Here is a 135,587-nt window from a genome sequence, read left to right as displayed (position 1 = left end):
CTCCTATAGTAAACGCAACAGGGTTAAGCTGCCTCTCAGTTACTGAGATAAAAGCACACAAACACCGGCATATATATTACATTGTCTCTCATGACTGACTTGGTCACATTCAAAAACTTGTCGGCTAGGAAAAAAAAAGCTTTACCCTCACACAGTAGAGGAAGAAAGCAAGCAGATGCTATGAGGTGAATATTTATTAAGTGAGCTAGAAAAGGTGTTTTAGTTCTGTGGAATATGGAGATATATAGTGTGCAGAAATGAAACGGTTTCTACAGCATCCAACTTCATAACAGAAGTACAATTTTTAAAGAGTAAAATTAGCTATGGCTACAACGAGAGCCATAAACTAATCATATAAGAACAGTAAAGGTAGTATATAAGCACTTAAGAACATAAGCCAGCTTTCATGCTGCCTCGTGTTAAAAATCAAGGAAAAAAAAAAATACAGTGAAGCAAGCAATCTATCTTAGCCTGATTTTGTAAGGAATTCAGACTTATACAGTAACACTTTACCTACATAGTAGGTACCTTACACCTTTGGAGTCCAAACCTGTTCCAATAGTGGGGCAGGAATCTCAAGGATATCAATTCCCTACAAATTTTCACTAAAATAAATCAGTCCAAGGATACATAGTTCCCCATTCTTGCACCAAAGCAAAATGACACAGCGTGAACTCAAAAGAAGAAAGATGCAATATAATTATTCCAATCACAGTTAAAGATTAAATTGGAGATTACACTATATTAGGCATAAGCAAGTTAAACCACAATGACAAGAACTGAAAATTTTCTAGCATTGCTATTCAGAGACATACTTGTCTATAAAAAAATAGATGATACAAAGAGCCAGGTAAACATGAAGAGTGAGCATTCACAGGTAATTTTCAGACTGTAGAATGCATAATCAGAATATAAAGTAAGACTACAAAAATTTATTTCATAGCAAGAAGAATGAGCCAGACAAAATGGTCTTACTCCCAAAATGTTACTTTTAAACAATCAAATGGTTGGTCTCACACAACCAACCTCTTATAAATCACAGTAAGCAAGGCTGACAAAACCTCAAGTGATCTAGTCAAATACACCTACTTAACCTTTAACCAAAATAATGTGCAGCACTGCTCATCATGGGTTTTTTATTTAAAATCAAATAAAAATAGTGTCTGTGAACAAGCCAGCAAACAGTAATACCTAAATCTGAACTTCCACAGAAGAATTTTTCATAGCTTAAAGTAATTGTTGGCATAAATGACAGGAACTTACAAGTGTGGCAAGCATAGAATAAAATTCAGTATTGTTACAAGACATTAGTGGATACCTAAAAGAAGGTAACTCCACAGAAACAAGCATAAAGGAGAGGATTTTATATGGACATATACACAAATGAACACTGGACAAAGAGTTACCCTTTTCAAAGAATATGAAAGCAGCAGCAGTAACACAAAATCATGAACAACAGAAAAAAGAGAAGCAAAGAGCAGTAACAAAAAAAAATATTTAAGCAGGTAACAGAAGGTCTGTTAATAACTGGAGCCCAACAATAACACATCAGATGTGAGTTCAGTTTTCAAAAAATTCAGATCTTCAACATATTGTAATAATACATAAGAAAAGGTGTTCACAGGGAAAGTAGAAAAGGGAGAGAAAGATTAAATCAATCCAAATCAAAAGCCAATGACACATAGATAAATTAAGGTAACATTTGGAAAACAAAACAAAAAATAGGACTCTGGGTTAAATTTGGAACATTAGAAATTAAGTTTAACTGGTGAATAAAATAACAGAAATATTCTTCCTGTCACAGTACTATGGGATCTTTTAAAATAAAAAGATATTGGAGGGGAATGAATGGATAAAAGTTTCTTAGAAAAAAGCTGTTAAAAACGTTTGATTCCAGCCTTCTTTGCACACCTCAAGGAATCTTAACATCTGAAAGCCAGCAGGGAGGGATCTTGCCTATCAACAGCACGCCAGTAAGGGCATGAGCCACAGAGCAGTAATACTCTCCTCCTTAGTTCTTCCTCTGTCATGTGCCCCCTTCTATTCTGAAGCACTTTCTTCCCTCCTTAATTTATCCCGATAGTGATAAATAGTGAGATTAATTGCACTGGACAGGATACACTGAGAGGGTCCACCTAGTTCTGCTGTGCTAGGAAAGACTGGCAAAACAGCAGAACCAATCAAGCTCTGCCAGCTGATGCCCCAGAGCAAAGAAAAGAGACACAATCTAGAGCAGCATCTCTCACAACCAGGATAGTAACTCAGGACTGACTACCAGTTCTGGACTCAGACAGCATCAGACAGAAACTGTATTCCCCTCTATTTTTCCCCTTATTGCTTGCTTTTCCATAGTTGCTGTCATTCAACAATTCTATCCTGAACAGCTGAACTAAACCCTTCTACCACTAGAATGACTGTTTGACAGAGTAAGGAACATAAACCAGAAATGCTCTTTCTGTAAACAGTATTTGATGTGTTTATTTCCAGCAAAAGTACTTGGGTTTATTTTTCAAAATATTTTAAGTCTTGTTCTGATTGTATGTAGCTTAGTCAGTATACTTCTAAACTTTGCCCTAAATTTCTCACTTTCTTGTGATTAAACCAGTTAATTCAGAACCCCAAGCTATTTTAACCTATTGTACAGAGACCAAGCAACCTTAAACACATAGTACCACAAGCCAAGTATCTCTATCAGCATAATGGGCTTCATAAAACAACAGCACCCAACTCATTCAAAGTTAACAGACTTTTAAATAAAAATATATTAAGGGGAAAAAAACCCCCTCAGATACATGTGTTCTACTGAATTTAGATGGTGAAATAGCAAGTGGTGATAAAAAAAACAGGAAGAAATAGCCAGCATCCATTTTTTGTTCTGGTTTTGAAAAAAATCAAGAGGATGTATCCAAACCACAGCACAGTGTTACTGGAATAGAAATTTCACCATCCCCAACAACGAAGCGATACAATGCACTATTTGTAATATACTTCAGATCAAACATTTTAAATTAAAGATCCAGGGACTTATAAGAGCCTAAGACTCTTCACAAAATTAGTGGTTTGGTTTTCTGGACCATTCTTGCAAGTATTTGGAAATACCTGGAAAACAAGAAGATTCTAGAGGATTGTAAATATTGTATAAATAACTGAGAAGGATAAAGGAAAGAGTCAAAGAGCTGCTGATTATTTACCTCCACATCAATTGGGAGTAAAGTAATGTAATAATTAGCTTCGTTTCTACCATGGAATTAAAAGCAAAAACACAGTAAATGCCTTGATTTCAAGGATTATTAGTACTGCCAAGCAAAATATGGCTTCGTGAAATGATTACAGATTAGTTAACGGAACTAACTACAGCAATTACCCTACTTAGGTTTTTCCAACATATTTGGCTAAATATCACATGACTTTTTAATTATTTGCTTTAAAGTCTCAATTAACTAACAGGAAACTCAGTTCATGAATTAAAATAAAATATTTTGAGATCCATACTCCTATTTAGCAGAAAACATCAATGAACATGATTCCTAGTGCAACCCCCTACAGACTGGCAATGATCGGGTAGGCACAATGAGATATACAAGTTACAACTCAAGCAAATGACCTGAATCATGGTTAAAAACAGTCACAGTCTAAAACCAGTCCCAGTCCAATAAAATGTATTTAAATACAGTTAAATATTTTAAATACATAAAATAATTTATTGTGATTCTTTCCCCATTTAATATTAATTATTATTGTGTTTAATAATTGTTTTTTTAAGAGATGAGCTGCATTTATGGTGCTAAAACTGACAGGACTGCTTTTTGAACTTTTATCCTCTCTGCAACCAGGAGGGCACCACCCATAATTGGAAGTTATATTTTATGTAAGTCTAAATATTGTGGTTTACTATGTTTATTCAATAATGTTTTCGCATTGAATGCATTTTGCCATAAAGACAATCATTTAGGAAATTGGAAAGAAGTTGCAGCTGCAAGATTGGACAGTCTTAGCAAGAGACAATTCAGAATTATTAAATCACAATGTATAATTATCTAACATAAGTGCAACACAAAGTTAAAGAGGGATAATGCAATCCTTGTGTGTATAAAAATTCAGTGTATGCAGAAGCCATCTTGCTTCTGTACACAACCTACAGATACACTGTTCAGTGCAGAATATCAGAAAGACTGCAGACAGCAAGCATGGGATGGCTGAAGCATCAGTACCTTTATTGCTGTTACAGATGTATCAGGTATCTCTACAATGTGCGGACTTGAAATTTCTTAAACTGAAGACTTTTAAAATCTTCCCGGCAAGCAAAAAAAGTGATTTTATGTCTAATTTAGAACACAAGACCACGCAGACTTACCTCATCTGTACAGCTACAGACATGATTTGGTATTTGTTTATTTTCTGAAAAGAATGGTTACTAGCTGTACTCCTTCCAAGGTTCAATTTAAAAAAAACAACCAACCAAACACACAAAAAAAAACAAACAGAAAAAAGAAAAAACAAACTTGCATAAAATATAGCTTCTAATTATGGATAGTGCCTTCCCAGTTACAGGGAGGATAAAACCTTGAAAAGCAGTGCTGTCAGTTCTAGCACCATAAATGCAGCTCATCTCTCGAAGTACTTGAGAAATAGACTTCAGAATCAACTGAAGGATCCAACATGACCAGTGACAAAAGTAAAACTTCATCCTACTCAGATTAAATCTTTAGTTCCTGCTGTTCTGTAAACTGTAATTTGACATATTCATATAACATTTATCAGCTTGATGAACAATGATCTTGACTTGAAAAAGTTAAAATGTGCTGGAAGGTTTGAGAATGCAAGAGCACAGTTTTTAAAGATTGTTCTCATAAAAATGCAAAGTAGCAGATAATTTAGTTCAAGATGAGTTTATAGCAAAATTATGCTTTTGAGATAAATATCTTAACACTTACAGCAATATTCACAAAGAGTAACTGTAGTCTAGGAAAGCTAATCTCCCTACACTTCCTTTACAGTTGATAGGGAGAGATAAGCATATTTAGAGAGTTTCAAGGCACTTAAACGCAAGTTTCCTGCTTTGAATGAACCTCTTCTTTCCAAATGGTATCAAGAGCCTCTATTGGGTAACCCTTCATAAGCCCACTCCACTTCAAGTACACAAAAAAAGATAAGACTGTAATTGGCCTCAAACAGAAAAGCATCTACTTTCCTCAACAAGATCTCTTTCTTCACCTAATTCAAGTTTTACAGAACTTCTCCATTTTCTGTATCTGTTATTGCCTGAGCAGCAGCCAAAGCACTCCGACAGCTCATTTCTCGACCTAAGTGAAGAATGACTTTGCTGATACATCAAGCAAATCTGCCTTGATAGTCATGATGCTTTCTTAAGACCTGTTCATGATTCCAAGGGAAAAAAAAAAAAAACTATTATGAAACAAACATACTCATTTTAAATTGAGGAAGGGCCACAACAGCTGAAATTTGCTGACAGATGCCACAGTGACACCTTGCAAAATATTTTAGTGTTGCCAATTCTGCAACAGAACATACTGACTAGAAATCGACAGCTCATACTCCTCTACTCTTATCCGAGACCAGATTTTCCTCACAAAAGTATGTTAAAAAGTAATAGACACAGTTCACTGGGCTACAAATAACTGCATCACTGCCTCCAAATCACTCTGGCATCTTGGAAATTTATCACCACCACCATGGTGGAAAGTCTCAGAGCATCACAACACTAAGAAGAAAAAATTCCTTACCATTAACTACGCTATATGCTACACAAACTGATTAATGCTATTCACATCATAAAAATGTTTAAGGCTTATTCAGTATATTAAGATAATACTATAGTGCCCACAAATAAACAGAGTAAAACACTTCTGTGATGTTTGTAACTTTTTCCTAACTTACTATCTTATGTGAACTGAGTAGCCCTACAAAAGGCTTCTCAAAGAAAACAGATGTATGAAACTTTAATCCATACAATCCCACGAAACATACACTACAAGCGAGTGTCATAACCAGACTTAAGTGTTCTGTTTCTCCTTCCAAAAATCTCAGTGGTGCTCTTGGCTCAGCACCTGCTGCTGTCATTTGGAGGCCTTCTGCTGAAGCTGTCATGAGTGGCATCAATGTTAGTTTTACTCCAAACTTATGACTAGCAAGTCAAAATATTTGTGAAGAAGAGCTAAAGGTGTTACAATTAAAACCATTCCCCGCTACAAATGTAACTGCATGTCCCCTTATCCAAAATCCTACAGGAGGAAAACTTTTTTTTTTTTGTATCACAGACAGTTCACAGCATATACCTTAAAAGAATACAGTATATCTCTCTTCTTTGTGACAGAATTCAAGATCACCAGTTAAGCCAAAGAACTAATTGTACACAGTAAGCAAACCTAATCTCAGCAGCACTACTGGTATTGGCGATTCCTGCAATCTTCACAACTCTAACAATGGAAGACCGTGCTACAACCGGTGACAAATGAATTTTAAGAGTAACCATTCACTAGAAAAGTAAACCTATCACAAACCACTTATAATCTATGAACATTATTCTTTAAGCAAAAATAAAGTACATGAGGAAAAAAGCAGGCTTCCAGCAGAAACTGAGTATTGCAAACAAGTGGAGCATTTCAATTAATGTATGAAAGCAATTACACACAAATCATCAGTCAGATTTTGCTTTCGAGAACATACAGAAGAAAGCACATCCTTAAACTCTAATAACTAGTTCTAACCTTTTCAGTTCATCTTCCAGTTCTGTGACCGTGATGGGTTGAAAGACAACTATTTTGGGAAGGAAGCCAGAGAAATAAACCCACTCCTCATTTCTACAGCTAGTTTTAATATCTATCTTCAGGTGCTAAAACCAAGAAACTTTGTTTTTCTTCAACATAACCATCACATTTGACAGCATCTTCTATTCAGAGCAAAACTCACTGATTTCCCAGTTGCAGCAGTTGTGAGTTTTAATCATGGCTGCAAATCACACTACCATAATTTCAAATCAAGTACCAAAAAACCTGAACACAACAATACATATGAACGTTTCTGATTAACATGATCTGCCTGGCATCTTGCTGTGACACCAGCAAGGACAGAATCTAATTCTCTAGGGACATTTTTGTGTCTTCACTGTGAAGACATCTCAGTCTCATTTGCTATACATCCTCCAAATTTTGTAACAAATCAAGGAGGAATCCTCCTCAGTGAACAGCCTTCGTTACATACTGCCTTACTCATTCCTCAAAGCACAGTTCTTCCTGCACACTACATACGGCAGAGATACAATGAGGAAATCCAGAGTATGGTAATATAACTACGATTTTTCTCATCATCTTCTGCTACCTTGCCGTCAAGTTTTCCCACCCCATTAACACACCATCACCTGGAGCTTCTGCCTAAAATGCCTTTCCTCGCTCACACCCCAGTCTTCCTAGTTCAATACCCCATGTGCTCTCTCTTCATCGTAACTCAAATTAACTCTGCACATTCAGTCAAACATTTCTTCCATTATTCTATCCTCAATAATAAGAATATAAAATGCAAAAGAATCCCATAATACGCTAACATGGAATATTTAAGTAGGATAAGACATTCATGAGCCATACAGATTTCCAACAGAGCATAGAAAAAACACTCCTGAATCAATCTCCAATTCAAGATTAAAACATTGAACAACGACAACAACAAAAAGCAATAAACTTAACCAGGGAGCCACAAGGATGGGTAGGCTCAGACCTCTCACATTTGGAACTGTACAGAGAGCTCAATAATACCACTGAGGAGATGGACAAGTGTGTACTTAATACATTAATGGAAACTGAGAAAACCTTGTGTGCATGCATAGGTAACACATACTATGCAAAATCCAAAGATTTTTTTACCCCATGCATAATATGATTGTGCATCATTTTTGTAGCCAGCAGGTCTCACTGAGCAGGTCTAAATAGACAAACTTGTACATTTTTATCCATATTCAGTAGGCACTGTTTTTAAACTGGATGACCCACATAGGCCAACACATTAAGATATTGCTAAGCTATCAAGTACACAAACTCTTTTTCTCTTTGTGCTTTGGTAACAATCTTTAGCTTCCTGCAAGCCAGGAAAAAAAAAACATAATTCAACTAAATTCCTCATAATAACATTTAAACCAAAATGTAACAATAAAAAACTAGCTTTGTCAAAACACTCAAGAATCAAATGCGAAGACACAAAGACAATGTATCCTCATAAGGTTTCCTTCTTGCATCTCCCATAGCACACCCCTTAGCGGTGCATACCAAATCATTACAATGACACCTATGATGCTACAAAATTATACTTCTCCCTTAAGTGATAAAAATGTAAGAACCCCATAAATACAGCTAATAAGGTAAACCAACCACAGACTCAAAAGTTCCAGAGGAAGGATTACTATGTACATGTCCGCATCTAAGGTTGCATTTCTGTCAAGGGAGTAGTTCTGCTTGTCTACAGTAACTGCTGCTTTCCAGCTGAACCTCAATGACAAGCAGGAGATCCAGAGCAAACAGATGATCCAGCTGAAGAGATTTATGTTTTCATTAACCATCAGCCTATCTAACTGATCTCACACTTCTACAGCATCAATACCAACACAAAGAAAAGAGCAAGAACTCATGCTGGAACAACCTCTCTTGGCCACTGCACAGATTTGGATCTTTTTTTAAAAAGATCTTTTAAAAGATGGTAAATGTAATGCAGGGATTCCAGGGAACTACAAACAGTCCAGTGTGACCTATAACAAATAAACTAGAAATAATGGACATATGGATAATTATGATAGCGCAGAGAAGAGTAGATATGGCTGTTCCAAAAAGAGATCCTCACTTTCAAATCTCTTGGTGCACTCTGAACATGCGTATAAAGAGCTGAACTCAGTCACTATCATGGTCTACTTGGATTTTCAGTGCTGGAAAAGTCTCGCCAAAGGCTTTCTTGCAGTCACAGCATAAGAAAGAAGAAAGACCCTTGCATGAATAAATTGGTTAAAATACAGAAAACATAGGACAGACATAGTTGGTGTTGTCACAGGGAAGGAGGATACCAGTGGGGCTCCACAAGACTCTGTGTTGTTCAACATATTCTGAATTATCCAAGAAACAGGAGCAAGGTGAAAAGTTTTCCAACACTACTGTGCCTAACAATATTATGTTATTCAGGAGGGCAAGGAAAGGGCCAACTACAGTAGAGGTGGTGGTCTTTATCAGACTAGGGGACTGAGCAATAAAGCAGATGACAGCCAGCACAGATGAATGAAAGCGATGCAAGTTGGGGGGCAGAGGGAGAGAAGCAGTTCTAACTCTGCACATAACAAACCAATGGGCTTTGCACTGAATATTGCCAGCACTCAGAAATTAAAGCCAACGTTAGGAATTATCATGAAAAAAATCAGTCCAAACCAGATCACTCTCTGCCCATCTTGAATATCACTAGCAGTCCTGGGGCCTTCAAGTCCAGAAGAGGATGTAGCAGAATACAGTAGTTTCAGAGAAGAGCAAAAGGTATGATCGAAGGCACAGAATGGGTTCTACAGGGGAAAACAAATAGCTAAGTTAGAACTCTTTGGTTTCAGAACTATTTGGGTGGAGGGAAAAAGCGATAAAGGGCTACAAAATCATATGAGGAACAGAGAGATGGATTGTTATATTGGACAGAGATGGATTTTTCACTCTCTTCGAAAAGAAACATGGCACCAAATGAAACCAGTACAAGCTAAGTTAAAAAATAAAAAAAAGAAAAGAAAAAAAAAAAGAGGTACATTTTAACATAAGAAATAGCATACCTGTAGAATTTCTTACCAAAGGACATTTGGATGCCAGACATTGAGCTGCATGCAAAAAAAGGACTGGCCAAGTTTGAGGATAAAAATCCAAAGGCTACTAGCTACACAAAAACCACATCAGATTTGGAACAAACCTTTACTGAAAGTAGTTAGGGATTGAAAGAATATTCAAGCCAAGTATTGTATATGCTTGCCCTGTTCTCTCTTCTGTAAGCATTCATTCATGCACATCACTGGAGGAAGAATACCAGATTATCTTTTGTCTGATTTCATCATGGATTAAGATTTTACCTAAAACTTGTCAGCCACTTCACCAATAACATTTAAATTTTCATTTGAAAGTCTCATTTGGTATTCATGATAGTGCCAATATCACAGTCACAGAGCCTTAATAGATATTCTCTAAAGGAACTTGCTGCAGCAGCAGCTTAAAAAGTCATTCATTACACTATCCACCTCATCCCTGCCTGAAGTTACTGCACTTACTGGTACCAGTAGCACAAGAAACGCGTTTCTAACTACTACTTTATAGCCATTCAGTTATCATCAAGCCATATGGAAGAAACAAAACAGTGCTTGAAGGTTTGGGGGTTTGCCATTCCAAATGATTTTTCTTTAAAAAAAAAAAAGTCTCATGCTAGAGTTACAATAATTGTGGCACTGCTAAAAATACACAGTCAGTGTGACAAAACAACAATTAAATACAGGTTGAGCTTTACCAATCAGTTTTCAGCAGCTAGATTCAAAAAAATATTTAAGGCAACAATTCTCGTGTTGTTCAATAGAATGTCTTATTTTCTTCAGAAGTTTAATTACTGCTTGTGTCAGTATTTTAGTTCTCTTTTTCTTTTTTAAATTCAAAGAGCTTGATCCAGATGTTTTCCAGTTTTCAAATCTTTGTTCAAAGGTGAGACTATAGTTCCCATTGTTATAATTTTGGTAACATGGCATTCAAACTGTTGGCATTTACAGAACTCTCTTGTCTAAATTATTTTAAAATAATTTTGAGGATAGGTAAGAGGTAATCAACACTGACTACTTGAATACTTCTTCCTGCAAGAAACTAAAGGCCTTCTTTAATAATCATTATTGGTGTCTGTTTTGTTTTTTGTGAAGGCAGCACTACTAAAAGAAAAGCACAATTCTTCCCATCTGTGATCTAGCCTCAAAAATTATGAATAAAATCATTTACATAAGTCAGATAAAATGGAGTAAAGCCAGGGAACATGTTGAACACATCTGTTTCATAGCTGGCTCTGCAATTCTTGCAATAAAGCACGCCTAGAGGATAAAAATTTCTTCTACTATGTCATTGGACTGTATGACATCTCAAAATGGCAAAAGGCTTGTTCAGGTACAGTTACACTGACAGAATTTATCTTAGCAATACGACTTACTTCAAAGATAGCACATGTATAAAATAGACTGGTAAGGACACATTTTTGCCAATAGAAGCTTCATCCAACCCTAGGAGAACTTGTTCTCAATCAAGTTTCCTGTTGTAGAGCAGGCTTATGTTCAAAAGCCACAGGGATTGTATGTGCTGGGAAATAGATGTGGAAGAGCAGAAACTGCATAATTTCCTGTAAAATAACTTATTGAACAGTGATCCTGTTGAGTCTAGAAATGCTTAATATAAGAAAACTAACCTGAAATAAAGATTGAATTCAATACAGTATAAGGTTCTATTCTTTGGAGAGACAACTCAAATTCATATATATGAAGAGATACCTGATTTAACAAACACTAACACAAGCTCCTGTGTTAACAAATGCAGGAGCCAAGAACCCGATGTTGTTGGGAAAAAAAAACCAAACAAAAACCAAAACAAAAACCAACCATACCTGCACACACACACCCTAGAATGACATTTTAATAAGGCTGTCATGTCTGCTGCAACTTACTCTATAAGTTAATTACTCTGTTGCTGTAAGACTTTATCTGAGGAACTCTGAAAAAGATACAGACAAATCACACAGAGTCCAGTGAGAGTTAACAACAACAAAAATCCTGAGAAAACATGACCTGTGAAGAAAAGGCCTGTTTGCACAGTTTAGTAAAGGGATGTCTGAAATAAAAGGAGACAGAGGAACAGTCTTCACATATGCAAACAGTTGATGCAAGGAGTACAGAAATCATTATCCTACATGAGTAATAGCTGGACAAGAACTGGCTTAACTAGCACCAAGACACAGACTAAGTTAAATATTAAGAAAAGCCTCCTACCTACAATGATAGTTAGGTACCAGCTATAAATAGACCAGTGAAGAGGTGTGGTATTCCCCTCTTTTGAGTTTTTTAAGAAAAGATCAGACAAATGTCTGTCAGACGTGATTTCAGTGTATTTGCTTCTGCCTCAGAGCAGGGACTGACCTCATGAAATCCCTTCCCTTCTTACACATCTATCATTTCTTCATTTATCCAAATGAGAACTGTTTATCAGTGTTATCATACCTGATGAGCTTCAAAAGTACAGTCTTTGCAACATAAACATCTGAAACATTTGAATTTTATTACGTTGCTGTTGTCAGACTGTTAGTGTACTTAGCACAAAACATCTCAGGAACACAAAAGCAGCACCTTTTACTACTGCAGATAATCCACAGAAGTGGACAAATGATTGAATGGAAATACAGAAAGAGAAGCAAGTGAGGAAAAAATAGTGAAGGACTCAAAGAAAAAAATGGCTGAAAACAAAGCTACAGCAAAGAAAAAACCTTTAGCCTAAAGAAAATTATTTTCCTCTCATGTGAAAAACTAAGTTACAGTTTGCTGGTATAATTTCAAAAATATGCAATAATTTGAGACATAGAAGTAAATATAAGTAAATGACTTCACAAATGGACTGGAAAAAGTCACATCTCTACAGGCCTCCCTACGTTACCAATTCCTGACTCTCATTTTTTAAAGCACACTGTAGATACCCCTGCTTTGGCCTTGCTCAAGTAAGTACAACTTCAAATGACCTCATTAAGCTGGGCTCTAAACTATGCCATATGTGTATTTGTGGGTCAAGTGTCTCTAGAGCAGTGGTTCCTACAGATAGAAATCAGTGCAGTATCTATCCTAACACAGAACTCCATCTTTCCTCCACTTATTATCACCAAGCCTTCTGCAGCTCTCAAAAAATACACTTAAGGTGAACATATTAAAAACATCTCAGAAAAACCTGCAAACAAGCATGCTGAGTCTAAGAAATTAGGTTAACACAGAGCCATAAGCTGCATTTGTCGTTATTACTGTATTACTAAATCAAGATCTCATGCTAAGATCCAGAAGTGAGAATCACAACTAACGTACTGCATTCTGAACATGTTCCCACTTCCCAGTTGTATGTTTACAATGCTATTTTGCAAGATATGTGCAATTATAGCATGCATGATCTATTTTGACCTATTCCTTAGCACTACAAAATACCAGAACATTAAAATAGCAAATGCAGTATTTAGTCTTTTAAAAAAAGATTTTTCTTCTCTCCCACAGAAAAGTTAGTGTGCCTAATAGGATTCATTGATTTTTTTTTTATTTAATACTGTGTCAATTCTACTTCAGAATTTTAAAAGCTTAGATTTAGAAATTAAACTTTCAGGACAGCAAACTTAATTGTTTGCTAATTAGATAAACCTACGTAGAGTCACTAGTCAATATACATATTTACATTAGTTTGTCACACGTGAAAATAAGCTCTGCAAAAGTAACAAGATGTACTTAATTACATTGATCAGTCACTTTTTCATCACTCATTTATTTTTCTCCAAATAGTACTCTAAACAGGGGATAATGTTAACAGCAAAGATCTAAAAAGAAATTATTAGAAAACACGTTCATTACTCCAAACCAAATGGGTGCCTCTCGACAGATCAGAACACCTTTGGCTGTGTGTTTGGTGGGAGAGGGTGAATCAATGAAGGAAATCACTCTGTTATCATTCTCAGGTTGCATTTTATAGGAAAACATTATTTTCAGTTCAGAGAATGCTCAGTTAGAGACCCACTGAACAATCTGTCACAAAAATAAATTACATGTTATTCATTACTTTTGATTTAGTTTGCCAGTGTAAAGTCAACCTGCAGTAAAGATAATATAGATGAAATACAAAAAAATGAAACTTAAGCTTGCTAATAGGCAAAGCTTTTTTCAAGAAGTTCTCCGTAAATACTAATTAATAATGACAAGGTTTTGAAAAACAATAACTCTGATTTGTACCTAAATATTAACACTGTATTTTAGGAAATTGTAAGAAAAAAAAAGTAAAGTAAAAACTATAAATATTAATTAAATTTACAGCATGACCAACTTTCTTGCTTTCTCCAGAAGAAAGCTTGGTCTTTATAATAAAACAATAACTCTTCTGCATTTAGGCTTTAAATTCCACAAGTCTGTGCATTGACTAGCTTTCCTAAGAACCACAGCAAAGAACCACTGATGGGTCTATGACCAAATTTGAAAGGTTATTTATTTTTACCATAAATTATCTAGAGTTTTATCAACATAAAGAAGAAGGGGGGGGGGGGGGGGGGGGGAAGAGCTTCCCTATCATGATATTAAACAAGATAATGCTCTTGTTACACTACATTAATAAATTCTACCTGTCACAGATATCTGCCTACTCACATATACTATAAAAGCTCTCAAGATTACCAAACACCACAGCTATCTTAGAAAAAGTTTCCTCTGACAGTTTAGAAATCTCAGCAAGCCAAGACAAGCAATTCAGAAACATCTGTTTTCTTCACTGTAGTCTTCCATTAGTGGCAGGTAAACCACTGACACAGAGTTCATCAAGACAAACTGTACACAGATTTTTCTCCAGCAATGAGTCAATTTGACAAACATTACCTTGCTATTCTGCTTTATCAAAATACAATAAAACCTTGAAAAAAATATCAAATTAATTACATGCAGCCTTATTATCTGAATCAATATTCAGGTTCAATACATTTCAGTGGCAATCATGACAGAACACAAAATGTAAAGAAAACAGGAATTACCCCAAGTTGTCATTTTTTAATATATTTCTGAGGAAAACAGTTATTTAAAAGCCACTGTAAGCAAAGGCATACATGAAAGTAAAATTTCCTCATACAGTATTTCTGTTATTTTCAAATGACAGTGAAGGGTTTAGCCACAGGGTAGGAAAAAAAAAACCAACACACAACCAAGAAAATTCTGCTAAGGTTTTTCAGTGTAGCGTAAGTACTAACTTATTGCTGTCCGTTCCCTTAAAACTATCCATAAGGGAATTCCATAGGAAAGAACACTTTCTAGGGTATGCTGCTAATAAGTGCTATGCCACGAGAGAATCCAAGATGTTGTGCAAGACAAGCATGTAGACATTCATTCTGCAAATACTACGTCTTTGCCATATACATAGCAACACATTTCTGAAGGCCTCTTACACTCTGCAACGTGCTGCATTGTTTAAAGAAAAGAAATGTTATAGCTGCGAAACATTTTCTGCATGGACTAGAAACTCCCCTTATTTCCAGGCAGGCTTCTATTATCTTTTACCACCCTCTTAGAGGACACTTCATGATACAATACAGCTTAGAAATGCTCATCTTATTTAATGCTTTGATCTTCAGTAATTCCACAGCCAAAAACTAAAACCAGATTTATGAAGCAAGATAGGAAGCCAGAAAAAAAAACCGACCTCGTGGGTGCTGCAATGCACCTCAAAAGCAATAAGGGAAAAAATAATCTAACATTCACTTTTTCCCCCGACAAAAATATCTCGCAGAATCTGACCTACATACCCAATTCACAGCACTGCTATCACTGCAAAGCAATTTAAAGACAAGAGACTACAGCATCAGTACGCAATCACAGGAAGGTTTACGGTGACATGTAAGTATTCGTAGAGCTCGTAAAATCCCTAAGGTTGTGCAGTTGTAACGTAAATAACACGTCGCGTCCCCCCAGCACCTCAAATAACTACACCGCCGCATACCTCCATCTGCACAGGGACGGTGCCCCCGGCGGCTCCCAGCAGTGTGGTTCGTGCTCCCCCCCACCCCAGCCCGGGCACCTCCTGGATGCCGAAGCTGCCCCAAGCGTCCCCCACACCGGCGGCCCCCCTCCAACCCGCACTGACAAACCCGCCCCCCGAAACACACACGCATCCGGGCAGCCGAGGGCCGCCCCCCGCCCGCCGCTCGGCCTTTCCCAGAGCCACCCCCGCCCGCCCCGCCGGCACCGACCTGTGTCACAGCGGAGGCCGGGCGGCCGCGAGGGACCCCCCGCGCTGCCCGGCGGCGGCGGGCGCAGGCCCGGCTGGGCAGGCGGCGCGGAGGGAGCGGCCAGGTTTCCGGAGAGGAGCCCACCCCCCCGGAGGAGGGGGGGAAGGGGCCCGGGGCCTGCCCGCGCCGGGGCACGGCGGGGAGGGTGACAGGAGGCACTGAGGCCGGCGCGGAGGGAGCCGCGCGCCGAGGCGGGCACGTGAGGAGGGGAGCGGGGAAGGTGCCCTCGGAGCGCTGGCACCGCGGCGGGGCCGGGCCGGGCCAGGCCGGGAGTGGGGGGGGGGGGGGGGGGGCCGTCAGGCGTGAGGCGCCGGCAGCCGCCGCCGCTTCTGCTGCCAACCGAAAGCTCCGCCTCCCGCTCCGCCGAAACTCGTGACGTCGGCCGCGCCGCCGGCGGGAGGCAGGAGGGCGAGACGTCACCGCGGCCCAGCGTCACGGCGCACGAACAACGGCCCGCCTCTGCGCACGCGCAAAAAGAGGAGGAGGGAAGAGGGAAGCCGCACCAAAGGGCTGCGGAGGCGCATGCGCAGGGGGGGCGCGCGCAGGGGGGGCCCTCTCGCGGCCCCCCCCCCCCCCCCCCCCCCCCCCCCCCCCCCCCCCCCCTTCGGGGTACGGGGCGGCGGCGGCGGCGGCAGGGAACCGGCGGTGCGTGAGACCAAGCGTCACGTAACGCGCCTTTCCATAAGGCGGCCCGACTGACGCAGGGAGGCCTGGGACGGGGCCAGGCCCCGCCTTCCCTGGTGCAGCTGCGGGAAAGCGCTGCCGCCCGGTCCGCTGGTGCGGTCGTACCGGGGTACGCAGCCGGTGCCTCGGCGGCCGCCCGCCCTGGGAGTCCCCGCGGCACCCTGACAGGCAAACGGCGCAGGGGCTGTGTGCCTCCTGCTGCTGCTCGAGGGGGAGCGGCCGCTATTTTTTCTTTTCTGTCAGGCGATGTTAAGTGAGGCCCAGCCTATTGCTTTGCTGCGGTTTTGTGATCTCTGTTGTTCAAGGACAGGATGTGAACGTTCCCCTCGGTACAATCACGTCTCCTCCATCGCTTACTTCAAAAAACCCCTTGCCCCCGACAAGCCCAGAGCGGCAGTCCTGTGGTAGGACAAGCTGCCGTGAGTCCATGGTGAGCGGGCTGCGTGCGCTTCCTCGGACAATTCGGAATGGTGCTCTGCCGCCTTCAGGTTGCCCATTTCTCCCAGCACAGGCTGACAGTTCTCTGCAGGAGCCACCTTTTTCCCTCAGGAAGTCGATACATGCTAGGAAGAAGGATGCTACCCTAAATTCATCGGCGAGAAAACACTCCCCAATACGTAGCAGGACAGCTATTACTGCTACCCTCAAAGTCTAAGTAGCAGATGACTGTAAACATGACTATGACACTGTAATTAGTTTTGTACAGATTTAAAAATAAGCTTCCAGGCATGAACCATTGTGTACAAGATGCACGAATGACCTATGTGCGTTTAGCAAACCCCCATCGGTGACATACCGACAGGCAATGTGTGTTCAGAGAGAGTTGTACCGAGGCAGCGGTGATCTGTGCTGCTGCACCTGACTCTGCAGCACAGTAATCCCAGCTGAGCTGCCACTCACGTGCTGTTTTCTGGCCACGGGGACAGAGGTATTTAACCTTTAAGACAATTAGAGGTTTGTAAAGCCTGGACAAGCCCTCAAAATCTACCCAAAACAAGGGTTGGGGGCTTTTTTGGGCCACCTTAAACAAGCCTGGGAAAACCTACTTGAACGGAAGTTTAAGACTTACATTGTTATTATAGGCATATATAATTATGCAGGGAAGCTCTTTCAAATAGACACGTCTTCAGTGGGACAGGACCCTGAGCTGCATACCCAGGCAAGTGAACTTTCAGTGGGAACCAGATATGAAACTAAAAAATTGCATATCAAGGCCCACAACCTGAGTATTTTGAGATCTTCCACTGAAACAGGCTGCAGAAAATGACAAAAACGAATATCGTCATCTTTTAAAAAAAAAAATGGAACGAAGAGGACTGTGCTAAAGAAAGACCAACTGATGAAGCATATCCAAGAAAGGCACAAGGCTCTGAATCACACTGATTAATAAGAACTCCAGAGCCAACATGAAGGAGACGTAGTCGTCCCTGAAAGCTAAGACACTTTGTTCCACAGTTGGCCAAATTATCAGCCATGTTCATGAGACACTTGTCATGACCAAGAGTCTTTAACTAGAAAGTTAAAAGGTGACCTTTTCTGCTAAATGATAGGGAAAGAGCCAAGAAAAACGCTGATGTTGTGTGATGCTCCTGCACCATCAAGCAAGATCAATGAGCCACAGCTGCTTACACAGCTTTGAAAACACATCCAGTGTTTCCCTGGCCTTAATGTTCCAGTTCATGGTCATTTGTCAGTTTTAGCATCTTGCAAATGGATTTCACTGATGGAGGAAGGGTTAGCGAACAGTAGGTTTTGAAGTCCCTCACTACCAAAGAAGCTAGCAAGGGTTGTGGAAAATCATCCCACATTCCTCTGGGCATGTGGTCCTTTGTATTTCTGCACAAAGCCCGCATAGCACAGAGCACTCTCACTGCACTATGAGCACCATCCCAAGAGTGCTTTGCAGAGGTGATGTACAACCTGACAGGCATCAGCGCTACTGTGCCATAATCCCTAAAACAGAGCATCTTCAGTATCAGGAGCAGGATAAACAGCTAAATATTGACTTTGAGATAAAAAATATCTATCAACACCAGGGACCAGCACTTATGACGCTGGCTCACACTGAGCTCAGTCCAAACCCAGGGGCATGGTTCTGAGATCATGTGTCATGCTACTGGAGCAAAATAAAGCTTACAGGAACAGTGTAATTGCTGATATGGAAAAGTAGAGCATAAAAATAGATGACAGAAGTTGCAATAAAGCGTATTAGTTATTTATGCATTCAGTACAGGCGATGGAAGTTGGGAGGAGTCGGGGTGGAAATTATAGGGTAAGCACATCTTAGGATAGTCTACTCAAGCAATTGACTGAAATCTGGCAGTATGGCTCTCCCTGGATTCCAGAATCAATACCTCATTGCAATAAGAGGTTCTCACCTTCTAGACGTATTGCTTGAGGCTAACAAGTGCCTGTATTAGTTAACACTAAAGCCATAGCTTCTAAACACTTTAAATGGGAACAAACCAGCCCCTTTTCATGGCCATGCCATCATCCTCCTTTTCCTCCCCGAGTTTCTTTGCCTCCCCACCACTCCTTCCTATAGCTGGCACCATATTACCATGTTACCATGTTTTGAACTACATCCAGAAAAGGATCAAGTTAAATAAGTGATTAATTTCATATATTTTTAATCAAAAGAGGGGTTAACTGGCAAAGGAACAAGCTGCTGGAGACAGAGCAAATAAGGGAAGTCAAAACGGCTTCTTTTGGGAACAGCAGTAGCATAAAGTTTGTGATGCCAGGATGTTATAACATGATCACGAGTCCTTCCTCACCAGCAGGAGGGCCAACATTCTGTTTATGAATTTAAATCCAGCTCACATGCATTGAGCAAACAACAGTATTATTTCAAGCCTTTGCTAGTCCTACCTGTCTGCTATGCTCCTCTTCCTTTCCATGACAGAAGGAAACACGTGCCTGCATCTCAGTAGTTCTAGTTCCTCCCAATACAAATGCACCATCACTGTGAGGCTGACGCCAAAAGAGAGGAAGAGCAAATAGCTTGGGGAGGACAGTACTAAACCACTGCTGGAAGATTCATAAGAGGCTTCATCTTCCCTGCTAGCAACTGTATTTCTTACCCAGGCTGGAATCTCCCATCATACTTAGTATTTTGCATTTCAGGACGCATTCTCACTGCCCATGACATTTAAGTTTAGCTCCAGAACAACAGAAATAAAGAACAGCCAGCTACTGACTTGTCTATAATACTTGAAACAGACCAAAGTATGGGAAAAATACAGTAGTCATTCAGGTATGGAGTTGCTTCTCTAGAAGCAGCACACTATAAATGAGACTGGGCAGCAGTACTGATAGGTTTGTCTGCTCAACCCCATCATTGAAGCTTATGAAGCAACTCATTTACCTTTAGGACTCAGCCATATTCAGTAATCCAGAACACAGGCACTGTTGACTTTACTAATAAGATTATTCCCCTAATGTCTAAATTACTCAGTCATTTAACACAAGTCTGCTATTCGAGATGGCAAGAGTAAACTAGGAGATGCTGATTAGAAGTACATGAAATTACACTACCTGGAAAATAGCATGCTTTCTTAAAGATTATACAGGATATTCTATACAACTATTCAGAAGACTAAACATAGCCATAAAAGCTTGTAACAGGCAACTGTTGTCTCATATTTGTTCATTTACATCTTAAGGCAGACAATGGACCTTACTACAGAATGACACTGCACAGACTATATTCCCTTTAGCAAACATGATGACTGTTAATCTTTAAAGAATGAAGATTTTTACAACACAAACTTCATTTTACACTAAGTAAAACCCTGAATAATCAAACTTCTTTTTACGCTAAATAAATACCGTGAATAATCAATATTCTGCTTAACACAAAGAGTATCTGTAAAACATAAGGCAAGTACAGTTGATAAAAATTCATGGAACTGCACTGCTTTCATAAAGTTCTATGACACATATTCAGATGTAACACCAGACAGTGGAGCAGAGTAGCAGTTGACAAGCACCTATTTATCAGTCAAATGAATGTCTGATGAGGGGTAGGCAGAATAGGTGCAGGTTTAGCCAGAGGTAAATATTAAAGCCACTGAAGAGTTTCTAACAGAATGGTAAATGTAACTGTCATTCTAACATTCTTCTCTTTGCTTATTACAACTGTATAGTGCAGCAAACATTTAAGTTTCAGTGTTTGGTCAATAAATCTCCTTGATTTCTCCTAAGGTTCCTTAGCCCTTTTCCCACAGTTGCATTCACCTCCCTTGTAAAATAAATAAATAAAATAAAATCAAGCCTTGTTCTCTGAATTTCAGATACCCAAATCTTATACAGGTCAAGGATGTTTTTATTACCACACCCTTTTTTTTTTTTTTTAACCTCTCAATGCCCTTTGATCAAGGGCTGTTGTTACGAGGAAGAGCTTTGCTACAGCTGATACTATCTGCAGCACTAACAGCAGAAACCTGAAACATTCATGCTGCCAGCTGAAACAACACTGGGTTTCTGCGAGGCACTGCAAAACTTGTAAAATAATTTCAATCTGCATAAAAAATGGACCGAAGAGGCAAAGATCAAAACAAAACCTCTGTTCTGAGAATTAAACATTTCATGTTCTCCCTGGTGCAAGAAGAAAAAAATGCAAAAAAAAAAAAAAAAAAAAAGAGAGAGGCTGTGATCATTGCAAAACCATTACAGCAAAGGAGTTACTATCCTAATATCTAATATAATGTGATAAGCATTTTAATATTGTGCACAGCAAGCCTCAACACATGGGGGATATTAGTATTATTACTGAAAAAAAAGAAAAAGCAAAAATCCCAGAGAACACTGATGTTTCCCCTTCTCTGTTCGAGGATGTATTTTCTGTATTCTTACACCTTACTTACCCCTAGAGTATTTTGAGTATATTCTCCTATTGCACTAAGCTACAGCGCATTATGGCTCCACAAATGCTGGCTGTTTCAACTTCTTGCCAGGGAAAAAACCACACACAGGAACAAGCCTCTTCTAAAGAACTAGCTTAGATCTTCTCAATACATCCATTGATTTGCTGGAAGTTGAAGAAGGCAAAGTCAAATAAAAGTTCCTTGCATTCAGTGCAAGCGGAAAGGTTTGTTATAGTTCTTATTTGTGGAGGAGTTTATTAATTGCAGACTGAACATGTCTCCCACACAGGAGAACACTCACCTTTCTAATGTTCCATTTCACTGAGTGACACATTTCACCATCATTATGTATAAACTTCCCCTCTTTATGAATATTCAGGCTCCAGCAAAGTTAAGAGGAAATTTGCAACAGTACAAAATAATTATTTCCAAGCTTATGCTCAAATCCTGTAGAGAACAGATCTGGGATATAATAAAAGTAATTTAGTTTTATCAAATCACTTCCATTTCACATCAAATCTACAGTCCACCCGTATCACAGAAGCTCACAGTCAAACATGAAGAGAAAGCAAATTCCACAAGTCTCAAGCCTGTTCATGTTTAACCTTCTTTTACAGAAAGATGTTAAGAATGTAGAAATAATCTCTTAACAAACGAAATAATTTCACTTAAATGCAATGGGCTAGGCTTCTAGAGTTAGTTTTCTAACAGGTGCATTTTCTTCCAGGAATTCTCTTGCTGTGTACCCTGAACTAATATTTGCAATAATCAAAATATACTTTGCACAAGAGGTTTGAAAAAAGCTGATTTTATCTCTGTACAAGTTTCTCACACCCACATAAATGACCACTCACTTACTAAGGAAAGAGGATATATCAGAAGGAGAAAGCATTTTGGCTCAAACCCCTCCTCCCCCACAAAACTGGCATTCAGATTTTCATGAAGAAGCAATCTACATGTACCTATGTAAGTTCCCATATTTTAATGAAAGACACAAAATTCAAACATCTTTGCACAGAATAAACAACTGGCAGAGACTCTTACATTCAATCCAAAATGAAGTAGTAAAGAGGTCGCTTCTATAGCAGCAACTTGATTCCACAAATTTCAGTTGTTACAGCAAACACAGTCAACACTTATTTTTTATATTTTGATAAGTTATCAGACTTGGGAACATTTGCCTTAAAGTGAATAAAAGAGTAATGACAAATATAGCCTTTTCGAGCGATATATTGCAAGATTTCTGTTTTTTAAATGGAATCTCTGCATTGATCACACAAATCACACCTATTTTAGAGACACTGATGAACAGAATTGTGTTAACATTGTAGACAACACAGTATGGATAGAAAGCGTTTTAACTGGTAAATGAAGGATTCCAAGTTTCTCTTTTAACAGTACAGCATACTGCAGAAAGCACTGCAATATACACCACAGCTTCTGCTTCAAGATTTTGCATGTTAAACTGTTGAATCTATACTGTTTTCTATCACTGTGTGCTAAAGCTTATTATCTGATCATTCTATTATCAAATTTAAGTTGCAGCCAGCTTAACTCCATTATGTCATTATATCTGCAAACAATTCAAAACATTCCCAATATGATATGCCATATTAGTTTGAAACATTAATAACAGTATTCTGCCTTATTTTTTTATTATTTTCAGAGAAATACCTACTCTATTCAGTCTTTAAAATCATTGTTGAACGAACGCTCAGTGTGTGGCTGAACAGAAACAGTGTAGAGCTAACAGCTACCTCAAGGGCTACTGATGCAACTAATAATAACAGAGATTTAAATTACCTTCTCCCCAAATTCATCCAGAATAGAAGGATTCCAAAACATTCCCTCTCTGCCCCCTTCACTTCAAAATAAGTATCTTTTTATTCACTTCTGACTGAGATTCTTCATTACTTAATGCCTGTGCAAATGGAGAATTCGTCTTTTATACCTTCCCTTCCCCAGAGACTGAATGTTTTCAGGGCAGCGAGTGTCTTCAGAGAAGAAATTTACTATGTACAGCCTTTCAAGTTTTAAATATAAACCAACGAAAATCAAGGCACTCAATGTAGTTACATATGAGCAAAAAATTATATTACTGAGAGTAATAAGCCCAAATCACGAAGTGAGATTATAAGCAAGTGTGCAACTGGGAATAAGGTGAAATCTCATTCTTTTACAGCTTTGGCTTGAACTTGCCAGAAAGAAGCTTTTTAAGCATTTCAGAATTTTTTCCTTCTGGTGGCGAGGGCCATCTGTCATGATCTGAGGAAAACAAATAAAACAACATACTTAGTTGATTGAGAAACTAGGCATTTTACTTTTGTGTCCTCCCATTGCCCAACTTCAATCACTTGAAGGGCATTATTTTGTAGCCCATTTCTTACCAGGTATTTCTAGGGTACTGCTATATAAACTTTGGCCACCATCCACGACCATAGTTATCCCAGTTATGTAAGAAGCAGCTGGAGATAGTAGGAAACACACTGCCGGAGAGATCTAACAAAAGAATGACAATTTTAATCTTTCTTAAATTGCTGGGAATTATTGTTCATGTCAAAGATGCTTGTAAAATCTTTTACAGGCAAGACATAGCACCGTTTTCTACTCAGTAATGAAAATCGTGAAAACAGTAAGCTCTCAAAGATCAGCATCAGATGCCAAAAATCAAACAAAAAAGTTGACCAGTTTATCAAAGACGCACATTCTTGGTGGAAGAGAGCTAAGTGCTTTTAAGATACACTTTTTTCACATTAATATTCATTCTTTCAGTCCTCCCTGCTGGAAGTCAACCTTTTCAGGAACTAATGTCTACTATGAAATACTTCAGCTGTAAGAGGAATCTAAATTAAATTTTCAGTGTAACAGTGACTACTGGTTAAGTCTCCCACTTGGCACTACTACACATTACTACAAGGTTTTTTCTTTTTTAATATTCCATCACAGTGCAAAATTAAGTCTTTTTTGTTCTCCATATAATAAAGTGGCTTCAAAATAGAGACACAGATGTAGAAATATCACAAATGTTCTGAAATATATTACCTCCTCAGGAACCGCTGACCTCTTGGCAGGAACCTTTGGTATGGTCTTTAACCACATCATTGTACCTTGTTCTCCATAGTTTGCAACAGCAGTTTCTGAAAATACTACTCCCTATTTTAAAACAGCATAGTGAAAATTAATTTCTCTTGCATATGTTTAAACTGAGATCATTGTAAAATTGTGAAGTTGTCATTACTGGGATTTTCTGTGGGATTAAACTATCTAAACAGCACTTGAATGCAAGTTTTTAAATTTAATGGAATAGTATAATTTCTACAAGAAGGTAATTTGGCTACTAGCCACATCTCTATTCAAGTGCAATAATTCAGATTATTCCAATTCTCCACTGTCACTTCAATAACTATAAAGTGGAGAGTACAAAGAAGAAACTCAAGAACTGTTTTGAAATTACAAGCATTTCGTATTAACTTACAGCAGAAAACTACAAAGCCCCAAGAACAAGTTCTCAACAGTTTCTTGTAATCTGTAAGAACATCAGGTTGATTTTATTGTGAATTATGGAAGCAGACAGATTTCACAGTCAGAATTCAGACTCTCCCTACTTAGCTGCTATAGAAATAGAAAAAGGCAACTGTCTTTGCTCTGATGATTAGACATGATGATTAGACAGTCCAGTTTAGACTTGATAGGGAAGATGAAGTCTACAGCAATGGGAACACAGGGTTACAAAGTTGAATTATGACAGAACCTTGGGGACTCAAGTTTAAGTAAGAGAACAAAATTTGAATTCATCCATGGAGTACATGCTAAGATTTCTCTTCTAAGATACCTGTGAAATGTGACTGACTATATTTTCGGAGCTAGGGAAGTACCTCATATGTGAAACTATTTTTTTTAGAATGCATGTTTCCCTCTCTATGTACCCATTCCCTACATGTTACTCTGCTCCTATAAAGCAGTAACAGTTTTGTATGGTTACCACAGACCTAGTGTGTCCATAAAGGTGACAGAAGGATATAAAGTATTACTGTAACTACAACATGGATTTTTGTTACCAGCATAGTAACAAAGCTAGCAAATACTTCTGAAAGAGCCAAACCACTGAAGTGTTTGGTTGTCAAAAACTTCTTTTGACATGTGCTATAAAGTATAATTAGTATGATTCATTAGGTAACTAGCATGCCTGAAAAATATATTCACATAATAATGCTGTCTTAATTACTTACTTCCCGAAGACTTGATAAATCAGAAAAAACAAATAAACAGGAAAACCAAACCCGTAGATCTTAATATTTAACAAGTCTCCAGATGAGTTGGGCCTCACAGAGGCTATGTAAGAGCCGCTACCTGAATGATCATCACACACCTGCCATTAAGCATTCTGTGCTATGCCAAAGAAAGCGAGCCAGATGTTTTAGGACAAGAGGCACAACAAGATATACAGACATCCTACAAAGACAGTAGAAAGATCTTCCTAGGGACCAGTTAAACAAACCTGACACTTAACTATACTGTGAGATAAGATAAATTCTGAATGTAGAAGTAGCTGGACAAAGTTTACCTTTCCTCTTTTGTTTTCAAGGGAGTAAATGTGCAAAATAAACTGTGGTTAAGAGTGAAGATTACACAAATCACAACAGATCACACAATCTCAAATGTCAAAGCTAGGGCTTCTGTATAACCTCTATATCTGCAGCACCATGCACTAGAAAATATAGCTGCTCTTTCCATACAGTTATTTAAAACTACTGCTACACGCTACCTACTTCCTCAGAAATGTGGCAGGCATATTTTAGCTGACCTGTATAGTGGTTTCCTGTCTGCATATATTTGATAAGAAAAAAAAATCAGAACACACATTTTTATGTATAATTTCTTTGAGAGAAGGTCCACTACAAATACAGTCTTTTTATGCCTAAAACTAATCTAATTTAACATGTAGAAGACAAAGTAAAAGACAGTATGTGACACATTCAGAGATTTTCAAAATAACTTTGTAAACACAGGTGGAAACCATCAGCATACCTGAACCTCAAATAGAAAAAGTTTCATGAACTCAGAAATAACGTAATCATTACTGAAACACAAAGCATTTGGTAATTTTATGTCAAACATTTGTAAGACAGGTCACCAGATCCTCCTAGGTATCATTTCATTAAGCTAGAAAAAACCCAAGAGTGCCAAGTCAAAGCAGAAAGCAGAAGCAATTTTATCCCACATCTCTGCCTCGTCATCCAAACAGTACAAAACACTCTCAAATGACCTGAAGAACGTAGATGAGGGAATTATAAATAAATACATACATAAATAATCCACAAACAGTTACAGGCTATAGATTTTAAAATCCCTTTTGGTCTGAGAGTTTTAACCATGAACACGTATGATGGCTAAGTTTAATCAGATCGTTTGCCATTACTTACAGGAGCAACGCTGTTGATTCTTACTCCGCTGTGGGCCCATTCTAAAGCTAAAGTCTTGGTTAGGTTATTCACTGCAGCTCTTGCAGCTCCTGTATGCCTATTGAGAAAAGAAAGCAAAAGAAGCATCTGTTCCCTTAGCTAAAAGTGCCCAATGTTAATTCTACCGCAGCCTCACTAGGATAGTCAGAGTAGCTTTCTATGGCTGGACCAACCATCTGAGAGAGAGAGATATTTTCTAGTTTGTAAGTTTGACTGTAGCTTCACAGTTTAAACAAGCTATGCTATGATTTCCTGTCATTTCTGGAAATGCTTATCGTCTCTTCCTCAACGTGACATGAGGTCAGCTACATTCTACTGCAGAAGCAGGCTTATAAGGCAAAGTTCAAACTGCGTAAAACTATGAAAGGTAGGCTGCGCAGGTAAAGCAACACTTGGAAGGACAGTAGTCTGAAAAATAGTTTAGATCTTCTGACAAACTTGATTAAAATAAACCAGTATTCAAAAATTACTATTGGTAGACGGAGATAGAGATGACCATAGGCAGAGTGATCTCATACACCTTGCTGCTATAGGAAACTAGTCTGAAATGATTACAAGCTTGAACAAATGCAGACAAAATTACTGCAGTGATGAATAGCAGACAGTGGGATTCAGAGAAAACTAATAGAGTTTAGTTCCTTTAGCCCAGCAAAACAGACTTAGAGGAGATAGATAAAATAGCTTCTCAAATACCATGAAAAGAATAAGAAAAACAGAAGAAAACCTAACTTGTTCACATGTTTAGGCCAGAAATAAATAACCTCCAAGCACACTATGAGCAAATAAACTTGACTAGTTTTATGTTCAAAATTAATACTTATGAAAAACTGTATCAGGTGATTTTTGGCATCAGTGGTGGCTGGACTTGTAAAGGCAAGTCTTTTTCAATAGTACATTTCTAAAACAAGTATCAATTCAACAGGAATTTAATTTGAAAGTAGTTTTGTCTATCCATCTACATCCACACACAACAGTTATTTGGGAAACTTTTTTCCACTGTTATTCAGAATCAGGTTTTTTTATCTCTTGGTTCAGCCTATTTGCCGTGACAATTCAACCAGACTTAACCAGAGTGGAGAAACTCAAATAATTGTAGCTTCAGCACCACCCTGTGGATCTCTAAATTTATTTTGTACTGCCAAGAACAAGTTAGTGAGAAAATATTCTGCTGTTCCTTTAAAAATTTTAAATTTTGAAAACTTTCAACCCTGAATCAGGACAAGGAGAGGTAATGTAACATTTGTTCAAATTATATTTTTCTATTTTCTTCAATAGAAATTCAGTTTCAAAGTTAAAAAAAGAAAAAGTCATTTCAAAGAAGAAATTCAGATTTTTTTTCAATTAAGAAACTGTCAAAATGCAGCATTTTGACAACTTCAAAATTTCCTTTGAGAAGAAAATAACTGAAACAATTCATTTTCTGAGCATTATTTCTGTTTCAACAAATTGGAAGTTTTTTGGTGGAAAAGTTTCAAATTGGAAGACTCCTGCTCACCTCCATTTTGAGGGTAAAGAAATTTGAACAAATATAGTACACATACGGATATGGAGAGGATGCTGCATTTTCATGCAGACACCTGTGATTATTTGTGCCAGTATAAAAGAACTACAAACGTGGTAATATCATAGAATCAAAGAATCACAGAATGGTTTAGGTTGGAAGGGACCTTAAAGATCACCTAGTTCCAACTCCCCTGTCATAGGCAGGGACACCTTGCACTAGACCAGGTTGCTCAAAGCCCCATCCAACCTGGCCTTGAACACTTCCAGGGATGGGGCATCCACACACTCTTGGGGCAACCCGTTCCAGTGCCTCACCACCCTCACAGTAAAGAACTTCTGCCTTACATCTAATCTAAACCTACCCTCTTTCAGTTTAAAGCCATTACCCCTTGTCCTGTCACTACATGCCCTTGTAAAATGTCCCCCTCCGGCTTATTCTTCATGTTTGTACTCACGAGCCTTCTCCCAGTCAAGAAAGGAGCAGAGCAAATAGAACCGATTCTCTGCATCAGAGACCTTCTCCAAGAAAGATGGCTACAAAGTAAGAGTAAAAAGGAAAATGGGAAAGGCAGGCATTATGTGACCTGAAGGACAAAGCCAAAACCTGGTAACACACTAGAAATGTTCCTCCTACTCCCCTACTCCCAGTCCAACTCCCATAACTCATTACACCATCAAGACCTGTAAACTGACAGTAGAAGAGGAAAACAACAGGTGCCAAGTTCTTGCAAACCCTCCAGAAACGTGGAGAGAGAACAAGTGAAGGTTACATTTCAGTCCAACTAGTCCCACTAGCATACCATTTCCAGTGAAAGCTTCACTGGCAAGTCTTGCTTCATAGTTTCTTACAAACAAGTTGACAGATACCAGAGATGCTGTTTACTCCTGTAGTCTCTACTGAATTAATAAGAGATCCACACATACAGCCAAGTGATACTATTGCGCTCTCTTGACCTAACTACTGTATTTCTATACTCTGCTGCTACCCAGTACACACCTTTCTAAAATGAAGTATTTAGGAGCAATTAGTACTTCTAGGGGAAAAATATAGGAAAATGTAAAAATAAAGTATGTATTACGACATTCCAGGAATCCCATTTCTCACAGCAGCAGTAATGTTGACAATGACTCCTCCATGTTCCTGCATCCAGGCATTGTACACTGTATGAAGGAGGAAGATAACCTATAAATATCCGAAGAAATGCATACAAATGAACTTGCCAACTGGAAGCCAAATTTGGAGTCTTAACTCCAATTACACTACACATTTCCTGTGCAGATTTAGATAAACAATCTGCTCTTTGTACCATAGCCTCACCACTGGATTAGTGAGATAATAGGTGTGGTCCAGGTAAGGCTCAATGTTTGTTAAGAAGCCTTTTGGTGGAAATCAGGGTTTCATGCTTCCATGTAAGTTACTTTCATTTCCATATTCCCAATGCTATCTGAGAATCAGGTATCATACTTAAATTTAACTTTAAATTTACATCCCTGATGGGAGAGAAATCTTCTCCTGTGTTACATACAGTGAATACAGGCCACAGAAGTTAAGTGGTTTTCCTATAGTCTTTTAAGTGAGTATCCAAGCCAACTGACTCCCCAAACCTGGCCTTAACGAGAAGATCATACTTGCCTAAATGTATGTTTGTATATATGAACAAATGTAATGTACAGTTTAACGTAAAGCTTTGGATAAGATTCATGAGAACAAATATCCACTGTCAGATAAGTGTGTAAAAAAAGAAGGTAGGGAAACTTTACCTTTCTTGTCTTCTGATATTGCTGTAAAAACCAAAACAAATAAACAAAAAAAGCTTAATGTTCAGTCCTTACCTGCTTTGCAGCAGTAGAAGGTCCCTGTCAGATTCGTGTCTATCACAGCATTCCAGCCTTTTGCACGGATGGCTTCAGAAGGACTGGCAAATTGGCCCCCTCCATTATTCACCAGGAAGTCAATCTTCCCATGCAGACTCAGTGTAGACTTCACCAAAGCTTCTACCTGAAACAATATTTGTTAGTGTGGTATGCTGATTAAGCTATATACCCAATTTCATTCTCATACCCTTTTCACACATAAAGAGGAGGTACCAGCCTTCAGAGAGGCTGGAAGATCGGTATGACAGGTTTAGTCAGCCAAGAAGCAATGGGCTGAGTCCATGTTTACTTAGGAAATCTTCCTGGTGTAATGCAGGTGCTACATAAAATACCAGCACTGAAAGAAGAACGGGATTTAAGCCACTGAAGGTTTGTAAAAACAAACACACACAAAAGCCTGCTACTTAAGACCTACTAAGAATCTCCTGACATTTTTCACAAGGGTGGAGGTGTTCACATCAGATGGTGGAAGAGTTCCATGTAAGATAGCCACTGTTTTTTTCATCTGACCCATATACCTGAGCATTTTAAATACAAAACATAAGTCATCTTGTGAAGTTTTAACATTCTTATCTAGAAGTTTTGTACATTCCCTAAAGCTCTGACATACGAGTTGGCAACAGCCAATCTTCTTACACAGATCAAGAAGGTTACTTTGTTACCCTACAAAACATGAACTCTAAAAAGTGCTGGAAAGACTAGAAGTTGTCTTCTTTAGCAAAAGAAAGGTGAATACTTGACTAAGCAGATACCTTCTGTCTATAAGCAGGATGAATACTTACAATTAAGAGCACTGTCTGGCACTATTTACCTTTGGGTACTCTGAGAAGGTATTAACAGCAAATAGCAACAGAAATTTTATTCACTCACTCAAAGAGCTGTCAGTGCAGAAAAGGAGTGGCTTAAGTTCATATGGAAGGGAAGATATTTTGAGAATCTAAACCTAGCTCTAACACTGACCTAATCTGAGCTACAGGCTGTAAGCTAAGCCTTTTGCATTGTCTTCTGTTTTGGAAGTACAGCAGTTTCGCCACACACTCACACTAAACACAAGAGAACTTCTGGAGGGGAATGTATTTCAAAGCATTCAAAGATTTTACAGATACCAAAGCTGATGTATTTTTCCTATTACAAGATAGTAATAAGAACTCTATAGCAACTACTTAATAATTTAACCTTTAGCTCAAGAAACAGGGGAAATGGGACAACATGACTGTTTCCTGCTTATACTACCTGTCATAACTAGATACCACGCATCAGTTATTCCTACTCAAGCATATGTAAAAAGTTAATCTAGCATCTGTGGTCAAAGAAAACACAGATCAAAAAAACCCCCCAAAACAGCAGGAGTGATGCTGCTGCTGAAACAGATTTGACATGGGGAAGGATATCAATCAGCCTTCCTCTGTATTGAGTTAGCAGTAGAAAACATCAGAAATAAAAGAACAAGCAATGAATAATCTGTATCTCACCAAGAGCGTCACCAACTCAGTCTCACAAATAGCTGCCTTACAGCTTTTGCTGCTAACAGTTCAGGATGGTTTAACAGAATAGTATGGATCCCGTAAGGATGCACATCTCTGAAGAAGAAAACCTAAACAAACATATAGTGACTGAAGCCTGATTGAAAAACTAATGCCTGCTGAGAACAAATGCCTTAAGAAAATAATTTTGATACCTAAATCACCATCTTTAAGTTCTGAATGTCATCTTATTCCTCACATCAGTTACTGCAGCTTGTGAGATCTGAGGAAAAAAAAAACCACCAAAAAAACAAAACAACTGTGAAAGCAGTCCCAAACCCATGACTTGTGAGAACCACCATGCCACAAAGACTTCCAGGTTTGCTCACAACCAGAGAAGTCAGTTATGTCTCGCTAGGCAGCAAGAGTTATGCTTTGCTCAGCAGTACCAAACTCTTCTCCCTGTCACCCTGAGAATCTTGCTTTGAATATTGTTCTCCATAAGTCACTGAAGTATGGGCTCATTTATGGAAGAGAAATGGTTTCAGTACAAGGAATATTTGAATAGACTAAGGCTATTCAGGCTGCGCGGGGCGGGGGGAAGAAAAAGAGAGAAAAGGGAAAACGCTAAGAATCGTAAAAAAACCCAACAAACGACAAATTAACAGAAGAAAACTCCACTGAGAAGAGACATTACAAGCAAGTTTTCAACAGGTGGACAAAACCTGCTGTGACATATCAATTCAAAATGGTTCACATGTTGTATCTTAAGAAACTCTGTTGTTGTTCCTACTTGTCACACCATATTCTCAGGGCAATAAAAAAAAAACCCAAACACATATCAGTTCTGCTTTCCGAAAGCCAGCAAAGGCTAGCAGGCTCTCCAGTGACAGCTCAGATGGCTCCAACTGTAGCAATCGTCACAATGTCTTCTGTGTTGTAGAGAAAGCATCACTGCAGTGCTTCTCCCAGTTACAGTAAACATGGTGACAGCAGCCACCAGCACAGTGAGAAAGAGGGTCTGTAGAACACATTTAAATCACAGTAAGAACTAAAGAAGATGCCTTTCTATTCCTAAATATTCAAAATCCACACGGAAAGAACTTCTTTAAAAATCTACCTAAGACTCCCTCTGGAAGCAAAGCAAAACTGCACAATGTAGAGCTAACAGTTTAGGATGTTCTTCTGAAAAAGACTGAAAAGAACAAAATCAGGCACTTCAGACATAACCAAAAGACTGGAGCTCTTCAATAAGGAGCTTTTTTGTGTGACTGCAACTCAGAAGTATTATGCAGTAGCACACTTTCACAGATAACTGAGATGACAGTACTCACTGACACAGAGAAAAGGGACAAATGTCCACATGCATTCACAGGTCACCCTGAACTTCAGTAAAACTCAACAGGCAAACTACCCACTACAGAAAGTTAGAGATTTGCTATTTGGGGACTAGAATTAGTAGCCATTCTTGCACAGTGACAACAGGTATTTTTACTTTGTGTTATTGCTGTGTTATTTTAAAGTACAACAACAGGAATCTCTTATCCACAGCTCCTGTGCTGGTTTTGGCTGGGATAGAGCTAATTTTCTTCATAGTAGCTGGTATGGGGCTATGTTTTGGATTTGTGCTGAAAACAGTGTTGATAATACAGGGATGTTTTCGTTATTGCTGAGCAGTGCTGACACAGAGTCAAGGCCTTTTCTGCTCCTCACCCCACCCCACCAGCGAGTAGGCTGGGGGTGCACAAGAAGTTGGGAGGGGACACAGCTGGGACAGCTGACCCCAACTGACCAAAGGGATATTCCATACCATATGATGTCATGCTCAGCATATAAAGCTGGGGGAAGAAGAAGGAGGTGGGGGGATGTTCGGAGTGATGGCGTTTGTCTTCCCAAGTAACCGTTACGCATGATGGAGCCCTGCTTTCCTGGAGATGGCTGAACACCTGCCTGCCAATGGGAAGTGGTGAATGAATTCCTTGTTTTGCTTTGCTTGCATGCGTGGCTTTTACCTTACCTATTCAACTGTCTTTATCTCAACCCACGAGTTTTCTCACTTTCACTCTTCCGATTCTCTCCCCCATCCCACTGGGGGAGAGTGAGTGAGCGGCTGTGTGGTGCTTAGTTGCTGGCTGGGGTTAAACCACGACAGCTCCCCACCAAGCCACAGTCTTCCACTACAGGCTTCACACAGACAAGCATTAAGTATTTATAAATCAATTGAGACTATGCTAAGCTGTAAAGTTTATTGGAAAAGAAAAGCTACTAGTGAACTCAGACACCAGGTAAGTGCTAAATAGTACTGTATTGAGTCCATCTCAAGGAGTCTTGTTTGTCGGATGTCCAAGTGATAGGTTTTACCCTCAGGGTCTGGTCCAGCAGCAGTTGTTGCTGGAGCTCGAGTACCCAAAGAGGACACTGTGCACAGAATTCTGAATTGCTGATTTCAAGAAAAGCAGTGGCCTACTAGAAGTACAAGGTTTTATCTTCCACTTACCTAGATATGTCTTCTACTTATCTAGATGCCAGTTAAAAAAATGTTTGTCCAGAGCATACCGCACAAACGCTTCAGAAGGGTAAAAAATTCCTCATGTCTTTCTTTGCCCCGTCAATAGATTTGCTGTAGCTCAACATTTAAGACACACAAACACATGCTTCCTCTGCCCAACACCTACAAAGATAAATAGAAAGCTCTTTTCATAATGGAAAAAGGATGGGGTCTGTCTCCTCCACTCTGGCCACCATTACATTGAGGCACTGGATTTAATTAATTAGATCCTTGGATTTTGGAAAAAGAGCTTGGTTTGAAAAGACACACACACACAGCTGTCTGGCCTGCATCTCAGCAAGAGCAAACTGACCTGCTCTTGTTATATTCAACACATTATGTGGGCAGTGCTAGAAAATATCCAAATAATTAAAATCACTTCAGCTTCATAATCACTACGAAGCAATATTGATCACCACATACACTCCAGACCACAGGATAAGAGACAGGTGCACAATCACTGCTTCAGGATAAGGCCCCATGAAGACAGAACATAGAAACCTCGGGTGCTCTTACCGGCATCCCAGGACCCTCTACTCTTCCATCTTTAAAAACTAAACAGGTCTGTTATCTTTTACAAAACACTCAATGGAAAACTAGCCAAAAGCAGCAGCAGCAAACTCGTGACAGAAATAAGCCTGACAAGTTATGCAGTGGTTGAATATCCTCCATCAAGCAAGATTATTTCTTGCACATTAAATGAAAAGTAAGCTTTGCTAGAAAGCAAGAGGGCCTCTGAGGATGAAGATTAAGAGACTTAAAAATGTGAATTCATTAAGCTATTCCCATGGTATCTGCCATCAAGCTTCTGCAGCAATTAATTCACTGCACCTTCTTTGACTCTTCCTAGGCCAGAAAGAGCTCTAACAGACATATTGCACTATATGATGAGGGATGAATCTTCTAATGCTTGAATTTCACAGATCCAAACTGGGGCACACAAGAGGAATGAGCTGTGTCATCTTCAAAGCAGGTCAGTTACTTTAAGATTTACAATAGGAGGCAAAAAAAAAAAAAAAAAATCATCTGGCAATTTTGAAAGCACTTTCATCTTTCTTAGATCTCCTCTATTCAAAGTCCCTCCCTCCAGTTTGCCTGATTATAAAATTAAAACCAGGACAAAATTCATAGGGGCCTCTAGAAAAATGCAGAACAACTGATGGAGGTGGAGGGATGAAAAAAAAAAAAAGGCATGCTACAGTAAGAAGAGATGGCTTGTTCCTACAGGTGATCACGGTGGCTTCCTTTAAGAGAAAGATTTACTCCTAGAAAGGTTTCAGTGAGATGTCAAAGAGAAGAATATATTAAACAAATTATGTAGTTCTTCAGGAAGCTTCCTGGGCTTTGTAGCTTGTGATGGATCAGTTCTGACATCTAAGGAGGCTTGAACTCCTAAGTTTTTTTCCCTTGGTGAAACATTTATAAAGTCTTTCTCCTTCACACATTCTTTGGTACCTGGTATAAGAGCTGAGAAAGAGGATGTAATGACTCACAGGGAATACTTGTAGAGGCTGTCCTCTCTACTCAACAACATGCTTCCGTGAATTTCTGAGGTAAATACTCTTCACTCATACTAAGCTGAAATCAATGATTTGTAAAGCTATTAATGAATAGCATAGAGAGCCAACACAGTTGTATGAGTCTTGTTTCTTTTGGGAGGGAAGCCAAAAGTTTAAATGCCCTCTCACCCCATCTTCCACTGCAAACAGGAAGCTACTCCTGTACTTGTGAAAATGCTGAAGTGAGTTATATTGCTGTGTTGCCTCTACTCAAGATTTACCTCCTAGGCTAGCAAAATCCTTCACTACATCTTTTACTGATCCCTGTTCCTAAGACTCCAAGTCCCAGGCACTAAATTGTAGGTTAAGAATGGAATAGGTTTTGAAAGTGGATGTACGATGCTCTTTGAATAGAAATAAAAGCCCAAAGGTACTTTTCCTCTAGTCACTGCAAGGCAATCAAATGCAAATTAGAAAAAAGTATTCATCATTGCTGCTCTTAGCAAATATAATAAATAAGCAACAGTGAGCAGTGAGTTGTGGAAAATCTGCCACATCCCTCAGTTCTAAGTTCTGACAGTTTTTAGCAGTGTAAGTTACCAATTGTTAATTTGAGTTTATCTAGCTTCAGCTTACAAACACTAAGCACCTAAGTGTAAGGACGTGCTATCCTCATTACAAATTTAAAAGCTGAAAATGCGATCCACACATTTCTGGTCCAATAGTAATTTTAGAAATTAAGTAATAAGTGGCCAGGATTTAGCAATCTTTGAGAATCTCAGCATTAAAGAACTAATAGAGGAGGACAGAGCCAGAAAAACAAGAGCTAAAGAACAAAAATCACAAGATGTCTCTAACCAGAAAAATACCTGGTCTTGCAGATGGGCATCTGGAATGGATAAATATTTGTTTAGCGGGTACACTTAAGTTCTTATGTTAACATGCAACAGAAATTGCATTCCTTATCCAAAACTTCCACAAAAGGCTTACGAAATTTTCATAGTGATTTTTTTTCTAAATAGGACTTCAACAGAAAGAAGTAAGAGCAGTTGGAGAACTGAAGTGAGTCAAACTATAAGACTGAGTCAATGACTGAAAAATTCAAGACTGGAGTTTAATCTACCTTATTCCTTTGAACCCTCTCTTCAATAGATACAGATATGAAATGACAATGGCTTATGAGAACTTCCACTGGCAGGAGACACCTGATAAAGGCTTCTCCAATATCGTATGAAAAGTTCTAAGAAAGTTCTGGTGTGTCTGTACATGAGTAGAGCTTAAAACTAAACTGGAAACAAGATAATTCTATGATGAAACTGCAGGGTAATAGCAAAGACAAGTTTCTCCAAGTATCAGCATGGCTACCAGTAACACAGAACAATGCCTAAACACCTTACACAACACTATAAAAAAGGCTTTATAAGCACCTTCAAAAAATTTTCCAAAGCCATCTAAGACTGTTTTGTCAAATATGTATTTAGCCACACTTAATAAACAGGAAACAAAGAAGGAATGGTAGTTTGTTTAGTGGAGATTACCTCATTTCACCATCCACACCCTCTACCATCTCACAGAACACTGCAGTTCCCACTAAATCATTTTTAAACTGATGCAGAAATAAGATTCACCTGCAGAAGGTTATTAAGCATGCCTGAGTACTTTCTGCAAGAACAGTGACGTGAAAGAAGGCTTAAGCCTTTTCTCTCTCTTCACCTCTTTTCTTTCCTGTAGCTTTAATCACGTAAGTTACCCTCGGACATCTGTCATAACCTATTATATTGCACTGCTGATGCTAGTAAATACAAACCTAAAATTCACTGGTAGGTGAAGTGACATACTGCACAGCTCCAGGGTTCACCTCCTTCAGGAGAGAAAGTCTAAGTATATCACTATAAATATTTTATGGCATGAGCTGTTCCATGAGGGAAAAATTTTATTTTTTATTTGCTTTATGGTTGTATATTAGGATATTTCCAGAATCTACATAGCTACTGAAGGTCATTAATATTTCTTTAAGTTATGCTAGAATTTAACAGAGACTTTGAAAGGTTAAGAAAAATGTAGCAATCAGTGGTTCCTGGAATATTTTCTAGCTGTATTCAATAAGTTAAAAGTCCAACCTGATGCTGGACTTTTAAATGTTTAACTACACAGATTAAAAAATTAGGAGGTGAATGCAGACTTCTGAAGAACCTGGATTATATACTTTTGCTCTTGATCTTCCATTTTTCGTGATATGAAGAAAAAATAAAAAACTCAACTGGGATAGTAATAGAGTTTGTAATGAGGCACAGCTCAAATTGTAACCAGAATTTGAAACATGCCTAAAAATTACATCTGTGGGATTTTTTTGCTTTAATACAAGCAAAACTGACAATGCAGGGCACTTGTGTCAAGTCACAAGTGTTGAGATTCCATGCTATGACTTCCTGTTTGAAGGAACTATTCTGAGGTCTCCATCTTCACAAGTTAACGCCCCCTCACTGCTGTCACAGAAATGTGACACAGAACCATGCTAAGTGGGCTCTGGTTCGGCTGTAGAACATGCCAGTTCCAAGGCCTGCTTCTCCCAGAAATATCTGAAATACGTATGCATGGTCAGAAAAACATTTGCAATTACAAATGCTTTCTTGCTTAGGTGGCTAAGAAATCATCTTCCCTTGGAAAGCACGTCTTTATCTAGATCAATTTAACAGTGCTTTACTGCACCTTTCCCCAGATCTAACTCACTTTTGAGAGGGCCAGAGAAGACCTTCGGAGATCTGAGAATTTAAATATGCAATATGCTTTTGACATGTTAAGCCCCAGAACAAGATCACTAGTCTTTACCTCATCTTCTTTGCGGATATTGCACTGTATGGGAGTCACTTTGGCAGGACTCATGGAAGAAAATGTATTATTCAGTTCTTCTGCAGCAGCTTTTAATCGGTCAAATTTACGAGAGGCAATAACAACACTGCAACCTGTAAAGACAAAATGAAACATCCTTCAGCTAACATAGTTAAAATTACAGTTATGCTAGTTTTTTAATAACATCGCGGAGATATCTTGTAGGATGTGCATTTATTAGTCACTGACTAGAAGATAACAGTGTTGAAGTTCTTGCAAGAGAGAGAAATGATTGATGTTGGGTGCTTCTTAGCAACAAGATCCCACTGTGCCAAGAAAAGAGCAATCAAAAAAATGTCCACAAGGTTCCCTCTCCTTCCTGCAGAAGGGAAGATAGCCTGTGAGTTGCAGAGTCAGCAAAGTAGCTTTCAGACATCACTTTTGCTGCCTCTGCTCACAGCTGCCTCATTTATCAATTATGCGATTTAAAGATGTTTCAGCAGGTCTTGATTACAAAACAAATGCTTGCTCCTAAAACCAAAAAAATAATCTTACTGTATGTCTAGCTGTAATTTTGACTGGCTGTGAGCAAATGTAATGCTCTGCTTTTTAACCCTACAGAGTCTGAAGGAAAGGATGATAGCCTCATGAGATTAATTCCTATCTGCAGACTACAGACAGCAGGAACAGAGGCTTCCCCGTGGCACGACCACACGCTGTAGAATCCTAGCTCAGAAAGGAGAGGAAAAAACTAGGCAGGAGCTCAAGCCTTCTGTTTTTTTCAGCATTTGGAGGTAGAAGGACTCATTCTACAGAGAAAAACAATGCAGGTGCCAAATTAATGGCAAGCGCTCACACTACAACCAGTCTAGTTTCTTCTGTCACACCAGCAGACTCAGGACAGCTTTAAGGCTTCAGCAATTGCTACTACATAGACTAAAACAGACCACACCAAATTAATTCCTAGTGCAAATCCAGTAGGCATGCAATTTTGTATTATGGATAAGCAAATTACTAGCTTCTACTGCCAAGCAGGCAAGGAGGTCTTGCTCCCGGTTCCCTCCTTCCATAATCTCAGCATCCCAGCAGAAGCCATCCCTTCCTCATACCAGCTCTGCTGCTCATTTGCTTTAACATAAATCAATTCAACACCCTCAACCAGCCAAAAAAAAAATGTTAACATCTTGCTAGGTGTTTTTTTTTCTTTGTTGCTATTTTACTGAGTGGAATTTGGCCTCTCATGATCAAACAAACACCAGAATCAACTCAAAATAACTAGTGGGAGTAAAGAGCAGCAAGCTGTTCATTTGGCTCAGGCTGTCTTGTGAAACTATACATAAAACTAAAAAAAAAAAAGAATGAAAAAATAGAGGAGTTGAATTCTTCCAGAAGGAAGTGCTGCAACTACATATCCCTAGGAACAGGAGCTTCACCTTCAATCAGTGGCCATCTTAAAACAACACATGTAAAGATATTAGTCTCTGAGGTCTCCTAATTTTTTAAATTAAGAACTCCAGTCACTTGCACACCTACCTGACTAACGCAGAGTAAAGTTCACAAAATGGCACGCACAATTACCAATTAACACAAAATATTAAATCACAGTAGCAGTTATATTTATCAACTTAAGTGCTTATTAATACACACACTGATACAGAATAAAGTCCAGTAAAAGACTATATTTTTGCTAAACATGCTAATTGCTGGAGGGGAAGACTCTGACAGAGGAACACTTGGTGCCTACTGTACAAGCTGACACTACTTCACTTATTTTTTTTTCACAAAGAATGACCAGACCATTTCCTGACAGGGTCGGAGGGAAAAGGGCACAAGTTTCCAGACGAAAGGTTTAAATCTGTCCAGAAGGCTTCAAAGGAGACTGGTTATAAAAACAGTGTACATCATGAGTGGCATTATCTGTCACTGCTCCTACAGGCATTCTCTGTCCAGCCAGCCCCCCTCCAAAAAAATACAGCCTAAAGTGCAAGGTATACATGGAAGTAGTTCCCGGTCATCTTGTCAGGAGTAGCCAGCAAGTCTGCAGGTAAGGAAAGTGACTCAGACAGACTTAAGCCATAACTCTTTCTTCATTTTCTCACATGTGCTTTGTAGAGATTTGCAGCCTTGTTTTCTATTTGGGATGTTATGGACACACACTTTTGTTATTTGTATTTTGCTTGAGAAAAATAATGCAAATCAAATTAAGTACAATTTTAAGGTAACTGGGTAACCATCATCAACCAGCAGTGTGATGATGCTTAAAAAGCACCCCTTAAGGCAGCGTGTAAGGACACCTTAAAAAAATTCCCCAGTAATACAAAGGTAGAACTAGCCCTCACTTCAGCTCCACAAAGCAAGTGGAAAGCTGGTGCGACAAAGGCCAGGCGAGGCAGAGATGTCTCCCAGCACACAGTCTTAACAAAGAAAAGCTCTTTACTATGCAGTGAAATGGCGTGGTGCACATTTCAACAGCACAAACCACGGGGAGTGCGGCACCGTGAGGCATAATGCTAGCGCTGGTATTTTGAAGACAGTGAATACCATCATGATAATAAACATGATCCAAAACCTGTCTGATGCCGATGATCCCTAGCACTTGTGTTGAAACCTGTAGAAAAGGTGTTGCAAGGTGGATAACTCAGAAGACTGCCTTTCACTCCAGATTTTACCACTTCTCTATAATCAGTACGGAAAGAAAAAACACAAAGCACATGCTTTAACTTCAACTTCAGGACATTTCTGTCACTAGCACTGAGAGAGAAGCACCATTTCTCTAAGTTTACTGTGCGGACAACAGTTCAAAACCGTATTACTCTATAAGACTCAGTTCAACCACCAGATAAATCCTCTAGTTAAGCAAGACGAAAACTCACTTAAGAGGGAGCATGAGAGAAAGGGTCAGGGTTTAATATAACCTCACTTTGATCCCTGTATTTAAAATAGCGCATCTTTTAAGAGCCAGCGGGTCAAAAAACATACACCGCCCCCATCAACCTCACCTCGTTCTCCTCGCTATTCACTGACTCCTGTCACAACGTCCCACCCATAAACTCCTCACACACCCACTCCCCGAGCGCAGCCCACCCCCAAAACGCAGCACAAGCCCCCGAGCACTCCCTGACCTGCCCCCTCAAACTCCATCCCCCGCCTTCACCTCACGCCCGGCCCTGCTCCCCCAACACCCACCTTGCCCCATTGCCCCACCGGGGCTCCCTGCAGAGCCCCCCCCCCCCCCCGCGCCCACCTAGCGCCAGCAAGTCGGCGGCGATGGCCTTGCCGATGCCGGTGCCGCCGCCAGTGACGATGGCCACCCGCCCGCGGAACAGCCCCGCCACCAACAGCCCGCGCGCCGCCGCCATCTTCTCCCCCCCCGCCCTCCGCACCAGCGGCTCGCACAACGGCCGCTGCCACCCCCGCCACGTGACGAGCGGCCCCGCCCGCCCGCGCCGGGGCTCAGCGCCGGGGACTGCGAGGAGGCGGCAGCGGTGCCCGGGGCCCCGGCCGGGCTGCGGCGAGCCGGGTCGCTTCCCCCGTCCTGCGGCGCGGCGCGGCACAGCGCGGTACCGGGGCCCCGCAGGCGGAGCCGGCGGGCGGCAGGTAAGGGGGGCGGTTATCCACGGGTCGGTAGCGCCCGGGTCTGTCCCCGCGGTGGAGAGACCGTTGGCGGCACGTTCAGCGCTTGGGAGGAATCGGTTCCTCAGGTAGCGTCCTGGTGCCTCGGGGTCGCCTCTGCCTGCTGGAGCCTCGCAGCAAACCCACCTAGCCCCCATCCGTGGTCTCATCTGCTTTCAAGGGAGGGGTTTTCGTATTTTTCTGTACCGTTTCGGGTCACCTTCCACAGCGACGCGGGAAGACACCCTCGGGAGCATGGGGCGTGGGGCCCCAGCCAGGAGAAGTCAGCGTAATGCTCTAAAGGTGTCATAAATAGCAGAGAAAGCTCCTGGTGTTCTCCTGCCAGGGACCCGCGGACGGAGAGTCCTCTCTCCAGGCATGGACTTTGTCGGGAAGAGGCCATGAAGGCTGAGGTGATACCATTTACCATGTCCCTAACATAGCCATTTTGTGCTAAAATGCCTTCGTGGTGGGTATTTTTCACTTAAAATCGCCCTCAATAAGCTCAGTATTAATTACTCAGTTGACACAGAGGACAGCCAACATTATTTTTCTTTCTATCCCACAGTGAAGTGACAGAGCATCTTTGTCCATTGCAGGTGATTTTAACCAGCGCTGATGTGTCCAGGAGTGTGTGTGTGTGCATGTTCAGTATCTTTCCAGGCATCTCCTCTGTCCTTTTCAATAGAAGAGATGTTTAAAAGCATATCACAATTTTGTCCTGTTATTTTTGCCTTAGAGGAGATGGCTAATGTGAGAAGAGAGTGAGAAAAAAATTTTTAAAAAGACACATGTAAGTAAAGTGGGAGAATCATTGAGTCTGTTTTGGTTTTCTCATTTGTTAAATGGATTTATATACTTTTCTGAAAACATGTTCTAAGGTTTAATACTTTAAATCAGAGACAATTGTAAGATAATACCTTTATCCTGAAGTTCAGTGTGTTTCAAAGGAAGCTGTATACCCTCCTTTTAAGTGTAGGGTAGGGGAGGCATGGAGAAGTTAACAGTGTGTCCAGACTCATTCAGCAAAGGGTGACAAGACAGGAATGGACTTCTGCATGGTGACTTAGGCCAGTGAGGCAACCGTTAGACAAAGTTGCCTTCCGAGTGGGTTAATGTTTGCAGAATACTTTAATATTTTAAAGCACAGTATTACTTTCTGGAGGCAAAACATGAAGTACTGGGGGTGACACTGCAAGAATTTTTTTTTTCCCCCTTTATCTTCCACAATCTGTAGATTCCACAGATCCCCGTTAACTGTCTCTGGCTGCCCTACATATCTTAGGCAGGCCATATCAGAGCAATCATTAATTAATCCCAGGGAGAAGCACTGTGCTAGTGAACTAGATCTTCATATTCCAACCTGCCTGTCATCCCGACTGAGCCACAGGCCACCAAGGAAAACCCAGTGGGTCTCTCTGCTCATATTACTTGTTTGATTTCAGTGTTCTTCCTGGAGAGCACTATCAAATTATTTTTCTTCTGTATCGGGGGGATTGGTTGGTTTTTGGAATTCCTCAATAGCCATAGAAATGCCATAAATATGAGGCTGAACACATGAGGTAAGGTTCTGTGGGTGATGGGTGGGAGGAGAAAGGGGAAAGGCATAAAGACTGGCGAGTAAGGAGGCAAGAAAAGGAGACCTCCATTCCTTGGCATTCAATGGAGGGTAGCCCCTTCTGGTACAAAATCTATCCACAAAGAACAGAGCTGAGATAACCAATGCTCACAGATGTTTTCAACAAGGCAATGGCTTCTATTCACTGTCGTGTGGGTTGCCTTTGAACCAAGGATTCAAAGTGTACCTTTGTGTGAATCGATTTTACTCCAGTAGTTGAAGTTCAAAATTATTTAAGCTGAAAAGAAGAAAATCTTATTAACTAAAATCAATTTTAATCTTCTACGCTTGTACTTTTTTATTCGCAAAGGAATGCTCATTTTCTTTTATTGGTAGCATTAAAACATGTTGGTCTGTCACTACATGCAGCCAGAGTGGTAAATTCAGTAAGCAGAAGGCTCTTCTTACATATTTATGTTAATCTATAAACTTAATGTTCAGATTCTTAATTTTTATGTGTTAGGAAATAGTGTCTGATTAGACAGCTGATTTTTTATTTATTTTTTCAGTATGTGTCAGCTTGCATTTGGAAGAAAATAAATCGCATTTAAAGCCTCAGAGTCTTCATTTTCATTTTTTGTAGTTAAAAACCATGAGAATTTTTTTCCCTTGGTATATCTATCACTTAAAACATTAACCATTCAAAATCAAAATGACACATTTAGGAAAAAGAATTCATCAATAGTTTTTTTCCAGTTGTCAGCTCCTTCAGAGTTGTGGGATTAGCATGTCATTCTTCAACATCTACTTTTTTATTTATAGATTGAAGAGGAAAAACTAGATTTCCTGTTTTTACAGCTCCCAGATTGTGTCTTGGCTTTGAATGAACGAGTGCAATTTGTGGAGATGAATAGGAAACTCTGCGTTTCAGAAAAGGCTACTTTTGTCAAAAGCTGATTTTGTGCTTTGCCAACCTAGGCTCAGCTATTCATCTGATGACATCTGCCAGTCCAGTATGCTGCCATGCTTTAAAAATCCTGGCAGTGATATGTACTGCTTTAATAATTCCTTATAGCCTGCTGTCCTTCAGGGGGTCTCTGCCCTCCCATAGCTCGTAATCCATGTTGGCAAGGGGGAAGGTCTCAGAGTTGTTAAATACCAACCTGATGTGAGAAAACAGATGGCTCCAAACAGGAGAGAAACCTCTGCAGAATCCAAACACTGGGAGTGGTATCCCTGGGGCCAGCAGTCTCACAAGGAGATGAGAGCAGATGAGATTTAATGAAAAGCATCTCAGTGCCAGAAATAAAACTTTAAGGTCAAAGACGATTTCTGACAGAGGGTTTCTGCTAGTTAGCCTTCAGAAAAAAGCAGGCTTGTACTCCAGCAGACTCTGCTTTCCCAGAACCCCGCTCTCATGGATGCTCCAGGTTCATATCTTTCTTCTCCTGGGATACCAAATTGCATGAAGTGTAACAACAATCATTTCTCCTCCCCCATACCTATTACAAGAAATGCCTGGACTGAGCTAAAACCAAATGAAAACCGGTGTGAGTTTATGTTTCCTTACCTCTCTAGTCCTTTTTGTGGGATTACACAAAAGGTCTCTTTCAAAATCCCTGCTACTTTCACCTCCTGTCTGCATTTTCTCCTGTGGCTGTTTTTCCTTTCATCATCTCTCACTGGCAAGTGAGAGCCTTTCTGTTTTGTGGCTTCTGGTTTCCACGTCAGGATGCCTCCTGGTCAGCCCCAGCTGATGGTCAGGCTCTCTGGTCGATTCGTCTCTTTATGGACCTCCCCTCTGGAAAGGTGCTTTACTCTCAGTGGTGTCTCAGGGGATTTCAGTCTAATTAGGAGATAATCAGGGTTTTACAACCTTTCATCATTGATTTCATTCCAGTGATTAAAAAAAATACAGGAGATACCGAAGACAGACACCCCACTCAAAGCAGAGTTCGTAGTGGCGCAATATGTAGAATATCAGCATCAAACAGTTTGAAACTGGTACGTAGACAGATTTTCTAAATAATCACACACCCCGCTAATACCATACTAATGATACTGAAGCATTCACTTGTCTGCAATTGAAAGTGCTGCATTTTTAATACCCTGGCATCATGGATCTGTATCTGCACTTGTATCCAATCGAGAGTCCCCTGAGCCAACTAATTCCTGCTGCTGGAGATACTGTCTAAATATCTTAGACTGTATTTACTGTGCAATGCATTAAGCGATCCTGAATCACTCCCAGGGGAATCTTCCAGTTCTCTGTGCAGTTTGGCTCTTCAGCAACTCCTGGGCTGCAGCCGGGTGTAACTCGGAGAAAGCTCTGATCTGAAGCCCCCAAATCTTGCCTAAATAAGAACCACAGGATGTAGTTCGGTGTCGGTATTTTTCAGATAATCCTTTCCAGACTGGATTTACAATTGACTGTGTTTTCCATTGGGCTGCATGGCTGCAACTTCTTGCTCTCTAATTGCAGGTATTTCTATGTGTGGTCTCTCCTCATTTTGTCCGAGTAAAGCATTGGGGTGCTTGATCTTGCCAGCACGGAGCAGAGCAGGAAAGGAGGGGTGACCGACACAGTCAGGGATCTTCTGAGTAGGAAGGGAAGGAAAAAGAGCCTGAGGTGCCAACACAGGGTGCTAGTTTTTAGTTATTGTAAAGGTCGGGCAAGAGTCCAGCATGCATTAAAACATCCTGGTGAGAGCACTGCATGATTTCCTAAGGAAAGGAAATGGAGGTCTTGCAATCCTTCACTGAAATAACCACCTGCCAGCCAGGTCCCTAGCTAGCTAGGACTGTGCTGTCTTGCGTTAGCACAAGTGCTTCACACCCACCACTGGTGCTTCATGGCTCTGCAGTCTTCAGACATAGCAACTCCCAGTGTTTCTTACTTGCACGTGTGTGTGTGTATACACTGTGTAGAAGGTGTTTTCTCTGTACTCTGAAAAGGGAGGTGAGGGGCTCAAAACTCTGTTTTCATGTACTACATGCTTGCTCTGTTGTTACTGTCCTCTAGGCATCTGCTTGGATGCCTAGAGGAGGCACAACACCGGTTTGATGTGTGCAGCAAGCTCCTAGTGCATCCTCCAATCCCATTTAATATCAAGCCTTCAAACTGAGGATGAATCAGGTATTATACCAATAAAAATAGATGCTACACTTGATCCCAGCCTAAGGGCACTGCTGTGGAGGCAGGATGCTGGACTTAAGTTGGTGGGACTGACTTTGTTTGGCTGTTCCTATGGTACAGTGTAATCCAGCAGTGACCTGGTGGATGGGGTAGGAATTACAATGGGCACCTGCTGTTTCAAGGTGCAGGATGGCCTGCTTTGGTAAATGCAGAAGTGAGGGGTAGAGCAGGGGAACTGAGAGAGCACGTCTCCACTGTATCATTGAGATTTTTTTCCTACAAGATTTAGGGACTTCTGTTGTGTTTATTCAAAATTCATATCTAAACCACTTGATTTGCTTTGAAGATTTCAAACCAACCTCCATTTCCAAGTCATTCTCCTTTTAAAGCCTTGGTTCTCTTTAAAGGCTAGTGTGCACATGCCATTCATTGACATTTTTAGCACAGTATAATAAACATACAGAAACAGATCTCATCCCTGTGGAGGCAGTGGGAAGCTTTGAGTCCTTTGTCTCAATTTCTCTTTCTTCTAGCAGTTTGGACAAAGAAGTGGGAAGACAAGGGAGAGACAGCACTTCAGGCTTTCACTCTAAAAAAAAGTAGACCAGTACAGTTTGGGGATTTTGAAAAAGTTGGTATGCAAGAAAATCGATTAGGCATTTCATTTAATATAAAATAAAAATGCACAGCTATTCTTGTATGCTGTTTTCCAGCCTTCAGTAACACTGATCTACACAGCAGTTATTATTCTGTGACATTTGGAAAAGTTATGGAACAGCAGAGGAAAATAAAAAGAACTGATTCATTAAACAGATACTCTGTAAAATGTCCTTGACTTTTAAAAAAATCCTTTGAAAATGTCATCCAGAAGCAATTTAGTGATACTTTGGAACGCCTCTCTCCACTACTTTTCTTTGTTGTTTTGGCTGTATCCATAGAATACTGTCAGCAAGCGTTTGGGTGTCTCATGGAAGGACGGCAGGGAGAGCAAGGGGCCTGAGCCGCCCAGCATGGCACCGGGAGCCAGTGAGCCCTTCATCCACACCCAAGCAAGTCTAGTCTTGCTGCAGCTGCAGCTTCAGTGATGGTCAACCCATGCTGGCCGATGCAGGTCCGGCTCATGGTGCCAGCAGGATTGGTCCAGAAGCTGCTCAGCAGTGTAGGGCAGTGCGGGCACTAATGCCACCTGCTGACAGGCAGGAGCTGTGTGCCAGTGATAAATCGGAAGGACTGGGCAAACTTGGGTCTGTCGGCGCTTGCCTGCAGAGATTGTGTTCCTTGCCCACTCCTCCCTTTGCTTTTAGCTTAAGCTTTTAGCAGGCTCTGCTCCTGAGGGGAAGGCATGGGGCAGGGGGGCTCCGTTAGCGAACACCCATAAAGATTTTGGTGGCATGTGTCATCTTACTGTGTTTTCCCCTCTGTTCTGGTGCTCAGTGCCATCCTTTGCTTTCGGCAGTCCAGCTTGAGGTCTGCTCCTGCTCAGATGCACACCCAGAGCACGGTCATTTTTCTTGTCTCTCTCTCCAAGAAATGAAAATGCTTTGAAGCTTGTGGATTAGGCAGGGAGGGAAAGACGGGTGTGATCTGAAAACAGCTTTGCTGTTTGCTTTCTCCTACCTTGCTGGGATGGCATAGGCAGATGTTTCTCTTTGTGCCTCTTGCTATTGTTATACAGACACTTAATGCAGCCTCACCATGGGCCACTGCCATGAAGGGTAGTTTTTCTCCCCTTCCTTAGACATTCTTTCCTCTAGGGGTAGCTGCATGGTGAACCTGATGAGGGAATCCGTCTGGCTGAAAATAACATTTTATTTTCTTTTAAAATGCAAAAGGATTATTTTCAGTGAGATAAATCCCCCTGTCAAGCTCACCGCAAGCTGCACAGATGCTAGTACTGATAGGGAGGGGCTGTTACTGCCTCGCCTTCTAACGTGTCATTCATCACAGCCTTGAGTATTTGCTAGATTCAAGTAACTGTGTAATCTAGTTTGAGCTATTTGACTATGAAATGGAGATGGATGTTGTCCTCTGTTTCAGCAGGGTATGGTGAGGATACATATGTGAAAGATCATGTGGAGTCATTTAGGTATTTAAACCAGATCCAAAGCTGTTGAGGGAGCCCTATGGTTTGGCCCTCTCCCAGCATAAGGTCTGAATTAAATGTGCTTTCTTACATAGGTCTTGCTACATGTTTTTGTAGGGTCTGGGGCTGCATGTCCTGCATTAGACCAGTGCGTTTTGTCATAACATGATTGACTGGTGACAGACAGATCTGTCCTGAACAGCTAGATGCATCTGATACCATCTATTTTTCATGTGTACAATCTGCCAGAAGTAACCCCTTTAAAAATACTAGGGATTGGAAATAATCCTTTGGGTAACATGCATCCTCAGAAATGCACACATGCACATGCACAAAATCAGAGGCAGGGTTGGGTGGAGAAGGGATTGGGGATGGGGAGGCTATGAAGTAAAAGGAGCAGGCAAAGGAGGATCCGTGGCTGGGGAGCTCTTTCTCCAGATGTGTCTCTGGGATAAATTTCCTCTTATCTCTTCCCCATCCTGGGTAACTCACAGGGCTTCTAAAGCGCAGGTTGGGGTTTGTTTCTGCATATAACCCCTGCATGATGTGAGTGAAGACACAGTGCCAGTTCTTCTTATGTGTTGTACATTTTATGTGACTATAAAAATAAAAATTGATGCTCCTCACTGCTTACCGTCTACATTTTTTCCTCTCATGTCTGCTCTGAGCAGTCATAAAAAGGTTACTTGTGCTGTTGCAGGGATTTAAGATCAAGGATTTTATTAGCTTGCGTGAAGGCTCTTCCTTCCTGTCTGCATTCAAACCGGATAATTTCTCTTCTGTTAGCAGCAGGATCAAGCCCTGAAAACCAACGGAAAAAACTTCCTTTGACCTAAATGGTGCAAGGCCAAGCTTTTAGGCTCCTGTTTTGTGTGTCAAAGACTAATACTGTCATGGGAAGCGTAAGCAGCAGTAGCTTTCCTGCATAGTAACAGAAGACTGTGCTTCTAAAAATTCCTCTACAGAGTGTTTTTGCAGAGCCGCCTCCCCAGGGTTCTCCATCTGTTTTCACACGGAGATTAATAACAAATTGTTTGGCTAATAAGCTGCTCCCTGCTATCTCTGAAATGTGGCCATTTCTTTTCCTTCCCTCCCATGGACAGTTATTAGATTCCTGTCTGCCCCTGTGCTCCCATGTGGGAGACATCACTAATATTAGATACACAGCAATTGTCATGCTTCAGCTCCACAGCAAGGCTTTTAAGGGGTGAAGATCTCAGTGTATGGCTGAAAGAGCTGGTGCTGTGGACAGCTGTGTAGTGCTGAGGGCTGGCCTTGTTCTTACAGGACATAAAGAAAAGGAAGAGAGAAGAAATAAGCTTTGTGTACACTACTGTGATTTCTGCAAGAATCCATTTTTTGTTCGCAACTATGAAGAAAATATTCCCAGGAAAAATGGGACTGGGGCGTGAACCTGTTTGATTCACCAGCATCCCTGCAGGATGTGGGGCTGATGGTGGTGTTTCAAAGTGCTGTGTTCAGAAGGTCTGGACCAGGTGGTATCCCAGCTGCTCCATTGGCAGAAACAGATGAGAAAAGAATAAACATCTACTGTGAAAACAGGCTTACGATCAGGAGGGATCTTTGTGATCTTTCAATCTGACTGCTCCCTAAGACAAGCCAGAGGACTTCCCCACATTAGCACCTCTTCTGGTCAAGTACTGGTGGCCAAACTCCTGTGAAGATACGCAGTCCAGATTTGGAAGTTTCCAGTGATGGGACAATGCTCCACAGCCTTCCGTGATGTCTATCTAAAGTGACACCTACCCACTTTGTTAAAACACCTACCTAACATCTGCCCTGTATTTGTATCTTTCAGCATTTTATCTTACTGCATCCTCCTCTGCTGGATCAGAGGGATGTCCTTCACCATGTTTTTGTTTCTGATGTAGGCAGACTGACATCAGATTTTACCTCCTTGTGCCTTAAACAGAATAATCTGGGCTCCTTCATTTCCTTATCTCAAGGGCTCTGACCCAGCCACAGCAATGGCGCTTCTTAGGGGCTTGTCCCCCATTGCCCATTCCCTCCCCTCTTCTGAGCTCAGGAGCAAGAGAAGAAGAAACTGAGCTGCCACCCCTTGATAACCCTGCTGTTGAGGTGTTTCCTTCTAGTCCTGGTGGTAATTCACAGTGGCAGTAGCTGCTATAGTGGGGGTGGGAATGTCAGACATAGCAAAATAACTCGGGGATCGTAGGTGTCTTCTGGTCATTAATCAGCATCTCGCCTGACCGGTAAGCACAAGAACTGGACACAGATTTCAAGCACCTATCTGTGACAGATTCAAAAGTGACATCACCTTGCTCCTCCTCACATAGTCAAGGTTGACATAGTCCTTTGGGCTTTGGCATCACACTAAGAACTGACGTTAGCTTATCATCTACTGTGAGTTTAACCAAGGTCACAGCTGGATAAACTTTAAGAAAAAAAAGCACAACCACAAATCTTTGCCTGTAGCTTTGTGTTATTTTTAAATGTTACTGGCAAGTCATCCCCTTTTCAAGGCAGTAGGGACTGAGCGTGGAACTACAGCCAGGAACTTTGGGAATCTAATCGCAAATCAACTTCCGTGTCTCCAAACTTGTAGTAGATCATCCCAGCAGTGATGCTTTTGGCTTCTCTGGCTCCAGGCCTGTTTTCTTTTCACCACCTCTGGGAGGGGAATCTCACTGTTGTCTCAGGGGCTCATTAGGCTCAATCAGGTGATTTAAGGATTTCATAGATGCAAAACATGAAGTTTCATCACTGATTCTGAGAGAAAAATGTTAGAGCCTATTGTATCTCCTGGATGAATTTACTACAAAGAGTGAGTTTATTCCATAGAATAAATTTATTCCATTTCCCCATAAAGGCATTTTTAAAAAACACTGAATGAAAGCTTATGTGAATTCCAATGGATGTGAAAAGATCTCCAAGTCCTGCCAATGTTAACACGTTAAGAGCCAGAGCTTGCTATCTTTGAAGTCGGTGGATGATTTGCTTTGGAGTTGAAAGGAGGAAGTGGAAAGCAAAGCATTAGATTTCACTGTGAAGTTTCTTGCATATCCCATTCCTCTTTTATATTATGATATGTGGAAAACTGCCTATCTGCACGCTGCTTCCAAACAGATGTAAAGGCCACATTCCTCAGGCAGACGAGGTGCAAGAACTGTATTGAGGAATTGCTTCTCATTAGCTCATTTATGGGTTTTTTTTGGGGGGTGGAGGTGATGAGATGCTTTTCCCAGAGACCCAAAGGTCTCTGGGAAAAATTCCCTTTGTGTTTTTGCTCCATTCTCTGTTGAGGCTGGACTTTGGAATGGGAGGAGAATGCACAGGCAGTAATCTCAAACAACCCCCACACTGAACCACACTTATTTAGTACACCAGACTAGGACATTCATCATCACTGCCCCTCTTCATTCTTGCTTCCCTTGATCAACAGTGGAATATTTAAACTGAGTTGCTTCTAATTAGTTCTAAAGTGCAACACTTCTTGACACTCAGTGAGGGGAGAGCATTTGCAGTAAATTTAGTATTTTATAGAGCTGTTTTCCAGTATGTCTGCAAATTTAGGCATACATTTTTGCATGGCAGGTGTAAACTGAGATGGCAATCTAAACAGTCTGTTCCCAGCCATGCTGCAGAGCTAGCTGAGATATTCCCTGCCCAGTGATTTAGAAGTAGTCTGACTTCGGGGGTATGCCAAATCTCGATTTTTTGAATTCCATTTTATGTGTCTTCTGATCACCAGGAAAGATTTATTTTCTATAATGCAAAAAATAATCTGAATTGTTGAGTTCTTCAAATCCACATAGAGCCAACTGGCCACAGTCTTAGGTGTTAAAGTGATACAATTAAAAGGGGTGGGGGGTGTGTGTGAGTGTGAGTGTATGAGGCATAAATAGTTGATCTAAAGCTCTGCAAAAAATTTCAAAACAAACCAGCAAAATCTTATATCTGTGGGAAGACCAGGACCATACTGCCAAATCTAAAAATGCTCAACTTTTTTCTAGGATCTGTTCAAGTAAAACAATTTCCCCAGCATTGTGTGGGCTATAAATTATGATAACTGTGTTTCTTAGTTTCCTGTTAAAGAGATGACCCAGATACGAGGTAGAAGCTTAATTATTAGTCATGTGCATTCTTTTAAATATAAATGTTCATGTAAATGTTCAACAGAGCTCCTCAGGGTTGTTAAAACGTTATTCAGTGTATTCAGATTTGTACCTAAACACTTCATGAATACTTGGCACAGTCAGTTTCTTAAATGTTAGGAAATCTGAGAACCATTAATCCTGCGTCTTCCACATTCATGGAGCAGGATTTGTCTGCCTCGATGCATGTTTAATTGTATGTTTTTACTTAGGCAGCTTTCCCATAGATAACAGTGTCACTTGATATTGCTGTTAATTTTGCTTGAATGAGGAGTAAAAAACTGAGCCCTTATATTTGTTACAAAGATTTGTGAAGATTTGGGTTGTTTTCCCTGCACCATCAGAAGACTTTGCTGTAGTTTCCAACTCCCTCCCCAGTGAAGTCATCTTAATAGTAATTTTCCTTTAAATCCACTGTATATACTGTATTTTTAAGGTTTGACAGCACTACTTAATGCTAAATTGGTAAGGTTTGAAACATCATTCATTTTGACATCATTTGATTACTTTTTGTAATGTCCTTGCAATGGGCAGTAAATCAGAAGACACCCAAAATGAGAAAGGCTGGCACCAGTACACTGGTAATGCAGGATGAGCACAGTGTTCCTGCTGGACTTGTCTCTAATCTAGGCCAGTCCCTTAAATCAGTCAACTTCTTTTTCATCTGTGGTTTCATGTCTTCATTCTCATGCATGTGGGCCAAAACTATTGTCTTCTGTTTGCTTCCAGCATTGCAGAGGAATGTTAAATTCACCCAGTAAGCTGTGCTTGTTTAATCTCTTCTTATAAATGTTAATACTCTTTCCTTTTCCAGTAACTTTGGTGTGTTACATTTAAAATTGGAACCGGAGAATCAGGATTAGGTGATATTACAAGACATGTATCCATGTAATAAAATTGATGTTCAGGACAGTAATAAGGATCTTCAGATGACATTTAAACCAGTTGGAAATAACCCTTTATAGGAAAATTCTGGCAATTTTTTCTGCTTGGTAAGAAAAAGACACTTTTTCAGCCTTCTGTCTCGTTTTAGACTGGGAATGGAGTGCATAGTTTGGATATCAGCAGTGGGACATCTTACCAAAACAAAGCATCCATGGGACCGTTGTCTAATCAATGACTTCTAAGTGCAGGAGCTGATAGATTGGAAACAAGTGTTGCAAGATGCCAAGTGAGGTGCTTGAGAGCAGCAGTGGGATGGAGGAGACCATGCAGAAAGAGAGCAAGTCTGGAAGCCAGAGCCCTTGCCGCGGCTCCATGAGAAGGGCTGTGGCAACCACTGTCACCTTTGATGGGGAAGCCACTATGGACCAGAGGAAAAAGAAGAAGAAAGAGTCCCGTCCCGAGTCAATAATAGTGTATCGGTCAGAGAATGAGAATAAGGTGGAAGAAGAACAGGCGGATGAAGAAGGAGGGGAGAGGAGCTCTGAGGAAGGCTCCAAGTTCCTGGGTCAGTCCATGGCAGATGGTATGTATTCCTGGGAACACTCACTTTCCATAAACTTTTTTTGATGCCAGCATGTGCTAAGGTCAAATGGAAGTGACTGTGGGACCAACCCCCTCCAAGACTGCAGGCAAAGAGAGCTTGAGTTCATACATGAAAACACTCTGAAATAAAAAGCATTACAGTCTGATTTGGGGTGTCTCCTGCAGTTTTTTGCAGAGGTTAGTTGTTGCCTCACTCTTAGTTTTAAATGTATGTGCTGGTTGGGGATCAACCAGAAAAATGCTGAGTGTGCTTTAAGCCAATGATGTTGTGATCAAGCCCCTGTCCATGCCTAAAACAACTGCCTATTAAGTGAAAGGATGGAAGCAGATGGATTTAGTGGCTCTACCTGTGACAGGGAGTTTTACTTATTATCTAGGATTTGCTGTTGCCTTCTGTTTGCATATTCTCAGCACAGTTTCCTCTTTAAGAGTGATTATTTGGCAAGGTCATCATGGGGCATCTTGGAGCCACTTTAATTTCTGATGTCTGTCCTGGATACCCTTTCAGGGAAGAAGTGTGGGAGGCAGGTCCTATGGCTAATCCCTTTGTGAATCAGCAGCGCAGGCTGAGAGAGGCTTAAATGTGAATGCATGCTCCTGGTCCATCAGCTGCACCAGACTCCCCCATGATCCCAGCCCCTATCCTCATGGCTTATCTGCTGCCTTCCTATTTTTGTGGGCCACTTCAAACTGCTCAGCCTCCTTTTAAGAGCCTCTGAAGACCTCCTTCCAAGGTAGTCAGAATTAAGACCAGGAGGAAGCATGTTTTAGCCCCATAGAAGAGTTTATGGCCAGTACCACTGCAGGGACCATCCTAAACTAATGTCACTTGGAAGCGAAGGCAGTCTGTTTGTGACTTTAACATACATCCCAACACTTTCCTGCTTGGTGCCTTTGTTGATCCCTTAAAATGCAAATATAATTATATGAGAGTTTGTAAGTGTTGTGGTTTAACCCCACCCAGCAGCCGCTCATCCCTCCTCCCTCCAAGCGGGATGGGGAGGAGGATCAGGGAAAAAAAGTAAAACTCATGGGTTGAGATAAGAACAGTTTAATAACGAAAGTAAAATAAAATATAATACTAACTAATAATAATAAAAATATTATAATAATAATAATAGTAATGAAAAGGAATATAACAAAAAAAAAAAAGAGAGAAATAAAACCCAAGAAAAGACAAGTGATACATGATGCAATTGCTCACCACCCGCTGGCCGATGCCCGAGCAGTGATCAACCCCTCCCGGCCAACTCCCCCCAGTTTATATACTGAGCATGACATTCTATGGTATGGAATATCCCTTTGGCTAGTTCGGGTCAGCTGTCCTGGCCATGCTCCCTCCCAGCTTCTTGCACACCTGCTTGCTGGCAGAGCATGGGAAACTGGGAAGTCCTTAACTTAGGATAAGCGCTACTTAGCAACAACTAAAAACGTCAGTGTGTTATCAACATTATTCTCACACTAAATCCAAAACACAGCACTGTACCAGCTACTAAGAAGAAAATTAACTCTATCCCAGCTGAAACCAGGACAGTAAGTTTTTTCTAAACTTTGAAAATTAATTTGGATTGAGATACAGTGCAAATGTAAAGTGAAATATTAGCTATTCAAGTATAACTCCATGTGTGGATGTGCTTATTCCAGAAGAAGAGTCTTAGTCTTTTTATCTAATTCACCCCAAGTGTCCACGCTGTTCAGGAATAAATCTATGAGCGTACCAGAGAAAATAGGCATACCATTTTTGATTCTGTTACTCTGTCTCATCTCTTTCTCATATACTCCTGCAGCACTTTCCCTTCACATATTGTCCCCAGTGCAGATGCTGGAGTCTTCTCAATTGTGATTTCTGTCATCTGGAATTCCTGTCTTCTCCCTCATTAGCTCTTCTTCCACTTTCTTCTGTGATAATCTTCTTTACACTGCATTGCTTATTGCGTTCTATCTTCTTTTAATTTAACTATAACTCCATATGCACTATCTAATTGTCTTTGGGGTCTTTGGAGATTTACACAAAATACTTTGTACAGAAAATAAATCTAATGTAGATGAGTTTATCTGTGTTTGTAGGTGCCTGGAACATGCCTTTAGACAGCCGATATGTCACCTTGACTGGAACAATCACCAGGGGAAAGAAGAAGGGTCAGATGGTGGACATCCATGTCACGCTAACGGACAAAGAGCTGCAGGAACTGGCTAAGTCAAAGGAACCTCCTAAAGAGGATGTACCTGAGAAGAAGAAGAAATGTGATGTTGGGCTGGACAGAGGACCCCACATCGTCCTCTGGACCATCATCTGCCTCCCCATCATTTTTGTAGTGTCCTTCGTGGTTTCATTCTACTATGGAACCATTACATGGTACAACATCTTCTTGGTGTACAATGAAGAGAGGACCTTCTGGCACAAAATAACCTTTTGTCCCTTTTTGATCATCTTCTACCCAATTATAATTATGGTTGTGTCTTTTTCCTTAGGCCTGTACTCGGCTGTGGTCCAGGTAGCATGGTCCTTTGGGTACTGGTGGCATGCTGTCAGGGATATGGAGAAAGGCTTCTGTGGCTGGCTCTGCAGCAAGCTGGGTTTGGAAGATTGTTCTCCGTACAGCATTGTCGAGCTGCTAGATTCTGACAATATCTCAGGTAGTCTCTCTGGCAAGAGCTCTGCACAGGGGGTTGAGACATCAGCAGTCTGAGCCTTTGTCCTGGCTGACTATTTTGGTCATATGCGAGTGGTTTTCACCTAGAAAATAACACACTGATTTTTTTATATATATATATATATATTTAAACAGAAAGTTAATGAATAAAATATTGGGCTGGGAGTGCTCTTTAAATGTCACAGAATGCAAGTGTGCTAGCTTCAAGTGGTCTGGGTGGGGAGGTGCATGGCTCTCCAATGATTTGTCACGTGTTTCAGCTAATTACAACTTCTGGGAATGGTGAGAAAATATAGGTTTGTGGGCCTCAGGCTGTTTGTGGAGTGGCAGAGATACATGCTGAAAAGTCCACTTCTGTAAAGTTAGACTTTACTTTTCAGGAATAGGACATAACAGTGATCTGTTGACCCAGTGGAAAGAAGCCTCTACTCAGGCAATGAACTTCAGGAGATAGGAACCCATTCAGAGGTGAAGGCTAAACTGCAAAATGTGTGATGTTCCCTCAGTTTTCCTAGAAGGGGTCCTTTTCCAGTCCTTCCAACAAGTGCAGCAAATTTTCCAGGTAGGCTAACTGCTGAGACACTGTCAGAGTTTGACAAACAGACTACTGGAATAGTTGTGCCCAGCCTTTCACTGGGAGAGGACAGCATAGCCTCCAACAAAGGCATGTGAGCTCTACACTGACCTGAAACGCACCCATCACGATGGAAGAGTAGGGCTTGCTCTGTAATGCGGTACATGGCGACCTGACAGGCCTGTCACCAAGCACCCTCAGGTGACTGTAGGTGCACAGATAGGTGCTTAGGACACACCTGCATTTGATCTCTTGATAGGTGCACTGTTAGGAAGGAATGGGCTACGGGAGTTGTATGCAGTGTGTGGTGCAAACAGTTGCATTATAGGGAAGAAACACCTGCTCTGAGGAAGGATGATCAGTTTGCGTGTCACTGCAACGCAGGTGTGGACCAGCGTCACCTGTATTTAGGGAGGTGGAGTTGAAGGTGCTTGGGATGGGAAGGTCTCACTGAAACAGTCATTCTGTTTTTCAAGTTGCTCTTATGGAAGAGCTGCTGGACCTTCCCTTTCAGAATGGAGGCATCCCTGAGCCCGTGTCTGTCAGTGCCAGTGCAAACTGCATTAGTGCCTCAGCTCTGGAAATCTGCGTTCCCCCCCCACACTTCCTGGTTAATTATATGGAAGAGCAATGGATTATACATCCTCCTCCCCTCATGTCTCATTTTCATAATTGGTTTCCCTCCTTTTGGGACTTTTCATGGCATATTAGTGGGCTCCCAGACCAGGCTGAGGTGGCCACCATAGGCTGAAGAAATTTAAATTGTCTCTTTAAAAAAATGACTAGCAGAGAAGTTCTTTTTCTGGATTGACTGTTGGTGTTTTGGCCTAAGGAGGACACAAGGAAAATAAGAGAGGTATAACAGACTCTAACGGGGACTGAGTTACACATCTGAAACATGATTAATTTTCTGAGTGCTCTAGTTCAGCTGGTGCTGCTAGAAAGTCTGGCTCAGCCCCAACCCAGAGGAGCCCACCGTTTGCATGTGTGTAGGTAGATAATTCGTAGTGTGCAGTCAATCAGGCTGCACAGTCACTCATGTCTGTATAGGTGTTTCACTTTCCCAGTCTCCCTACCAGAGGGGGAGCTGCTCTAGTTTTAGGATGGTAAAGAGAAGCATTCAGAAGCTGGATTTCACAGGAACTAATGCTTTGTGTTGCATTTCAAGGATGAGCTCAAGACTATGCTCACTGCCTGTCCTGGTTAGGACATCTGGGAACCGGTGATGTATAAACAAGTCTATCCGATCCTCTAGGCCTGACACTAAGTAAAGTCCCTGCTGCATCCTTGGTCTGTCCCCTTATGGGAGGTCCAGCCAAAGCAGCCTCTTAGCACTGGCTTGAGGATTAACAGTGTGAATAGTGTTCAAGCCAAATATCAAGAGCAGGCTCAGCCCCACACTTTACTGACAAAGCAGAGGCGCTCCCTGGGCACAGGTACAGCCAGGTTGTGTTTGCTGCTTCCTGATGCACAGCTGTCAGTTTTTACTGGCTAAGTCTTTAAAGGCAATGACCAACTTTCAGCAAAAAAAATAAAATAGACCCCAACCTGTGAGGCAATGGCAGGTAATTCAGTGGGGTTCAAAGAGGCTGACATATGCCTGGGACCAGTTCAAGCAGTGAAATGCCTTTCACGGGGCTGTTTCAATCAGGAAGCTTGATATGCCTCTGAATTAATAGAGAAGCTGAGGATAAGTCATGCCAGGGCTGGCAGTGACCCAGCGCAGCCACTCTGCTTAATACTCCTCCACATGGAAATCGCAGGCTCCCACATGGCTGGAGGGTGGGAAGAAGTGATGCTTAACAAGCATTAATGGGAAGGAAGGCCCACTGGCAAGTGTTCTCACGCTTTGCCTAGAGGGACACTGCTGGCATGGAAGGAGTGGATTGTGTATCTTGGCCCCAACATGCAGCAAACAAGTGGGTTTGGGGGAAGGATGGCTGGCAAGTGTGCATTGCTGCAGAAGGAGAAAACCCAATTCAGCTGTCACTGCCAAAGAGCAGCTGTTCAAGGCTAGACGAAAGGCTGGGGTCAGCAGCACAAAGAGCCTTCAGCTTACAGAGGGCTTGAATGATAAATACTAGCTCATTACAGAATACAGCCATGTGAAATGTCTGCTGAGCTGCAGGATTTGCTTTCAGGATTGCAAACAGCCTGCCAGAGTGGAGACAAAACTAAATCTGTGCTCCTCTTACAAAGGAGCATCAGAGAAGTCGTAGTACCCTCACTCTGCCATGGCAGCTATGCTTCTGGGTTTGGAGGCCACCTTTTTGAGGATGTATTGGAACAATCCATCATGTGTTTTCTACTTCTTTACACTTAACCAAGCTTGCCTCTGCTCCTACCAAAGTCAGGGTGTTCTGCCATTGATTTTGGTGGGGGCTAGTTTAAGCTTGGGGTTAGTTCTGGTGCTATTTGTAAAAGTTTTATTCAAACTTTCCTCGAAACAACTCTGGATAGCTTTCTCTCTTGCCCATTATCCCCCGGAGTGGTTTGCCTGCTGCAAAATATATAATCATTATCAATTGTTGTAATAGAAAAAAGCACAAGTTTTTGTCTTGTTCTACCCTTGCTTTCAGAAACTCACAAGTAATTTCTGCTTATGTGCCACTGTCAAACTGCAGGGAATTCCAGTTATTCTGATTGTTGAGTGTGTTTCTGGCTGCTCTAGCCTGGATGTTTTTTTTAAGTAAAGATAGTGTGTATTTGCTGATTGTTATTTTTAATTGCATTCCCTTTTCCCATCCTTGCTGGCCTGGGTGGAGAATAAAGATGTACATGGCTTTAGAAGAGTGTTGCTCTCATGCTTCTGCTTGATTTTGTGTTAAAAACAGTGCTGTGGGATGGACACACGTCAGTCTACGCTGATAATTGATTACAAGTCATTATCTTTGAAGACCCACTTTAAAGTGTGTCTGAAATGGGTCTCAGTTTTACCTCATGTTAACCTGTGCCTGTCCAGAACTGTCAGATTTCTGGGCTCTGGATTCTTCTTTGTTTTTACTTCATAGTGCACAAATTAAAATTTTGATTTAATTTCACTCATTGGGTATCTGTTTGGCTTTAGCCCCAAGGATCTGTAGGGAGGGACACGCTTCCATACCAAAATAGGAAGTACATTTAACTCTACAAATATGGTCTGTGTGTCTGTGACTTGGAGCTGCTATTTACAGCTGTGCTGGGAAGATTTCTTACAACCTCTAAGTACTCCAGACATGTCGCTGGTAAGTCAAAGGAGAATCCACCAATACAGTTCTTCGAGGTGTCTAAATATTAAATGACAACCTTGGTGCTCTCCCACCAAATCTTAGTACAGTCCTACCCTCCTGCTAGCACAGGGCAAGCACTTATTTGACATCTTCTTTCTTCTAAGAAGGAGATGTGGATCTTTGGAAAATCCAAATGAAATTCCTAGCCAAGGGCTAGCACAGCTTCAGTGTAACAGCTCTTCGAGACAAAAAGCTACCTGCAGGTGATTTCCTCAAACTGGCAGTGCCATGTCCAATGCAACAGCTGGAAATACCAGGAAGGTGCTTTTGGTGTGATGCCTGCTGCAAACATTGCCAAAGGAACAGGATTCCCTGCGTGGCAGATGTATGTTGGGGATTTCCCATCTCCAGTGAAGAACCTGGTGAAGGACACGTGGCTTCCTGGTGTGGCAGGGTGCGATGGAGGTAGTGGGCCCAGAGAATTAACTCATTAGCCTTTGCAGTTCTCACCTTTGAGGTACAAGGTAATCATTTTATAAGACAATGGTTAGCAGTGGGAGAGACTCCTATTGAAGATGTTTGCACCAGGCAAAACACACCTGTATGACTGCACCATGTATTTCACCAGGGAAAGAGAAAGTGCTAATTCTGCCTGACTTACCCATCCCATTCAGTTTCTTTGAGAACTGAAACAATCACTGTGTGAACTGTGCTTTTAACCACAATTAGTCTCTTGAATTCACCCTCCTAATCCCTCCGGCCAGTGCTTTGAATCCTGAGGCCGGGATCCTGCAATTCCTCACTCTGAGACTATCAGCAGGGGCTGCTCCATGGATCCATGTGGGCACCCCCATGGATACCTTTTTGAAGCTGCAACCACTAGTTAAGAAAAGCCACTCCAATCTGCTCTCGCACACTGAAGCATGCAATTACACTAGTGTTAAAGAGAGAAAATAAGGATGCACAGCCCACATTCCTGCGCTGTGATGGACACAATTTTGCTCAAAACATATGCAAGCCCTTTTTGTCCCAAGTAGTGAATTATCTGTGGGACCAGTGCCCTTCCTGCTTCTTTCCAAAGGCTTGTCGATGTGGAGGCAGTTAGATTAATGCGGATTCATTTCTGAGTAGATCAGTCCATCCAAATTTACTCCCTGTATGGAAATGGGAACTCACAAAAAAGAGAGAGAGGTTGAAGCAAAATCAGGGGGCTAGTCCACTTGGAAACGCAACTTTTCAATTAATTTGGCCAATTAGAAGTGACATCATGTTTGCTTGTCCTAACTACGAAAGCATGATTTCCCTTCCAACAGGCAGCCACTTAATGATGAGGAAGGGCTTGTGGTTGTGTGTTTGATCTGGGTAAATTGCGAGGGGGTTCAAAAAACCCCCTAAGCATCCTTTCACGTAAACAGGTGAAGGGTGACTGCGTGTGAACAAGCAGCCCAGAGAAACAAGGCCTGAGGGGCTCTTGTGGATTCCCCTTGGTCACCCAGTTCCATTAACTTTCAGTCTTCCTAATTTCTTGTCATTACATGGTAGCTGAAGTCTGTCAGAACACATTAAAATAAAGAGAACGCCTGAGTCAGGCCAACAATACATTTATCCCTGTGTTAAAAAAATGCCCTTGCTTTTAGCATGCTAAAACATAAAACCTTCCCCACAAAACAGAGCAGCTAAAATACTTTGTGGTTTGCATCCATTGAAATTAGGCATGCCGTGGATGAATTTGACCTGGAGCCCTCTAAGATAAAAAGTTTCTGCCCAGATGTGATCTCCCTATCTTAGGGCTCCTTTTCCCAACCATTTCTTCCAGCTGGAAATTTAACTTCACAAGATAAAAAAGGATAACTACCAAATTTGACAGTATGTTCTGCCTGGCAAATAGGATAAAAACCCACCTCCCAGGCAACATGTTCCCTCAGGGCTTGGTTTATTACAAGTTCCTCCATCAGTAATGTATATTAAGACCAATATATTTCAAGGTGCCTTTGACTATCTTCATATGTACGCCAAATTCTTTCTGCTCCTACAGTGATAAGGTAAGTGTCGTGGTTTAACCCCAGTGAGCAACTAAGCACCACGCAGCCGCTTCCCCCTCCCCCTCCCAGTGGGGTGAGGAGGAGGAAAGCAAAGGAAAAAAAGTAAAACTCATGGGTTAAGATAAGAACAGTTTAATAACTAAAGTAAAATATAATACTAACAATAGTAATAATGAAATATAATAATAATAGTAATGAAAAAGAATGCAACAAAAAGAAGGGGGGGGGGAGAAAAAAAAAAACAGTGATGCACAATGCAATTGCTCACCACCCGCTGACCGATGCTCAGTTAGTTCCCGAACCACGATCCACGCCTCCCGGCCAGCTCCCCCCAGTTTATATACTGGGCATGACGTTCCATGGTATGGAATACCTTTTTGGCTAGTTCAGGTCAGCTGCCCCGGCTCTGCTCCCTCCCAGCTTCTTGCACACCTGCTTGCTGGCAGAGCATGGGAAACTGAAAAGTCCTTGGCTTAAGATAAGCGCTACTTAGCAACAACTAAAACATCAGAGTGTTATCAACATCATTCTCACACTAAATCCAAAACACAGCACTGTACCAGCTACTAAGAAGAGAGTTAACTCTGTCCCAGCCGAAACCAGGACAGTAAGTGAATCAATTATTGCTACTACAAAATAACAGCAAACTGGCTCATTGTGATATAACACAAATATACCTTAATTTATTCTAGCCTGGCTATCTGAATCACCTGCACTTGCAATCCTAACAACCCCAAATATTGTAAGTAAACTGAATGGCTTTTACAGTGTCAATGCTGGGCATGAATCCAATGGCTCCTGGGGTAGTTGGCCTAAGGAGAGCATGCCTTTTATTCAGTCTTTCTTTCTAAAATACATTACTTGTCCTAAACTATGAAAGTGTCAGCTTCTAATGTCTTTCACTATGATGTATTTAAATATATTTGTAGCGAGCCGCCCTTATAATTACAGGCAATTACTAGAATATCCTTCTATCATAATGGAGATTCTCCTTAACACTTTAACCATGTAAAAGTTGCACACAGAATTAATAAACACAAGCAATTTTAACCTTCATTAATTTATTCAAATGAGCTCCCCTGTAACTTAAGAAAAGAGCAGAAATAATGCCTAGTATCTGCATGTAGTAAAAAAAAAAAAAAGTGAAATATTTAATACAGTAAGCAGTATCATCCCAGGGCACATATAGCATCATTACTAAAAGACATCTCAGTTCTCACCAAATATATGTTGGTAGAGCTACCTTTAGTGACTCAAAGCAGATAATAATACTGATGTCTCTACAATGCGATTACACACCGCTGAAGCGATGAACTCTAATATTGAAACAGGCTCTAAGGCAAAAGTTTCATGTGGTGGTGGTGACTTCAGCCAGCCCCATGATTACAGCAGGATTGCTCTGAGGCTCCAGTTCCACCCTAAAATCAAGTCTCTTTTGATGGCTAAATTTGCCATTTATTTCAATAGAAAGTTATAAAAATTTGAATGTCTGCCTCGTCTAGTACAAAAAACCTGCAGAAATCAGCAGTTGTCATCTTGATGACTCCCTTCCCTCAAAGGAATTCCTGCAAAAAATAATTGACAGGGAAAACTTGAAATTATTCTTCCCTTACCTCTACATCTGACACTGTCATGTATCTGCTAGTGTCATGAGTTAGCATCAATTTATGCAAATAAAAAACAAACTTAATCCCTTCTTCTTCCCTCTCAAATAACAGCTTTCTCCTTCACACTGCTGCTTTGTCCCCCAAAGCTGTACAAACTGGGAACTCACAAGAATTAAAAGCTTTAAAACATGACGCCCCATCCTCCATGTTGCATCCTCCATTTTAAAGTGCATTAAGGCTGGTATTTCTCTAAAGATCCCAACTTACATCCTTTCAGTCTGATTTCAGTCTGCTTCCAGGTGCAGGCAAACAAATAGGGATTTAAAATGAGATCCTCTCTCCCAGCTCAGAAAGAGCCTTGTTCGGCAGCTGAAGACTCTCCCTGTCCCCTCCCACAGGCCGCTTGGATGGATAAGGAACAAATCCTGTGCTCTGAGGATTAAATTGGACTATTAGCCAGTGCATGCGTGTGCATGCATACGTGCATGATGGTGGTGGTGGGAGGATACTAAAAGCTTATCCTTGTGCATCCACAAAGCAAATCCTTCACACAGTGAGTTATCCTAGCTAGTTTATCCAGAACAATCCCGCTGCATGAAAGTGCTTTCCAGAGATGCTGAAAACACAGCTGGATTGCTAATGGCTGCAAACAAAGACTTACTGCACAGAGAAAGGTGAGATAGAAAGACTGTGAAACGAAGAGCATATGGAGAACAAGATGGATGAGATTCTGCTTCTCCGATAACCCAAGCTGAAATAGTAGCAGCCAATACAAGACTTCTGTGCAAAATGTTGTTGTTTTGCTGTGTCCTAAAATGCAGTCTGCATTTTCCCCCAGTTTCCAAGGTGCCGTTTCATTTTATTGGCATCTACTTTGTACTTACTACCTCTTCCTAAAACACCGGCTGTAACTTTTTTCAAACACTATTTGATACTCTTTTGCTGTGCTGTTGCTTTCCCCAAAGCAAGCATATCTGACATGAACTCTCCCATCCTCTCCAGGAACCCAAGTGCTCTGGAGTTCAGTTGAGCCAAACTATTTCTATTAATTTTAAAGAAAATAAGACCCTACACTGCTGATAGTCCTCTAAAATGTAATACAGAAATCATCTGTTGTAACGGATTTAACAAATAATCCAGAAAAGTCTGCCAGAGTTATTTCAAGAGTAGAAACATGTGTTAGGTTTTCAGTTACTTAGCAGTTGGAAATATTTCACCTCTCGTGATACCAGGCTGAGTGGGCCTCGCATCGCCTCCTTCAGAAATCCTTTGGCTAATCCAGATTTAGAACTCATGAAAACATCATCCTAAGCAGAAACTCAGATTAATAGATTTTAGATGTAGGAAGAAATTTTTAAATCTACCTTCCAAAAAAAGTACAATGTAAAAGTATATATATATTTTTTCTTAATTGTCTAATTTCTGCCATACCTGTATGCAGAAATTCCTCTGCAGTTTGGTGGTGCTTGCTGGATGCACGCTACCTAATTCTGCAGGCTGCAGTGCTTCCTCTACCTAGGTGACTGGGATCATGTTGCCCTCCAGTGGCTGAACTGAAAAACGGGAAAAAAACCCCACTGCAGTATTTTTTTTCTGGCTTAGAAATGCATCCAAAGAAGTCTACATACCATGAAAGTGCAATGGCAAATACTAAGAAGTTACATCACACCAATTTTTAATATATTCATATAAAATCAATGTCTCCCTATTCCATATAGGTATGCAATCTGAAGCAATCTTCAATCACAGGTGTTCATGCTATTCTTTCTCTGGCGTGCCAGGCTTATATAGTGGGGCATGTGAAAGCATTTAATGAGAAGCCAATCCAGCATTTTGTTTTGCCCTTATATTTCAAAGTGTGGCCAAAACCCATTTGCACATATTGTGCAAAGCAATCTCTCAATAATACATGCCACTGTAACATGTAAGTACTTCACATAAATACTATTTTTTTTTTAAATAGCATGTGACATAAATGCTGATAAACTTATATGTGGCAACAAAGGCACAAGGATTTTAAAAGCTACAAATGACTATGAAGTCTCAGTGCCCCTCTCAGGTGCCTTGCAGCTGATTTTTTCAGAACATTTAGCATCATAAGGCATTTTCTGTGTTGAAAGTGAAGCTCCTTTCATGAACACCTGTGAGTGCTCAGCACTTATGCAGATCTGACTGTTTCTCAAACTGAGCGCTAAGAAAATGTGACTCACATAACCAGTGCCTACTGGTGAGAGACCTGGGTTCAAGGGATTTGTAAATCAGAACACAGGCAACCTGCTGAACAAAACCAGAGAATTTAGTTCTTAAAATGCCATTCAGTTACCATAATCATAAGAATTTCCTCTTTCACTCTATGTCTCCCAATTTTTGTAACAAATGAGGCGAGAGTCATATGACTTCTTTAGTGCACAGCCCTAATTTTATGCCAATATGTGTTGAAAGAGATTATGGCATTGCTGGACAAAAAAGTACCTGCTCCTGTAGTTGAACCTGTATCATAATACACAGACACAAAGTACTTGGCTAAGGTTGTAAGAGAGACTTTAATGTCAGATTTCCTCACATTTTGGAGCTGGACTTTTGCAACTTTAATGTTCTCTTTACTTCTTAAAGAAAAATACATTAAAGAAATAAAATGAAATCCCATCGTATAGACTCCTCCTGACAGCCACATGGGTTTCAGCTGGGCTGAAACCTTTGGACCCCCAGCATATGCCTCTGCCTTTTGAGCTAATTAAATAATTGACAGCTGTGGAAGACTGTCCATTTACAAAGGTCACCTGCAATCAGGCAGCAACACAATTAGCACTAGCGACATAAAACAGGAAAAGTCAGTGTGCTTAAACAGTGGAGATGTTTTCAAATCAGCTGAGCCAGGTGAATTTCATCCAAGGCAACTATAAAACTAGCTAAAGCAACCTCAGGAACCACAATGATTTTCCTTGAAAAGGTGAGTGAGATTACAAATATAACATCTACTTTTAAAAAGGGATGAGGGAGTGCAAAGATGTCAGGGAGTTATAAGCTATTTGTACTCCAGTTGCTGGAAACTAGCGTAACAAATAATGAAACTATTTATAGGTGCTTAGAAGATAATAAGTAAAAGGAAAAACAGGATTTTTTTAAAAAACAAATGGTGTCAAATCACCTTTTTTTTTGTGAGAGAGAAACAGGCTTTTTGGATAGAAATTATTTACCTTGATTTTAATAAGGTTTTGATGCTGTTTTAAATAACATTCTCATAAGCAGGCTAGGAAGCTGTTGTGTATTTTGATGTATGATAAAATAGCTGCAAAAGCAGCTAGAACACTATATATAGAGCTGTGTCTAGTAGTTACTCCTGGGGTGGCCATCTCAGGCTGAGCACCATTCCTTTGTGACATGGCTGAAGACAAAATGTGCTTATGAAATCTGGAAATGACACCAAACTGAGAGGTATGGCAAGCACAATGGCTGAGAAGATTAGAACTAAAAAATGATTGTCGCAAATTTCATAAATTATCTGAAAGAGGAAAAAAACCCAGGATGCAACTTTTTAGGCAAATGTGCCGTTCTGTTCATTGGGAATAACAAACATGAGGTGGGAGAACTACTGGATGGGCAGCAATTCTGCAGGACACTATGTGTGTGCTACAGAAGAGTGTGATTCTCAGTGTGACTCCATGATAGTGTGAAAAAGGTAAATACCACATGGGGAAAAGGGGTTGTAAACAGAGTTGGCTTGTGACTTCATGCTTTCCCTCTCTCTGGCACTTAATAAGGCCTCTGCTGGTGTATTACAGCCAGTGGAAGCTTTTACTCTGCCTGAGAAATGTGCGTTAACTGGATAGTCTGGAGAAGAGAAAGGGACCAGTTAGAGGGAAAGAGGAGGCTGTAAATTCAGCAGCTGGGGTGGGGGGCAGTGAGGAGGAAAAGCAATAGTGACACTGTCTTTTGGAAGAGGAATTATGAACATGGGGCCTCTGAGTCTCTCAGCTCCGTGCAGAAGGATTTGTGGAGCCATTTCTGAAGTATTCTCTGTCTCCTCTCCAGTGGTGTGCAACTAGGAGTTGTGGGTGTGCTGCTTTGAAGTAGTTTGTGTATCAGCCATGATCTACCCATTTGCCACAGTTTGGGAGCCCCTGAGCTAGAATGTGCCTGGCAGGACACACCCCGAGTCAATATACTCTTATAACTCATTACCTCTCCTTACTATGTTGTTCTTCTGTGTTTTCAGGCAAGGTTGGATGGTGTGGTATAATCCTTCCTATTTAGCTTTCTAATTTTTCTATCACAATAACTTCCTTATGTTATCTAGTAGACTCATTTCCTTCCATTGCATGAACTAAACCGGAAATGGACAAAGCAGGTAGACCAGCAGATGGGAACTGTTAAGTCCCCAGAAGGATTTTTTTTTTTTAAGTTTATTAAAGGCATAGTTTTGTAATGTGCCAAGTGTTCATGAGTCATAGGCGGCCAGAGGACAAGCCCTGTGGACTTACAGCTGATCCTCAAAGTCAAAGACCACTTTTGCTTTAGAGAGTGAAACCAGTGTTCGAGATCTTTTCCCTGCAGGCGTATTCCACAGAAGCAACGAAGCAAAGACTGTATGTTAGGCTTGCATCTCTTGGGAAGGACCATCAGGAATCACTAAATAGGCATAATAAATACTAGTGTTGCTCTGCACCACAGTTTTGGCATGCACTTGCAAGCAGGTGTTTGGAAAGACCTCTTGGGAGAAGACAACTGTGCACACCTCATGAAGCCCAACACAGGAACATGCTAACAGATGTGCTTCTAACCTCTGCTGTGCTTTGGGTGCCAATTTCCTGTCTACTTCATCTTTCAAGCCAAGCTTGTACTGGTAGAAATACAAGGCTGATTGGTGTCACAGTGTCCTTGCCCTGCTTTGTTTATCTCTGTAGGAAATTCAGTTCATAATTCTTCAGTTTGCAGTTAGTGCCCACTTCTACGTATGAAACCAAGCGAAGAATAGGTAATGATTGCAAAGTTAATTCTTCTGTGGAAAGTTCTGCTTCATGTATCTATTTCAGTAAAACTATTGGACTAGATCCCAGATGGCTACGGTATTCCTCTTTCCACCAGGCATTTATCCAGAGTTTTACCCTGTGGGCAATTGCTCCAAGAGGGAGAAAGGCCAAGTCATCTTTCTACTTTTACATTGAAGCCATTCACATTTGCTCAGAGCTGCCATAAGCAGCTGGGTCCCAGCTGCAACTCTCTGGATAATACATTCCTTCTTGTAATAAAACAGGGAAGCCATTTTCCTTGCTGCCTTGTAAAGGCATCGAGTGAAGTTAAACACAAGGCAGGGCCCTCATTGTACTTCCCAAGAGCGTGCTTATTTAATCCAGGCTTTGGTTTTTGGGGGGAAGAAAAGTAACCAAAAAAGGAGTAAGCAGAGCAATGAGTGAGAACCTCACAGGGACTGAGGTCTGACTCACTTTGTTGCAAATGAGATTACAGCTGATCACCCTGGATGCTGAGTCCTCTGAGACATCACATATTTATTATTTATACCCAGAGACTGACATTCTGTAAAATGGAAATGGCCAATTAATCACAAGCATCTTTTGGCAAGCGTTTACAAGAAAAGATCTTCAAGTCTTAATCCAAGCTAATAAAGCCCCAGTGCCCCCAGATGGAGTAGATTAATCAGATCTGATGATTACCTATAAGGGAGCTCTGCGCAGACTTGCGAAGGAAAAGGAAATGGGGATTAAAGTTTGTTTCAGATATGATTAGCCAGTTTTCCCTTTGAATAGTGGAAATGGCTCTGAGGAAATTTGGCAGCATGAAGGTGCGAAGGGGGAATGTTTGGGTTTATTGTTTGTGTATTTTGCCGAGAGAGTTATAAGACCCTGTTTATGCCAGACTGAGAGCTAATGTACAGGAAGATCACAGATGGAGTTTCATGGTTACAGGTGTCTTTAGTTTTACTCAGACTTTGTAAGGGAACAGGGTGCTGTACCTGGGCTGGGCACACCAACCTTCCTGCAAACCAGAGGTTCCAAGTTCATGCCCAAATTAGGCTTCTCTGAGTAATGTTTACAATTACTGTTCTAGCTATGAGAGTTTGGACCGAAGCCTGGGATTCAGCTTTTATGTCAAATCTAGGATTTGGAGAGGACTATGAAGGGTTTTGTGTCGATATTCTGTGCCAGCAGTCAGGGCTGGGGTTTTAATTCCCGACCCTGGCATAAAAATAAAATGTTCATTGATTATGATGCCTGGCAAAATGCTTTTCTGCTGGTGTGTGAAAAGCCCTTGCCGACGAAGTTGCTCAGTTCTTGTTTCTCTGCTCTTCCCATTTGTGTGTGTGCATGCGCACGCACATCTCTTGTCTTACGCCTAGACTGCAAGCTATGTCGGAAATCAGTTGGGGTGGGGAATTGCCTGATTGCTAGCCCAAGGAGGGGCTTTGGTCTGTGCTGAGCACTCCTAGGGACCAGGATAACATCAGGAATAATAATAGTAGGCAGACCTGATTTCCTTGGCTGATTGATCTGAAATATCCTTGGAGATATTCAGGAAGACAACGCACAGCTTTCTCTTGCAGTTGCTGACTGGTTTTTTGTCTACAGGTTTCCCATAAAATGTTTGCCACGTTGCCAAGCTGCTCTGTTCCTTTGATATGCAAAGTGCTTTGAGGAGAGAATCCCTCAATTACCAATATTCCAAAGCATGGCAATGTAGTGAGTAGGGAAAGGGGATTTTTGTCTTCAGACATCACTCAATATAAAAAGGAAACACTTGTGTTTGCAGGGTCAGCCTTCTGGTACAAGGTTTTTGAAGTGTTCATGTGAGATGTACTCTTTTGTAGCTATACTAATATCACCACTTTGTACTCTGTTTTGATAGTAATTATAGATAATAATGTGGTTTTTGAGATACACTGAGAACAGAAAGAACACTGGTAATGATATTCTCAAAGGATACACGGAAGGCAATACAGAACAAGAAGTACTCAATATATGTGTTGAAATATTTGCCATTCTCTATACATCTCTGGTGATGATTTAATATCCAACAGGTGCCAAGATATATGTGATATAGCATCTATTATAAAATCAGCAGGCTTCAGTTCCATCAAAGAGCCTGGATGTAATTTGGATGAGAAATTCTCTCTGTTGTTAATGCTGGGAGAAAGCTAGTGTTGTGCCAATGGGGCCCTTCATCAAATTGTCTAAGTCTTTTGGTAACACCACTGGTGATCCAGGGGCACAATGCGGCTTATCAGACACTTCCATCCAGCCCAGAGCTCTGTCCTGGTGGCGAAGGGGAATGGCTGCTCCCTCAGCAGATGTGTTCTGTGAGACTCCCAGGCACTGGGAAGAAGAGGCTGGAGAGCCCTGGGCAGATGGGCCCCATGGGGTGGGTGACAGATGGGGTGAGTCAGGAGGTGCTTAGAGGCACAAGAGGACAGGAGGCTTGCCCTGCTGCTGCCTCTCCTCAGGGACCTGAGCTAAGTCCACCCAAACCAGGTTTGACCTTGGCTACGTACGGCTCACCCTATGGCCAAAATCGCAGATACAGTCATGCCTGCGAGATGTGGCACTTTGAGGGGGGCAGGGGGGATGACCTGAGGAGAAAGATGAGGGGGGCACCCCACATCTCCCTCCCCTCTCACCCAGCCGGGCCATACTCGGCCCGGCCACCCCCTGTGGCCCGCCCCGCACCAGCCTCGGCTCAAGTCGAGGCCGTGTCCCCTCACAGTGCCGCGTCACACCCCGCTCCGCCGCCGCACAGCCGGTGGGGGAACGCGTCCCCTCCCCGCTGCTGGAGCCTAGGGACGGGGCAGTGCCGGGACGGGCCCCTCCCGTCCTCTCAGCCCTTCCTCTCCCCTCGCCCGCCCTTTGTCTCGGTCCCGCCCGTGGCGCCGCCCGCCGCTGGGTGGTGCTGTCCCGTCCCACCCCGCGGAACGCGAGGCGCCGCCGCCGTGTTCCCGGGGGGACGCGGAGCGGACAGGGCGCGTCGCCGGCCGGAGCACTGAGCGCGGCGCACCGCGTCCCGGAACGAACGAGATGGCGCGCAGCGGCAAGGTGAGGAGAGGGGGTCTTCCAGTATCCCGGCAGCCTTTGGGCACCAATTCCGCCCCCCCCCCCGACTTTGTCCGCCGTCTCCCCCTGGCCCGGTGTGGCGGGAACGTGCCTCAGGGGTGGGGGGCCGTGCTATGGAGGAGGTGCTGCCTGCCTGGGCCCGGCCGCGGCTGAGCGCCGGGGGGGGGGCGGGGGGGCGCGTGACAACGGTTCCCTCCTCTGCGGGCCGGAGCCGCCGTTGCCCGCCTGTAACGCGAGCGGTGTTTAAGCTTTGGCCCTGGGCGGCCGCTTGTGGCGGTGGGTGCTTGCGGGACCCCGTGCTCGCTGGAGGGGGCTGCTGGCGGCGCCTCGGGGTTGTTCCGGCAGTGCCTTTCTGTGAGCTGAACATGGCCGGTCCGCTCGTGCTCACCTGAGGGAACCGGCTTCACTGCCGTTAGGCGGCTTGTCTGTAGCGCGGTCAGCGTGGGGCGGAACCAGCCCGGCTTGCCTTCAGTGAGCTCACTTCGGTATTAGTAGCAAACGGCACAACAGCCACGGCTGCAAAACCGAGTAACTCCTCCCTGTGCTGACCTCCGCGGTGCTGCTGGTACAAAGCTGTCTAATTCAAAGGGACTTCGGTATTCCTGTCTTGGGGGCAGCTGTGGTTTTGAGCACGGTGCAGCTACCACAGTAGTAATTGCCATTGCTCTTGCTAAAATAATAGTATAAATGGTTTTGCCCTGTTTAAAATGCAGTTTGTTTGTCTGGTATGTTTAAGGAATCCTGTTGGTGAAGGCTGTGTTAAGGTCTCTTCTGATAAAGGCAGTTTAGTATCTGTTAAACACAGGTTTTGTCTGTGCTGCAGGCAAAGGTGCTGCAGTAGCCATATGTCTCTTAGCTTTATTATAACTAGCTTCAGCGCTGAGGGGTTAGAGATAAAGGCAGGCTCGTTCCGTTTTCACCCTTATCAATACTTGAGCAAAGCAGATGGTTGTTAGCTCAGGTGTGACAATGTTGTCCTACAAGCACACATGCAGAGCATCTTAAAAGTGTCGCTTAGTACACTGCACCTGAAAATGGCAGTACTGGATGCTCAGAGGTGAGAGGCACAGATGTTAATAACAGATGAAGAGACTTATAGAAGAGGATTACCAAAAGAGAGACCTGCCCTCTTCCTGAAGGAGGATTCCACATACCTGAGTAGGCACCGGGCTTGGAGGTTGCTGCCTTCCAGAAAAGCATGTTAGCACTTGACACTCGATCATTTTTTCTTAAGCAAAAGAGCAGCTCTTCATTCCTGCACTTGTTTGGTTTCTTTGCTGTCATCTTGCCAGCTGTGAAGAGCAATTTACCTGTTTTGGACAACAGATTTTATTCAGCTGCCAGCCATTGTGTGTCTTGAGGCAGGACAGCAACAAGCTGAGGGTCTGCAGTTGCTGATGCTGGTAGAGTACTTCCTCAGGCTGGCAGGTGAGCAGTAACGAGGCTCTTGTGAGAATCTAGTGCAGGCTCACTTACTGCCTCTATTCCACTCTAAGCTTCTGCAGACCTGGCTGACTCAGAGGCATTAATTCCTGGCTCCCAGGCAAGCCGCCAGTGAAGGCAGAGCGAGGAATAGAGTGCTGAGACTGAGTATAACCTGCTGGATGTCTTGTGGAGCCCTGTTGCTCAGCCTTCTTTCTTTCTTCCTCTTGTCCTGTCCTGGGAGGATGCAGGGAGTTAAACCAGTGCTTGTTAAAGTGACAGGGGAGGTGCACAATATATTCTGGGAAAAGAAGGAAGATAAGCAAATAGTTTGAGAGCTGCTAATACAGAGCATTAGGCAGCTAATCTGAGCAAATTATTCTTATAAACTTGATATTAAGAATTATCTATTTGGGTGATAAAAAGAATCAGGTTCTTTTGGTTGATGTTTAGAAAGGTACTTGGAGTTATTTGCACAGCCATACGGAAAAGAGCTTAGACCAACAACCTTTTCTTTCTGTTCATCTCTTTTGCTTTGCAAAAGCAGACTAGACATCTCATGTCGCTTGACAGTCTTCTGATTTATTGCCCACGTCCTTTTGGTAGCCTCACTTCTTAGACAATTGGATACATTTTGTATTTTGGAACAAAGTGACTGGCTCCAACCTAGGTAATACCTAACTTTCCTGTGTTCTGGCAAACAATAACTTTTTGCAGGCAGTGTAACTTAAGCTACTGGCAGTCCACTAGGCAAGATTTTGATGTGTATTTAAACAACCGTGGTTTAATCGGTGACAATAAATTTGAGCTGGCCTTTTGTTGGTGTCCTTGGAGATGCAGGGCATAATTCTGCTGAATTCCTCTTGTAGCTTCATTCAGCTGGATGGTAAAATTACTCAGGTTAATCAAGGTAAGTAGAGTCTGTGGAAGAAGTTTAAAGGAACTTAGCAAGAGTTGAACAAGAGAAATTATGAGAAGCGATTTTATTTTATTCGTATACTAGTTTATAAATCAATTAAGGGGAAGACTTGGGCAGTGTTATATATAGATCAGTTAAAGCGATGATCAGAAACGCAAACACATATGCTAGCTTGTGGGATTTAAGCCCCTAAATTGAAATTGGAATTCATCCTTCTAAGGCATTAAGAGCATAGCTGCATGCTGCAGACACCTCCAGTAGCATAAATGTTCTGGCTCTCCCTGGAAGCTATAGGAGTGCTGTCATTCTTACCGTTCTTGGGTTAGACCAAAGAATGGTCTCTACAGCTATTACGAGCTACTGTGAGGGGTGGATGTAGCTGTAGAGTTTAGGGAACAAGCTTGTATCTCCACCTTGTGTTGTGCAGATATACTGTATTGTGTTGTGCTTGTAATTGTCAACCAAAATATCTCTGTTTTATTTCCTAGTGTAGAAGAGCCCTTAAATCCCTAATATGTTCATGGAGTTGTATAGAAATTGCCCCTCTTGACAGATTATTGTGTAACATAGGATTTTTTGTGTTTTCCACTGAGATGCCTGGAGATGCCTATACAGGATTAAATGATTATCAGTTCAGTGCAGTTGTACTGGTTTTGTCCTCCACCATTGTCTCATATTAACAGTTACTGTAAAAGAAGCCAGTAGTGATGTAGCTTGACTTTCAGATTTTGTATGTACCCTTTTAAGTAATTATGCTTATATTGGCCCTTTTGCATTCTTATTCAGTATTGTCTTTCCTTTCTAGGCGGCCATAGTGCTGTGCCTGGATGTAGGCTTTACAATGAGTAGTTCTGCCCCTGGTGAGGAGTCTTCACTTGAACAAGCCAAGAAGATTATGACAAAGTTTGTGCAGCGACAGGTATGTGTGACTTTACATGTGATAAAAAAACTGTTAAAAAGGGGGAGGAAGCAGTAACATCTGTGAAATATTTTCCTCATTTACTAATAATTGAAATAAATGAGAAATGAGTAAGAATTAGTCTGTTTTTATGCAGGAGTAACAGTGCTCTGTTTCATCTGTACTTAAGTAGCTGAGATGTGGCAGTTGGATTGGTCACTCTTTCTTCAGGGCAGTAGAAACTTTTAGGGAAAACAAGTACTCTTTCTCTAAAATGTTTCAACATTCTTAAGATTTACCACACTGAAGACTCATTTCAAGGACTGAGTCAGCCACTTTTATTTGTTTTATCCCAGATATCCTCATGTCAATGTGTTAGTTTAATTATATCTAAATTAGTGAACTCTCTGTAAGATTACATCTTGGTAGAATAGCACTGAAAAAGTAAGAAAAAGTAAATCCACTGTACTTGACACTGTTTCAAAATTAGTTCAGCTTGCTGGAGTCTGCCTAACATAGTTGTGTATGAATCTACCTGTGTTTTTATACCTGTTTTGTATTTTCTCTATTTCCAGGTTTTTGCTGAGAGTAAAGATGAGGTCGCTGTAGTTTTGTTTGGCACTGATGGTACTAGGAATGACCTTGCCAGTGGGGATCAATACCAAAACATTACTGTCCATAGGTCACTCATGCTACCAGATTTTGATCTGCTGGAGGACATTCAAGATGTGATTAAACCGGGCTCTGAACAAGCAGACTGTATCCTTTCGTTGTAGAGCACTTCTTGAACTGATTCAGCTACATAGGAGACAGGAAGTTAGTGTTGTGAAATGGGCTCAGATTTGCCTCTGAAATTTTAACTACTGTCAGAGTTCAGCTAATTTGTGGTTGTAAGTTTGTTCAAAAGCAGATTAGTTGCTTTTTAACGTTCTTTTAGGCTAGCAGATGGAGACTTGGCCTTAGGGAATCATTGGTTTTATGAAGCGTTCTGTTAGTTAAAGAGAACAAAGATAGCAATAATATAATTTTAGGCCTCAAATAAGGCATGTGTTTTTAACAGTAGTGCTGCAGAACTTGGTTTATGCTTTTCATCAGATAAAAATATTATTTACGAAATATGTCAGCAGAAGTACCAGAAGCCAGACAAAGCAGAATAGAGGTTTATCAGATTGATTTCTATATAAAGTATTTCTAATATTGCCAAATGTCACTTGTTGGTTTGAATGTTGTTCATGTTTGAATGTATTCTGGTTTTAGTTGCATAAGGCGAAGAGTTTTAAAAGAAGGCCATCTGTATAGTGTCCCTTTGTGTGTTTCATTTACATACTGTTCAACTTCCTGTGTTGTCTTCCCTCTTTCTGGCCACCAAATGATTGTTGTGAGCTCTATTCAGACTGTCAGAGCTGTTTCGGAGGAGTGTGCAGCCAGTCAGCTGCATCTTAGCAGAAGCAGTCATGTTCCTTCTTCGATGGGTGGGCAGGTTTGTGTGCCATGATAAAAATATGTTCCCAATGAAAACTGTGATCAGGAAGAAACTATCAAGAGATTGCCAGGTGCAGATGTTTTGAAGGAAAACTTGCATGAGAAAATGGTATCATGTATTGAAAGTGCAAGTAAATTTTGTTTGTGGATTCAAAGTAACATTGTAAAGATTAGATTGCTCTTTCATTGGACTTGAGCCTCCTCATTGACAGTTAAAAGATTGGGCCCTGAGGCAGTCTTTTTACTGTTCTATCAGATAAATGGGGAAGAGACAAGATCACAAAACAGACAAGTTATATAGGAACCTCTTGCACAGTAGATATTTGAAGAGTACTTGTCTCAAAAAATTGTTTACTTGTTAACTAAAATGCATGTTTGCCAGTGTTTGGGAGGGGGTGAAAACAGAAGATTGTTTCATAGGAAAAACACTTTTGTGACATGATTCATGTTCTAAATGAGATTTTTCTTAAATTTGCTTAGTTCTGGATGCAATTATTGTGTGTATGGACTTGCTTCAGAAGGAAACAATGTAAGTATGCAACCCAAAGCCTTTTACAGAATTCTGACCTTGCACTTTGGAGCTGATCTGATTTCTTGTCAGTACTACATTTCCAGTATTGTGTAAATATGGAAAATGCTTTTTTAAAAAAACCCAACACATTAAAAACAAACGCCACACTCCAGGAGTCTGTCCCTGAAGAATCCCCAGGAGACATCTAGCTTCTCCAGACAATCTAAGAGCTTTCTGATGCAACTGGGAACTTTGCAGTAGATTCATGAGAATATTAATGCCGTTATACAAGGCACAAAGACTTCACTTAGTGTCGCATTTCTTGTGATCTGTTTTCAAAAAACATTAATTCAGATGTTAAAATGCATAGAAAAGGGCTACCAAATTTATAAGGTTGATGGCATATCTTACAAAGAAAAAAGAAAACAAAACTAGAAAGGTCAGTTTGTTCAGCCTAGCAAATTAAAGGCTATTGGAGGTAAGGTGGCTATTTGTAAATATGCAGGCTGTGGGAGATAAATGTGCAGTAGGAAAAAACACTGTTTAAGCTGAAATAAAATGTTGGCACAAGTGTTACAAAGTTGTCAATGAATGTACTTGGAGTGGGAATGTGACTGTTTGTAACACTCAGTGAACTGATGGTCCAGGGAAAGGAAGATAACCTTACTTCCTCTCAAAACAGAGATTGAACATGTTGTTAAAAAGATTATATGATCTAATTGTGACTGCAGAAGACTAGAATTAGTGATGCAATTTGTATTTTTCTGAATAAAGTCTAATTGGTGTGGAAAGCTGTATCAATTTAACAGTTAAAACTGACTTGTGAATTAAAATCAGTGTATTTATGGCAGTATAACTTTGAATATCTGCAGAGCAACTGCTTTTGTTATCTTGTGGGTAAGTTGCTCGTGTGCACAAAACCCTTTGATATGGAGTTTGCCTCCAGCTGAGAAAACAATATTGGGTAAAAATTCAAGAAAATCACCCTTATGCTTGAATATCCAGATAAAAAGTATATCAGTTTAACTGAATTTTGTTCTGTAGCTGGCAGAACTTTCTGATGTTTATTGTTACTACTTCTTAACCTATTAAGTAGGCTTTAAAGTCCATCTTATCCAATAAATCTACTGAATTAGCTTACTAAAATGGAACCCCCACCAGCAACAGTAATTTAAAATACATTTTCCATTTTCACAAGGACAGAGTTACAGCTGCAAAGGAAATATCCAGTATAATCAATAAACAACCTAGCATATTTTATTAGCATTTTATCTACATTGGTGAAAATTGGCAGAATTCCATTCATTTAGATGTAGTTAGTGATTTATACAGTGACAGGGCTAGAGTCCTCAATTTTAGGGAGTAGGAATGAGTAGGGGGAAATCATATAAAGATAAAAACTTACCATAAATAATATGACCAATGATAGAATAACTTCTACCAAGTAGGTCTGTTTGCTTATTTTTTTTTTCACATGTATATTACTTTGGTAAAGCTTCAATTTTGTAAGGAAAGAATTAGAAAAAGGCCTTATAGATAATATTTCCGATATATGTAAATGTTCTTTTTGTATTTTAAGAGGAAAGAAATACGAGAAGAGACACATTGAACTGTTTACAGACCTTAGTAGTCCTGTCAGTGAGGATCAGCTGGAAATTATCATTGCTAACTTGAAGAAAACAGGAATTTCACTTCAGTTTTTGTAAGTATGGAAGTGGCTGTTATAAACTGTGCCTTTTTTTGTAAAGGGAAATTATTATTCTTTCTTAATAACAATCTTGAAGGAGCTAGTGATCTGCTGATGTATTGTTTCTATAGAGGTGTACCAGTATGTAATATGATTGTTATAAGTACTTCTAGCAATTACACAATGCCATGAGACAAGTCCCCTTGATTAAGTGATGTGCAAATACATGTTAGGATGATGACTTCTTCTCTAGTTAAGCTTATAGCTTAGAGCCAAAGTCTAAAATGGGAGACAAAAGATCTATATAAGCAGAGAAGTGGGAAACAACGAGCCAGAAATAGCCTCAGAAATAGTGGTTTTGTCACAGCAACAGCCTAGATCCTTTTAGGTAACGGAGTTACTAGGAAGAAATAATGAGGTACTGTTGCAGACATTTATGGCCTGATTCTGGTGTCAGTAGAAGAGCAAGTCTGAGGAGAAGGGTTATATTCACAGTGATGGGCTTGGAAAATGGAAGTGGAAAATGGGAGCAATGTCTTAAGTGTTATGACAGGAATCCCTTGGCTGTGTTGGTATAGGCATTGATCTGAAGAATCAATGGTGGTGCTGAGATCTAGTTGTTGCACATGACGGTAACGTAGGAAGCTATAGGCCTTCTAGTAGGAGTTTATTTAAAAGCAAAACTTTGTGTGAATGCTAATGTTTGCTGTTTATAACAAATAATTTCACAGGAGACAGTCAAAGCTGCAGTTTTACTTCTGACCATTTTAATATTTACTTTTGCCTAGATCCAGCATTCTGTAAGGAGCAATGTTGCGAACTTGATAAATTTATTAAAGCCATTTGCGGACCCACCTGCAAGATAACAGAGGGCTTAGGTAGGAAAGTGTGACTGAAAATCATGGTCTGATCCTCCACAAAAAAATTCTTTTTTGCCTGTGCTTGGGAGAGGCTGAATGTAAAAATATCAGACTACTCTCAGGTTCTGTCTACACAGTAAAAGATGATATGCTGGCAACATACATTGACATGCCCCTTCTAGCTTATTTGAGCTATTTTTGGCACTGGAGGCAGTGGAGACACAACACCATGAACCTGAGTACATGCTGCCAGCCAGACTACATCTTTCAGAGACCTGGTATTTAGCCCCTGCTACCTTGTTTCCATACCTGTAGTTTGCTGTGCAGACTAGCACAGATGCTACCACCACAAGTTAACATTGCAGTTTTATTCTGTGAGATTTCTGATACATCTTTACATTTTCTCTGTCTGTAACGTAGCAAAGGAAAAGCCCTGTGGCTAATAGAAGCACTAGGGAAACGTTGCTGTTAAAGCATTAGCTGCAGATTTACACCCTGTCTGCCAGCCGCATGAGCAAATGATGCTTTGAGAAATACATGTACAAATGTAAAATGCTCAGGATACTGATTTAAAAATAATTTCTTGCTAAGCCTTGTCCTTTTGTTGTAACCCATGCTTCCGTCTCTTATGCCCTGTTTATTGATTAGGTTGTAACTTGTGGCAGATAGTTGGTTTTCCTCCCTGTTATCAAGTGCGAAGGCCATGCTGAGCACTGTGTAGCTTTGGGTATTATACAGTTCTCATCACAGGAATCTCTAAGCACTGTATAATGAAAGTAGTCTAACTTTTATGTATCAGAGATTTGAAGCTTTTTGCTCTTGTAACAGCTTTAAAATACAATTTCTCTATTTGTCAGTGGGTGCTGATTCCTAAAAAGGTACCAAACACTTTGCTGATGTTTGATCTTTAATTCTGCTGTATGTGACATCGTTGTGCATATTGTTAACTCTGCTTATTGTATGTTGCTCCACAGATAAGTTTAGTGAGGACTAATGAGGTGAAAGTAAGGTAGAGATCTGTAGGCTGCTTTTTTGAAAACATAATACCATGCTAAAATTCTTTTACTTTGTGGAAATGTGGTAAAAGGTTATCATGTGGTTCATTCAAAATTGGATCAGATTAAAGGTTTGAAAAATCTGCAGGCATTGTCAGGGGCACAGAGTAGAGGATCTTACACATCTCTTTTCTGTGGTTATTATACTTAGTTAACTCTGTTATATTTTTAAGAGCAGCAAAATCATTTTATTTATAACCCCTGGCTAAATTTTTAAATCTGATTCTTGAAGTGCAGGAAAACGTGTCATCTTCAGTCAGAAATTCATCTAGTGTTGTAAGCTATTAAAGTCTCAAAGAGTAACATTTATTCCAGAAATACCTAAAAGCCCCACTGCAGATAAAGTCCCGTTTCCTGGCATTTGGAGCCGATACAGAATCACAGGCCTGGAATGGCCTTTAACGAGTCATCTAGAGCAATCGTCTAGTTCAGACTGGGTCAGTTGTATGTTTGTCATTGCTGAGCGGTGTTTGTCTAATTTTTCATAAAGATTTCCAGTGATGGAGACTATTCCATCTCCTCAGGCAGTTGGTTTTAGAGACTATGGTTTGAAATGCCTTTATCAGGTTTTTGCATACCTGACCTGACTCCATGATGTGATTTGAGTGCAGGCTGAATATGAAGAACCAATTGTTCCCTTCCTCTCTGCAACAGCCTTTTATATTTAAGACTGTCTTGCCCTCTGACTCCCTTCTCTATGGGCTTTATTTTGTTCAATCTTTTTTCATACATCTTGTTTTCTAATCAGCATTGTCTTTACTCCCTAATCCCTTCCTGTATGTGGACATCTTTATTGATGTATGATGCCCGGAACTGGTGCAGCACTCTGGTCAAGATGTTACCAATGCCAAGTAGACCTGAAATACTACTTCATGTTGTTTCGCAAGCCATGTGGCTCTTTATACGTCTGGCTGCAGCTAGATAGAAGTTGTTGATCCTGATACAATTTGTGTTTTGTTTTTGTTTGGTTATTTAGTTAAGAAAGTCAAACTAAGTGCTTCTGCTTGTGTTCTTAGTCTGCCATTTCCAGTGGATGTTGGTGATGGAGGTGGAGATACAAGTGCCAGTATACGTTCTCATGTGCACAGAAACTCTTTTCCAAGAAAGAGTTTAACTGAGCAACAGAAGGAAGGCATTGATGTGGTGAGGAAACTGATGCATACTTTGGACGAAGAAGGAGGGCTGGAAGAAATTTATACTTTCAGGTAAACTTGGCTAATCCTCTTTATCATACTGTAAATTTACTTTCTGATTTATTTGCAAAAAGATGAAATTAAGTAATCAGTCACTTGGCTTCCAGTTTCACTGAAGTCAGTGAATTTTATAACTTATTGTATACTCAGTCCCTTTCAAACAGCTTCTTCAGTGGCTTTAGAGTAGGTAGAAAAGCTTACAGATTTCAGTGGAAAAAGAATTTTCTATATCTGTATTTAAAGGAAAAAATCAGTTTTCTTCCATCTTTAGTGTTGGTGAATTTTGGAGGGAATATTTCCAAAACATACTTTTGAAATCTCCTTTATAGAAAGAGTGGGAATTTGTGACGTAGTGCAGGTAGAACATTTGGATTTGATGGTAGCCTTTGTTCCTTGGTCGCAGACTTCTTTTAGCTCACTAGTTTATCAAATTCCCACAAATGTTTTGAGTAATGTTGTTTGTTGAATCCTGCTCTTTAATCACAGGCTACTGTGCCATTGTGCCAAACAATATACTTTTTTAGCAGCATTCCTTATGCAAGAATTGAAAGATGTTTTTTCACTTGATGTTTCCCCAATGAAAGAATAAAAATATATATGTGTGTCTGAAAAACTGTAGCTAATGATATATCCAAGACTTTTCAACATAGGTGTTGTCTCAGTTGGGAAACAAGCAAAAGGCATCTATGTGCCTTATAAAAGTCTGATGTTATGTCTTAGTAGTTCTAGTCTACAATTATGAAGTGTGATCTTTCAGACAACGTGTTTTTCAGGAAGCTGAGTAGACCATAGCTGTAATGTGATTATCAAGTCTAATTTTTAGATGAGGGTGGTGGCTAGACGTTTGCATGCTGTTATTCATCATTTTATTTGTGGGGTTTCTTTCCCTCACCCTGCCCAGCTGATCTGCTTTGCACCTCAGCAGCCAGTTAAACTGTTATTTGAGCATTAGCGTGGATTAGTGAAGAAACATGTATCACTGTGTATGTATTCCATACTAGTCAACAGAGCGGTCTCAGTCTCTAGAAAAAAGCAGGCTTTGTCATTGCATCAAAAGACTGCACAGAAAAGCAGTATCTTTCTGGGCCCGTTTATCCTTTAGGATAATCCATATGCATGAAGCTACTATGTGGCTTGGCCCCTTCTTTATATATTTTTTTTTTATCGCAGGCTCTTGCTACTGTATAAGCTGTCTTTGTGCCATGCTGTCAGGGGAAATCCAAAATCTTTGGATAAATAGGCATTTGGCTAATAGATTAAAGCTTTAGTTTTTTAAGTTGTTTTAAGAATATGTGAGGTTTTAGATGCAGTTAAGTTGCTTATCAAGCTTTAAGAAGTGAGCCTTGCAAATCTGTCATGATAATTTACCAACTCAGATACAGTGTCTGTTTTCCTATATTCATTATTCCTGCTGGTAAAAATATTACAACTTGTGAAAATAAATTAGTCATGCCAGGAAAGTAAGTGAGAAAATTTTGTTGTATTTTTTTAGGGTTTGATATTCTGACTTATCGGACAGGAGGTACTTCTGCTGCCTCTGGGGTTTGGGGGAAGGGGTTGGAGAGCAGAGGAGAAGAGACGTGTTTTTAAAATACAAGTTGAAATGTGCATTTACTAGGGTTTTATTGGCTGAGTCTTCTTTGATAACAGGGAGCATTTTTCTTCTATAAATATAAGAAATTAAAGGATAGAGTTAATAAATTGAGCTTAAATGACAGTTTTAGGCATTTTACACTTAGGTATTTGATTTTCACATTCATTCTTGAATGTATGTGTTGCAGTGCTTCTAATGATGTAGTAACAGGTTCTTTTTAAAAATCCTATATTGATGTCTCTATTGCCAGAATAACTTTTCCTTCCTTCCTTTCCCCAAGGAAAAAAAAAATTAAAAAGGAAATACAGTGTTTATGTCATTATAAAAATCCCAACACATTTTCTTCTTGTGCCTCTGTTAGAATTTTCAAAAAAACCCCTGCTTATCCTAAGAAACTTGAAAAGTAGAATACCAAGTTGAATTCTGTTCTATTGTTTTTAGGAGTTGATCTTAATTTCTGCCAGATAAGTGCTTTAATCAAGAGATAGGTAGATTTTGGGTTTTATCATCATGTGAAAAAGGTGAGGTCAACACTATTTTATCTGCTTCATCATGCAATAGAAAATTTTCTGAGTGCTTTCTTTGCATTGGAATTTTACAGCAAAATAGCTGATACAGTTTGTATTAGCTGAAAGCTGTTCTAGGGTGCAAGCCTATTTGATTTCACAATAATAGATTATAAATTACTTTTACTGTAAATTTTTAATTTTTGGATGCCAATGCTTAAAGTTGTGCAACTGAGTTAACACTTTTTAATATAAAATCATTACAGTTCCTTTTTTTTGTGTTTTATGAACTTGTATATATGCTGTTTAGGCTAGAAATACTCAGAGTAACTTGTTTCACTCTAACAGAATGCCCTGAAAATAATGAGTTCATTAGTACTGTATAAAAAAAAAAGTGTCAAAAGTTAATTACCACACAAACAAAATCCTGTTAATTGAAACTGGATTCTTTATTTCTTCACCTCCACTGCAGAAAACATTTTACCGCTTAGAGAGCCTTTTCTAATTTGGGTTGTTCAGCTAACTACATGCCCTAATTGGGTGAGCACAGATAAATGTAAAATGCTTAATAAGCAATTGTGTAGTTTCATCACAGACCTAACATACTGTCTGTAAGCCCTAATGTCACACCATCATAAAGGCTCAAGACGGGAATAATCTACTGTACCACCTCTCTTTTTCATTATCTCTTCTGACAATAGTTAATGACAAGATTATTCATACAGTTTATTTTCTAATGCTTTATGCAGTCTAAGCTGAAACAATTGGATTCCTGCATCTCCTTGAAGAGAGTGTATTGTCTGTAATATTTTATTACAGTTCACCAGAGTTCATTTCTGTTTTCCTGATTCCTTCATTTAGAGAGAGCCTGGAGCGTCTTTCAATGTTTAAGAAAATAGAAAGAAGACCTATGGCTTGGCCCTGCCAGCTCACTATTGGTTCTAATTTGTCTATAAGGATTGTGGCCTACAAATCAGTAAGTTCATAAATCCTATGTGTTAGTGTATTTTGGCAGCAAGTTAGGTGCAGCTGCATGTTTCTTCCTTAAAGCTAAGAAAATAAAAGATAAAACAACATCCAAAATAATTATGGTAGAGATTTTATGTGTGTAGAAGCCAGTACATCTAAAACTGTGGTTCCCACAGCAACTCTAACTTCACCATATTGTATGCATATGTTAAAGAACTAAAATTCATGATGTACAGAAATAGAAGTAATTGCTATCTACGCTGTGACACTTAATGGTATTGAAGTTGACGAACCTGCTTAAGAATGCTGCGATTGTGTGAAGATTTCCATTCAGCATCAGTGATATGTCTGCAGCTGAATGAGACAATATATATTTCTTAGGCCTTAGGCATGAGAAGAATTATGCACATGTGTATGTAAAATGGTGGGTGTAAATGTTTTATCAGCTATTGTTTCGAATCACATCTATTGTTATTTCAGACTTGGAAAAAAAGGTATGTTTTTTCAGCTTGTTCGCTTTATCCTGCGTGGCAGAGCTTGTGCACAGTCTGTTTCCCTTACAGTTTATATGGGTCCTTCACACAGTGCTAGGAAGAAGTAAGTGTATTTAAATACAGAAAATGTGCAAAATTCTAGTTATTGAATAATTAATAGGTAACTATATAGTGTGGCAGCATTGATGGATCTGGTGAGATGGTGATTAATTAGTTTGTTATTTGAACCCAAGACTAAGAGTCTGGCCAATATTGCAAGGTTTCAGGAAGATATATTATGAAACATACCTGATTTCTGAGAGATAGGCATACTAGCTTTGAAAGAGATCTCTGCTGCCAGCTTTCTATTTATACTTATTCATAATTTTTATTAGGATATTGTGCCAGACCTGTACAAATATGCAGTAAGAGTCCCCTCCCAAAGGTGTTCACACACGAAATAAATTAAGCTTGGGAGAGTAAGCAACATGAACCAAGTGACTAGCCTGAGGTCATACAGCAGTTGTATCAGAGCTAGGAATAGACTTGTGATATCTGCTGATGTAATCTATTCTGTCTTTTCTGTTTTCTGCCCAGTTCTCCATTTTTCTTCTCATTCACTAGGTATACCATCAATTTCACTTAAGTAGAGAGAAAAGAAAACGTTTTTCTTTCCCTGTACTTGGGAAACATTCACTCATTGCAGATATTATTCCTTCTTTCCCCTCCCAGTCTCGTAATGCAACTGGGATCTTTTTCTGCCTTTTGGGGAAGTTGCAGTAATATAGGGTATTTTTATCCTGTAGTGTAGTAAGCCTGATGCAAAACTTGGGCAAACAAGCTGAATGAGCATTGAGTCTTCTTGTATCTTTAACACACATCTTCATGCTTTGTCAAAAGCATTTATGTAGGTGGAGGAAGTAAAATACATAGCAAGCAAGTTACACGTTATCCTGTGACTAAAAGACTTCCACAAATGACTTAGCCCATGGCTTTAATGAATAACCAAGACAAGTATGCAGTCAATATGATATAGTTCAGGTGTTAGATCTCATCCAGATGAAACAGTGTGCTGAAAGCACTGTGGTAGCAGTCAGAGATGCCTATTTGGGGCTGTCATTATTAGTCCCTTATTGGCAAAATAATGCAGCACTTGGTCTAAGAATTTTTTGCATGTTCTGGTAAGCACTCTGGATCCCACTGAAATGTTAAATGTTACTTTTCTTTGAATTCTGATATAAAGGTCACAGAAGAGAAGGTGAAAAAGATTTGGACAATTGTGGATGCTAAAACCCTCAGAAAAGATGATGTGCAAAAAGAAACTGTTTACTGTTTGAATGATGATGACGAGACAGAGGTTCAGAGAGATGATACTATTCAAGGTATGACTTCTTTATGTGCACCCTGAAGACAAACCGAAGATAATAGCTTGTACTCTTAAATCGCCTAAGTGCCTTTTAGTTTTATACTTTGAAGCCTTGCTGTGATCTTAGAATGTAAGCTCTGTAAGCTGATGGAATGCAGAGACTGTTATGTGAGACTCTTTGTCTTCACATATTTTAAAAATTCTTTCTTTTACCAGTAATAGGAATAATAATACCACCAGGTGGAACTTGGAAGGCACTACAGCTTTCTGAACCGTATTCTGTGGAGGACCATACCTCAGTTCTGTAGTGAGCAGTGCTGTTACCTCTATTCTGTTTTCAAATGTTCAATTGTACTGATAACATGAATACTTTCATAACACTGCTTTTTTTCTAGATAACCAACTGCTCTAGATATTCTGCAGTTGGGAAGATGAAACCATTAAAGGAAGATTCAGTGTTCAAGAGTCTATTAGCTTTGCTGTTTAAATTCCATAACAGGTTGAATCTGAAGTAGTGGTATGCAGAATACTTCTTTTATAACCTTCAGCTTCTTTCCGAGTGGATTAAATTTCTTAGAAGACTAAAGGCCCCAGAAACAGTATCAAATATTCTACTTTTCAAAAATGGAGTTAAGCAAATATGTTTAATTTTTTGCAATTGTATAGATACATTTTGTTACTAATTTTTTTCTTTCCTTTGCTGTTTCAATCCCACACAAGTAGGGCAAGTGTATTAACTATAAAGGGCAGAACTATTCAGATAACAGTATAGAAAGTGCTCTCAAATGAATAAAATAAATTGAAAAATTAAGATAAATACTGTATTTTTTTATTTAACCTCTTTCAATTGTAGCAATCATAGGTGTTTTGTAGCAGTAGCAGATAAAAATGTCCCAATGACAGTGTGATTTTCCTTGTTTCTTTAAGCAGAAATGATACTTGAAAGCTAGTAATCTGTTTATGTTTTATAACTTCAAAACTTTTAGTAAAATTAAAAAAAGAAATCCACTTTTTATAGTGAATGTATTTTGAAGCATTTGTGACCATTCTCTGCTGATGTCCTGACTGCCTAAGTTGGTGAGTGGTTGCAGGATGCTAGTAAAAAGAAGTGATGAACAGTTCAGTGTGAACAAGAGAGACCAAAAATTTCTCTGTCAATGGTGTGATATTTCTTACAGTTAAAAGGCTGCTGATGCCTAGTGGACTTTTGTGGACCTTTTGAGAAATGTCATGATTAGACAATATTTGGCATTTGAAGCACCCATACTGAAATTTCTTTCATTCTGCCTGTGTGTTTGCTTTTGAGCTTCTGGGAAAAACGTATCTGCATATAGGTTTTTCATCCAGGGATTTACCTCTGTTCCTTCTGCTTTCTTCACACCTGAGGAGATCATCCTTAGTCTCTGACAGTATAATAAAGTAATGATGTTACAGGGAGGATATTGGAGCTTGAGGTGGGAGAATAAGCGGTTGGAACAGATGATACCTCTGAGAAACTAACAGCTTCCTATTTCGTGGAGATATCCCTGTAATGTAAGGCATGGGAAGTAAAACACAGAAATATATAGAAAGACCACTTCTGCATACAAGAGTGTTTTGGTTTTCCATTGCGTGTGAGGGTATATCTCACTTCCACTGTTAACACATTTTGTTCTCTGAATCCCTTCTGGTGTCATTTCCTGTCCATGATTTGTGGTATGTTTGGGTTTTGCATTACATTTGCAGGGAGTGTTGCAGTCTGTTTGCTGAAATCTATTCTGATTTGCTTGAATCTGTTCTGTGAGCATAACTTTGTTGGGCAAGATGTTCAGTTCCCTTATTTTCTTTCCCGCTCTCTACGAGCGTAGCTGTGTTACATAAAACGATGCACAAGGAGTGCAACTGCTGTTCATGAAGTACAAAATGTGTCGATGGGGTGTGTGGTTTTTTTGTTAACAGGGAAGGTAATTTGATGAGTGTGTGTGGAGTGTAGCTGTGGGGCATACATGCGTTGTTAAAATATTCAGAGAACTAATTTCGGTGTTAGAATTGTAGGCCCATATGCTTACCAGATGCTCTTCTCTTGCTCTCCAGGGTTTCGCTATGGGAGTGATATAGTTCCTTTTTCCAAGGAAGATGAAGAGCAAATGAAATACAAAACAGAAGCAAAATGTTTTTCTGTTTTGGGATTCAGCAGATCCTCTCAGGTACAGTACTAGACTTCTTCCCATTCAACTTCCTGGATTGTTCAAGACAATTGATTTCAGTTTAAATTCACTAAAGTTGTGGTGTTGTACTGGGTTCCAGTATTGAGAATGGGGCATCTGCAGTCAGGTATACAGAGGTGACTTATTTGCTGATTCTTGTACATGTAAACAGTATGTAGTCTTGTGAAGGAGAGAAGCTCATAAGTGTGGGCATTGAGCCCTCAAGTGAAGCCAGAGCCACTGAACTCAGATCTCTGCAACGTGGAGACAGAGGTACTGTAGTTTCATTTCATCTCACGAACTTAAATAGTGATGCCAGAGCTGCAACAGAAGATGGTCTCTCTTCTGTTCAGGGCATGCAGAAGCCTTTTTGGGCTTTGTCCAGCCACGAGTGTGGTGGTGTTCTTAACAGAAGAAGTCTCTCCCTCAACATTAAAGAAATGTTAAAGAAAGCCTGAGAACTGACTGCGTTCATTCTCATTTCCGTAAGGATTAGTTTGTGAACCGTGACTTGCTTCTTGTTTCTACTATAACAAAAACTAAATGTAGTGAAGACTTCATAGAACTTAGATGAAGATAACATCATTCAAAAACTCTCCATATTTCAATGAGATGCTTGATGTTTGTACGCACTTACCTGTACTTGTGGTATTAACCGTTTGTTTTACCTGGAAGTTGTCAGAAACTTACATTGAGCGAGTACCTTAATAAAAGCTATCCAGCACAAGGTGATTTCCTGTGGAAAATCCAGGACTTAAGCATTAGGAAAGCCTTAGGCAAAGGCTTAACAAAACCCTTCTTGAAGCAGGACACGAGGAGAAAGTACAGAGATGTGAGCGCCAGTAATTGCTAGAAATGTTAAGCTGCTCCCACTCTTTCTTCTCCAGGATATTGCACAGGGTGACTGAAACTTTACTCTTCTTGGAGTTCCCTTCACCACTGAAAACTGAAAGGATATCATAGGGCATCTCTGTACCTTCTGTTCCGAAAGCTCCCAGCCCTCCTGCTCTTCTTTGAAATGTCTCGCTGCCTGAACAAAATAGAACCCTTGACGAAGGGTGAGGAATCCTTACCTTTACCAGGAAGGAAAGATGCTAATGAAATAGGAAGCATCTGTGGGAGCTTACTCCCAAATGGATGTAACTAAACATTTTTTTACTTTACAGTACAGGTGGCACAGAGACCCCTGCATGTTGCTAGATATGCCCTTAGACTACTGCAGTGCCATGGTCCAAAGCATATTATTAACTGAGGAGCCAGGAAGTTATGCTCATTTATTGAAATGAGAAGCCAGCCTAAATGGGAACTGTGACCTGGTTGCTCCTTGAGGACATTCAGAACTTAAAGTTGTTAAGTAACACAGGAGCTTGTGTGCTGAAAGTGATTGAGGAAACATGTCACACTTGAGCTTATATGCCCTAGATTGGCCAGGGCAGAGGGATGTTAGGGACTGCTAAATCCTGTACCAGCAACTGGATCTAACAAGTGAAATGTTGTGTCTGAACCCAGTGTTTCAATGAGACAATTTCTTGCATCTCTTCCTGAGTTATTAGCCTACAGCTGAGTCTTACTGTCTTCATTTAATTCTGTAAGATGTGTTTCACCATGTGCAGTGTTTTCTTATGCTGGAGGCTGGCCTCCTATTTCGACTTGAAGTCTGACTTTTATTGAAAACAGAAACTAAGCGGAAAACAGACGAGAAGAATCATGCTCCTGTAAGTGAGCTGTTGTTTCACGTGGATTTTTTTTGCCCCCCACCATTCGTCTGATAGTGTGGTAATACCTTCAAATACATAGTTAATAATTAATTGTAGGAATACAATTGATTGTAGGAATATTTTTGTTAATTCTGAGGCATAATTATATGAATCAAATTGGTTTTATATTTTTTCAATGCACAAAATATTTATTGCTTTTGATAATTTCTATGATCTGCTTCTCTTGTCTGTGGATTTCGTAACAAATAGGAATTATATCTTAAAGTGTGCTCTGGTCCTGTAACTAGGAGTGTGAGTAATTATGCCCAATAGTAGTTGCATAGACCTCAGTGGAATAAAATTATTCAGGTGTGATCACAGGATTAAAATTACACTGTATAGATAATGATATCAGGAAGTTTTCAACTACAACTGGAATTTAAGACCCATGCCTTCTTTGTTTTGGCTCCTGAATTTTATTGTTTGGAATCATGATACTGACACTATATAAATGTATGTTTTATATTAAATTGTTTCTTTTAAAAACTTTGGAGAAAAGATAATTTATTATTAACTAGAGTAACTGGAACAGCTCCAAATACATAATTAAAGAAGGAATAGAACCACCTTATATTATTTTTCTGAGTTATTCTCATCCCTCAGGAAAGAAGATCAGAGGCCGCTTAAACTTTGATTTTTAATTTATAAGCAATGCCATGTAAATCAAGAAATAATACTTGAAAATATTACAAAGGGACCATTTTCTTTTTTTTGCAAACAAAAAAAGGTGTAGTGATAACACACGTCTAGTTATTTATACTATACTGAACATAAAATTTCTTGAGCTTTTAAAGACAGAACAGCAAAGAATAATTGCAGGTAGAAGAATCTGAGTTGAAGAATAATGCTGTAATAAATACAGATCTGCTCTGGTGCAGGTTGTCACTGACTTCAACAGCATTATGGTAGTTTGCTAAATAATGAAACTCCAGGTTAGTTTGGAGATAGTGTAATTTGAGGAGATTTTACTTTAACAAAGAAAGGTCATTTTGACCGATGTTCATAGTAGTGTGCAGTCTTTGTGACAGGTTTTCCACTACTGCAGTGTTTTTCTGGGTGTGTGTCTCAGCCTCTGTAGCTCCAGCTATTCCAGCAATGCCCCTTGATGAAACTGTGGTTTTGGTTTGGGTTTTGGTTTTTTGTTTATTTGGGGTTTTTTGGGCCAGCCATGTTCATGAACAGCATAAACTCTGCTAACAGAAATGCTTCTCTGCCAGTACAGCTGTATGTACTGCAGGTTGCTGTTGAAGTAGCTTTATTAATTAAGGATGTGACTTTTTTCAGCTCCTTTTTGACATATCTTTGCTAGGAAAATTTAATAGCATAGATGTGGTGTCAGTTAGATTTAGGTCTTTTATTAACCACTGTGGTTTTCCACACTGACTTTTGAATTACTGCAGTATTATTCAGACTGGTAACAGCTGCAAGTACCATAGTCTTTCATTCCTGCCCATCAATAGGAAGGTATGAGAATACCCTGCCGAATATGACTGAATATCCATATTGAGTGATAAATGGAGATACAAAACATATACAGGGCTTTAACTTCTATGCACAGTAATTAAATTTTGTGGCTTCTCACTTGACTAATGTGTTAGTTGTTTCATAATTTAATTAGTCCAGTTGCATTAATGACATTTTCTTTAGATCAGGCTAACTGTTGACCATTTGAATCTGTAGATACAGAGGCATTACTACATGGGCAACCAGGTTCTGAAGGTCTTTGCAGCGAAAGATGATGAGGTAAGGTGAACTGAAGTTTAATGCTGAAAGTGTTTTGCTGTGGAACAGAAAAGAATAGTAGTGGTGCTTGAGATTGTCCTGTCTTTCCGTGTTAATAAAACAAATATTTTTAATGCAGCTTACAGATGTCTTGTTCCATTGCCCATTAGGGTGAAAAGAAGTTGGATTAGACCCCAAATGAATACCATATCTCATGAATAATGAGAAACTGGTAAATATTATGTTTGTGCAAGGGCGTGGGGAACCTGGAATTGGTGCTGAAGTCCATTCTCATGCAGAGTAACAGTGTGCCCTGTCACTGTGTTATTTAGAACAGACCTCCAAATTATTTTAAATATTAGAGGTAAAAACCTCACTGTAGTGCTCTGATGTGTCCCTTTAAGGATCCGACTTCCGTCCCTTTCTCCCTCTCTTGTAATACTTCTGAGAGCTCTTCACACCTAGTGGAAAAGGTGGAACGTGCTGGATCTAAAGTTTGCTCAGCTTTGAATGGATCCACTATCATGAAGAGATTTGACCTTTCTGCTTCTTCATTTTTTTAACATGAAAAATGTTTGTGTTGAAGTTACAGCTCAAATGGAAACTAGTCTTGACTAAATCAATGCTGTTGAATTCACTGTGAAAGATGTACTTCAGCAGACTAATGAGAACTTGCATGACTCTCGACTTTTTTTCCCCCCCTCCCCAGAATGCAGCAGTTGCTTTTTCTGCCCTTGTTCATGCATTGGATGAGTTGAAAGTGGTAGCTATAGTGCGTTACGCTTATGATAGAAGATGCAACCCACAAATTGGAGTAGCTTTTCCGTATATTAAGGATGCGTACGAGGTAATTTTTCACTTTTACCTTTCTGCAGAAAGCCTCCGTATTGATGCTTTACAAATACCAATTAATAAATGATCATATTTGAACCATATGAATTTGCAGTGTTGTGTAATAACAGAAGAAACCAATGTGACTTTTCAGAGTGATTTTAGGAAATAGCACCAAGTCTTAGGACAAGGAGGTAATAAATAGTTTAAAGAAAATTTCCTAGAAAAAATACGTGGAAAAACAATGCCATATGTTTCTATTAGTATCCTCTATATTACAGATTTAAATAATACTGATTTTTATTTCAATAACATATTAATAATTTCATTTTGTTATCCTGGAAATCTCAATTTTTTTTTGGTATCTAGAAACAGTGTAATCACATAGTTATGTAATAAGATACCAGTGCTTTCTTGCTGTGTTACTACCTACATTTCTGCGTACAATCCAAAATTGCACTAGATTCTTTCTTTTTCTTAAACTGTAGATTTATCTCCAGGTTGCTTAGTAGTGCAAAATTTGAATTTGATGGTTGGCGTGTGTCGTGGTTTAACCCCAGTCAGCAGCCAAGCACCATGCAGCCACTCCCTCACTCCCTGTCCGTCCCCCCCTGCTCCCGGTCGGATGGGGAGGAGAATTGGGAAAGAAGGCAGAACTCGTGGGTTGAGATAAGAACAGTTTAATAACTAAAGTAAAATATAATAATAATAATGAAATATAATAATAATAGTAGTAATGAAAAGGAATATAACAAAACAAAAGGGGGGGCGGGGAGGGAAAAAACCCAGTGATGCACAAAGCAATTGCTCACCGCCTGCTGACTAATGCCAGAGCTGTGATCCGCCCCTCCTGGCCAACTCCCCCCAGTTTATATACTGGGCATGATGCTCCATGGTATGGAATAGCCCTTTGGCTAATTCAGGTCAGCTGCCCTGGCCATGCTCCCTCCCAGCTTCTTGCACACCTGCTTGCTGGCAGAGCATGGGAAACTGAAAAGTCCTTGGCTTAAGATAAGCGCTACTTAGCAACAACTAAAACATCAGAATGTTATCAACAGTATTCTCACACTAAATCCAAAACACAGCACTGTACCAGCTGCTAGGAAGAAAATTAACTCTGTCCCAGCCGAAACCGGGACAGTGTGGCATTTCAAGCATGTCCAACTATGCTGTTGTCATTAGGTTTCCAATTCAACTGGAACTGAGGGGAGGAGCTCACAGCATTTAAAGCTGTTTTTTAAATTCATATGGAGAGTTAGAGTAGTATGTTTATTTACTTGAAAGGCTATTTTAAAAAACAGGAGGAAAAAAAATGAAGTCTGTTTCTTAGGAAAAACAAAAAAAAAGAAAAAGTTCTGTACACAGCAGAATCATATTTGAAATAATTTTTTTAAAATTCTGGGAGACCCAGAAGCAACACAGTATGTCAATTTTTGCAGCATATGCTTCCACTGATCTTATGAGACTATTCAAAGAGCTAAGTATTTGTAGCATGGCTAAGCAATGACAAAGGTGGGGGCAGACATAACAATCTTCAGACTTTTGAGGGTATAAACATAAAGGATGGAAAGGAATTATTTAGGGTGGCATGAACTGGAGGAGGTATTTGAATAAAGAAAAAATTAGGCTGAGGGTGTTAAAAAACCAAAACCAATTTTTGACTTTGAAACACAGTAAGCGATGATAAAACCTCCCAAAGCGCTAATATATGGGTTATTTAAAGCTTGGCTGGTTGGAACTCTGCACAAGAAAAAGGGATCAGATGACCTGGGAGGTCTTTATTCCACCAGTAGAAAAATGAGGAGTGTAGCCATCATCATATTATAAAATAATGCTGTGTTTTATTCTGCTTAAAACTGTGTTGCTCTGTAAATACTTTATTTAAGTATTTTGATACATACAGATATTAGCTCTTTGGATTTTTCTTATGTTTATATTGCCCTGATAGGGCACTCTGAAGGAAAAATCTAAAGTATCCCAGGCTCAGTTGTTTCTTTCTTCTTTTGTCTTGCTCAGTGTCTCATCTATGTGCAACTACCCTACATGGAAGACTTAAGACAATACATATTTTCATCCTTGAAAAACAATAAAAAATGCATTCCTACAGGTAAGACAGTCCTTCGCTGGGCAAAGTAACCTACTTGTCTTCCTTTAAGATACTCTAAAAGAGTTAGAATATTTGGCTTTCCAATGAAAACATAAGCTTTGTCATTATTGTGGCTTAAGGAGAAAAACCCCAGCCCTTTGAGAATGCATTGTGTTGATGTCATCTTGAAGTGTAAAGCCTGTATCAAAATTTTGCCAGCTTAGTTGCAGGCTGAGCAGCCTTGAGGTTTGTAGGAAATCTTTTAAAACTGTCCTGTTAAATGACTTCTGTCTTGGGTTATGGGATTATTAGTCTCACAGGATCTCTGTGATAGAGATCTGAGATTTAGTCCTCTGTATCCTTTGATCTTTGAACTCATTTGTGAGACTAAATGGCCAAACCTTGTGGGAGCTACAATATGTGATTAGCTAGCTATAATTAGAATAGAGGCATCAGCTCCGTTCGTACAAAGCTGGTCCTGTAGCCAGTTGCGGTATGACCTGTTAATATAATGTACAAAGGCAAAGACTGTATTTTCTGTGGTGTGTTGGTTTTTTTAAAGCATGCACTTACTGGTGTCCAGATTCAGGTGGAGGGCATCTTTGGAGAGCCATAGAACATGCAGCTATACAAAGCTTGACTCACTGTTCTGAGAATTTTGCACAGCACTGAGCGTAAATGGATGTAGTTTAAATCCACTCCCGCTCCTTTAATTTGTTATGAGATCCATTGAATGGGCATCTGCACATCAGGGTATATAAAGCATGCTGGGTTGTTTCTGAAACAGTTTCTATTTTCGTGCTTGTAACCAGCAGTTTGAGAACAAATCTAAAACCTGTCTTACCAAAGCAATAGTTGACTATTGTGAACTGTGTTAATTTGCAATCATAACTTTTAAAATTTATATTATGCCATTTAGTTTTTCAAACCAGCTGTTCTCCTTATTTTCTAAGTGGCCTATAAACCTTCTGTGGCAAATAAAAACATCTTGAAAAAGAAGAAAAATGGAAGCAGAAAGGCAGAAATAATTGAGGTCTTGCGGGGCGGGGGGAAGGCTTTATGACTTTACATTGTAGTCCTTAAATAAAGCAAGGGGTTTATTACTGTGTCCGTTATCCGTGTTCTTTATTGGCACATCTATATCTGCAGTGTATTCTGTGGCATGTAATGACTTGGTCAAAATCTTATATTGTGAAGTTGCATCTTCATTTATAAATTGTTTCAAGAAACATCTGCAAGTGTATTTAATTTTTCTTTGTATGTAATTGCTGCCTTAGCGGATCAGTTATCTGCTGTTGACTCTTTGATTGATTCTATGAATTTGGTTTATGAAGATGATGATGGAGAAACTTTTGAGGACCTGTTTAAGCCCAGCAAAATCCCAAACCCTCATTTTCAGAGGTTATATCAGGTGAGATGAACTATATGGCATTTTTTAAGAACTTCTTTTGTTAAGACTTTTCACCTTTCTGTCCTTCTCTGATTCACATTGGAAAGATCTGCATTGTGAAGATGGGAATATAAATTCTTTTGCATTTAAGTGTGGGGTAGCCAATGATTTCTATGTTGTCCCCAACATAGATTTTATTCTTAAAATTTCCAGTTTCCACAAAGCAAGGGAAATTACACCTGTGCTGAGGTGTCTGCAACAGCATTGGTGATATTCACAGGCACCTAGACTAGACAAGTTAAAACTTGCTTGGGTATCTCAACACTGTATTGCAGCAGTCATGGTGTGGACATAGACTCAGTCTATGGGCAAAGAGAGATACTGACTGAAAATCAGGGATCTCTTTAGCTTCTTGCTCTGTGTCCCATCAAATCTTGAGCAGAGCCACTTTTCTGTGTGTTGCATCTAGCAGTGGTTCCAAAACAGATCAGTCTGAGGTGAACTTGATCAGTAGTAAATGGTTAACATTGCTGACATTTAAAATATTCCATTTGGGTGTCTGAGCTGACGCATTTTACGGGTGAGCAGAACAGTTCACACTTCTTGCAGTTATTGTATCAAGCTGTCTACATTTTGGTTTACATTTCTTTCATCTCATGAAGATTTTCATTGCAACTGTGAGGATGAGAGACTTAATTATACATTGGAATTCAAGTGTTCAAAAAAATGACACAGCAAATTCAAAAATAAGGAAAATTACATTGCCATTTATGCAGCTGCAGAATTGTGTTGTATACAGAACCATGGAGATATATTGAGTGCATGACTCCACTCTGAAAATTGACCAAAAATGGTATTATAGCAACCATGTTCATCATATCTCAACAATTCCAAATGAAATTTTTTCAGTTTACAAGTAGGAAGAAGGTGCTTTTTTAAATTAAGAAAACTTACCCTAGCTTCCAAAAGCCATGCTACCTCAGTATTGTCAAAAGAACCAAAGGATCTGAAGGGCGTATGTATGTTTCAGGAACACATGTAAGCCCACTGTCTTCAAATCCTACTCTGATTGACACCTGAAGAACTCTGCTCCCTTCAAATTCTGCCAGTCATATTGACAAGACAGTGTGCAACTGAATGCAAGATTTGGTCAGTAGAAGGTTATTGCTAGGCAAGAGCTCCAAATGGATTGACCTTTACATGACTTGTATTTTAGGAAGGATTGTAAAGCTTGGGTATTACAAAACAAATATGGTTTTGCTTGTAAATGAACCACATAAGGGATAGAATTTCCTCTGTTATATTGCTAGATACGATTTTGCGTTCTTTTGGTTCAGTGGATGTCGCCTGTCAATGAAAGATGTTTCTTTAGGTGTGCCATTTGTCTTCTGAAACAGTATGATGGTGTTGTCCCAGCAGTTGAGTCAAGTGCTGCTAGAAGAGTGTAACTGCCTGACTCGCCAATTTCCTTAGAGGATGATAGGATTTTGTAAGGGTGAATGCTACTGGTGGAAAAAGTATTTGACTGTTTCAATGTACTAGGTAGTACACAGTTCCTGTCCACAGTGCTTGCTGCTTATAAAGCCCTAAATTAACAGTCCTTTTAGTGCTTTCTTTTGGCCATGCACAGCCCCATTTTTTTTGTCTTGGTTACAAAACTGCTATTAATCTGTGTAAGTTGCAGAAAGATTGTTCTCTCCTTTGCTGCAAACATGTTCCAGATTCTTAACATTTTGCTCTTAGACCAAGTGGCACCGCTGGTTCCTTAAGAACTACGAAGAAAAATTATACATCATCTTTTGAATGTAGCCAGTAAATTGATTGGGCTGAAGAGGACCTATAAATGGTTTGGAAGAATAACTCTGAAGAAAGGATGAACTCCTCCTTCATTTCCTTGCTCTGTTGCCTCATGAAGATATTTGAAATGATAAGTGACAAGAGCCAGAATTTAAACAGAAACATCAAGCTAAATTATATCTCTGGAAGTAGTGGTAGGCATCAGGAAATGACAGAGTGGGTGGAAAGGAGTTGCTAATGCTTGCTGGAGTGGAGGATGAGGAATACCCTATATCCAGAGTTTCAGCTTTTATTCCTTGCTTCCAGAAAAGCCTAAGTGAACTTCCATAGCTTTTGCGGTGGCAGACTTCCAACGTCATTGTTTAAGTTGTTCCTCTTAAATATAGGGACTTGAAGCACGTAAGGTACCTGGAGAATGCAGTACATTTTATTTGATAGCCAAATAAACAAATTGCTCAACAATGTTTTTTCTGTACTGAGAGGGACCTGGGAGGAAGGTTTGTGGGGATGGTGGCCTGCAGCATCGCATAGTTCATGGGATCCAGCTGCAGAGCTTGCATCTAAATATACTGTAATGGCTCTTGTTAGACAATGTGTAAGTGACCTTAGAGGACTGTGCTTGTTTATAAGTGGTTGGACTTGTATGGTTATGTTCTTTCAGAAAGCAGAGCAGCAGGGGAACAGGAAGTCACTCACGGAAGTCTGTAACGGCTTTCAGCAACAAGTAATCTTATCTTTGGTTGAATGTAGTGGATCTGTTGGAAGGTCATTTTGAAATTGTCACAAACTAGGTGTAAACTGAACTCTAAGACACTTGTGTTGGGATTCAGTTCACACAGGTTTAACCACCCAAAAGCTAGCTAACTAGTATAAGCTGAGTTGTCCAAGTCTATTGTATAATCCATGAAAAAGGATCAATTACTTTCCCAAGGTTCGTTCTTGTTTTGGAGATCGTAAGTACATGGTAGTTGTGGTTGTGTAGAGCGAGTAGGTGACTGGTATAGACTAGATGCTTATCTTTTAGATAGCTGAATCTGTCTCCTATGTTCTAAGGCTTTAAATACTATCAAGTTCCTGTAGGATTTATAGATTTGCTAAAATACGTTCTTACAAAAGTGTGTTCCTAGGTGCTGTGTGGAAGGGAACAAGGCAGGATGCTTTCTTGCAGTAAATTCCTATCTACTCATGCATTTATGCCATTGCTTATCATGGAATTAATTATGTGAAAATCCCACTTCATTACATCCATTTACCACTATCTTAGTGTGACTTCTGTTCCTGAAAGCTGGCTACTTTTCTAGGCTGGAAATGTAGGGAAATTAGGAAGAGCAAGGAGGAGCTAGTGTGTTGCTGACAACACGCATGAATACAACAGTGAGTCTGGAAGCCAGTGGCAGTGTGGGTTGCCTTCTAGCCAGTGAAGGTAGGAGTGGTTCTTGCTGGGCACAGAAGGAAGAGCAAGCAAGGTTGAAAGGGACTCTCTGAGATTAGAAACTCCAGGTTAAGGCTGTTCAACTTCATCTCCATTTAGCACCTGAGTTTTGATGGTACCTGCCATCTCAGGTTTCAGAGGTTGTCATCTACTCTAAAAACAGGAACAAGTGGAGGCTGTGGCTACTCAGTGTGCTCAGCTCTTGCAGCTGCACACATAGAGATTGCAGATGCAAAAGCCTGGAAAACACATTCACAACAGGGGACTTAGGTTTTTTGCTTTGTGAGTTTAATTCAATTCTCTAATGTTGTTTTAATATTGTTTTTTTGTATCACAAGAGCCATTACTGCAGCTTCGAGCAACATTTTTACTCTCTTTCAAAATAATTATGCCTTAAATCATTACAAGTGTTTCCAAATCAGTAGCCTTGTATGACTGCCTCCTTTTGAAAGTATGCTCTAATATGGATTGGAATCTTAATGGCAGCATGAAAGCACATCAGTATTGATATGTAGCATATGGTCTGGATTTTCTTCATTGGCAGCTTTTCAGCATTAATAGAGGGGTTTGTTTGCTTTTGTTTTGTTTCTTAAATTAATGTCATGTCTGACAGCCAACAGGGGAGCAAACCTCTGCTGTATTCCTAGTTTACTGAGCAGTTACCTTCACACTTGTGTCTAATTCACCCAGTACAATGGGCTTGGAAAAATTATTCTCCCACGTGCATCAAGTGTTTTTATGTAGGTATGTGTATGCACTGGTATCTGTATATATATATGCACATACACATACGTCTCTACTGCTATCCCACACTTCACAACATTTAAGAGATACCTACTTTGTTTTTAAAATTCTCAATGGAATTTCTGTCGCCTGCCTCATTAACCTTATCTCTCTCCTGCTTGGCTCCCTGACTGTGTGCACTCTCTTTACACTTTGGTGAAAAAGCCTTCTCTTCTGTAGCTCCTGCCATCTGTTCCAACTTTGATGTACATCTGTCAGGCTCCTTCATTCCCTCACTTTTTTCAAAGCTACTTTGCAAACATACCTATATTCTGTGCCTCATCTGTGCACATTTAACTTCTCTCTTTCCCTTTGCTCTTAAACTGGTGAAAATTTCTCTTGTATGCATACTGAGTTTTATTGACCAAGAAGAAATATTTTCTTTGAGGGACAATAAACTGTGACAATAACTGGAATACATGGTTGGGGTATATATCTCGTTACCTCATTTTGGAATGTATAGAAATCTTTCCCATGTGACTGTTTTATAATAGAACTGCATTTTAAAGGTAAAGTGAAATTAAAAAGCTGAATAGATGCAGATCACTGTTTCATTCCTGGGATTTTCCTAATAATTTTCATAGAACTCATTCCAGTGAGTGTGGGAACACTCATCTGCATCAGTATTCTTGTTCAGTATCACTATTAATCTCCTTAAACAGCTGATCATATGACTTTCCACTTGTGAGCTGGAATGTTTGTCAGCAATATGAAGGTGGTTTCTTTAATATGGAAGATATTTTGCATGTACCATATGATGTCAGGCATACAGCCATTACATTAAAAGCACATAAACTAAAAGTTTTTCTTTGCTTAAATTGTTTCTTGCAGTGTTTGCAGCATAAGGCTTTTCACCCCAATGAGCCATTGCCGCCAATTGAACAGCACCTTTTAGAGATGCTGGAGATGCCCTGTGTGGTAAAAGAAAGGTGTCAGGCTCCTCTTGAAAAAGTAAAAGCACTTTTCCCTCTAAAGGAAATTAGCAAGAAAAAAGAAGAGAAAACTGCTCAAGACATCTTCAAAGACAAGTAAGCTGGAGATGTATTATGAATCTTTCTGAAACTTTTTTTTACACTTCAAATTGGTTTTGCTGGATGAAGCAGGCTCAGAGTATTTTGAACGTAAGATCAATGAGTTACACACTGAAAAAATACTGATGGGTGGAGAATATTGTGATACCACAGTATGCCTGGGGTATTTTGTAAATAGTGGTGGTCTTACTATTATGGGGCAAGACACACCAGGAACCAGTCTGTAGCTTCCTCATGTCCGTATTTGTTGTCACAGAATCACAGAATACATCAGGTTGGAAGGGACCTCAGGAAGTTTCTTGTTCAACCTGCTGCTCAAAGCAGGGTCATCTATGAGATCTAAACAGGTAACTCAGGCCTTCATCCAGTCTTGAAACTGGTCTTGAAAACATCCAGGGATGGAGACTGCACATCCTCTCTGAGCAACCTGTTGCATTGCTTACTGTCTCCTGGTCAAATAGTTTGTCCTACTGGTAGTTATAAAATAGTTCAAATAAGAATAACAGAGGGTCTAATTTACCTCAGAATAAGTGCTACGGAGCTTTAAATTAACTGTAAAGATGAATCTTCCTTCTCAGCTTGCTCGATTAGGTTGTTCTGTAGCTTTCATTTTGAATACCAAATCAAAAGAAAAGCAGCTTCATTATTTTCTGCTGTGCAATAAATGTGGATGTCTTGAAAAATCAAACTGTTACGGACTTTTCCTGGAACATTATTGTCTGAACAGTTTTTAAGATAAAATTACTTTTTTTGTTATTACACATACTGTGTTTCTTTAATTTGTGCTGCAAATATGAAGAATAAATGCTTAATTGCTACTGCATTGGTATTGTAACCCCAGCCAAATCAATTTGCTCAAACAAAATCTGCTGCTTGGAGCTGAATTTATGAATGCCTATAATATAACTAGTGGGTCCCCTGGGATGTTGGAGAGTTCTCAGCTCCTTGTCCCTCCCTTTTCTCATTTTTAGCTCTGTCCTTTCAGTGCTACGAACAATGTCTTTGAGACGTTTTGAGGCCTTGCTTAGCTGAACTGTCATATATCCTTTACCTTGGGTTGGCTAGAGCTTCCTCAGCATGTTACCTTTGGGAAGACATGACATAGGACTTCTCACATTATTGCTCTGGAATGATGACCACATTTCTGTATACAGACTGGGAAACATCTTGCTTTTTATTTTGTTCATTGCTCTGTGTGCCTGTCCTGCCTTGGTGTGTCTGTGAGTTCATACTGATTAAGTTCTCTTGTCCTTGCCCTGTGCCCCAGTCTCTGTGAGTGTGTGTGTATACATACATACATTTATGTGTGTATTTTAAAAAGTGATAGAACCTGTTTAAAAAAAAAAAAAGAAAAGAAAAAGCAAAACTTGGGTTCAAACAAGCTAGGGAGAGAATTTAAACAAAAACCAGTGACCCATTACTGGTAGTTGCTTAAAAACATATCACCCCAAAGGCATCAATTTGGCAAGCAAGAAGGAAAGCTATTTTGTTTAAAAACTGTTTTCCTTTAGAGGGGTGATAAAAGCAACTATAAAAATAATTGAGATAGAAATTGGTGTAGGGCATTAAAATGTTTAAAAAAAAAATCTGTAAGGGAGGCAGAAGGATACAGGCTCAACTATGCAAAGAAGAATGAATGGTAATAGGATTTTTAAAAAAATTGCAAAAAAAAAGGTATTGCTGTAGTAATGAATGGGAACAGTAGTATTGTCATTACTACAACAGAAGTGTTCACTGTATGGTTTTGTTCTGTGTTTGGGGAAAAGCTGAGTGCTATAATTAAATCACTTGACAAAGAAAAGTACATCACTGCAACAATGACTAAGGAAAATGTTAAACAACAGATGACATTCAACTTATTAAAACCATCAGATCTAGATAATTTGCACTAAAGTGTTTTGAAAAAGTTGGCTAGATGCTTTCTTGACCATTATTTTTGTTTTCTAAAACTGATTTGTGTCTCCTATCATCACATTGACCAGATTAATCTCTGCTTAATTTTTAAGGTCTAATGGGATTAAGGCAGCATAAATGTAGGCATGATATCTTAATACAGATTTTAATATTCAGCATTTGTTTGTTTCACTTTTGCTAAGCTATGTGTAGTTTGAAAAATCCAGTAAAATAGAAAGCATTTTACTTTTTCCTTCTTAGGTTGGCTTTGGAGAGGCTGTTACCTCATCCAGCTTTGCAATATATGAGAGGCTTCTATATAAATGTAGAAGTGGGTGTTTTGAATTAAACTCTTATTTTATTAATTTTTCTCAAATAGTAGTTGCACGTTTTACAGTTTAAAAATACTGCTGATCAGTGCATTACCAGTAACAGATTCTAAATGTCAGATCCTTGGCTGGTATAAATGGGTATGGATTCATTAGTTTCTGCTGTACGGCACTGGTTAATGACAGCTATAGATTTGGTCCTAGGCATCATCGTTTATGTTCTCCTTCTTCCAATCCCAAAGCATTTTGAATCAGTAAAAATAATGCAGGAGGAAAAAGATTTCAAGACATTGCAATTGATTGCAAAACATCTTTGGAGAAAAATATTCTAGAAGAGGATTTTCATTGTTCTTTGCACCTTTCATCAAACCATGTCAATATACAAGAATTTTGGTTCAAGTAGAAGTTCTAAACTCACTGGTGTTAGATAAGTATCAGTTTCTCCATTTTACAGATAGGCATATCAGCTGTCCAAAACAGTCAAGCAACTTCTTCAAGGTCAGCTAGAAAGTCAGTAGAGTTGAGAATGAAGCAAGGCATCCTATCCTTGTCCTGAGGCATAACCAAAGTCATCATTTCTCCTAGAGTGATAAGTAAGGTTATGTTGGATGACAGGAGTTGCTGAGGAGAAGGGATTTCATTTCAGTAGTGACAAAATTAAGTAAAGGACAGAGAAGACTACTGAAACTAAGTGGGATAGACACTGATTGTAAAGTAGGGGAGGAATGTGCTATAGAAAGTAAAAAGGAAGACTGTACAAGTTCTTTCTAATAGTTGATTGCTTCTGTAACGTGCAATGCAATTTTTAAAATCAGTTCTAACCTTGTAGAATGCAAAGCAGCACCTAGTCCAGGATCTCTGGCTTTGTCCCTACATTGTCAAGGAGTTTCTTCTTTTCACTGCAGTAGTAGAATTTTTAAGAAAAACTTCTTACTTTGTTTTGGGATTTGTTGGACGCAAATACTGCCATTTAGATCACTGAGTAGCTTTCAGTGATTCTTAAATTGAAATCGATTCTTCTGTGTCAGTAGCCTGTCACATTAAGTGACACAGAACACAGTGTCTGATTTTCTTCCCCTTTTTGTGATTACCTGGATTTTCTTCTGTTGCGAAGATGTGCTCTAAAGTTTGGCATATTAGATGTTACAATTAAGTTCCTAGTTTGAATGTATGCCTTGGTATGTGTTATCTGTGAGGACAAAGCGAGAAAGTAGCCTAAAATCACAATTAGCTTTTCAAAAATAACAAATAGTCTTTTGAAAGCATTTTGAGATGTAGCTTAAAATGTCATAAGAGAGTTCTTATGTACTTAATTGGGGTTCGTCTAGCCGGTTTTGACTGCTGTAAGTGGAAGTTTATAAAGCTCTTGTGTGCTGATGGAGAATATGGGTCATTAGACTCAAAAGCCACTGTGTAAAGAGGTTTGTAGTAGCTATCAATTCCAAGACAGCAACTAGCAGGTAATTTTTGAAGAGTAAATTCATTTCTTACTTAAATGTTAAGTTTTCATTGCCATTTCATGTTTAGAATGAATCTGGTGAGAATACCAAATGTCATGTAATACACTGTAAATCAGTAAATCATATACTGTAAATTATCAAGGTTAACTCAATGTACAGGTTCCAAATAAAGTGACCGGAGATATTCTGTATTTAGAAAGGTGGAGAAGATGTGTATAAGTAAATTCACTCCTGAAATAAGCATGAATAATCTCGCACCTTCAACAAGCGGTGCCTTTGCTTTATGCTAAGATAAAGTTTGATCTGTTTCTACTGTCTGCTTTGTGCTGCCTGTGGGGAAAAAGGAGGCATGGTTTAGTGTTAATTTTGGAACAGTTATATAATGAAGTTTTGTCTTGTGTTCAGTGTATATTTCATTAATTTACTGACTCCCTACTTAGTAGGCAGGACAGCTTCATTATTATTATTATTAATTTTTGTCCTTCTCATTTGCAGCAGTGAAGATGGACCCAATCCTAAGAAACCAAAAATTGAAGAGGAGGAAGGTAGCTTTAGCATCATAAAACTTGCTGAAGGCAATGTCACCTCTGTAAGCATATTTTTACAAATCTGATTATTAAAGGGGAAGATTAATTTCTTTAAGTGTGTTATAGTGAATATACAGAATTCCTGATAAAAGGAGGGTTGCTAGCTGAAACATGACTGAAATACTGTCTACTTGTAGGTTTGAGACTCTCTGCTAGAGATTGTAAAGACAACTTTCTCTGCCCTTAGGCATATGTTAGCATAAGTTTCCATCAATCTTGGATATTTTAGGACAAAATTCTCCCCTAGTGTCTAGAACTCTAAAGGGCAAGCCTGAGGATCTGAAGAAAACAGAATCTCAGAATTGGAGTTCAGTGGTTGAATTTTGTTCTTGCTCTCTTGCGTATCATCTGCAACATAGAAGTTGCGTCTGTATATTTAATCAAAGGTATTGCTGTGATTTTAGAGATTGTTCTCTGCATTGGCTGGGGTTCTAAATCACAAATTGGGCTTCATCTTGCTGCTAGGTCTGACTTAATTCCAGATGTTGTGTACATGGGTAGATGAAGCCTATATCATAACTGTGTACCTTCCTTTATTTGATTCTTTCATATTAGAGGAAAAAAAGTGATTTAATATTGAGATAACTTCACTTGTTTTCAAATGTGCTATCCTTTAAGGTTGGTTTCTAAAATGCATGATTGAGATTTTGAAAAAGACTTCAAATCTAGAAAGATTTAAATATTCTGTACTCCTAATATAAATTTCTGATATTTCCTGAAAAGTGGCATTGCCAGATTTAAAAGAAACACGAAGAAACCAAGAAAGCTTATTGAAAGATCTATGAATTATTTTGTCAGCAAAGCATAAAAATTTCAAATAAACTTAGGAGAATTTTGATTCCTGAAAGGAAGTTTTAAGCAATGTAATTTTTTTTCTAAAGTTATTGCATCCGTTTTTCAGTAAGTGTTTATTTATATTTGACCTGGTTTTAGTTTTTGTAAGGTTTCTGTACTTGCATGCCCATTTAGAGCTTGAGCTTTAAGATGTCAGACTGGGCCAGAAAGGGTAGATGAATTGAGTGCAAGCTTTTAATTTTGAGCTTCCTATTGGAGTGGCAAACCAATGATTCTGTACCCACATGCCTGGGAGCTCCCATTCCTCATTAAGTGTCTGTCAAGATTAGTGAGAGGTCTGTGCTACAGAAAGTCTCAAAGCTGAACTAGCAGATAACCTGAATTACTGTGCCTCTGACCTCTAAACCCCAGAGAATAATGGTCAGCTTATAACAGTGCAGCACAGTAAGTGTAAGTTCATCTTGCTCATGTCACAACTAACCTTTGCTAGGAGTACTGCGCATTAACACGCATTGTAAGACTTGCATTTTATGAGTCTGCATGCAGAGAAGTGTAGAGCTTCTGTTTCCATATTAAAATACACAGAAATTTTAAGATTCTTCTTGCCTCGCAAGAAGAAAGAGATGGGTGTTAGCAGACGATTGTATTATTTTTGGACCTTTTGTAGGTTGGCAGTGTTAACCCAGCAGAAGATTTCCGAATTCTGTTGAGGCAGAAAAATGCTGACTTCAAAGACGGTAAATGACTTTTATGTATCTTAATTGTAGTCAGTAGCATCTTCAGGGTTCAGTAAATGCAATCCATTTGTCTAAACATAAGTTTCTAGTGCTATGTGAGATGCTCTGGAGTTTACTGCTTAGCTTCTAGTGTGACTGAGTGAAGAAAGGTGTCACTTGTAATTCCCATGTCAATATTTGCCTTCCCCATTTGAAAGTCTCAGATGCCCATGTTTGTGTAAGATGGCACTAGACAGCTACGTTGAGGCATCTGAGCAACTCCTCAGGTGTTTCTAACAGATGATCCCATGGTACTGACTGACTGCCTCATTCAAACTGGGTATCGGCTTCTCATCTGGCTTCATGGGATCTTTCTGGCTTGAAGTGGAGGGCTGTTGGCTGCACGCGGTGTGAAGAACCTGTCTTCTGCAGTCTACTTCTGTTCTATGAAGAAATAAGAATCTGATACCTGGGATTTAAACCTTTACATGCAAAGATGATTTCTTACTGCTTGTTGTGAGCAAAAGAAAGCACGGGTGTAATGAGCAGATAGTATGTGACTCTTAAAGATGAGAGGAGGCTCTGTGTGCACTGAATCTATTCTCAGCATACAGCAAGACAGGGTTTTGATGCAGAGGCAAGGAAGAATACAAAGCACAGGTCAGTCACTGTCTTGCATGCCCTAAGTCTGAAAATGCAATGCAATTATCATTTGTTTGTATGGTGTTTCCCTACTGGAATAGCTATACAGAGAGAGATGTAATCCAAAGGTATCTTAAAAAGAATGCTCAAGGTGGATGGGGTCCTTTTTTCTTTTAAAGGGTGATTTGAAGGTTGTGGCAAGATAAACCTCATCTGCCAAATAACCACCAATGTAGCATTTCTTTTCAAAGAAAAAGATTTGCAGAGATGCTGAAGTGAGGTGCTAGGTATTTCAACAAGGCCTTTGGTCCTTTTGGACATAGTTTGAGGAGGGTGTTGAGTAGTATATTGATTTGTGATACAGCCTGTTAAAGCCTACATAGCTATTTCTCTCCAGAATTTCCAGATGTGTAAGCCAGCTAGCCAGCTTTTTACATGGATTTTGCATTAGGTCCAGAAGAAATTGTTTATTAAAAAAATATTTGGAATTGTGTTCTCAAATCTCGGATATATTAAGATGCAGTAAAAAAGCATTGTACAATATATTAGAACACAGAAACTGTGAAAGAGTTGACTACTTTGTTACAGTAATTAATTTTATCATGTAGGAAAGGTTTAAGGCAAAAATAAGTATAGTGATTACCCTTGAAGATGGTTTAACTAAAGAGTGCTTAAATATGTCCACTTGGTAGCTGTGCTGGAGATAACTGCAGTACATGTTTGGATGGCTTCTGAAATTTTGAGCAATCTGCTTTTATTTTATGTGTGATCTGCTCTGTAATTATAAGGCATAGTTAGACAGAATGTAGTGCAGTCACCCATTTAAAGGAGAGATAGAAGCCACTATAAATAAAAACATGCTCTGCATATTATTTTTTTCTTCTGCATAATCCTTTTTCTGCTTAGAGCCTTTTAGGTAGCTTAATACATAAAACATTACAGGCATGTTTTTAATGGCTTGCTGTATTGCGTTCTGGTTGTGTAAATAGTAAATTCTGCCTTAAAACTATTCAGTGGTTTTTTTTAAGTATAATTTTATATCATATTTAATGATGAAACTTTTTTTCTCTGCTAGAACATGTGAAATGTAAAATGTCTTTGCAGGAAAGGATAATCTGTGGCATTCAAATAGTTTATTGGAAAAAAAATAAATTACGTTTTATGTGTCAGGATGCAGACAGGTTGCATCTTGTTTTGCTTTTTTCTTGTATAAAAAGAGCATCCAGTGTGGTCTTCCAAACTGAATAGAGCCTACATTCTGATTTTAAAACAAAATGGCAACAAAGTCCCTCTGTAGGGAGGAGAAAGACTTTTCAACTGTTTGATTGGGGGTGGGTTTTTTTGCTAGATAGAGAAGTTGTAGCAATAAGAGCAGCTGTACTTTAAATACAGACAGTACAGTGGCTTTTTAATTAAGCTGCAGGTTAATGCCACACATCCCCTTCAGTCCACAGCATGTCTCTCACTAAAATTATGAAGTTATCAAGACCAAAGTATGGTAAGGGGAATTCTTTTCTTTTTTTTTTTTTTTTTTTTTAATAGCTTGTAGGAAGTCCTGATGGTATATTTATCATCAAAAATGAGTACCAATGCATCTCCTGCAGTGGCCTCACCGGGATTTGATGATCAGGGTTTGTGCCAGTCATAGGAGAAGCCTAAGTGCAAGTTAGACAGCCCGTGTCTGATGCTGCATCCCACAGCAGACCAGAGCAGGAGAAATGATGCATTCGCTGTTAGTGAGAACTGGGTCACTAATGTGTAAATACATATTTTTAGGAAATCTAAGAGTTTCAAGTTGGTAAGGGTCTTAGGGATAGGTTTTCTGAGACTGGCAGCTCAATTCCTGAAACAGTAATCGACTTTGTTTTTAATTGACATCTGTGTAGTTTATTATAGTAGGGACCCACTTAGAGCTTACGTGATGAGTTGTGTGCGATGGTGTCAGCTTACTGGTTAATGTTGATTGCTCATGTAACTAGTATTGTGTTTCCCCTCCAGATAGCTTTACTTTCTTATTTGTATTCATGGCCAGAGAGATGTCGTTTTATGCAGGTCTTATTTTGAGCAGATTACAAGTGCACAGTCATCACAAAGAGCAGTGTTCTGATAACAGCTTCTGACATTTTTGTCAATGAATGCAAATAAAATAGATTAGTTTGCCTGAGTAGAATCTAATCGTTACTCCCAAGGGTGTACAATGAGTTTCTTCATTGCTGTGGCTGCAAAGAAGATTCTCAAATGCAGTGAGTGCTTGCCATCTTTGTAATGCCAAAGGAGTAGCCACATGACTACCAGTTCATCCTGTTGGACTATTTACAGGTTTCCATCCATGTCTGCATTTCTGGAGAGCAGAAGGTGTCTAATATGGTGTGTTGTATTTTCATAGGCTTCTGTAGAAGATAGGATGTCTTAATGGGGAGTAAAAAGATATTGACACATGCATAGTATTTTCTTTGGTTTGTAAATTTTCTGTGCGAGTTTATAGGCCGGATTTCATTGCACCTTACAGGACTCCTATCTGAGAACATGATGTCTGAAGTCCTGTAGTTGAAAGAGCTTTTTTATTTTACTGATTGTCAGCGAAGAGACAAATCTGCAATGACAACTGTACAGTTTATGGACATAAGAAAAAAATGTCCAGAGACAAATTGTACCAAACTCTCATTTTTATATTTATAGCAAGTTTGTTAACACTTCTATTCCTAGGCATTTCTAGAAAAATAAAGTTAAGAGTCAGTAATTGCATATGTAGATTTCAGCAAATATTCTGCTGTGCCTGAGGTGTCACACTTTTGCCATGGCATGTAGATAGCTTCGTAAGTAAAATGTAAAACACTGGTTTTGCACTGGATGCTTTATATGAATAAAAGAAGTGTGTCATAAAAGAATTGTGTATAAGAGATTTGCAGTGGGAATTTATTAGACAGTTGCAACAAGGATGATATTTTATTGCGAGATTTTCAGTAGAAATGTGTATAGTTAACTACCTTTCTAGACCTAAGATAGTTTTTTAAAAAAACTACTATTTACTTTCAGATTTTGTTGGCATATGTCTTTGCAGTTTGCCTGCATCTTTATCTTACTGGATGTTTTTGTGTATTTTGGAAACTATTCATGCTCTGCTGCTAGGTAGGCCAAATGCAATGACTGGTTTGATGAAAATGATTCAGTCATTAGAAGAGTATTTGCAAACGAAATACTTGAGTATATAAAATCACTTTGAAGTTTTCTGTATGTCTGCTTCACAGAGAAGATGAAGCCAGATTCGTCTTTGAAGGGCATAGTGATTGGGTGAGATGCAAAGCTCTGAGTTGCAACAAACAGAATTTGAATTAGATGTCATGGGGAAAAAAATAATAAAAATCACAATGATGATAGTCAAACACAGAAAGAGGGGCCCAGAGAACTCAGAGACTCTCCATCCTTGGAGCTACTCAGAGCTCAGGTCCATGGAGCACTGAGCCACCTGATCCACAGCGACCCTGTTTTGAGCAGGGATTTCGGCCGTATGTCCTTCAGACATCTAGCCTAAATCATTCTGATCCATACCCACAGGCCATTTAGAGAGACCATTTCAAAATTGAACAGCACCTCATATGACACTGTAGTAGTTCAACAGCTCTTGATCCTAAAATTCTTGTTTCTTGGCTTAAAGATGAAGGAAGTCCTTAAAAATTAGGACAGTTTTCAGTTTAGAATCTCTTTCTTCTTTTCAGTTACAAAAAGATGATACTTACAGAGCAGGAGTTTAAAATTAATTATCAGGTGGTTTAACTGATTTGTCCGTGACTCTTACTTTAAGCACTGTCCGTGAATACAAATCATTACCACCACCAGTGGATAAATCAAAAGATTGACAACAACAGGAGTCTTTCATCTACAGAAAGAACTATTTTTTTAACCTGATTAATTTTTTTTTTTAGGGGAGAAAAAAATCCCCAAGGAATTGAACTTGGACTATAATACAGTTTTATCTATTACTATTCTGTAATCTGGTTGGCATAGTAGTCAAGACCAAGGACTGAACTGAACAAACATGAAAATATAACTACATTTTTGTACTGTAACTATTCAGAGATAACAAGTGAATATAATTGTTCATGGCATATTTCACAAGAAATAACAGCACTGGTGAATGTATTTTAGAGTACGGAATGTATCTGAATGCCAGTGGGGAAGGGATTAAATTCTGTTAGAACTAGAAGATCATCTTTTCAAAGATTTTTTTTTTTTCTTCCCCCTGTAATTCTCCAGCCTTTAATCACTATATTTTTGTTATCTAACCAATCAGGTACAGTAGAAGGAGGAAGCAGAAGATTAAAATCTCTTGGGATGTTCTGCAGAACATGGTGGTTATTAGGAGTGCTGGAATTCCAGTTTATGCAAAATCGAGAAGTTAGTTCACTTCCTTAAATGTGTGTGGGGGATGAGGGAAGTTGGGAGAGAAGAAAAAAAAAAAAGTTGTGGGGGTTTTTTTTTTCAGTAGTGGCCCAAATAGGCTGTCAGTTTGTAACTCTAGGACCTGCTCTTCAAAACCCCAATGCCTGAGATTTGTCTGGGACACATCAGAGCTAATGCTAATATTCACAACTTAGTTAAATAGACATCTTTATGCAGAACATGCCTTTCTCCAAAAACAGGGAGATCTATTTTTTGCAGCACCCAAACCCAAAGATTCACACTAATGGAAAGGCAGATGACAGGCAGCAGGAAATCAACAAAGTTCGCAGAACTAGAAGTGTAAAGGAACAGAGTCCACTTTGGAGAACTTCCAGTTATAATCCTTATCTACCGTCTCTGGTATTGTCTTTGGCCCCCTGAAGTAATTTGGTAGTCTAATCAGAACACAAGAATTTTATCTATTTGAGATTTATCAATCATTGGCCTGTCATTTAAGGGGGACCCAATGGACAGACCCAACTTTAGCCAAGCTGTTTCAAGATGTTAGAAGAATCTGACTTAAAACATTGTTGCCATGTAACCTGTTCCTGCATATATTATGGTCTTCCAGTGCCTAGTAAAACATTGTAGGGTTTTTTGGTTCGTTACAACAGGTTTCAAAAGGAGGCAGCTCACAGTCAGTAGCAAGAAAAAGTCTTTTCTTCTGATGGCTGCCAGTGCAATCAAATGGAAAGGGATTTTAAAAAAATTAAATGCAAAAGAAGTAGTGTGTCTGATAATTTCAAACGGTATGCTGGAATCATTCTGACAATAAAGACTTTTATTGCACCCTTGTAGTGCCTGGGGTTTTAATTTAACACATCAATGAAAAGGCAGTGTTTAAAAAAAAAAAAAACCACCACTGAAAACACCAGCAGGACTTGCTTTTATTAGTGCAATTCATAAGAAATTAGAACATTTAATGAGAAAATCGTTAACCATGAAAAAAATGGACTGACTTAACTTGGGGAGCTTAAGTAGAAAGATTTAAATTTAGTTTGTCCGCTGCTGGTAAAATAAATAAATAGAGTGAGCTGATCACCTCTGGAGCAGTAGGCACTTTAGCACACGTTCTTGTGTGATAGCTGCTGTTGGACAGAACCGTTATCCTGCTCCTTTTCTAGAAATTCTGTAGAGTCAAAAGCTAGTGGGAGAATATCAAACATGTCTTGTTTCACTCTTTTCAGAGATGCTGTCCTTCAGATTCAGTTCGATTAGGCATTTTATAGAACATAAATATAACAGCTAGTGCTGTGTATGCTTACAGTGAGCAGAGTGGAATACAGTATTTAAACAATGTCTACTTATCATTGTCTCTTCCATCACTCTGGCAGATGATTTTCTACGTTGATGTTTCCGTGGCTGAAATACTTGCAGTGACATCTATGCCCATAACATCTGAACATAAGAAGGGCTACATATAGGTCAGGCTAAAGGTTCTGTTAATCCAGTAACCTGTCTTTAACAGTACTAGAACAGGACAGGCAGATGCTGTGACTTGTCCAGAATGCTTTCCTGCATTTTCTTCCTCAACGGCAACATCATATTTAATCTCCCTTGATAGAGTTCGTCTTTTAAGAATTCTAAGGATTTGTTCAAGCATTTTTTTTTAAGCTGTTAAAAGTTCTAGCATCCCACAGCAGCCTGTGGTAAAGAGGTTAACTGGTTTTGTTTGAAGAGCTACTTCTTTTTTCGTTTGTTCTTAACGCAACTCTTTGCTCTTGTTTTGAGAGAGGCAGCGGACTCACTCCCTATTCATCCTTTTTACAATGCTTCTGAGTTTACAGATCACTGTTGTATCCTCCTCACACTTGTCTTTTCCCAGACTGAGGTGTCTGCCAGAGGGTTAAATTGGACAGTTCCTCACCTGTAATTAAACATGAAGAAAATAAAGTACTAAAATCCAGCAGAATTTAGTTAGGCTTGCAGAGCTCTTGGTGACATTTTCACTTGTCATGTTTGCAGTATTTTACAGCTACCTACCTTTTAGGAGCTCAACAGTGAGGATGAAACTGGTGTTCCCCTTCTTGTTGGTACAAGTCTCATTGTTTGCCTCTGCTTCTCTCTGTCAGGCATGCGCAGTTTATAATACTTATCTCCATAATCATAAACAGCGTTGCCCTGATGAAAAATCAAACTACCTGTACAGAGGCAAGATATACTCTAATGACAATAACAACAAGGTAGTCTTTTAACTGCAATCACCCTACAGATGTTGTTTTGACATTATTACACCTTCATTGTAAATTTAATGCTTATATTGAAATATACATGTATTTCAAAGCATGTTTAGGGGATATGCTTGCATTGTAGAACATAACCTCCCTCAGCTTTAGGATCCCAAATGTTCTGGTTTTACTTTCTATCAAACAAGCTAGGCCAGTGCTTTTTTTTTTTCTTGGCTTTCAGGGGAAGATTTTTGCCTTGGCCATGCTTGGGTTTCTTCCTAGTATATCTAGCTTTTCCAGAGAGGCTGAAGTAATTGTCAGTAGCTTAGATAATAATTATCAACTTGAGTAGCTTGAGGCGGTATGGGTATGATTAACTCTTTAGATGCCTGTGGAATAGAAAAAGAGATGTAAAGGAAAAAAATTTTTTTTGCCTTGAAAGTGTGCATTCTGTGATTCATTTATTTCTCCTTGTCTTTCAGTGAGTCAGCAGTTGATAAACCGCATTGATCAGTTCCTGGAAAATAAAGGTTCACAGTACTACATGAAAGGGATCAATTGTATCAGAGTTTTCAGAGAGGAGGCCATGAAGGTAATGTTAATATGTGAAAACTCTCATCTCTTTCAAATTAAAGACATGATGGGCCTATTTGCTGTATTAGAAACTTGATAATTTATTGCTACAGCAAAAAGAATTGATTTGTAGATTAAAATCTGTTATGCTGTTTGAAAGTTTAGAAATATATTTGCATTTTATGTTTCTTTGTTCTTACTGGAATGGAGAGTAGCTTCTCTGGTATTATTTGCTGTTGTTTGTTTTCTTTTAAGCATAAAACCAGGAGGCCTATGACCTGATGCTTGTAAAAGAAAAATAAGCAATCCTACAAATTTCTTCTTCAATAAAGGTAGTTACAAGAAAGTCTTTCTCGCTTTCTGAAAGGCAGTTTTTGTAGCTCACCTTGCCTTAGAACTCTTGGTTTTAACAGAGATAAAAACCAAAATCTGTAGTGACTTTTGTGTTCACCATGTTAGATGACTTCATGAAGAGTTAAGTTTGCAGTGCTCTTTAGTATTTTTAATATTTCTTGTTTATCATTGCTGTTATTTTTTTCAGCTGTCCAAGGTGCAGTGCTTTAATGATTTTCTGCAGGCCTTGAAATCAAAGGTGGAAGATAAAGCCTTAGCTGATTTCTGGGAGATCATGATACAGGGTATGATGGCATTTAAAAAAAAAAAAAAAAACCTAGTTGTATTATCTATTATGTAAGAGAAAACTTTGTTAGCAATGGGACACTTAAACTAACCCCAGAGCAGCGTTTTGATATGGTTCATTCCTGCAACCTGTTTAAAAAAATAAAAAAAACCCCTTTCATGTTGCAACTTCCTTTTTTGCACTAATAGTTTCATATCAGCAATATTCCTAATGCTTTGTCGAGTCTTGTTGAAATGGTAAATGAATTGTAGAAGAAGAGAGACAAATTAAATGTTACAGGGTAAGGAGAAGAAGATACGATTTCAGCTGAATTTCAGAATAAATGGAAAAAACTCGTGCAGCAGAGATATAAAAAGATTCTTCCAAATTAAGCTTCAAAAAAGGCATAGATAGCATTGAAATATGTCACTGATCATTTTGTATTTAAGCAACCTGAAGGACAGAATATGTGGTAATATGACACCTACCTATGATTAAACTGGGAGATACAAGGCAGTGCAATTCTAAAAGACATTCAGAGACTACGCAAGTGATAAATAAAGGAACATTTTCACAAATACGAAACGTGGTGGACTAAAAAAAAATCTTTTACGTCATACTCTTGTTTTTAATTGGAACCGGTGCTAAGAAAATCTGTTAAATGCCCAGCTATATCTCTTAAGGGTGCGTGCTATAAAATGCAATGATATGCTTTTGTATAGCAGCTTTCAAAGTGTCGAACTCCAGACACTCGGTGATGTCTACATCATCCAACTTTATCAAAATACAAGATGGGAATTTGTTTAGCAACCCAAAACAACAGCACAAGACAACACTGAAAGAATATTATATTTAGTAGTATTGTAGGGGACCTTCTCTGAAGAAATTTGAAAAAAGAAACCAACAAACTTTGAAAGTAGGAAACTTGGATCTTCCAAAGCCATGCTAGAATAATTTTTAGTTGGTACAAACCGGAGTTTTTGACAAACTGGAGTATATTTTTGAGAGAAAAAAAAATTACAAATAAAAACAGAGATGGTATCTTCATACAAAATAAATTATCTTCTTGTGAGAAGATGATACAATCATGGTGCTTTATGCATAATCTAGCTGCCCTCACTAGGTAGCTGAAATTGCTTTTTGCTTGCTGCTACCAAAAGCAGAAGTCTTGTTTTCCCTGCTTCTTGCCATGTGGCCTGTCCCCTCTTTTCTGCCAAATGTGGCATGCACTGGGCCTTGTCATGAGTGACTGCAATCACCAAAAGAGGATGGATGTGAGTTAATGAGTTAGTGGCTCAGGAGCAAGGCAGATCTGTGCGACAAGTTCCCTTGTCTCATGAAACCCTGCCATGTAGTTCTATGGGCGCATTAAGGTGGCATTACACTTGTGCTGCTGCTGAAACCTTTATGAATCTACTGTTCTTTGCTCTCACACCCACAGCTTCTTTATTCAGGCACAAGCATTCGTGTAGCCAAGTGATGAGCTAGACTGGAAAAACTACTGGGGTAAAAAGTAATTGAGTTGTTTTTATTTTTTTTTCGGGGGTCACTGCACAGGATGATGGTGCTGGCACAACCAAGGAGCAAAGTGGGGGCAGGACCAGCACTTTGGTAGTCAGACTGTAGGTAATCACAGCATAAGTGTTTGTATGTTAGGAGTTAATTTTTCGAAGGACCTAACAGCATGCTGTGAATGACTAAAAGTGTAATTTCTGGTAGATTTTCAGCATTTCATCTGTGATCTATGATTTCAGTGTCTCATTAGTTTGATTGTCATAATATTAGCAGTTTCCTAAATGGATACTTCCACAAGCTTATGAATATGCTCATTAATTTATTTTTATATCATAGTTTATATCATAGTTGACTCATTTATGCAAGTCACATTTTCCTTTGAGCAATATTTTTTTTTATTTTTGCTGGTGATGATGACACATTCAGAAGTTGGAATTTGGAAAACTTTTTTCATTTCTAACACTAAATGTGTTTTTGGGAAGCCTTCTAATGATATTTTTATATCTCTTATTTTTTTTTAGACAGAATTTCTTTGATCACTAAAGATGAAGCAGAGGAAAGTTCGGTGACTAGTGAAGAGGCTGAAAAGGTATAGTTTTTTTAATGAGCATCTATTTGTATAAAGCCCTTGCTGTGGAACAGAAGATTATTTCTTATGTGGATAAATCTTTAGGTGAATGAGATAGGATCCATATGAAGGAATAAGAGTGTCTTTTTGCCACACAACTGAAATTGCCCCAATTCAGAGCAAAAATAATTCCCTAGCGTGTACCACAGCATTTTGCTTTAATTGGTCTTTAGAAAGTAGCATGTATTGACATCATTATCTGAAAATATCCTCTACAAAGAATAGGAACTTCAGGAACTCGATGTAGTGGAACAGCAATAGACTATATATGCAAGATCACTATTTGAACTTCATAGAAAGAACTGATCTCATTGTTAGCACACAAATTCAAAAATCAGGATACTTTTTTGTCTAAAGGCGTTGTGAACTCTAGCAATATAAAGTTGTTATGGCTAGTTTTCACCATATATGCGATGATATCAGTATTTTCCACTTTATGCAACTCTTGTGGATTGATGGACATCATAGATGATGCTGGTATTATTATTGGTGATCATATTAGATCCTTTTGGAAACAAAAGTTTTGGAGTATTTGCAGGTATTATTTCTACAGAAATATAACACTTCAGTAACTGCAGTGATGAATGAAGGATGTCACAGTTACAAAGGAGTGAATTCTAACAGGCAGAATGGTGCCTTCTGTTCGAATGAAAGCAGAATTCAGAGTTGCTGTCAGAAATTGTGTTTGTGTGGAGAGGGTAAGACGGGCATTCTTGTATTAGACTGCTAGCCATGATTTTAAATAGTTTAGGAGAAAAGAGGTCCTTGTATTACAGACCCCTGAAGGTAAACCTGTGGCTAAAATCACTAAGTACTTTGCAGAGAAGCAGCTCTTCTAAAAGATGCCACTTTGATTTTCACAACTTCCAGGCCTTACATTAGCAATAACCAGAAGACGGTAGAAGTAGGTTCTATATGAGTGAATTAATGAGCGGGTAAAAGGTTGTATTTTAGAAACTGCTTTTTTCATCTGTAACAATTTACCTCAAGGTGAAGAAGGCACAGAAATGTCACGAAAATGAAAAGCTAACAAACAAGAGTCCAGAAAGCTAAGCACATGTGCAGAGTACAAATGACAGAATATTATGGTTTTTCTAGACATGAAGGACCTACTGGCTGTTTCTCATCACACATAATTGTATAGAGCAACTTTTTTTTCCCCAGTGGTGGTTTTAAAGAGTATCAGGTTTTGTTATATATACCAAATGCTGTGAATTTACTTGGAAACTTCCTAAGGCAATATTTTTCTTGAGAACTTCACTTTCTAGCCTGAAAATACCTTTGATGCTCAAAACATGCTAATGCTGTGTGAAATAGCCACTATTGCTTAAGGAAATCTCTAGTAGCCATGAAAACCTTACAGCGTACTGTTGTCTTAACTGTGAGCTTGTGGTGGCTAAAAAATGCCTGCATAGTATAGAGTACCAAGGACTAGATTTACAGCTGTCAGGCTAAGCTGGAATGAAGCATTTGTAGACTGACTTGAAAATTACTTTTCTGTTTAATGTCATCCTACAGTCAGCCAGGTGTTGCAATACAGGAAGTTCTTTTGTGATTTATTGAAGGTCCTACAACAGCCATAACTTCCCTTTAAAATAGGGGAATAAGAGAGATTGCATGAAATCAGCTCTGCAACAGAGTTCTCTAACATGGCAGTTACCTTAACTTTCAGAATAAATGGGTTGCATCTCTTTGCTAACTAGGCAGTTGTCAATCCCACTTATTCACTAGATAACCACCTCCCCACACACTGTCCAGATCCAAAACCAGAACCCTGATTTGCCATTCTGTCAAGGGTTCATATGACTTAAGAAACTGGAAGACTGCATATTCTTGGGGTAAGATCTGCAGGGATAGAAACTTTTATCTTGAGGTTATGGGGCTGATCTAAAATCTAGTTCTCCTTGGTCCAGTTAAACCCTGCCACAGGTTTCCTGTGTGACACAAAGCCAGCATTTTCCTGGGTCTATAGTAGATTGCAAAAGTGGTTCATTTGTTTTCTATACTGAAGGTGATACCCTTCACTAAAGGGTTATATTGGATCTTTTAAAATATCACACAATAGAGTAAGATGCAAGTTTTCTTCACCTCTGTAGCAGGTCATGTGCAAGCGAGTAGGTCAAGGGATTGGCTGTCAGTGTGGTCCTGTGTGACACAAAAGCCTTTTCTCTTATGTGCAGATGGCTAGCTGATAGCAGTTTCAGGACTGTTTTGGATATAAGATTTCAGGTTTCTAGGGTTGCTGTTTGAAGGAGAAAGGAAGACTTACAAGGCCGCTTATTAGAGAGGTAACAAGTAACAATTTTCTTTTTCATTGAGCTAGGTTATCTATGCATATTTTCCTATCACTGAGAAAAAAGATTTTAGGTAGGGGTTTTTTTTTCTATAATAGTGGAGATACTCTTTTTAGAGCATGAGGATGATAGGTTAAAAGAGCAGAAATGTCAAGTACTTTTTCTGGTTGCTTTGTGGAAGATAATGGATTTCTGCACAACCATTATATGTACTTTGCTTTTGCATAAATGTAAAACAGGTTTTGGAAAAAAAAAAACCAACAACTTTGGATGTTCAGCATTTGATGGAAACTTCAGGTTTCGATTTATTGCTAAATCTTCATCATACATTTCTTTAGCTTTTAGCTTTCTTTACCTAATTTAGCATGGGAAAGCTAATTTTGAAAACTTTGAAAAATGTGGTACTTTCAGAAATACCATTTGACTCTTAATTAACTATGTTAAATGAAATTTGATCTGGCACAAAAAGCCTTTCAGAGCTAACAATGTCATTAGCTTTTAGTTTCATAGTATGTGCTTTGTATTACTACTAGACTGAGAACTTTCCCAGCAAAAAAGATACACAGACATACAGCATCTTGAAATTCTAATTCCTTCGGGCCCTGTCACCTTCTCATTTATTTTTTTTGCAGCTACAAAATCTATATCATAAGTTGAATTCGGCACGTTAAAGCATGAGTGGTGTCTGTGGAGTAAGCTTTCTACGTTCCTCTTGGATGTTGCTGTTTAGGATGTAGTAGTGAGATGTTTCGGTAGTGAGACAACTAGGCAGAGGTTGTATACATCCTCTGTCTTTGGTCTTAACCAAAAGCAATGTATTTGCTTTTCATCCTAGTGAATATGATATCTGGTACTTTCCCACAAATGGGACGCAGCAGGTAACTTCTCAGTGTTTTACTCCTTGTCTAAAGCTGTCACTATTGCTCTAGAGAAGGATCAGAACATTTTATTTGTGTAAAATAACATTTAAGCTTTTTACAGTACAAGTATATTGTCTCAGAGATTGGTAGTGCTCTGATAGGGATCCCACGGCCTTTTGCACAGCCTCCGTGGCTGTTATAGTTGGAAATGCTCAGGTAAACAGTAGCTTGCTTTCAGGACCCAGCTGTTTGCACACAAGAGTTACATAAACTCACAGTATTTATAGCCTGTGTAATGTGGATATTTTCTAACTAGCTGTTCTCTTTCATCATCTATAGTTATAGCAAAGTTGTTTCTGAATTAAGGATGATGGAACTCAATCATGGAATGTGGCTTTTCTTCCTCCTCAGCTTTCGCAGCCATCTTTTCATCTGGGGCAGGGTTGTTCCTGGCTCTGTATACTTGTTCTGGTGCATTTTAATAAAAAAAAGAAAATTTATGATTTTATAGTAAGGATATTGGTAAAGAGACCGTAAGTAAAACTTGTAGACAACTGGATACTTTTCCAGTAAGAGTCAAGTATTTGTATTTTTTTTTCTGCCACTCTAGCTAAATTTTTTTTTCATTATGTTAGGCTAAGAGAAAAATAATTCAGAGGTGGTTGTACTTCAGATACTGTCTGTATGTTTGATTTCAGTTGTTATATTATCTGAGCAACTTACCTTTATCTTTTGGTTTATGGATGCCATGCTTTAAGTGAAGGGCATATGGTGAGTTGTATCAGCAGCTATGGCAATAGAATTTTACATAATGAATTTTCTATTTTTAAAGAGTGGCATTCTAACCATCTTGCATGCTTGAGGGGTTTTTTAAAATTCATGTCTTTGTTCATTTGTTAAATGTTAATTGAATTAAATGGGAAACTTCTAAGTTCCACACAGAATTACAAAGTCGTACTTAAGAAATTTGCTAAGCAAGCCATTGGTCAGTTTACATATGTATTCCTATCAGTGGGGGGGCGGTTTGTGGTCCTTTAGCATTTTGTAGCTATACATAATATCACTTTTAAAATTATCTTTTCTAAGAACATAAACATGGCCATGCTGTAATGGACAAAATTTCCATCTAGCCCAGAATCCCATGTTTGACAGTGGACAATAACAGATGGGTAGGGAAAAGTGTACAGTCCCAGGCTCCAGCCACTGATGTCTCAATAATTCCTGTGCTTGAGGTTGTTTCTGTGGACTTAGTAGACTACAAAGGATTTCTCGTCTATGAACTTTCCCCGTGTCCCCGTGAGACTAGGGACTAATACTTGCAGCATCCTTATTACAGGGTGTTCTACAGCTTAACCATGTGTTGTCTGAAGAACCATATCCTTTTGTCTGGTTTTCAACACACTTCACCATAAAATTCTTTAAAAGCAAGTCTTAAGAAATCTCATGTAGTTTAAGATTATTTTGGAGGCTGGAAACCAGAACAAACTTCCTTCATAATTTCTAATTACAGGTGGATTTGTTTTGATATAGAAAGGAGACATTCTGTTAGTTTAACATTAAGGGTCTAAGTTTTGTCAGTATCATATAAATACACTTGTATTTTCAGTTCTTGGCTCCGAAAGAAAAGAAAAATGAAACTCTGCCTCCCACAGAGGAAGGTGGTGATGTTGATGATTTGGTGAGTACCGTAAAGACATGATGTGGCTTTAGAATTAAATTGTAACTGAGAAGTGCAGTGAGAGTGAGTGAGTGCCGCTTAAAGCAGTAGATTAGAGAGCATGGCTTAGAAAACACCTAAGGAATTGAGTCAGAAGAGAGCCACATGGAATTACTTATTTGCTATTGTAAAACATAACCAGGTGTGTAATTTCATAGTGGCAAATACTATCTTATGTAGTAACACGGGTGTTCACATAGGTTAAACATATTCTCTAGTGTGTTTCAAAAGAGACAGTGAGGCTGCTCATTTGATAGCAGATTGTTATATATTTACTATAATAGCATTTAACAAAGCTTGTAGATCTAGAACAGTTATTTATGTGGGTTGAAAACTGAAAATAATTTTTAAAAAGACATTTTAATCTTCTCAATTAACCTTCTCTATATAGGCTTGCTGAAATTCAAGGACTTCAAGAGGTTTTTTAATAAATATTTTAGCCATTTTTTACAGGCTGAGTCATTACAAATCTGTCTCCAAGGCTTAAGCTGATGGTATAGACAGTTTTAAAGGAGCTTCAATAGCAGGCAGATTTCTACTTTTGGACTGTACTTTTTTAAATCTATAAATTGCACATATGATCATGTGAAGATGAGATTTTTTAGGTTTGTTTTTGTACTTTATAGCAGCTTAGTATTAAGTTTTGTGCAGTCCATTTATGTTACACGATAAGGATTTCCAAATTCACTTTGTTTTCAAAGCGCTAAACACATGTAAGAAATAACTTTAATTCAATGCTGCTTCTTCCAAATCTGTTTCTTCTCTTTGCAGCTGGACATGATGTGACTGGGCGATACATGGTGACTGTACAAGCAAAGTTTTGGAAGAGATCTCCCTGTGAGATGGAGCACAAAACAGGATGCTAATGAGAAGACAGTATATCCATCTTTATTTTCTCAAATGAGAGCAGAAGTCCCAGAGACCTTTCCAGTTGGTATAAATGTCATCTGACTTTTCAAAACCAGAAGAGAAGATTGAAATAATCTGAAGTATTTGTGAAGTAATGATACCTTAAGGGATCTTTTTTTTTTTTTTTTTTTTTTTTCTTTAGCACACTGAATCTAGCTTATCCTTGGTATTGCTTTCAGCTAAACACTACTAAATTTAATGAGAATCTGCGCTGGCGCCTGAAATTCTTGTTACATTGCCTGGGAAGGAAGACAGAAATGTCACAGTGAGGTTACCAGGTAATGCTGAATCTTTAGTGGAGGTAACTCCATAGCATTATTATTACAGAAGGGAAAAAGTCTCTATTTTCATGCTTTTTTCCTATTAAAAAAAACAGAGCAAAAAACCCCACAAAGGCTTATGAGAAAAAATTCTAGGCCAGGGAGTCACAAAGTAATAGTTTAAAATACACAACAGAATCTAAAGCACACAGCAAAGCCAAGTGCTGATTTTGCCACACTGTACCCAAATCAGTAATTATGGTAATCTCTGTACTACAGGTTCTCTATCCTGTTAGCTCAGCAGCAGCTCAACAGTCTCTGTCCCTTTCTGTTACACATTGTCATGTTTCATATGCTGGGATTTCTGATTTTTTTAGACTTTTAACTTAGTACGGTTACTGTAGATACTCCAGGTGCTAAAAGCATGAGTGAATCGGTTATATCCCCATTTCATACACTGCAGATAATTGCTAATACAGAGCAGAAGAATCTGTGAAACCTGTACACTGACACCTGTGATAGATAACTGATAATAGTTAACATTGGTAACCAAAATGGAGTACACAGAGCAATGTAAAGTAGTCAAATACTGCTTAGAAAGAGATACTCAAATTTGATTACAGATCTGGAGAGACACTAATGACACCTTCACAGATGCTTGTTTGTTACAACCAGATTCATTCCTTTAAAAGCTGTTCTTTCATTATTGCAAATGCATAAACATACTGTGCAAAATGGTATTAAGATTGTAAAAAAGAAAAAATCATGAGCTGTAGTTAAAAAATGTTTTGGAATATCTGCACTTTATACTGAACAACAGCTCCTGTGCAGGAAACAGCAATTGCTTTTTGCCCCTACCTCTCTACATGGTGACCTGCTCTCTCCTCTCTCACATCCTGTCCTGACTGAGTTCGTGCAGACTTTGAAAGGGTTTCTCAAATGCAGATGACAGGGAGTAAGTGATCTTTCCAGACCTCTAGAGCATTTGCGTCACCAGAAGATATTTTTCTGAACTGTAAATAAGAAATATTTGGTCAGTCCATTGTTTTGAATGTATTTTAAGGCAAATTTATAGACTATAACACTGACTGGGTTTTTTTTACATTTTATTAATTTGCTTGATTAATAAAATATTTAAAAATTTGCTTTTGTCTTCTTCAGAACCACGTTTGCTAAAATCAGATGATTAACTACCTATGCAGTACCTAAGAGAGACTATCAAAAGCCCCTTTTCTGGGCATACAATGCAAACACTGAATATCAAAATCCTTCTACAGAAGCCGAGTGTAATTACTTGGTTTATTCTTTACAAAATCTAAACTTCACAACACCCCAATAAAATAATTTTTACCATTTTGCAGAGATGATGAGAAGTCTTGGTCAAGACCAGACAGGATATAGAATTACTTTGCAAATCAAAATAGGGATTAGGGCTTTCTGTTTCTTTTGAACCGGTTGACCACATTTTTAGAGAGTATTGCTTCTCTCAAGAAATAAACATTTAGTTTATGGAGTATTATTTCATAGATCATCTTGTTACCTCTACAGCACATTTAGGCTCAGTATGGTAACTGAGTTGCTAGTACTGAAGAGGGGAATGGGAATTTATGGCTCGTAGTTAAAACAAGTGAAAGCAAATTCTTGGAAGGTAAGCAAAGTGTCGTTCATTCTGCCCAGCCTTCTGGGTATCAGTCATCAGAAGCTTATGATATGTCTTACTGAGAGTCTATCAGATAGCAACCTGATTTTACACTTGTTCTTTGGCAAAGGGCCAGCTTTCAGGTTCTTAAGTGACTGAAAGAGAGCTTTCACTTAGTCTAAGCTTACACTTTCAGTTATAAAGTCTGACCTAGTTACTGATTACATTGAGGATACTCGTTCTGAATTGCAATACTGGCCAGTCTTCGGAAGCAATAGAGCAGTTAGTTGTCCACTTCAAAAGCAGACATGCAGGAAACGCCATGCGAATTTGTTTTCTTGCAAGCAGCAGAACGTCCATTGTCCTGTACTTCATAGCCAGAGAAATTATCAAAGTGTCTAAAAAAAAAAAACAAAAAAAAACAACCCCCAAAAAAACAACAAAAAACCAAAAATTATAATGGCTGTGATTTTTTTTTTTTATGTGTTACTGATGTATTTTCTTTTTTCCCCTGGAAGGAATGTCTCTCTGGAAAGCTCTTTGAGCGCTAATAATATGGGACAGTAACCTTGGTTAGCCTTGTTTGCCGAGAGATCAAAGCTTATGATTGTTGTCTGTGTCTTTCTGTTAATCTACTGCTCTGATATCTCTAACTCATTGGGCAGTATCAGTCAGCTTTGATGGAGGGGCAGTGATTTCAGCATTACGTTTTAAAAGATTTTTATGAAGGTTGATGTTGGGAAGAGGTGAAAGGGAAAGGAATGAAGAGTTCAGCCTTTTGTCCCTGTTTGGCTGGCTTAGCAGCTGAGAGTACCAGCCAGCAGGCTAATCATTGTGTCACGTCAGCAATATCCTGTGTTGCCTAGTCTGCAGGTCCTCTTCCTTCTTCTCTTCCTCAATTAGGAGAGGAATGTGGACTAGAAAAGATATTTTGCAGTGTGTACTTTGGGAGGTGGAAAGTATCCAGAGGTATTATACCAGGAAGCATAATTAATATGGGAGGGAGCTGGGGCCATAGCATGAAACTGAATACTCCACAGAAAGGACAAAATACTGGGTTTGGGAGCCGTAGAGGACGAATGAGGCTCTTCCAGTAACAAAGTACCGGGAATCTGTAAGTAACCCGGCTATGTCAGTTCTGCTAATGAAGTTGGTTGCTCTGTCACTGAGTAGTGCGTTCTGCTGACTCTGTAATGCAGTTCTCAAGTCTTGTCTCATTCATTTTTGTACTCAGAAGCCCAATTTGTGCTCTCGGACAGTTGTGAAAATGTCACAGAAGTAGTGGAAGATAACTTCCAAAATGTTACATAGTTGAAGACTTGTGATTTGTGTGATACTACATTGGTTTGTGTGATACTAGATTGGCTTGAAATGAATTGTCAGGTCAACAGTATGGTGTCAACATGTTTGGAGAGTTCTGGAAGCAAGGCTCCATCTCTGTCCTTACAATGTGGCATAAAAGTATGACACATACCATCAAAAGACTTCTAATGTGAGGAGATCTATTCTGCACTGCGGTGTCTTAGTTGCCAAGGTAGATTTTCTTCTTGCTAACTTTCCTGATACTTTGTTTTTGGCAGAATTGTCTGTTTGGTGTTGGGACAGAGTCTTTGGAATTAGAAAATGAGGAAGGAAATTCAGTCACCTGTGGAAGACTGGAGAAGTTATTTAGGCTGCAAATTCTGCAGACAGGGCCCATCTTTATATTCTGCATTTGTATATTGCTTAGCATAGCAGATCCTGCTCTTGGGATAAGATTGCTGACCACTACCACAAGTCAGATGATAGAAGGTAAGGGAGGAGTTCCCTTGTGATCTCAGTTGGGTTGGGGGTAATCTGGAAAGAGGAAGAGTTTTGGCTTGCATTTTGTTAAGCTGGCAAATATACTGGTAGATATTCCTGTTGTGCTTATAAGCGATAGGGTGGTTCTGGTTTTGGTCCACCCCACCCCCACCCCCCCGCCTCGTGAAATAAGCAGTTAACTTTAGCTGTTGGTTTGTGACAGAGGAAAACTCATTTCCACCAAACTTTCAGCTTTGCTTCCTTTTCCCTTCTGTCTTCATTCTTCTTCTCTTGGTACTAGTACAGCATTAGATGCATAATGGAGCGCAGTGCGTGGCAGCATTAAAAAGAATAAGTATTGGATGTAGAAAACCTCCAAGTTTTCTCATCCCTCTTTTCAGATGCCGGTTACAAAGATTGTTAAAAAAAAAAAAAAGTTCCCAGCACTAGCAGGGGACTGGAGGCCCACCCAGGCCTGTGTTTCTAAATTCTTTGAAGAACTACTGCATAGAGAAGAACAGCTTTCTTTGTAAGCCCCGCCACTGGAAAGGTGCTGGTAAATGAAGACGGCATTGACTTCTGCAAGAGGTTACTTGTCTTTCTAGGTGGTGGAGTTTATGTATATAGCATTTCTGTGCACTGTTTTGAAGGCAGCTTTGGGAGAAGCTCTGCACCAGTTTGGGCTGCTCTTGTAATTACTGAACCTGAAAACTTTAGAGGAATAGATTACCACATACTAAGGAAAATAAAGGAAACCAGAATAGGTGAACTTTTCTTTTGTAATACTGTCATAATCTGATATGAAGAACTAAAATAGATACATTAAAAAAGCCAAGGCTGTGATTTTTAACCTCTCTTACCTTTCCCAAAGGATGAAAAACCACACTGAACTCTGCATAAAAATTTGGCATAGAGGCAGAGATACTCTTTACTGTACAAGAAAATTACTTGGAAGACATTTGAACACAGCTTAACTTAAAGTTTGACCCTATTTTTCCATGCAGCAAGTTTTGATAAGTGGAAAGATTAGTGTCCCCCTCTATCCCCTCCCCCCCCCGTTACTGTTTTGGAATAGTACTTGCATTTATGAAAATAAAAGAACTAAACAAGAACTAGAAAACCTGTCCCTTCCCCTAGTTTTTACAGGCCAGGCATAATTTTAGTGCATCTGTGAGCTGAGTGCCTTAAAATAGGCCCTTCACTCATCTGACTTTCTGCACGTACTTACTGTATTTCAGTGATTTAAGTTGGACAGAAATTAACCTGCTGCCTCTTCCCAATAACTTTGTGAAGCCAGCGTGACTAAGACACAGTGAAATGAATCCTGTTCCTTCTGATGCCTCACCAGTACAATTCTCAGCTATTGACCATCAAAAGCGCCTCTTACCAGCAGCCTAAAGTACTCACAGTACTTTTTGCTTTTACCAAATCATGAATTATTTCACAGCACTAAAAAGTACTTAAATTTGGTCATACATATATTTACTGGTGTACTAATTCTTAGGATCCCTCTGTATGCACCAGGTCAGCTGGATGGACTCCTATGAGAGTTTGGAAAGTCTACGATGGAATTGGTAGGTTGACTGTAGAAATTTATTTAAGGTTGCTTTCAATGTATCAAACCAAAGGATTGTTTTTCTTCCTTATTTTTACTGAGTTCCAACCCTGTCTCATCCTTTCTTCCTATTTTGATGCACAATAATGGGCAGTAATAACAGTCATTTCCTTTTCTTCCAGAAGGGAGTGAATTTTGCAGCTTTCAAGATATTAACAGAAAACAGAAATACCTCCAATATAGGGTATAACTAGAAACGTTTTCTATCTGCTGTCTGAGACAATGTATAAAGGGAGCACAAGCCCCTGAGGACACCAGCTGCGGTGCAGATATTTTTGCCTGAAGCGTGTGGATCAGACATAATGCTAGGTAAAGTAAGGTAAAATAGTTGTAGTACCTGATTGTTGGAGTTTTATATGGCTTGGATGTATGAGAATTCCTTCTCCAGCCTGCTAATGCGAGTAGTCAAATGACAAATATTCTCTCCCCATGGAGTGAGGTACATCCACAATGTGAAGAAATGGTATATAGCCCCCTGTACCATGTTGGCTTTTCACAAGAGTTATAGCAGTTATATCAGAATGCTTAGGGACCCTTTACTTACTAACAAAGAGGCCGGGGGGAAAGAATTTTTTTCTTTGGTCCCAAGCTGGCCAGCATGGAAAGCCTTGATCTGAATGGGTAAGAGAGTCGGCCAACAGCTTTTCCCTGTCGTCCCTTAACACTGTGCATGAATCCCATGTGAATTTCATCTTTTAGCCTTCAGCCTTCCTGAATGTTCAGGGAGTGTCACTTCTCGGCCTACAAAGGATATAAAACAGCTCAGCAAAGGTGAGATGAGAAATAATATGACCTTTGTTTAGTGACTCGTGATGTAGGTTCTTCACCCTTACTCCTTGTGAACTTTCAGCCGTTACCAACCATAGTATCTCCATGTTTCAGTTTGGCCCCAAGGTTTAGAAGGCTGTATGCTCTCCAGGAAGAGCATAGCATAAGCAATGTTGATCCACCTTTCACAAAACTGTGCTGGGTAGTGTACAAATTTGTATATCTGAATCCCACCTTTGACTAACATTCTGATCATCTAGAAGCTAAACTTGCTGATTCACTTCATTTTCGTGTGGGGGAATTTATCAAAGATAACATCAGCCAGGAGGTATATCCATTTTCTCCCTGAGGAAAAGGAGTAAAGGACACAAAGGGTTTTGGGGAGGAAAGCATTTTTGGTGATACAGAAATTGCATACATTTAATGAACTTGCTTCTGTCTTACGTTCTACCACTTGAACTACCAGAACTATCAGCATGTTCTGTAGCTTATTAAGCAATTGTTTATCCGGTATGGGTTGTGCTTTGCAGTCAGTATGCCTTTAGAGGCATATACTTACTGCAGAAATGTCTTGAAGGGACAGAGATAGGGAAGGTTTCTGTCTTTTGTATTTGCTAGCAAACAAGGAAAACTTGAGGACGCCTGCACTTACAAGGACCATATGTATCACTGAGCTGGCTGGGTTTGTTGCACATTGTTTCTAAGAGGTCTGTGGCTCTATCAAAAGGGATGATTCAAAACTTTGTGAGATCTGGTGGTCAGGCTTCTTGGGAGATAAAGAAGGTACTCTAGACAAGGAACGTTCTATAACAGGTGGAATCTCTCGGTGATGTACTAAATGAACCTGTAAGTTAAAGAATCAGAGAAACAGGCCGTGTCCCCCATAGCTTCATTAAAAATTTTTCATTGTCTTATTTCATAAGAAAGTAAGAGAGCTAATCTGGTTCACTAGTGGAGGATAGCAACAGTAGGGTTTTATTCCTAGCTCTGCTGAAGACTCATTTGGGGCCACTTATTCAATCTCTCTGCCTCTTGATCATCCTCCCTTTGCAATTGGGGAAAGTTGTTTACTCATGGTGTCTCATAGAGAAGGCAGTTGAAAGACTTTTGAGGGACTTTGGTTGGATGAGACTTCATATAGAGAGGGTATGTAAGTGCAAAAGTTTTATGGCAAAAGATTTAGGGAGGGGGACTAAATGAAGACAAAAAGCAAGTTATTGTGAAGCTGCCTGGAACATGTGGAGAACATGATCAGTAGTCTTGAGAAGTGGAGCAGTGGGAATTCCGTTAAGTGTCTCACAGGCAGCACGAATATGTGAGAGGCAGACATTAAACAGACAAAGACCGAGGTATTCTGGAGAAATGGACAATCAGTTATTCCACTTAATGACTTTGAAAAGCAAGGCAAGGAAACAGATGAGGTTTCAAAACTTATTATTGGAAAGAACAGCCTTTCTGTATCTCTTTCACAATCCAGAAAGAATGAGCTGTTTTACATAATGGACATTTACTTACTCTTCTCCCAGAGACACACACACTGACCTATTTAAAAATGCAAATGGTCACAAAGTTCCCTTCAGGCAGCAGTGACAAAATCAATGTAGAAGGAATAGGGTTAGTCCAGCAAGACAATATGTAATTGAGTTGTAGATTGTCCGGGAGAGATTTCTCTGCAGTCCTCTGGAGCAATAGAGGCTTTAGCATTTGAATGACTCACAGCTCAAGGTTTACACATGAGATTGTGTATAATCCCCATTAACCCAAAGCTGATGATGACTCAGATGTAAGAACTGCAGTGAGACAGAGGACATGTGAAAAAGAACAAACATGAAGAGAGAAAAACGTGCAGAATGACCTTTTCCTACAACAGGTCACTGTAACTTGAAACACAACAAGAGTGATACATACCCAAGGGGACCACTGGAAATCAAGGGAACCAAATTCTTGCATATATGTTACAGAGTGAGTGTGTGCTGGAAGGCAGGACCAGCTTCACCTTCTGGACAGCTATATATTCTTCAAGGAAAGATTACTCTGCTGAATCTAGTTCTTCACAGAAGAGCTGTGGGCAGTTTCAGAGATTTACTGTGGGGTAAAGAGAATTGAAAGGCAAATCACAGCTACATGGAGAAGCACATGTTAGGTACTCAAAGCAAATTGTTTCCTTCTCTTAACTGCTGAAGTTTTTGTGCAGGAATTTCCATGTGATGGGATCTGGCCTTTAGGTTGCCAGTATCTGGTCTTGAAAATTACTCTGGGCCAGGCTGCAAATGGTTTAAGACTGGTACAAAAACCATAGGATGAGTGAAACTCAAGAAAATAAACTGCTATGATTCTCTTGGTAGCTGCAGAATGACCAGAATTGTTGGGGTGCAATTCTGTATTTTGCTTGGCTTTAAAGAAACAATCAACCTCACTTTCCAAATCCTAGAAGAGCAAATGCATCTGAAGATAATTTACCCATGTCTGTAGTCTTCATTGTACAAAGATTTCCTGCAGTCCCTGAAGACTTCCTGTGTGCTCTCAGAGATGGCATGAAATCAGCCGATGGGGCAGAAGTTGATGTCTTCATTGCACCAGTTACCTTGGGCAGCATTAGTTTTCCTCTGGGTAGCAATGACTGCACAGAGGATACTGAGGCAAAATCACCAGGTATGCATAGAATTGGCAGCCCAGTTGCTCGGGTTCAAAATGCTCTGGCAGCAGGGCGCAGGGAAACTTGTGCGACTGCTGTGAATGCTGTTCCTCTACACTCATTTGGGGATTTGTTGGGTACCCAACAAGCCAGCTGTGTCTGTGGAGCACGAATTGCTCCCTGCGTGAATTAAAGGCATCAAGGGAACAGAGAGAGGAGGAGAAGGGAAAAGTAACTCAAAACACAAATACACAGTTCAGGATCACAGATTAGCTGAAAAAATAATGCTTCAAGATAAGGAGGGAGGAAATTGAATAGATGAGGGCATGATATTTACTATAAGTGAGCAAATCATATCAACAAGCACATTCCCTTAGAATTCATTTAAATAGACACACACAGGCCCTAAGGAGCACAATACTGCAGAAAAAAATACATTCTATCTTGGACTTTGCATGGCTTTCAGGATTTAGCTGTGTGTCATCAGCTCAAAATGCTACTTGGTGTTAGAGAGTTCTTGTAGCTGCTATGCATGGAGCTTGTCAGTATTTGTAATGTATAAACTAGTCTGTATTAATGCATGTTAGCTGTTTGTAGATAACACCCATGTGTCCTAGAGCTGCAGTCCCTTAATGGGATGCTTTTAGCAACGATTACCCAGGCTTGCATTGCTTACTGAGAGCATTTTGCAAAAAAAAGTCACAACATAGAGCTACACAATTTCTATAAAACATCGGACTTTTCATAAGCAGTCATGCTTTCTGGAGACAGCTCCATTCTCTTGCATTTATTGAGTTGGCTAATTCAAGGCAAGTTTGTCACTTGTTTGTCTAGTATTGCTGTAGAAGACTTAAAGGTGCATCTGGTCTGTCTGTATCAAGGGTGCAGGTGGGGGATCCAGGGCGGGGTATCAGGGCTGAGGAATCCTGTAACTTTGTGCCATGGTGCTGATGGCCTGCTGCCACTAGCGTGGTTGTCCTTCCTGCCTGCCTGTGCAGCCATCCTTGGGAAGCTGGACTTAGAGCAAGACAAGACTAACATATAGAAAAAGATTTATCAGAATGATGATGTAAACAGCCTTCGCTCCCTGTGCAGTTGTTTTTTCTGAGTTCAGTAGGGTGGGAAGTTTTTGGCAACCCAGAGTCAGGTTCTCAGTTTCTTCTTCTTTTCCTTTGGCAAAGGTTGCCTCTATGGTGGTGATGTCTGTGGACATGTGAATGCATGTGCACATATGACAGATGTTCCCATACAAGCCCACAGCTTCATAGCAGCACAGAACAGAAACACTGACATCCCCAAAATTAATTTTTAAAATGTGAAATAGATGAGCTGTACCCTTGTACCTGGCTTTGCATGCTGTTGTAATCTGGGGTAAGAAGCAATGAGTGGTTTATGAGGTGCCATAGGCTGAGTTTATGATTTTCATTTTTTTACTGGTGCCCTGAGATCATCAACAGGCTCATTTGCTGACCGGCTGACTGTTAATACCCTGGGAGGAAATGCATATTTTATATTTACTAACAGAACTCAGAGATACAGTCTCACTTATCTCAAGCTCAACAGGCCTTTGGGCACAAAAATGTGCTCACGTACTTTGCCTCTTGTGCATGGAACAGAAAACAAAGCAACCCCTTCAACTGGGTGATAGTTCTCTGAGATTTTAAAGGAGAAGCAATGTGTTGAGTGACAGTGGCTTTGCTAGTTGGTGTTTGAGCAGCTCCAGACTTCAGTGCTTTAATGTGAAGAGACAGGGAAATGCCCTCACTCCTAACTAGCAGAGGTGGGTTGGGAGTGAGCTGGCCTGGCTCTGTGTGCTGAGTCTCTAATGTCTTCTCTTTCCTCCCTTACCGTTGCTGTGGGTCTGC

The 135,587-nt window shown here is 39.7% G+C and overlaps 3 protein-coding genes across 4 annotated transcripts; 2 read left to right on the top strand and 1 right to left on the bottom strand.

The window, feature by feature from the left end:
- Window positions 1–22,504: 22,504 nt before the first annotated feature.
- PECR (peroxisomal trans-2-enoyl-CoA reductase) lies at window positions 22,505–42,128 on the bottom strand. Its single transcript, XM_050900089.1, has 8 exons — window positions 42,014–42,128; window positions 38,770–38,903; window positions 30,389–30,554; window positions 29,635–29,716; window positions 27,014–27,110; window positions 24,633–24,743; window positions 23,978–24,089; window positions 22,505–23,855 (listed from the first exon to the last, which is right to left on the bottom strand). The coding sequence occupies exons 1-8, from the start codon at window positions 42,126–42,128 to the stop codon at window positions 23,767–23,769; spliced, it is 906 nt and encodes a 301-aa protein (XP_050756046.1). The 3' UTR covers window positions 22,505–23,766.
- A 12,247-nt stretch (window positions 42,129–54,375) lies between these two features.
- Window positions 54,376–57,519, top strand: TMEM169 (transmembrane protein 169). Its single transcript, XM_050900159.1, has 2 exons — window positions 54,376–54,762; window positions 56,850–57,519. Exons 1-2 carry the CDS (start codon window positions 54,459–54,461, stop codon window positions 57,470–57,472), a joined length of 927 nt encoding a protein of 308 aa, XP_050756116.1. The 5' UTR covers window positions 54,376–54,458; the 3' UTR covers window positions 57,473–57,519.
- Window positions 57,520–67,790: 10,271 nt separating this feature from the next.
- XRCC5 (X-ray repair cross complementing 5) lies at window positions 67,791–125,130 on the top strand. 2 transcript variants are annotated; one of them, XM_050899650.1, is made up of 21 exons: window positions 67,791–67,818; window positions 76,075–76,188; window positions 76,743–76,926; window positions 78,130–78,178; window positions 79,740–79,862; window positions 82,779–82,967; window positions 85,917–86,031; window positions 87,741–87,879; window positions 89,937–90,049; window positions 93,487–93,549; window positions 94,238–94,375; window positions 96,376–96,466; window positions 97,723–97,856; window positions 102,679–102,875; window positions 107,056–107,149; window positions 108,610–108,679; window positions 116,391–116,500; window positions 117,023–117,119; window positions 119,137–119,204; window positions 124,004–124,075; window positions 124,886–125,130. In XM_050899650.1, exons 1-21 carry the CDS (start codon window positions 67,801–67,803, stop codon window positions 124,898–124,900), a joined length of 2,193 nt encoding a protein of 730 aa, XP_050755607.1. In that variant the 5' UTR covers window positions 67,791–67,800; the 3' UTR covers window positions 124,901–125,130. The 2 variants fall into 2 exon arrangements, with proteins under 2 accessions (XP_050755607.1, XP_050755608.1); XM_050899651.1 differs by lacking the exons at window positions 67,791–67,818; window positions 124,886–125,130 and adding an exon at window positions 72,893–72,910 and having other exon boundaries at window positions 107,059–107,149; window positions 124,004–124,096.
- The last annotated feature ends 10,457 nt before the right edge of the window (window positions 125,131–135,587 follow it).

Source organism: Gymnogyps californianus, chromosome 7 (genome assembly GCF_018139145.2).
Source record: "Gymnogyps californianus isolate 813 chromosome 7, ASM1813914v2, whole genome shotgun sequence".
In the NCBI taxonomy this organism is placed as follows: domain Eukaryota; kingdom Metazoa; phylum Chordata; class Aves; order Accipitriformes; family Cathartidae; genus Gymnogyps; species Gymnogyps californianus.
Note: the sequence above shows the minus strand (reverse complement) of the source record. Positions and strands in the feature narration are given on the sequence as shown.

What these genes read in the sequence shown, in the direction of transcription:
- PECR (XM_050900089.1), bottom strand. Translation starts at nt 42,128, where the DNA reads ATGGCGGCGGCGCGCGGGCTGTTGGTGGCGGGGCTGTTCCGCGGGCGG. An exon ending in GAATCAACAGCGTTGCTCCT is followed by an intron (nt 24,744 to 27,013) that starts GTAAGTAATGGC and finishes GTTTTAAAATAG; the next exon opens with GGAGTAGTATTTTCAGAAAC. An exon ending in GGTCAGCGGTTCCTGAGGAG is followed by an intron (nt 24,090 to 24,632) that starts GTAATATATTTC and finishes TTCTTTTGTTAG; the next exon opens with ATCTCTCCGGCAGTGTGTTT.
- TMEM169 (XM_050900159.1), top strand. Translation starts at nt 54,459, where the DNA reads ATGCCAAGTGAGGTGCTTGAGAGCAGCAGTGGGATGGAGGAGACCATG. An exon ending in GGGTCAGTCCATGGCAGATG is followed by an intron (nt 54,763 to 56,849) that starts GTATGTATTCCT and finishes CTGTGTTTGTAG; the next exon opens with GTGCCTGGAACATGCCTTTA.
- XRCC5 (XM_050899651.1), top strand. An exon ending in GAGAGATGATACTATTCAAG is followed by an intron (nt 87,880 to 89,936) that starts GTATGACTTCTT and finishes CTTGCTCTCCAG; the next exon opens with GGTTTCGCTATGGGAGTGAT. An exon ending in ATATTAAGGATGCGTACGAG is followed by an intron (nt 94,376 to 96,375) that starts GTAATTTTTCAC and finishes TGTCTTGCTCAG; the next exon opens with TGTCTCATCTATGTGCAACT.